Source organism: Carassius gibelio, chromosome A4, assembly GCF_023724105.1.
Source record: "Carassius gibelio isolate Cgi1373 ecotype wild population from Czech Republic chromosome A4, carGib1.2-hapl.c, whole genome shotgun sequence".
NCBI lineage: Eukaryota > Metazoa > Chordata > Actinopteri > Cypriniformes > Cyprinidae > Carassius > Carassius gibelio.
In genome coordinates this window covers 24277181-24399076 of record NC_068374.1, presented here as the reverse complement: position 1 = coordinate 24399076, position 121896 = coordinate 24277181, and the positions used below count along the sequence as shown (strand labels likewise).

Genomic DNA, 121896 nt, shown 5'->3' with positions numbered 1-121896 from the left:
TCACCTCTATTGAGGTATCCAGTAAACAGTTTCCGCCAGAAGCTGGAGACCCTTAAAGCTTTCAAATACTGGTCCCAAATCAGTTTTGACATTAAAGGTTAAGGTTAGCTTGGATCGTCAGGATCGGGATACGTCCTGCTTCAGCAGCTGTCGCCTCAAGAAAAAGGCAGTGCATGTTAAGATGAGGTCACATTAGCGAGATTTCAAGCGAGATTTCACAAAAAAAAATAATTTACCATTAGTTGTGCTGGAAATTAACACGCGTAATGCATAATCTGGAACTGGAGAGGCTTTCAATAATTTGTCATTCTGACACAGCCGATTAACTACCTTTATGGTATTTGTTTATTTTTATCATACACTGATTTAATGCATGCCACTTCTAGAATGCTTGCCTGATTACAGCGATGAATCATGGAAAGATTTCGAGAAGAATGGCTTTTCAACGCAAGCCAAATCCACAAAGTCCAGTCATGTTGTTTTCAGGTGCATTAGCAAAACCGTTTCCTGTGTACAAATGAAATGATGCATGAAGTAGCAGTGATGTTGCTCACTACAATTCACTTTCCATCCCGGGTTTGATGTAGTGGGTCTTCATGTCTTTTAATTTCCTGTTTGTCTACGCTTCTAAAATTAGAAAGAACACAATGATGGTAATCAGTGCTGACGGAGACCCGAATGAGTCTGTACCTGTATACACAAAACCAAAATCAATGCAAATAAGGTTCAGCGGTCATTGATAACTTGCAGAAATCCTTTGTTTGCTTTTAATTAATCATCATAATTCATAATCAATACAATATTGAATATACGGGGCATTGGATGAGCATCAGGCATCCTTCACTTCAAAATAAAAATTACTTAATTTACTGAAAAATAACTGAATGTTGAATAACTGAGTATTATTTAATAGCTAAATAGAAAAAAAGACAGAAGCTTTGCTTTTTCACAGACATAATATTCATGTAATTTATCATAGCCCTCCAAATGAATTTTTATCTAAATTTAGCCTATTTTTTTTTTACTACGATACATATTTTTATATATAACTTAAAGTATCAATAGAAGTAGTAGCAGTAGTAATAATAGTAAAATTAATAAAATTATTAAAATAAAAGGCAAAAGAGATCCAGTCGGGATATTTAAAAGAGACGGAAGGTTCATTTTTATAAGATCAGAATGAGTGATAAGGGTCAGATTGCACACTGTGATATTAATTCACTTATTTTTATATGAATCCGTTCACGTCAAGGCACATTGACAGGAAAGAAAGGCTGACAGAGCTCTGCCTCTGACATTAAAGTGAACAATGACACACCAGAGACTCGTACACCCGAAAGACGGCACGACCGGGGGCAACATTTCTTATAAAGAGTGTCTCAAAATATCTGTAAACATTAGATCATTTCCTTCCCACCTTTCTGAGTTCGCCAGATGATATTAAAGTGTGGGAAATATTAACTGTCATAAATGCCTTTCACCATTTAGCATCTGCATATCCACACACTTACATTAAATACAGCACATAAAACTCGACATTAAACATACAGCAGAAAACTCTTAGCTCATTTAAAATAACTTAATCTAAAATAAACAGCTAATGCACCAAAAAAAAAAAAAAAAGAAGCTTAACACACACATGCAACAGCGGGGTTTTCTCTTCATATTCACAGCCAGGACGCATAACTTTGCGAGCTTTTAGGTCGGTGTGAATGGGCTGCCTTTTAAAAAGCCCTAAATAAGAACCAAAGGGCCACACGACCTGCTTGGCATCAAGTGCAAAGTACAGCAAGACCACACACAAGGGAACATTTGGCAGCAGTGCATGTTTGAAAAGCACTATGGGCGGATAAAAATCACTGTGTGATAGCAAATACGGGGACGATGGAGAGAAGGACTGTTCACTCGAAACAGCGGTCAGAAATGAAACCGAGATTCCCGAGGCACAGAGGTGGAGACCACTGGGAAAAACAAGAGGCTTTTGCATTGGGTCACAAGCTAATTTGTCCTTTTTTTCAGTAATGCGCTGCAGACCACAAACAAGGCTGAATTTTGACTGGACCCGAAGGGGTCCATTAAAGATCTCAGCAGGGCAAACGTGACGAGGCCGTAAAAGTCACATATAAACAGTTTGTAATACTGAGGAATTAGCCGTGTAAATATGTTGAAGGCATCACACCGGTAAAGGGCGGAACTTTGGTTGGCAGTGTTGTGACTGGATCATTTGTTTTTGTTTTTGTTTTAAAAAGGACGTTCTTCATTGTGAAGTGACGATGAGGTGTCAAGGTCTGCCCACCCAGGTAAGACTGCCCCCCCACCCGTTGCTCACGTGGAGAGAGTCTGACCTCATGGGTCAAATGTCAAAGGTCGTTGCTCATTTATCATCTCCGACCTACTTTGACCTTAAAGGCTGTGAGTGATCGCGGCTTGGGTTTTGTACTTGGGTCAGAGCCTCTCCCTCCATGTGCTGGGCGGTAGCGTGGGAGTCCGGATGAACGATCATATGTGCAGCTGGATCTGGTACGTTTTGGCATCGTTAAGGGGGTGTGGCATCTCCATGCTGAGGTCACGAGAGACAGTGTCCTCGTCCAATCAGAAGCCAGAGCAGCGGCAGCTGCAGCATGACCATGGACACGACTGATGGACTCAGACCCGACGCTCCACCGCAATCCTCGTTCTTTTCCTGTTGACAATCCAACAAGAGAAAGCCAATAAGTCTGCTGGGGAACTAACGGCGTGAGCACAGTGTGCGAATTACCATAATAATGTGAAGTAAAACTTTATGTCTTTGCAAACTTGTAATAAAGCGCACAATTAGAATTCCAGATGGGAATAAAATCCCATTGATTTTCTCCATAGACAATATTTAAGAAATGAAAAGTTTATTGCAAAATATTAAATACATAGAAATATGTTTTGGTTATTATTATCAATGACCATTATTATTATTATTTATTTTACCGTTTTCATAATTACCGTATGCATCTTTTTTTTCACAATATTTTAAATAACGAAATTATATAAGTATTATATTTGATTGTGATATTGATCGACTGACTAAAAAATATTTTGAAAAATATTAAAACATACAAATACGGTTTCAATGTTATAATGAGTGATGACAAAGTTTTTATTTAATGCATAGCTTTTTTCTATAATTTCCTTTTGCTTAATTAAACTCATAGTTTTAAATACACACACACACACACACACACATGCACACACACACACACACACATACTTATAAATACTATATTTAGCTTACTATATATGATAAATTACAGTCCTTGTGACATTATGTAAACACACCATAAAACATTTATCCCACTACAATCAATCTAAAAGCTTTATTTGTATTTATTTATTTTAAATTAATGATTAAATATGCTGTTAATTCATTAATTACGGTTGGTGAATTAGTCAAGTATGACATGACATTAGCAGTTTAAGAGGCTGCAATTTAAACGGCCAAGCGGCTGTTATTTTTGGGAAGACTTGAATGACATTAAATACATCAAACAAAAGTGACAAGCATTTAGTGAATTTACTTCTGATTTGGAAGACGAGACAGATAGATCGAAATAAGTAAGTAAATGAATAAATAGGTATATAAATAGAGAAAGAGAGAGAGAGAGAGAGAGAGAGAGAGAGAGAGATGGACTGACCCGAGACAGCACATGAACACTGGCAGCAGTAACATGAGCAGAGAGGAGCGCAGTGGAGAGCCTGCATTTCTCCTACACATGGCCTCATCCTAACACACATTATCCAGCCAAATACACAGCACCAGAGAAAGAGAGAGGAAGAGTCATGCAGAAAAAAGTCCGACAGTCAGAAATTTAAGCAACACATGAACAAGTGCTAGAGCCCAAAAGCGTTAATACTGTAAGTAAAAATCCAGAGCAGGAAAAGTAGGTGTGCGTTTAGATAAAGATACACTAGTTGGTCAAAAGAATGTGGACACATGTACTTGCTGAACATTTCAATTCCAAATCACGGACATAAATAGGAAGTTCAGCCTGTTCAAATTCATTCCAAATCTGCTTAATAGGGTTCATGTCTTGTGCAGGCCAGTCAAGTTCTTCCCTACTAGACTCTTCCCGTCTTCAAAAATGTGACTGGATAACCATAAGCTTGATTTTATGCACCTGTCATATCTGAAACACCCAAAGCCAGTTAATAAAAAAAAAAGGTGTCCACATTCTTTAGGCCATGTAATGCATGTTTTGTGAGATAAGAACATGTCAAACAAAGCCAAGCTCTCCCAAACCAAGATCTATCACACAGAGAGAGATATCAGATTCTTTATGCTGATCATGACTCAATGATGCACATACTGAGTCTCAGTGTGGTAGATCTTAGGCAATGACTGAAATGAGAGCAGAAAAAAAAAAAAAAAAAGTGAGATCTAGGCATGATGCACATTAGGTCATGCTGACGGCTAGTTTGGTCTCAATCTGTTGTACAGGATTTTGAGGTGTTGGGGTGACTTACACTTGCATTGTTGTCAAAGCAATGTGTCGGACCTTTCCGATAGCGTGGGTTCTGGGCTATCTTGCAGGGATCTGGACCTGGAGCTGTGAGAACAAGTTCAGGATTCAAATCAAAACAATCTGATATCATTTGAAAGCGTAAGGGTTTCCCAAGGTAGCAGTGAATTTGTCAAATGTTATTTGTAGTGAAACATACAATAAAAAAAAAAAAATCCTTACATTTAGTGCTGTAAGCAGATTGTACAAAAATGTACGAATGCGATTGTATGAAATAATTTGTACGAATTAATAAGCCACCAATTCACTAAAATGTTGTTACATTTAGAATTTACATTAGAGTGTGTTGGACTTTAAAAACAAAAACCTGCTAGTCCATCCTGGTTTATGCAGGTCTATTGCTGCTATTCTATTTTTTTTTTCTGGAGCTACAAGGAAGTTGTGCTGGTTTATTTAGTACCAAAAATAAAGTTTTAACGTCAAAATAAAACTTTGCAATGTGTTTAACCATCACAAGTCACACATTTCCAAAGAAAATGAGACATTTGATGAGATAAACATGTTGGGTAATGACCTGAGAACTGATCAACCAATCTTCCAGTTCACTGAAATCAGATGTTGAAGAAACTGATTAACTAAAATGAAAGAGAGAGAGAGATAAACATTCTTGTTTTTTTTTTGTGGAATTGTCAGACGCAATGCATTTACTGGAAAAGCTACTTGTTCTAGTTATTTCTGAATTTCCTTTGCAACGCTGACAGTGACCTGATCAGTAATCATCAATGAGTTTCTCAAAACCAAACAGCATGAGAGAAGGATACAAGGCTTTTCTTCCTGGGAGAAACCTTTTTCACCATTATGACAGTGAATTTGCGGGTCTGCAACAATAAGCACCAGATTTGTCTTCGGAAGCTTTTCAGCTATGAACTGCCTGAAAACAAAAACATGAAAATATGTACATATTACTGGCACAATTCATCTGAGATGAAGATCACCTTGATCATTAAGAATTGGGTGATGACTAATTAAAATGTAATATAACTACATAAACGTGTGTAAAGGTCAGAAGCAATCAATATGTTTATATTGAAACTTTATCACATTAAACTGACAACCCCCCCTTTAAAAAAACAAAACAACAACACATTTTGTTACACGATTAAGTTCCACATAAATCTCACCTGGAGCAGTTCTGACAATCGACAGTCCCCTTAAAAGTTGTCTCATTGTTCCCAAAGAAATACTGTGTCTGCTCTTTAATGCAACTCTCTTTAGATGGTATTTCAGACAGGTCCTCATCTAGATCCGCTGTGAACAAGACACAATCGCCGTTAACTACAATAATTTAAATGCTTATTTGAGTTACTGTTGCTTCAGTGACTATATAACACTCACTGAACTGTCAATCAGTCAATAAAAATAAGAATAATACAAAAAATCTACATTTCCTAAAGGACACAGAATACGGTCAAAATGAACACCATGCCCGATCACATTTATAGTCTTTGACATTCTGAAATAGAATATGTGGTCGCACGTGAGTTCAACATTAGTACTCATTAGCACTGTAGCTTTGGCAGTACACCAGACGACAATGAAAACAGGCGTCTTGCCAAACTGCAGTGGCTTAATCATTGTTTCATAGCAATACATAACTAAAGTCGGGACCTTACCTGCCTCAAGGAAATTAGGAAATGTGATGCTGACAAATAACTGCTGCAATATTGACCTGGAGAAATCGGAAGAAATATGGCTTTTAATAAGAAGTTTTTGTCCATAGGATGAACGTCTTTGGGTTCCAAAACAATCCTATTCACTCACCAGGCTGCTGCAGAAGCCCACCAACCAATGTTCAGGATGTCAGCTATGGTGGGCTAAAAGGGACAAACAACATGTTTTGAACATCCACAGTGCACCTAAAATGTCCTTGTGATGTACCGTCCCATTTAAAATCAGCATAAACTCTGAGATGTCGGCACATTAAACTCTTATTCTCTCAGACATTCTTTTCTAGCTTTGCAAGTTGCATATCCGGAGCTGAGAAGCACCAAAACATCCTGATTTTTTTTGGCAGGGAGCCCTATTACGACCCTGCCAGACAGAATGGACCCAGTGCCAAACAATACGGGAGATATTAGTCGAAAGCTCAGCAGATGCATGCATAAATCCACAAACAAGGCTAAACGAATGAGGTCAGGGGACCATTAGCTGCCACACAAACTGCTCTGATTAGCACGAGAGAGAGAGAGGAAGTGGCTCTTTGTGATGATTCATAGTTGACTCTCTGTGTTGTGAGAGATTTAGTCACCATGTAAGACAAGGCCGAAATCGTTCAGGCCACAAAGATCAGAGAGAGTATCGTGAGAATAACTTATCAGTGTGATGGGGAACAATAATATGAAGTTCATTAATCGCATGACTAAACTTTATAGTCTGGTGAAAATGTGCTATGTAAGCAAATCCTTATTTGCAGGTGATAACTTTAAACACTTTTTAGAGAACACGCAAACCACTACTGGATAGACCTTTATTGTGAATGAATTACTGTGAGGGGTTAAATGGACTTTATTTTTTGTCATAAGAAACTGAAATGAATTCTAAAGGGGGTCGCACACCGGACGAGAAGCGCAGCGCCGCGTCGCGTCGCGCCACGTCGCGTCGCGCCACGTCTTTAAAATTCGAACACATTATTCTCTATGGGTGTACACACACCGGCGGCGCCATTCGGCGTCTGTGCGCGGCGCCCAGCTACGACTCAGAACGCTGTTCAAATTTCTGCCGCGCCACAGAGCGCCATCTGCATAGTTTTATATTAAAAAACCCAAATGTTATAAACTGAAACTGAAATTAAAATACAGTACACTTGTTTCATTCAAATAAAACATTACAACGTGTTTGGTTACGTTTTCAGCAGCACAGTTGCCTAGACAACAGATACAACAAAACAATTACAGACTTATTATAATAACACAGATTCTTTTCATTAATTAACGTTCAAAACTCAGCTTTTATCAATTAAAATCATATATTTAAAATAATAATAATAGATGAAGTTAAAACTCTCCCATCTTGCTGCGAAATTGAGCTCACGCAGAATGTGCGCGTCCGGTGTGCGATACTTTGAGTTGTCCTACATGTGGCGCGACGCGATGCGGCGCTTCTCGTCCAGTGTGCGACCGCCTTAAGAAGATGAAACTCACCACGTAGACTGATCTGAGACCAGCGGCAGCTTTAGATTCTGTGGTGGGTTCACAGAGGGCCTGGTAGTCGTAGGTTATGTTGACTGAGAACAGGGATTCGTTGATGAGATTTCTCATTAGAGTGGGGTCAATCATACCGAAAAACTGTCCGATCTGAAAACAGACACAAACACACCATTACTTAGAGATAGGGGGCATCATAGACTTTTGGATATAGAATATAGAACTTATAATGTTAATATATAGGGATAATTACAATTACTACAAAAAAATCACGTTCACAAAATTTTTGCAACATTTAGACAAAAAAATAAATAAAACAGAAATCTATTGTAACAGCTCAAACAGTCACTTTCAAATCAAGCTGCCTTATATTGGTCAACGTGATGAACTCGTGAAATCCCTTTTGTGAAATCTGTTTGGGGAATTTTTTTCTCATTGTGTAAAATTTTCATTATTACCGAAGTAACTGGATTTCACACACAAAACTTTGCCGACATCCCAAGTGAACATCCAAAGGATTTTATCAGATTTAATATACTCCTGGGGATAATTTCGTGCCCCAAAAGAATAACTTTCATGAAGCTGCATTTTAAAAGGCAACAGGCACAAACTGTGAAGATTCACCATTGAAAAATAAAGTATACAAAAGCTATTTTTGTTTTCAATTAACATCATTTAAATCCACAATGAAATGTTTGTTTATTCGCCATTTGGTCTGCAGATGTACCGAGATGAGCTACAAACAGTATAAAGAGTTAAGCCCTGAATACACATCTGCTCCTGAAGAGCGAGTCGTCCACTATGAGCAGTTTGCAGGAAGACAAAGTGCAGCTTCTTTTTTGGTTAAGCAAAGGTGTAAAAAAAAAAAAAAAAAAAAAAAAAAAAAAAACAATACAAAAAACGAAAAAAAATTGGAAAAAAATAAAAAACAAAGTAAAGCAAAACAAAACAAAAAATAAGCAAAACAAAGAACAAAACAAAGTAAAACAAAACTTTGTAAATATTTTCCATACTATTTCCTAAGGAAAATTTGCATAATTCTGTGGAATCAATTTAAAACTGCTTAAATGTGTTAAAAAAGAAATGTACTAAACATGTTTATGTATTAAATGGTGAATAATTATGCACAGCTTTCTGCTGAATTCTCTAACTTACTGTAAATTTAGCAACATTGGCCGAGTTTCATATCAGGTGTGTGTCACTCTGGGTAAGAGGTTGTCTGTCTGTACTAAATCTGTAGATAAGGTTCATGCTGGGAACTAGATGCTGTGTGTTTAAAGCATAGACTGTATAAAAACATGGACGTAGTGTTCGTGTCGTCACCCACTGATTTCCGAAGAGCATTTTTGAAGCCAAAAGAGGGCAGAGGTGGTCGTCTGGTTGCTGAATCCACACCCACCTAGCTCGACGGCGGTGAAAGCAAATGGCAATCCTCCTGTCACTCAAGTGACCACGCCCTTAATTATGCAGAACTCTGAGTTATAAAAAAATTCACCCCTCTCACAGAAGGGCAGAAATAGCTATTAGGGCTGTCAATTTTAGTTCGAAAATCGATTGCACAATCGATCGGACCAACCAAAAAAAGTTTCGAAAATGAAAATAGGGAATCGATTTTAACCAAATATGTACACTATTAATTTTAAAATAATGAAACAATTAGAAAATCTAGATGTAACAACACTCACAAATAAGCAGAGAAAGAAAATAAAGAATTCCGAAAGCGCAGTATGCGTTGCGAAAGTTAGAAAATACCAGCAATTTTACGCGCCTACAAGACCCAGTGACGTCGAAAGCGACCTCTGCTGCGTTCACAACAAACGTGAATAGAGCGTCTAGTGCAAATGATTTCAATGTTAAGTCAATGTAAAAACGTATTTATGTGCGTCTGGAGGTCTCGCGGTGCGGTAGACGCGAATTTGCCTCATTCGCGCATATTCAGAGTTATGAAAAGGACCATTGCAAGCTGAAAGCGACCGGCTTTTGTGGTGGAAATTTGGCAGTAATACCCCCACCTTGCGCAGCTGTACCTGAGTGTCCCAGGGACATCAGTGTGGTTGGAGCATGTCTTCTCAACAGCTGGACATATAGAGAATAAAAAATGCTCTTTTTGGATTGCCTAAATCATAAATGCAGCCGGATTGAAGCCTGCAGTGATGTTTTTCTTTTGTAATGGCAGCCATCCCCTCTGCATATATATTTTTTCGAGGATGTTGCACTCCTGTTGCTGTTTGTTATTCTGCACGAAACTTAATGTCAATAAATAAGAAATATTGCTGACTTGTGCATCGCTCTCTTTAAGTTCGTCCGTTATTTGACGTTGAAAAAGGAAACGTCTTTTTTTAGACATGGAAAATTTTACAATCGATTCAATGAACACTTATGTCACAAAAGTGACAGCCCTAATAGCTATATAGACTAAAATAATTTTTGTACCAGGCTGTAAACATGTTTTTTTATGCTGTAAAGTTGGGCATTTTAACATGGATTAACTCCCTTTTAGAGCCAATTTGATGAATTGCCGTTTTAGTCACTTCCGTGTTGGTTTCAAGAGAGGGAGCGGAAGGTTGCCACTTGGTTTAAAGAGTGTGGAGCCCACCGTGCTCAGGGGAACCAATAGGACCTGCTCTAATCTTATTAGGACTGCCTACTGAATTACCATCATTTAAACCCAAAAAAGAGTTGTCTGTGCGCCCAGAAAATCTGAGGTGTGATACCGAGCACGGGTGTGAGGAATTAAAAAAATTGCCCCTATTCTGGATACTGTTATGAACACACACAGCTTAACTTCCAGCTTTGTATTGCACGTAAGAATGTAAGAGTGTGTGCATACAAGACTTTAAGTCAGTCCAAAGGCGATATAAATCCTAGAGTGTACAGAACGGCTACTGCGCCCCGTGCAATAACATTCGTAATAAATGTGCGGTCTTCTCATCGGTTCTAGCCGACCCCTGGAGAGTCTGCCCACACAGAGTGGAGGAGACGGGATCTAGGGCACAATCGGTTGTCTTGGCTTCAGGCCTGCTGCCAAACACTCTGGCCGTGATTTATCCCACACACACTACGCTCTGATTGGTGTTCCTTGCTGAGCTTAACTTTAAACATTTACTCTACTGCTGTTGCCGGCGGGATGCAGGTGGGGTTAGGTGGGTGCTCTCCAGGGGTCAAAGAAGGGGAATGTGGAATGGAAGCAAAGCGGAGAGCTGCTGATTACGTAGGAAGAGAGACACACCATAGAGAGCTCCTTATTGGTCATGACAAGGAAGCCTCCATCGTCCAGAAGAAAGCAGTCCAGATTCTTGGAGAGAAAAAGAGAAAACCAGTTTTAGTGCAATTTAAAGTTTGCGTTCAGTAAGGTTTTTTTCTTTTTATTTTAAGAAATTAATTCTTTTACTCAGCAGGGATGCGTTAAACTGGTCGAAAGTGACAATAAAAGACATTTATATGCTTACAAAGGATTTCTATTGTCAAATAACTTTACATACATCAAAGAATCCTGAAAAAGGGTTAATTTTTCCACAAAAAAATAAGAAGAAGCGCAACCACTTTCAACAGTGAAAATAAAACATCTTTCTTAAGCAGCAAATCAGCATTTTAGACTCATGTGACACTGAAGACTGGAGCAATGATGCTGAAAATTCAGCTTTTCCATCACAGAGATAAATAACATTTTAAAACATACTAAAAAAGAAAACAGTTATTTTGAATTGTATTCATTTCACTTTATTACTGTTTTACTGTATGTTTGATCAAATGAATACCGCCTTGATGGAATGAAAGAGACTTCTTAAAAAAAAATAATAATAATCTCACTGACTCCAAACTTTTAAAGAGTAGTGTATATAATATAGAAAATAACATCTCTGTAAATCTAACACAAGTAGTCACATAAATATGATCTTACGACATCGCTCCTCCTGCACCCACAGATCTCACCAACACACTGCGCAGTAAAAATACAGACAAATTCATATTGGTTAATCAATATAGTTTCGATATTTGTGTGCAACTCAAATATGAATTTGTCTGTAGGCAATATTAGAGATTTTAAAAATGTATGGGTATCAGTGGACACTGGACATGCTGAGTCATATTGGGTATTTAATTGTGCATGCTCATTTTTTTACATTTAGATCACCTTTGTCATGCATCCTCTAATGCTCACTTGAAATTAATCTTTAAAATTAATCAACAAAAACATAATACAATACCTCAAAATGAATGTTAGTTTTTGAAACTGTGGCTTACAATTTTTGATGCTTGTAGCATTTAGATAAATGCATTTATTTGGGGTGGGGGGGGGGGGGGGGTAAATATCCTCCATTTATTGACATTAACATTAGTTTTCATCACTGCATACCTAATTCATACAAATGGCAAACTGTCACTATTTAGATAAGATTGCACTCACATTAGGCGTAATCGTAGCGTTGATGAAGCTTTCCATCCAAGTCAGTACATCCAGTTTTACTCCAACCACTGAAACATACAACCAAAAGTAGTTTAGTCTTAAATTGTGTATCAATTCATAATCACACAATCGAACGGACATTAATTCTCACAACAACAAAAATTGGCAGCTTTCTGAACTGGCCACTTATGGTAAAGGTTGATCATCTAAAAATACTGTTTGATTACTTGACCAGGCTGTTATATTGGTTTATCGCTAGATGCTTTCTTCTCTCTTTCTATTCCAGAGATTATCTACAGTGCTGTATATTCCCCTGGTAACTAATAAAACTATAACGTCGGACAAGACTCTAACCTGCTGGCTTCAGCATGAATTCATCAACTCTCAGGTCCATCGCTCTGCTCGCTAAAACTGAATCTTGAGTTTCTGATAAAGAGGGGACAGAACATATCCATTAAACGCTGTATGATGCTGTATGATAATCACAAACACATACTTACCATTGTTTGCATTTGGTGCTGATGTAAATACATAAACATCGTTGTCCAGACTTCTCTTGTAGAAACTAGACTTGTAGGTTTCTGCCTGTTCGGTCCATTCTGAACCAGCACTGCAGAACACACACACACACACACACAAGTTTGTTTTTGTGAAAAGTGGGGACATCCCAAAGGCGTAATGGTTTTTATACTGTACAAACTGTATATTCTATCGCCCTTCACCAACCCTACACTTAACCCTCACAGGAAACTTTGTGCATTTTTACCTTCTCAAAAAAACTCATTCTGTATGATTTATAAGCGTTTTGAAAAATGGGGACATGGGTTATGTCCTCATAAGTCACCCTCTCCTTGTAATACCTGTGTCCTACCCATCTCATTATACAGAGTTGTGTCCTGATATGTCACAAAAACATGCCCACACAGAGAGAGTGATCATTTTAGTCTAAATCCCTTATGTCTGCCAGGTATTCCTTTTTTAAAGCTTTAAAACAAACCTTGAAGGATAGACTCTAGTGACACCGCCGTCTGTCGCCACAAACTTAGCCTTGATTCTCTCACTCCTGAAAACCACAAATGTAAATAAATCAAATTAGACCGAAAAAAAAAAAAAAACTGCTCTTAAAATATTTTTTTTTTCATCATTTATCATCTATGCTCTTTATGTGATGTGGAACACAAAAGGAGATGCTTAGCAGAATGTGCATGCTGTTCTTTTCCATACAACAAAAGCATACAGATGCCAAACTCCTATAAGAAAAATATAGCACCTTAAAATGCTTTTTCTTCTTCTTTTTTTTTTTCCATTTTGGAACTTGACAGTATATATGCTTTCAGGGTATGGAAAAAATCAGCATGAACATAGTTCAAAACATCTCCTTTTGTATTCCACGTTCATACAGGTTTGGACCATCACGAGGAGAGTAAATGATGACAGAAAATAAATTCACTTGGCCTTGTGTGCTTTGCATTTATAATTCAGTGCAACTCACAGTTCCTGCTTGCTCCAGTGTTTGGCCAGTTCAGCGGTGATACCGGCGTCCAGCAGCAGTCTGTTTATTAGCTCCATATTACCTGAGGAACCATACATAAAAAATAGACTTCTATTGTCATCTCGCCATCCCTTTACCATCGCAAGTATCAAAATGACTCTCACAGTACAGGAGCAAAATTTAATGGAAGATCAATAGGCACAGAACACAGCTTTACGTCATTATAAGCTTCACCTTTGCCTTGATAAATGCATAAACACCTGTTGGTCATGAGTAAGAACAGGCTTCACATTCTGACCTTTGAGGCAACCGGTGCCAAAATCCTAAAGAAGTAGAACTTCATAAAAAGCGAGCGAGACAGCGACGCAAAAATGAGGCGGTGAGACGTGTCGCTGATTAATTTTCCGAGACATGCAACACGATTGTATTCTTCGGCTGTATGAAACGGCAGTAAGTGTTCAAAGGTTTTTTTTTTTTTTTTTTGGTGCAGGCACGTTCAGAACGTTCGAGTGCTTTATAACATCGCACTGCAGTTCATTACCACAAAGCCTTTTTGACAAAACACACACACTTCAGAAAGAGCAGCTGGCGTACGACTTTATTCCGCCCCCCTCTGCACACTGCATGCTTTCCATTAGGACCTGATTGAGAGCAGCGCAAGAACACAATTCAACTGATCCGCTTGAGTTTGACAGCGAGGAAATAATGGACTTAAAATACCAGTACTCTGTGACAAATAGCCACAAAAATGAATGTGCAATGTTTTGCTGGTTACAAAATTGTATTGTCTATGCTCGTGAAGAAGGTTTATTCTTTGAGCAAAAAAAATAAATAAACATAATTGAATGAGTCAAAATTATTGGATTTCTGTAGGGTATAGAGAAATTGAGATCAACTTTTGGAAATTACATTTAATTTAATATAATTAAATATTTCAATTAAATGTGTTAATTAAATTAAATGTGTTTATTTTATTTTATTTTAGCAATGTTAGGGTTAGGGTTAGGGTTAGGGTTAGGCACATATCCCCTCTCTCTCTCTCTTTTTTTTTTCCTGTGACATGTCCTGCTTTTCTTCTTTCACACGAGGTAATTGGTGCAGAATTGGGGGGCTGGGGTGGGTTCATAGGTATAAAGTATTACAGCCAAACCTACACATTCAACACATGTGCACCAAACCAAGTGATTACCGCAGAACCAGCTGATCCTGATGAGATCAAAGCGGCCCGCGGAGAGGACGGTGAGGGGAAAGGGGGTGTCTTTGTGTGCGGGCAAAGGGAGGAGGTTTACTTAGCATTAACACGGTCAACAAGAGAACAATAAATATAATTAGATTCAAACTGAAATATACATAACAAAACCCCTAGTTTATTCAAGGAAAGGGTGTATAAGGACTGCATTTGATGTTAAAATTAAAAAAAAATTAGTTCTCTTTTTTAGCTAAAAGTATCTACTACTTTCAAGTATTGTTTTAATCAAGATTATGTCCTTATAAACTGCTCACTCCTCCGTTAGCAGCCCAGGAAATGAACTCTGAACCTTTAAACTAGCGGTATGAATCCCTGACCTCAGCTCAGCTCTGGATTTGAACCAGAAAGCTCTAGAAGATACTCACACAGCGGGTTGTTGGGGGTCTTTCTGTCTATGTATTCGTTGAAGTCGATGAGAAATTGCGTGATGTTGTCACTCCGGGCTTTCAGGTCTGTGCAGTAATCTCTAAACCGCGGAAAAGGAACATTTCTCGGAATCATTCAGAATAAATGAAAGCAATAAAAGCGCCAAACAACATGAAGGCGAGGAAATGGTCTTTTGGTATTTTTGGGGTGAACTATCCCTTTAAGAAACCGACCTGGGTGCTATTAAAGTAAATCCATACTCTTCAAATTTGTCCACCTGCAGGCTTTCAGAAACTGAAAGAAAATAGAAAAAAAGAGATGTCAGAAATCAGCGAGATCAAAGATCGTTTCAAATGCGTTCTGCCATTACAGAGCGGAAAATAATACAACACAGATATATACAGAATAAAAACAGACCCCGAAGCTTACAGGTACATTCATAATGACCTGACAATGAAACATAAATTTACAGACAGCGGGGAAAATATATCTCTGAGCTTGCTGTCTAGTAATGCGGTTATCTGCGGTGACACCCTGCTGTTTAGGCACACGACCTCGCATGCGGGCGGCCCAGAGAGAGAAAGTTCACCAAAGTACATGCACAGTGATTTTTGAAAGCAGCAGATTAGAATAAAATAAAATAATAATCTCATAAAATTAAAAAAAGAGAGAATAGCTAAGCGAGGCTGAGATGTAGAGCAAGAAATATTTACGCTAATTATATATTTTAAATCTAATAATAGTTCACAAATAAAGGTGTCTTTCAAATTCATCATGTTCTCCAATATTCATTCTCCTGCTTTTATGCATGTGGGAATGTTTGTGAGTATGTTTGTTCTTTCAGAAACCAGGTGACGGCCTTAAACATGGGAGAGGTCAAAGGTTACATCCAGGTTCGAACGTGAAGGAAAAGACAAAAGGGAGAGAAAAAAAAACAGCACTTGCCAGTTTCTTCTGAAGGGTCAAATCCCGCAAAGAAGGAAAGGAGGGCGCAATTTACCGGGTGAAGGAGGGAAAGAGAGGCAGAGAAAACAGGGTAAAACCACACGGGTCAAAGGTCACCAATATTTTATTCACAGAACAAGCCTTGAATAAAAATATTGCACTCTCATCTAAGGCTTTCTGCTGGTTGTAAATTGAAAGGCAAGCGACGTTAATGAATTATGCATTCACATGGGCCAAGACAGATGACAGATGGAGAAGGGAAAAAAAAAAAAAATTCTGGTAATTAATTATAAGTGACTTTCTTTCAGATGAACATTGTATTAATGCAATAACATTCAGACATTTTTAACTGTACGAATACATTTTGTGGCCACTGTATTTTCTATTGATTTACACGAGACTCAATCTCTGTGATGGTGTCAGGTTGAGAAAAATGGTTTCATGGGTGTAAAATACAGTTTAGCAGATGTGCTGTCACATGAAAAAGCCCAGATCTGGTGGCAGACACGCGATTAGCACAGATTGTTATTGCGGGACAGTAACGCTAGAAGCCTTGAAGTTACACTGTCCTGTTAAAGTTAAAAAGAGACACACACATACCACATCCGCACCTGGACATGAACACGTGGACCCAACACACACACAGAGGACATGCTTTCTAAAGAGCAAGGCCTGTATTTTGTTAAACCGCCCCCTTTACGAGGTTTTGAAAGCATCCAGATGATTCAGAGAGCGAAGGGGCGGAGATAAAAGCACAAAGAGTCACACTCATGCCCTTTGTGGTTTCACCTTCCAAAAGTCCAGGAAAACATCTATTAAACATCTCCTGATGCTCTAACGCGTACACACACACATTCAGAAAGACTCGGTGAGTAAATGCGACATGTCATGACACTCATACAGTTGACAAACACATTAAAGTTGCAAGGAGAGAACACATCTTAACTGCTTTACTCGGCTGGGAAACATTTACACATGCAATGCAGACATAGAAGAGTGAATGCATGCGTTTGTGTGTTATTTTCTGTGGCGGCTGCAGTGTAGCCACTGGAAGTGTAGAGCAGGTGCTAGTAGTAGAGATAGGCCGATAAGGAAAAATGGAGTTTTAAAACACATGTGCCAAGTTCTTAGAAATGTCTCTCTGTATTCATGTCAGTTTCAGTTTTGAAAAACTAGACCATTATAGTGGTATACTGCGCATACACTATACCAACATAGAGCATTTTTTTACAATTTAAAGTTCAAATGTAATGATTCCAAAAATGTCCGGCGGTAAAACCATCAAGTAAAAATATATTTTCCTTACACCCTTAATCGGTGTGTACACTTTATACCAGTATTTTAAATAGAGACTTCTAGATTTAAACAAATATCAAGAATTGATATTCATGATTATCATTCATTACTTGAACTCACCTTTCTATTTAAATAGATAAATATAAATCTGATATTTACAGAGACTTATTTTCTTCAATACACTGCTACGACGGTCTTCATTGGCCATTACATCATTTCCCATTTACGATTTCCAATTATGAGTCTGCACATGAATCATTACATGACTTTAATTTAGACAAAACTATGTTTTTTTTATATTTATATGTAAACAAAATTGCTCCTAATGTTTTATTTCTAAGAAATAATAATAACAGTAAAAAACTATTCCAAACTATTTAATAAGCTTTTCCTTTATATATATATATATATATATATATATATATATATATATATATATATATATATATATATATATATATATATATATATATATATATATATATATATATATATATATATATATATATATATATACAATGGTCCTTAACATTTTATTAACTTGACATTTTTTACTTAATAACCCCATAAATATTTACATGTTTTTTAATTTACTAATGTAATTAAAAAATAAATAAAAATTGTGTTTGTGTGAGTTGCATTTTAAAGAATTGTTGAATCAATTATACTGCCGATAAAATGGTTTACAATATCCCCCCAAAAAACTAAAACATTATCAGCCAATCTCTAAGGAGTACCACTGGACACTACCAGAAGGAAATAAAAAAGGAAAATACTTACCCGAATTTTCTGAGAGTTTCCAAGCTATAGACAGACAGGGAACAGAGGAACGGGGGGAGAGATGGAGAGAAAAACAGAGAGAGAGAGAGAGAGAGAGAGAGAGAGAGAATGAAAGGGGTTTGGGGAGGGCAAGATATCGGAAAGAACATTAGGGATTTCACAATATTTTATTCAACCCCAGAAGCTTTGAATAAGAATATTGTTCAGGAACCGTAAGGGTTTCCCGAGGGGTGGGGCATTTGAGAATCGCTTTCCTCTCTCAAAAGCCACATGAGAGAGAACGAGAGGGTAAACATGGGCACAGAGGTGCATCTGGAAGAGAAACCTGGGTTAATATGCACAAGGTGGAACGCGTTTGTCGTTAAAGAAGTCGTCGCCCCGTCTGGAGCACGCTCATGGAGACAAACCACAACTGAGGAACCATGCTGATACATCTCCGGAGGAGGTGAGGGTGTCGAAAAAGAGATGTGAAATGGACAGAGGGTGTAGGGTTGAGCTGTAGAGGACTCTCTGGATGAAAACCAGAAGCTCATGCTACGACTTCTGGCCTCTGAGGCCAAATTCCGATCTCTTTGGTAAAGGTGCGAGAATGTGAGTTACGGTACTTACATTTGGCCTGAGAGATGGTGTCTAGTATAGTGGCCCTGATGTAGCTGACACTGTAATCAGGTAGAACTAAAGCAAGACTAGAAGGAAGACACAAGAAATAAACGAGCATAAGGAGCAGTAGACTTCAAGACGTTATAAAAATTGAGAAATGAACATCCTGGTTTTTTTTTCGCTTTTTGTCCATGTAGGTTGAAATTTACAGATTCCAAATATAAGATTCAAACATAAGAGATTTCAAACTCAAACTTAAATTACTCTATTTTGATAATCTGTGTCCTTATGGAAGAAGCTAAGTATAATGTCAAATTTCTGTTGCACACTCTTCAACGTAACTTTAAACAGTGCCCCCTAGCGGCAATTTAAAAAAAAAATAAGTTCACTTGTACACTAAAGAAACAGACACATAAAAATAAATAAATAAAATAGAATAAAATAAAAAGGGTTTCTCAGACCTGTAGTTTGTTTCATCGACTGGAGCCCAAGTGTAGGTTCTGATGCCTCGGTCTATGTAGCGCTGCAATAAGAATAAAATGACACTTAGTGGTTTAATGAACTATTGATCTCTGTTTTACTTCTGAATAACTAGCATTGTATAGCCCTTTGGTTCTCAGCTGGTAGGCTGCAAACAAAAAACATTTAAAACTAAAATTTTAGATTTGCTGTTGATATCAGGATGTGTGGCTAATCCAACTCTGCACCATTTAAGTGCAATTTCATCTGTCATTTGTTATAAGAAACATATAATTGATTAATATGACTAAGATAAACATAGTTTCTACCAACCAGAATTATTAGGAAACTAATAATAAGTTACAATGAATACATTTAGGCCTTTTTTTTGTGCCTTTGTACAATTTTTAAAAATGTAAACAATCTATATGTTTAAAAATAAAATAAAACTCTTATAAAACAATACTGGGTTCTGAAGCAAAATCAGCTGAGAAGCACTTCCTGTTTAAAGCAGGCATGATTACCTTATCTTGAGACTTCGTAAGTGTTTGGAATCTCTTTTGATCCATCTGAGCATCTATCATACTTCTTCTGATCTACAGACAGACAGAAGTCAGACAGACAGATGTGTCATGATGTACCATTGCTGTAAATACAGTATGTTACTGGATCTTCAGAACTAAAACAAGAGACTGTTTCCATTTACCATTGTATTCTAATACCCCCTTAGTCACTCTCAAGTGAGAAAAAGTCATTTGGGTTGTGAAGTGAGAAAATTATATTTTTTATAGCCTACATATTATGAAATCACACAGGACTGCGAATCAACTTTGCTGTTTGTTGATGCTTCAATAATTATTTTGTTAGGACTTGAACATCTGTACAACAGAGCACAAGTAAAGTTACAAAATCAAATAACACCAGCCTGTATTCATTTTAATACAAGAGAACTCGCATCTGAACGCTGATTATATATTTTTGGGCTTAATGGGATAGTTCACTACAAAAATGTAAATTCTGGTATCAATTACTCAACCTTGTGTCAATAAGATATTTAGAAAAAGGGTTTTATCCATTAAATGAAAGTCAGTTGTTTTGAACCCCACTTACTTTCATTGTACTGAAAAAAAAAAATAATAATAATAAATAAATACTTAATGTTTTTTTTTAAGGTGTGTGTTCAGCATAAGAAAAGACCATTTAGTATAATATTATATTATAATATTGTATGTTATTGTGTTTTGATGCCTAAACTAGTTTTAGTATTAGTTAGTATATTAGCATTAGTATTAGTCATAATTTATATTAGTATTAGTTAGTATTTTTTATTTTTATTTTATTATCTTATACTTTTATAAAAAATTATAAGTGTATAATTATAAATTGTAAAAAATTATAAAGCACAGATTTAATTCATTTAAAAATGTTATAATTATTGGCTTTAAACTATCAAGCTAAATTCAAATATCAGTGCATGCTTAAAATATACAAAATTTTAGGACTGTAAAAAAGCAAAACAATAAAACTGTATTATATAAAATGTGTATGAAACTCAAAAAAAGTAATCAAATCTGTAAATGTAGGCCTTTGTGTGTGTGTGTGTGTGTGTTCAGCATAAGAAAGAGCATAAGAAACAACAAGTTTGCTCTCACCTCCACTTTCATTTCATCCTCTAGTTCTGCATCCAAGAAGTCCAGTGTCACGGGTTCCTGAGATTTGAGATCCTGCAGGCAAACAACAACAACTTTCAAAGTAATACCATAAATCAATACTGGACACCATATTTGTGAGCGGAAATATTTACCAATGAGTCACTTTTTCCTCGAAGACCTGTTTCTCAGCATATCTACTTGTGTTCCACACAAAGTGTTCACTAATCCCATGGAGCACTGACTAAACATTTACTGATTGTCATGCATATGTTTTGAATAAATGCTCTCTTTGCAGCTTCATCTGGGAACTAAACAGAACGATTGTTTGGACTGCACATATGATATTTATTACAAAGGACAGATGACCTCTGAAGATGTGGGTGGCCTGTGTTTTTTCATCACAACCTGTACTGAAGGTTCTTCAGCCACGCATAACTGATCATACACACGGTTATGTGCAGCTACTTCTAACTTAAGAGAAAGAAACAGAGTGATGCATGAGCGAGAGTCATACCTTTGGTTGAAGGTTGGGATGAAGCAGCACATAGCCGTTGGGGTCGATGGCGAAGTAATATCCGTTTGGTCCGAGCTTTATAGAATAAAATACAAGAGGAAGAATTATTCTGTATCATTTGATAGGGTGTTTTTTCTACTGTACCTTTAAAACTGCTACATGTAAATGACATTTCTTATTTTTCAATGTTCATAAACACTCCCACCAGGCTGGCACAAGCAGTTCTTCATAAGTTTAAGGCTTGGATGATTATTTTTTGCTGCTCAGTATACACAGACAGAAAAAAAAAATCCCATTCTCCACACATATTGATGCCTAGTATAAATAAAACTATTAAAACATATAATACGTGTCAAATATAGTGCTTATAGGGTTTTCCAATCTATGCTTATATCTTGCAGATGGGTTAAACATTGTATGTTTGTAAACTTATTTATTTATGAATAAGTGAGTGAGTGAGGGTCCCAAAGAAAGAAAGAAAGAAAGAAAGTAGAATATTTTGCTTGATTTACTTTTAGAGAATTAAAAAAAAAATGTTATCAGTTATTACCAGTGCTAAATGTATTTTTTAAGCAAATCTCAAAATGAACATAAATATTGTAATACTATAATATTTTATGTTATTAAGTTTTGATGCCTTAATTCACTTGTAGCATTCATAAGAGCTGGTTTTAGCATTATTATTATACTTAGCATTTTAGTATTTTTTATTTTAGTTTAGTTTTATTGAAACAAACATAGCAACTAAAATCAAAACATTTAATTTAAAATTTAATTTAAAAAATGCCATAATAATTGTTGGCTTATAAGTATCAACCAAAATGTAAATATCAGCGCATCCTTAAAATATTCAAAATTTGAGGACTGTGAAAAACATAAAATAATAAAAGTTTATTACATAAAAAGTGTATAAAACTCATTGAAACTAATAAAATCTGTACTTTTAAAACATGTGAACTAAAAGAAAACAATCAGACAAAAAGTTTTCCTTGCTTTCATTGAGTATGTATGTTATAGTCTATTTTTAATATTAAGCTTTTATTTCAAAAGAATCAGGAAAATGTTTTAACATAATATAATGCCTTTGAATGTATTTAGCATTGAAAAAAAAAAAAACTGGAGGAATGCAGTAGCACTGGTAACATGACCCAGCTGTTACAGGTCAATGCAAAACTTATGCAAGTTCTTCGATGTTGCAAACTATCGGTCGTAAATTAAAAAGTGCAGATCGCACCCACATGCTCTCCCGCCTTACAGTGTAATGTGGAGTCAGTCTCTTGATGTCATCCAGAGACACGTCTATGGCCATCACCCCCAAAATCAACTGGCTCTGGTCCTGAAACTGATAACAAGAACTTTAAATTAGATCGGGTTCCACTTCAGTTCATCTGATTCACTGTCCCCAGACTCCACCTTATTCTTGTCTTTACTGCTCCTGGTGCTGGTCTTATTGAACACTGGCAGAGTGCCTGTAATCACAAGGCCCAATTCCTGCAACACAAATACAAACACAACAGCTATTCAATACTTCAGAATCAGCCTGATTTCACAAATCTACTAAATATAGAACATTTGGCATACTAGAGCGTCCACATAAACGTTGGTCCACTGCACAATTTTTGCATTATTGTCTTCCTTCACCATGGGCCTGCCCAACACATCCAGGTACTCCTGCATGTAAAGGATGCTGGTTACTATCATAGATGCTGGACAGAAGTCTCATTTATGTGGACAATTCACTGTCATTTACCTGGGTGTTGATCCTGATGGCTCCAATAGAGGGGATCTCATAATAATAACCTGCAAGGGAAACACTAACAGCTTAATACATGTTCATATATTGCACACATAACAAGTCTCTCAAATTTTTCTAGCATTGAATTTCAGTGTCTTACCTTTGTTATTGCAAGCCATCCACTGAATCGGCGTCTTGTCATAGTTATGCTGGCCGACCGAAAAGGTGAAGATACGAACCTGACAGAAGAGAGAAACAAAGGATGCTGACATGACTGTATTGGAAAATCATGTGTATGTATGTAACTATTAACTATACTTTCTGTACAGAAACATTTCTCATTGCTCACCAAGGCTGCATTTTGAAAACAAAAACAAAGCAAAACAGTAATATTGTGAAATGTTATTAAATTAAGTTATTCCTGTGATGGCAAAGCCCTCCTTAAGAAGTTGTGGCTCACATCCTGGGAAGCGAATGCCAGGAATCGCACGGTTTGGCAGCAACTTTATCAGAATTCTCTTTTTATGAGAACAAGAAAATTGAAAAGGCAGAAGAGAAAGCAGGCCATGCTTGTTCCTTTCCCTCCCCACCAAGACCAGGAGAATCTTTTCACATACCCTTTCTGCAAAAGAGAGTGTGCTTCTCACATCGCTCTATATAGTCATCAAAAAGCCCACAAACTATAGGAGAAGTCATCATCATATCATCAATCAACTTACATCATCGAATGCGATGGACTACCAGAGAGAGAGAGAGTGTGTATGTGCATGCATGTGGCTCCTCACCTTCTTGTCAGAGTTGAACTCATCAAAGATCTCTGAGGCTCTGTCCTCTCCTCCGTCAGTGAATAGCATGATAATCTTGTTACAGTGCGCTCTTGTGACATTAATCTACGAAAGGAAGAAATAGAATAAATAAATGTGACGCCACTAGCTTTAAAATTCACTCAAAATCTTAAACAGTCTGAAGTTTTGCTGAGCAGCCTATGACTAGCACAGTCCACAAGATGGCGCAATAAACTAAAAACTTACCTTTAAACAGATTAGACGGTTTAGAGGTTCTGGATCATCTCAATATTTTTGAGGTGTAAAAAGTCATATTATAGTCCCATAATATGCTACATTATATATACTTACTGAGGAGAGTTGCTTAAAAGCCTCCTTGAAGCCGATTTTATAGTCAGTGGTGCCATTCGCGGTGATCTTCTGTACCGCCTCCTTCAGAATCTTCTTATTGCGGACATTTGCTTGGACCAGGTTTTCAAAGCAGGCGACCGACTTGGCCGAATTGTTGAACTGAAATCATATAAAAGCATTGTAGTTAGTTTGCAAGATATATGTAAAAAGCGATGTAAAACTGTGAGGTGCGCCTTGCATACATGCAAGCACTGTTATGAAATCACTTTGCATCATTTAGATGCAAGGCTCTGTTTGGGTCCTCTATGTTAGTCCCATGGATCAGTGCCAGCAATACACTTAGAGCACTGCTGGCTAATTTCATTAATGCCAAGCTAACGTCACACAGCTGGAGTCAGGCTATAAAATACAAGCATAAAGCTATTAAAAGATATGGAGGAAAAGCATTAATTGAAAATATACAAAACAACTCCCTTAAAAGCAGAATATAGAGTTGGTTATTTTTAATCCTGTCAGGAGTCTCATGAACAAAATGAAATAAATGATGCATTTCATAAAATGAATGGCACGGCTTCTGAAGCAGAGGATGATGGGAAATTTCAATAATTCTTTGGCCTGCCGCCTCAGCGGTGCATAACTGAAAACGCAAAATAATGAACTATGACGTTATGGATGCTTGAAGGCTCCCTGCCTCTTTTTCCCTCCAATTTTTGATTCCTACTCAGCAGGAATCCAGATATTTTGAGGAGCGTCGGAGGAGTTTGTCATGCAAACCCTCTCAGCGACACACGTATCTCCTGAATACTCACAGAGACGATGTTGACGTAATCATCATCGGAGAGAGTCTCCAGCATCTCACTGACGGAGGTGCGAATGAGCTTCAGGGTCAGACCCGACACGCTTCCACTCCTACAGAGAATAGCACAGTTCGAACATGTATGTTTCTATATAATCACTACCATTCACAAGTTTTATTTGTATTTTTTATTAGTTACAAGGCTTATTTGTTGTTTTTTTGGAGGTAAAACTTAACCTTAATAAAAAAAATAATAATAATAGCCTAATTATTAGCCTAATATCAACTTATAATAGCCCAAATAGCTGATACCTCAATAACTATAGGTGGAAAAATGCTGAGTGGAAACAGAACTTAAATCACTCACTAAGTTTGAATGCTGGCAGATAACAAAAATTCACAACACCACATAGAGAAGACTAACCCCCATTTAGGCTTTTAATGGCCCCAGAACTGACATGCTGGATCAGATTTTTATGGGTTAATAATCACTCTGTGATTTCAGCGGGAGGCGTGTGGACTTTAGTGTTTAGTCTAAACTACATTGATTGGCTAAAGCTGATCTACACTAATGGGCTCAATGCCCAGGAAGCACAACACCATCATCATTACGGCTGAGAAATAACAGAAGCAACTCTTGAAGGCCAACTTTTCGAAAACAACAAAGCTGAATTACACTTGTAACCAAGAGACGACAAAATATACCACATTAATGATGTTTTTGGTGGATTTTTTATATTTCTGGGTCATATCTGTAACTGACTTTTCAGTTACATCAAGCATGATTATCATGTGCTTTTTCAAATTTTTAATGACAAATAAGTGGGGTATAACAGTTTAAGGCACAAAAAGTTTTTTATTATTTTTGCTTGCACTATTTATCATTCATAAATTGCTTAATAACACAACTAGCTTTTTTAAACTGCCTGTCAAAGATTTCCAAAAAAAAAAAAAAAAAAAATATATATATATATATATATATATATATATATATATATATATATATATATATATATCTCAATTGGCTCTGCCATGCTGTCTTTAATCAGCGTCTATCTCTCTATAACGTTGATAAATGTCTCAGAACTAATGCAGAACTATCATGAGCTCTTTAAAGGCCGTGTTGCAAGGTTAATTTTTCAACGTATTTGTGCAATTTGCTTGTTGGTAATAAACATTTAAACTGTTATCCATTGTATTTAATTTTGTTGGGTATCACAAAACGGAATATAATACGAAAAAGTAGGTACTATGTTACAGCGGTCTCCTTTCCCCCACAATGCATTGCATTGACCAAAACGCTCTACCATGGGACAGCACCGCCCACACAAGCACCTGCCAAACACAGCGACACACACACTGCTACGTTTGCAACAACATTTTCACCGGAGGGAGAGATAAACGCTTAGAAACATCCATATAGCTAGCATGACGCCTTCTATTTCTAGATGACAAAGACAAAGTTTACCAGTTCTATGACACTATGACAAAAGGTACTTATCTGAACTAATGTCATGATCACTGCCACTAGATATAAAGAAAACGTTGAATTTTCACTCGGTGCTATTCAATGACAGTAAAAAATAGTCTAGCTCCAGTGCTCATTGCTGCGTTGCTAAATGATACCAACTCACCAACTCTCCACTCATTCTCCTCGGACCATGCATTTAATTAGCTTTGACGGACATCAGTTCTTGGTAATTCCTCATTTACCCTCTCACGTCTGGCTGGTTCGACATCATACATGTTAGCTCTTGCCACATCTTCCTCATCCCAGTCAGTCGCTATAACGTTAGTTCTGATGCTGCGTTCCAAGCAGGTTTTTGAGCTCGTAATCACTATTTCATACCACGACTAATGACTTTGTACCATTCGGGGCAAGTTACGCCAAACTTTCTGAGCGCAAGGAATTGTAGCTAGATTATTTATTTTATTGCAACGTTACATTGACCTAAAATCGTTTTTTCAACGTGTACCACTGCATCCGTAGGCAGTATTATTCATAGGGGCTGCCATCGTTGTTTCACGTGCTGTGTGACGTCAGAACTCGGAACTCGGAGTACATCGATCTAGTACGAGTACACGGGTGGGAAGTCACGGGTTTGACTGCTGTTCCAGTGCACTTTCACGGGTTTAAGGTTGGAAAAACATGGGTTACGAGTTGCCTGGAACATGGCATCATACTAGGCTGAGGCTACCTTTCCTCCATTTCTCCCCAACGTGACTTTATCACCGAGTTGCGTAAAAAAAAAAAAAAAAAAAAACGTTAATACCAAAAATTTAAAAAACTGGTCTTTAAGACCAGGATCTGTTGCAAGTAAGACTCCGTGAGTGTATGAACTATAACGGTGAATCATAGAGACTTCACTCACGCGTCCACAAGGATCAACATGTCTTTAGGTGAAGCTGCACCTTGGATATACCTGCAAACACACAGACACACACACGCAAGTAAAAACATCAGGCAAAACAACTGAGAGAAATTGAAGAAAAAATAGTACTTGCTATCTCTCTCACAAGCAGACACATATAAACTCCAGCAGCACAGGTTTGCTCACCAGGGCCTTCGGCGTACATCATACAGGTCGATCTTATTTGGTGTGCTCCTCGTGTCAACCCAAGGGGAAGCTGGAGCACATGGGAAAATGAGATATTAGGTTTATTATGATTATTATCTTCCCAGCCTTCTACAATCACTTCTAATGAAGAAGATAACACAAGTACCAGTCAGTGTGAGTAGAAATAGGTTTTATGCACCTATTTTATAAGAATAAAATAAGAATGAATAAATAATAAATAAAAAAACACACATATATATGAATGTTATGTTACATTTAATTTAAAATCTTGGTTTAGTATTTAATATTAATTATAACAATAATAATTTTAAATTAACTGAATATTATTTTGATACTATTAGAAAAAAAAGAGGTGATTAAAGTTCTACAAACTTCTACTATCACATCTAATAAAGCAGATTAAATATTTTCAAGTATAGAAATCTTTAAGTAGACAGGTTTTATTGGTCTGTTATACAACAACAAAATAAGAACAAACAAAAATAATCACAGTATTTAATACTTAATAATTAATTTTACTTAATATTGAATTTAAAAATTCAGTTTGGTATTTAATTTCAATTTCATATGATGTAATTCAAATAAGTGTAATATTATTTTGATGCTAAAGAAAAAAAAAAGGAAACAACAGCGGTGCATCATCTTAAAATATCAGCTTGCATTACATTTATTATGCCAATAAATAATATTATTCGAAATCTGATGTCATTTAATAGTCATTTAGCACTTATGACTTCCCTTTCACTAACATGATATTGTCAATGTTCTCAGCATTTGTTTTTGCTTTTTCAGTTTTTATATCCTGCCCCATTTATTGTGTTCACCCTTATCTCGTTAGTCCAAATGGCCACCCTCAAGTACCATCAGATGAAACGCATTTGGGACAGGAACAATGTCCTGCAATGGCTGCATATACAGTGTCCATGTGCTTTCCATAGTCTCTGTGTTATTGTAAAAATCGGTAAATAATGAAACTTCTTGATAACATGGAGTTCCTATTCATTCCAGTGCTTTACCTGGGAAGTATCGAGCCAGGCCAGTTGCACTGCCAAACACCTGCCAGAGGAGGGACGGGTCATTCTCCCTGTTCTTCTTGAAGACTTCATCTAGAGCCGCAGTCCAGTTGAGCTCATTCAGGATTATAGTGGCTGTAACAAACACGTAAACATAAAGAATAAATCCCATGCTCAACATAAAGCAGTAAACTCAAGGGATTTAACTCGAGCTGGCATGTTTGTTTAGAACGAAGCTCTCAGAAAACAGCAAACAACAAAGTGAACTATTAGCTAATGCAGTTCTAATGGAATAACAGGAAAATTGGGACAGGTTTTCTTTCTCTTTTTTTTTCAGAGAATGTCATAAATGGACACTATGTCATCAAAATATGACATCAAAATATGACATCACTCGCCATGATGCCACATGATTCCTTCCCAAAAAAGCCCTTGATATCTATTTCCTCTGTAGGTTTAGTTTAAACATTACGATACTAAATTATTATTGGAATCATTACCACTTTGACGGCCTAATTCTGAAAGGAGCCGGTGTGTTTGATCCATTGGGACGTTTTTCACTGCCTTACCAATGCTACCCACTTCCTCTTTCTATCAAGACTCCTCCCAATCTAGGTGTGTAATCAATACAGGCTTTCTCCATCCCTCATAAGCAGACCAGACCCAATCGAGCATCTTTAGAGGGTCCATCAGGACCCCAATGGCACATCCCATCTTCCTTTATTTCAACCACTTCCTTCCAGTCCTTCCTGAAATGCTCATTCTTTGGCTATAGTAAACAATATGTATGGAAAAAAGTTTACAAAAACTTATTGGGAGAAAGTATGCTCAAGAGAGTAAATCATACACAGTTTGTAACCAAACAGCGATCACCCATTTAAATCGGCATGTCCCGTCCATGGCGAAACCTCAGCGCTCCAAAATCCTGTTCCTCAAAATTGCACATAAATTCAACATCTTCTGATTGTGTTAAACTGTGTACAGTTTATGGGTACAGACAAATTACAAATCACCTGTTGCTAGAAATTGTCATGCCCTGTTAGGACACTAATAGAGAGTAAAGGAACAGCACACACACACACACACCACATCATCTCCTTACATACAGACTCTGTAGGTCAGAGGTCAACAGTATAAGTAAAGGCTGTCGCATATAGGAGACCAGTCTATGAAGGCATCACAATTTACTGATCCTAAAGGAAGTGCATTAGTGAACGAGAATGTAGCTGTTCTTCGGTGTGTGTGTGTGTGTGTGTGTGTGTGTGTGTAATTTTCAGTCAGATTAGATGTGGTTTCACACCCCTTCCTGTTGTTCATATATCAGGCTGTCAGTCTCCAGGGTTAGACACCACACACATTCTCATTAGCTAACACCCATTCAACCAGCTCTCTCTCTCTCTCTCTCTCTCTCTCTCTCTCTCTCTCTCTTTCTCATATCTCTATCAGCTTCTGTCTAGAAAATGAGCACAAATAACTTCAAGATCAAAGTCCCATTACAAAAAGAAACTGGAAGTATACAACAGTAGTACTTGGGGGAAAAAGCTGGAAATAATATTTGGGCAGTGATTCTAGAGACGTGACCTTATACATGTTACACATCAAATTACACAAATTATCTAAGTGACATGCACAAATGAAATAAAAAGAAAACATGTAGCACGCATTTTAACAGCAGTAGTGTAGTAGTGACACATTTGTGAAATATTCATCATCATCACGTTATAAGACCAAAATGAATACAAAATCACAACTTGTCTTCATGTCTTTTTACTGATAGACGTATATTTCCCATGTGGTGGTTTTTTTATATATTTCCGAAAAAATATGATTTTTTTTTTTTTTTTTTTTTATTAATAAACATAAAAATGATTAAATATATTATATATATTAAACCGTAACAGGTTTTATAGTAATCATTACACTCACTGACACAAATAAGTATTGGTTAATAATAATACCTTTCGAGAACCATGGTATGTAATATATAAGTATCACCAGATCATACCATCATTGCCATGGCATTTTTTAATGCGAAACTGCAATAACAGAAACTTTCTTAATTAAGGAGCGGCTGCCAACTGTGAGCGAATCCTTTTTTTTTCCTCTTCATTTTTTCTGACTGTCAGATTACGACAAATTGAAACAATTTATAGCTCTATTCAATGAGAGTGAGAGAGAAAGTGAGAGATTGTCTGGAATATGATTTTTGACTTTCATTGGTTTAAATGAATCAGGGCAAACAGTCAACAGAAAAAAAAATGATCTGAACACTACGAGCACAGCTAGAGGGATCCATGTGACAGACACGTCATCGTGCTCACTCCGTCTCACACACACTCTCTGAGCATGTCTATGGCCATCTTGAGATTGTGATGATGGATGACACACTGCGTTGAGCCAAAAAGCACAGATTCATCTCTTAATAAGACGCATACAGACAGCATAGAGCCCCCAATAACACACATGCACAAACACTAGAATAATCTGCTACATTAAAACAAGGACACAGATTTGATGAAAAACTAAATACTGGACGAAAGCTTAACCCAATGGCTGTCGCTGAGTAGCACTAAGCAATGCTGCCGGACAAAGAGAATCAGGCGGAAAACAAAAGGTACTAAGAGTCATTTGATTTGAGTAAAAGTAGATCAAGAGAGACAGCTGGACAGAGCGAGATGAGTCATATGATGAATACGGCTGCTTCAGTCCTCATCTAGAACACAAATATCACATCAAACTCATTTGCCTGTGAAACACTCACACAAAATTCAAGGCCACCGTGAGCCCATCGCTGAGCAGATCAGATTTCTGCCAACACAGAGAGTATGATACACCAGATCTTAAAAAAGCACTAGCTGACAAAACACAGCCAACATATGCATGTGATGTTTCATGTACAGCTATGACGGACCAATCAGATTATTAAGGGCGGGGCTTCTGAGCAAAATGTATCCCAAGAATGAAAATTTGGTCCATCTTCAGGCCATCCAAGATTTTTTTTCAGAACAGATATGGAGAAAATGTCTTTTTACGTCACTTGCACACCAGCGGATCCTCTACAGTGAATGGGTGCCATCAGAATGAGAGTCCAAACAGCTGATAAAACCATCACAACAATCCTCAAGTAAACCGAGACTCGGTGCTTGATCTGTGCATATTTCTCTCCTGAGAAATTATTGGGGGTTGTGGGGTCACTCGGGGGGCAGGCGTGCTGTGTTTGAGCTGGGCAGCTCTCTAAATTTAGTCTGCAGTTTTTCCATAAGCCTCTGGCTGTCTACACCTGACACACAGCAATAAAGCCGAGCTGTCACTGAAAGACTGATTTTATAAATCAGTTGCCACTGAATACCGCAGCTAGGAATAATGGAATAGGACTCCAGTTCTATTTTGTGGGTTTCTGGAACCCGGGGCCATGATTAAGAGGGACGTCCGGGGGCATTCGTATTGCGCCGCTCGAGGTGAAATTCTTAGACCGGCGCAAGACAGACGAAAGCGAAAGCATTTTGAAATGAGTCATAAACAAAAGAACAAATGCTAAGATGTATGCAATGTGTATGTACTCACAGCCCTCATAGATATCCGTAGGAATGTGCACTGCTGTTGTGTTGTACGAAACAGGGCGTTTGAAAACTGGATCCTCTTTGAATTCAACTTTGACACGGTTCTGGTGTGTTTCCGTGTCATTAATGTCAAACTGGGAACATACAAATAAGCATGAATCTCTCAAGCAACAAAAAGCATCCCGTTAATCTAAATATCTTTGTTGTTTAGTTCATATGCAAGCTTGTATTTTTAAAATGAAACCTTACCTTGTCTTTGGCATTGTAGTAGATAGTGTCATTCACCTGATGGACAGAGTGACAGAACAACACTTTAGTGTTTTTATTTATCTTTATCAAAAGTTTGTATATTCATTAGAATATAGTTTGGTTTCAATGTTTTGTATGTATTTATTAATTTAATGGGGTGTTCTATTAATGTTCTTTTTATTATTATTATTTTTTACCAAAAGGTTGCAGGCTAGGTCTGTAAAAACCATCTAATAAAAACATACACAGAAAACCAATGTTTTATAATGATCTTTTTTTTTTTTTGGTTTCATATTTCATGATCACCAATTTTCTAGCAATCTATTTATATATTTATTTTTAGATTTTTAGATTTTAGACAACGTTTTATGTTTAGGATTTATATTTCAAAAACACAAATGAACATTCCCAGAATGTTGCAGATAGGAATTTATAGGCATTATAAATTGTTTTTATGTCAATTTGTGATATTTTTTTTTAGCATGAAAACCTTTAGGATTCAGATTATTTTGGCAATTATTTTCTGCAGGCTCGATTTATATATTATTTAATACGATTATTAGTAGTAGTAGTAGTAGTACTTAGGAAATTATTACTTTTTAAGAAATTCATTAAGAAAGCATATGAGACTTTACTTGAATCAACATACCATTCCATCCTACATTTTATCAGTTATCAATTTGTTGCAATTTATAAATTTTTATTCAATTTTTTATTTTTATTTTTGGTCAAAGTGTCCATCTCTAAGAGTATATTGAATTAGAATGTGACTTTTTAAAATTATATTATTATTTAGCTCTCTTTAGCCCTATTCGGACGTGACTTGTTTTTCAGGGGGTCGTTAGAGAAATCTGCGTTTCACAGACGTACTTGGTGATTTTAATCCCGTCCGAATCTGCCATGTCTGTGTTTTTCTCACACAACCTCTGTGATAATTCCAGAGCAAATTACCTACCGTTTTTCAGCAAACTCAGTGATCCTCTGAGAAAACGAATCCCGTCCGAATGCGAATGTCTGTGATTGCCGGTGATATTTTATTTCACAACGCGTTTCCTTGTGTGTTTTGGCCAACGTGAATTACCGTAGATGCTCTTACCGCGCGGATGTTTGATATATTTGCTTAGCGGCAAATAGATAATAATAAAAAAAATAATACAAATAATAAAATCAAGAGCAAGATCGCGTAAACTGTTAATACCGGCTATTGTAATATCAGCATCAGGTAAGATTACTCACGTTCATTTATGTACTCAGTTACATAATGTTTTAATTACATTTAATTAAAAAAAAAAGGAAAACAAGTTAAACTAAAGGAACCACACATTAACATGGTTTTGCTATACTAGCCATTTAGTATTTATTGTGTAATAATACTAAGGCAATCATTCTGAATGAATGCAATGCACGCATACAGAGCGCGTGATCTCTGTGACGCCCAGATGCACAAATCAGACCCTCCCACCTCTGTAATAAACACGGAGATACTAGTCCCGTCCGAATTGGTACATGAAAATCACAGACGTCAGGTGGTTTAGAAAACTAGTCCCGTCCGAATAGTGCTTTTAAGTGTTTTTACCTAATCTTTGTGCATTCATAAACGAAGTTGCTAAATTCTTGTGCTAACTCTTCCCCAGAAGTGGTGCATGTTGCTTTAGGTGTGTGTGTGTGTGTGTGTGTGTCTTCTCCCAGGGTTGTTCTCCTCACAGTGTGAGGGCGCTGTCAGGACTAGCATTATTGAGGTGTTAACAAGCAAGCTCACTGTCTGACATACAGTTGCCTTGGAGACATAGGAGTGGATCATCACCGGCTGCCGCCACCTGTCCTACTTGCTTACTAATCATGTGGCAGACACTGTTTTTAGGTTATAGTACACTAATCACTGAGATATGTGCATACAGGTCAGTCCTGCATGGGACCAAACTCTTTCATTTGCAGACTGTGTCTTTAACACAATTCTACCTGCATCCCATCAATAATTAAAAAGACCTGTAGCACATAACAAACGCTTGAAGAGAGGCATTCACAATACACACTATGAGCAACTATGAAAAATTAAATCATGGTAATAGCTTTTTTAACCATGTAAATTAGAACTGTCCCATTAGGATTTTCATATTATGGTGGATATTAAAATTCAATGTTATTATGTGGAGTTAAATAAATTGCAACATTAAAAAGTAAAATAATTAGTTTTGAATGCTACATAGTATTATCCATATACTATCATACAGTATTTATTAATATTTCAAATTAGCTTTTTAGATATTTATAATTTCAGCTTTGTCTTGAGCAATTCTGTTATGTGATTTTGTCATTTTGGTTAATATTTTTTTTTTGATATTTCTATGTAGCTTTAATTTATTTTTATTGCAGTTTTAGTTTTAGTATTTTTAGCACTTCAAATGTAATTCAGTTATTTGCCAAACATTCAACATTTACCTTTTTAACTTTAAAAACAACTTAACTTTTTTTTACCATTCAAGTTTTTCATCTCTTACTGAGCATTAATTTAATAACCATAATTATTGCAACATTACAATGTACCGAATACAACATTTCTATTCATTTAGATATTTACTGAAAAATTATATTTAACTTTAAGTGAATATAGATTATGGCAAAGGTGCCCTATGGCAAATCATCTCTGGTTGTGATCATGTTAATCTCTCAATATCACTCTAATAATCAGATTAAATGTGATTGTTAAAAGTATTTTAAATAGTGAATCTTCATCCAGTCTGATTCAGAAATGAAATATTGCTGCAAAACAAATTCTGATGACTCATTTGGACAACACTTGACTGACAGATCTATAACAGACAACCAGACATCACATCCATTTCTCTGCTAATTAGAATTGATATTTCAGTCTGTGGGAACCTAAAATGCATCAATACAACAGACACAAGGTCTGAGACCAGGATGCCAACTTTTTCTAACTCAATTGATTATCTCACCACGGAACTAAGGCAATGCGTGTGTAAATGTGTCTGGCATCTGACTGAAAACATGCCCTGGTAAAAGTCTCATAGCTTCATTTCTTCCTTGCGTTTCTGAGTGTTTACAAAATGAGAATGTGTGAAGCATTACATCAAGATCATCCTTCCACTGGTGCTCCTTCTGCAGGTTCTCAGCAGCCGTCGCCAGCGCCTACAACACAAGCAACCAGATAAAAGTGTTAAAGAATGCATACGTATATGCCCAAACATACACTGCCTTCCAAAAGTTTGGAGAAATAAACCCTATTCATCAACGATGCACTAAATTGATCAACATTGAAACTAATTACATTTATAATGTTATTTTAAATACATTTTGTTCTTTTCAGATTTCTATTCATTAATAATAATAAAAAAAACTTTTTAAATAATAAGAATCACAATATTTTTTCAAAAGTGATAATAATAAGAAATGCTTCGGCATTAAATCACATATTAGATGATCACATGATTTCTGAATGATCATGTGTCACTGAAGACTGGAGTAATGATGCTAAAAATTCAGTTTTGCATTATAGGAAGTTATTTAGAATGTAAAAAAATAAATAATAATAATAATAATAAAATAATAATCTTTACTGGGTTTTTTTCCAGCAAATGAAAACAATTAAAAATCTTTCTGACCCCACTTTCTTATAGAGTATATTGTACTTTATATAAATAACTATCTCAAACCAGAAAAGAACATAAAAATGACAATATATATTAATCTAGGCAAGATAGCTTAGTTTCATTGCTTTTCTAAAAATTTTATAGAAGAGCCTCAGAACCAAACATTAACATCCAGACACTTTACAACACCAAATAAATGCATTAACATGACAGAGGTCCAATATAAATGGCTAATTTATTTGTCATTCAGTCAATAGCTGGTTTTAATGAGGAAAAATTAAGGTCAGCTTTAAACTGAGTGAGTGAGAAAACACATTTTCCTCAGACTGACCTGCATTCAGCCTTTACTCCAGATTCTCTGCCTATGAGAAAACCCCTCATGATGGCAAACTAAATTTAGACAGCAGCTGAGGTCCAGTCCAGGTCTCCTCAGCTGATTAAGTTAATAACAATATTATGGCATGACTGTACTCCTAATTTCCCCTGGGAACTTCTACATCCCATTCCTGTAACTTGTCCCGGAGCCTTTTTCTTTATGTATTTTTATTCTTTAATTTATTTTTTGCTTTTGTTTTTATTGGCCCTAAAATGAGACTGAAGATTAGGAGTGCAAGAAATCAAATGAATCCTGATAACCAGGGGACGAAGAGCAAATTAAGAAATTCTCATTTGATGCTCGCCACCACAGATCACTCTATATGAGGAGGAAAAACTTTGATCGAATAAACGATGGTTGGTTTCTCATTTGGTGGAAGTTTATAATAAAGGCTGAAGCTTAATGATGTTTGAGGGTTTAGTGCAGAAGTCGTGGTGCAACGAACAAACATAAATGTAAAACAGGAAAAATAACATACTGTAAAACAGGAAATGTGACTTTTTTATATAACTTCAGGTTACAAAAATGTCATATGATGCACTTATATTTATTGTATTTATTTATAAACTCACACACATACATACATATACATATATATATATATATATATATGTGTGTGTGTGTGTGTGTGTGTGTATTCTAAACAGACTGTCAACAATTTAATTATTCCCTTAATTATGACCACTATTATATACTATATACTTAAAGTTAAACTCAAAATGTCATGTGACCTTCAGAAGATCTTTCTTACATGACTCGAAGGCAGCAATAAAACTGTTCCAGTGAAGCGAAGAACATCAGTTTGATATCATCGCTGCCAGAATAAATGATATCAAAAGTGCATAAATGCCACTAAAGCAAATTAAAACCAACATAAGCACATCGTGCATAATCGTGAAACGGCTTAGAAGGCTTTTTATGCTGTAGGGACAAAACGTATTGAAATTTCACAGTTTTGTGATGTTAATCCACACAAAAGCTCCATTGGAGTATCCCTATTATAATAAGACAAAAAAAAATTGAGATTTCCTCCAGGGCAAATGAACAAACAAGTGTAACGCATGGCTAGATGATGAAACCTCGCCTCCCACTTCAGACATCCCATAATAACCCACTGACCCCGGGGTCTACTCACTCTGAAGAGCTGTTGCCATAACAACCCCAATGGTGTGGTCTCAGTCACATTAGGACTGGGCTGTGTGTTTGTCTTATTGCCAGCCCCTAATTAATGTTAAATTAGCTTTTTTCTGTTAAATATCTCTGATCCATTTTTATTTCTAACTGATTGATTTATTAATTGATTCATTACATTAGTGTGTAAGGTGTCTAAGGTGTCTTTTATTATTGTTAATAAAACCTAATATGTAAAAAAATGTTGGATTGTTTTGTAATAAACTAAATGTTTGTTTATTTATTTTAAAAAGTATTTATATACATTTAGGGTTGCAGAAAGGTGGAACTTATTATGGAAACTTTCCGGTTTTTTTTTTTTATATTCCAGAGATTTTTTTTTAAAGTTCCTGGAAATGTACCAGATATTTTCCATCCCTTTGCAACTCTATATACATTTAATAAATATTTTAATTTAACTTCAGAGAAAAAAACATTATTAAGTAAAATGAAAAAAGTAAAATGTAAACTGACATCGTATTTCTTATTTAAATTTCTCCCATGAGATACAAAAAATACAATACAAAAAATACAATTATTTGTATTGAATAACATATAGTTGTTAAACCTATGTGATATGTTTCTGTCAGTAAAAAAGCTTGAAACAAGGAATCTTTTTCATCATCACATTAATGCCGAGTTCACACTGCATGATTTTCAAACTCGTTGGATCAATATTGTTTTCACTCTGCGTGACTGTCTGGGGTAGCACTCAGTTGCTGCTGTGTTCGCACTGCACGGTGGATCCGTGACTGGGGGTTTCACATTGCATGACTTCACAATAAAGAACTGCAGACACCACGGTCTGGTCCGCAAACAACATTTCAAAACAAAACACACGCGAGAAGTGATAAGGAAATACCGCGAGAACCCGAGTCAGAATGGAGTTATCGAGCGAGACTGGATTATTAAAAAAGCCATCAAATTGTCTCTGAGCAGATTTCCAGCTACAAGGAGGGGAAAAAAAATTATGTTGTGGCTGGTCAAGCAAATGTCTGTGCTTGTTTCTGTATGAAATAATTGTTCATTTATCTATTCCAATACTAATATTCTGGTCTTTACAGTAACTCCTCCCTGAACTTCCCTCTGCACTGTATCTTGGTCTCTCAATGTCTGTAGTTTTCAGTCAGAAATCATTGCACACAGTGTGATTGTGAATCAGAGACAGCTCCAGATATTTCGCATGCCATATATTTTGCGGGCATCTGCAATTCCCTCAGATCGCGTATTTGGTAATTCACCGTGCATGATTTTTACTCGAATGATTGTTCCGCCATTTGTCTGCGATTTTGCACAACCTGTCGGAGAGTGAAAAATTAGGGTAAAAAAAGCAGTGTGAACTCGGCATAAGACGCCCCCCTGACACAAATGTGCATATAATTTATCTCCCAGTCCCCATTCATCAGTCCAGTATAAAATTACACTGTCTTTTCACTGTTTTTGGAACCAAAAGTTATGTCATCTGCTCATTTATTATTCACAGTAATTATATAAGGCACAGTGTAAGATAAAAGGTCGGACCTGTATTAGCCATAATGAGGCTAATAACACAATAAAGCAAAGTCCAAGATGACTGTCCTGCTAATGCATGCAGAGAAAAATGAGATAAAATGTCTAATTTTACGCAATAAACCATGGTTACATGCATAACCTGAGACGTTCCCTTTCAAATGGGAACCATACCCCTAGAGGGAGCTATGGGAAATGGTATACCCATGTCGCCATGCTGGGGATGTGTGCCTTATTGGCTGAACTAAGTCAAAGACTCCGGGGAGTCCACACCCCTGCATCAGCAACACGGCTATAGACCAGAGCTTCTCAAAAAACTAAATATGTTCTTATTGAGGCCACATTTAAGAAGGCTCACATGCTCGCAGTAGATGGCCAAGATCAAGCAACAGAGGCTTCAGAATGATGACTCTCTAAAATGAGAGGAGAGCTAACTATGCCCCATGCTCAGGACATCTTGCAAAGTAGGCTCACATAGATAAATAGCCTAAAACTCACAGATGCTGCCCTAGCGGAGCTCTGGTTAACAGAGACCTCAATGAATTAGCTCTCTGTAGTGGAGGAGATGCTTGCAGTAGATGGCTAAGCTCTAGGAGTGGAGGCCTCAGCATGACGACTCTCTAAAATGAGAGATGTCCATCATGTTTTCCCAAGGAGCCAAATCTGTGGTAAGGCGTAGCTCCTCCACTACCTCTGGGGGGAGTGCCTTGCCCTGGTGCAGGTCCTTCAGCACGGCCATCGTGTGCAAAGCTGTCCCTGCTCTGCAATGTGATGTAACAGTTAGTTGGAAGTGAAGGCCTCACCAACCGACATACAGCTGGCAAGAGTCTCTTCAGTTGGAGGCATTGACACATAACTATACTCCCGAATCCCCGCCATGATGAATGTGAGCAGAATTCTAAAGGGAACTCACATTATGCATCAGTAGCTACTTAGTCAGTCTTGTACAGCAGCTTTCAGGTACAAACACCTGATGTTCAGATCATCACTGTACATGCTGAGAAAACGAACAACTGCTGTCCATCAACTCTTCAATTCACAGAATACAGAAAACCTGTAGGACTAATGCACACACACACATATACTCACAAATGAACAAAACTGGGGTTAAGTGTGCCCTCTGGCAAGCATAATTACATGACTAATTATAGCGGTAATTAAATAATATATACGTACATTCTCCTTTGATGAGGGCATTTTAACATTAAAGAAGTAAAACTCCATTAAGAACATCCAGTTCATCCATTTTCAATGAATTAAAAGAAAACTATCAAGTTTATGTGTCTCTGACAGCCTGACATTCACCATTAAATAAGCCACATTTTGTTTTTACATTTACAAGTTCTTCAAAAGTCAGCCAATTACCCTTTAATTTCTGCCACAGTGTTGAGGGATGATGGAAAAAATGACGTGAAATGCTGCCGGGTGAATTTGTCATGTCTCCCTGCTGTTGTGAATACGTGCCATTTAGCTCAGTTAGTTTAACAGGATCTGTCTCGGTTTTATTAATTGATTTTTTTGTTTTTTTTTTGTTTCAACAGCTGCTAATTATAATGTAAGTGTTCACTGTAAATTTTGCATTATAATATAAAATAAAAATGTTGTACTAAAAAGTACATTACCATTCAACAGTTTTGGATCAGAACAACAGTGCAATCACTGAAGACTGGAGTAATGACTGCTGAAAAATCTACTTTGCAATCACAGGAATAAATTATATTTTATTCCACTTAATGTACCAGTTCTTGTTGTGCTTTTTTTCCCCTTTTTTACAAGTGAATATTTCACAGGAAAGGCTTCTTTTCTGGTTCTTATCTGGTTAAAGATGGTGTTGAACAGTAAAACATTTGTGTTGTATGTTTGCGCCTCAATGAACAAGTGAAGGTAAACCGGGATTATAAATGGCCAAGAAATTATAATAAACATTGACAACCGAACTTCTTTCAAGATTTACCTGTAGACATCACATGCACATGGAAATACGTTTGTGGTAATTGCAGAATTTTCACACCTCTCAGCACAGTACACACAGATTGTGACTAAAAACCCATGATCCGTATAACGCTCATCATGTTCAGCTTGGCAAAGACTGATGGAAGCTGGAGCCATGTGGGCTTGTGGCAGAGTAAACTGGACTGGCTTGCCAGAGTTCAACAGGAGCCATTTTAGCTCAAGGTGGGTAGAGTGTAATGCTTATTGGGGAGGCACCACCTGTCTCTGTTCCAAGCACAACGTGAGGAAAATGGTGTCCAGCACTACACTTCAACATACTGAAGACCAGCTTGAGGCCAATGGCGCTGACCCACACAGCCACAAAATGCTTTAAAACAGATGGTATATGTGTGTGGATCACGTTTTTTTTGCTTTTACCAGACATCCCCACTGGGAAAGACTATCTACATTTTTAGAACACAGAGAAAAAAAAACAAAACACAAAAAATAAAATTATAAAATGTTTTATTAAATTATATATTAAAATTTCCTAATTATTTAATAAGAGAAAAATAGATCAAATACCCCAACTAAGATAAAACCTGAACAATATATATTATATATATATATATATATATACACACACACACATACATATATTGTTAGAACAATGTTTATTCAGAAAAAAATTTAATAAAATTAAATTAAACCCACCACACACTGAAAGTCCACCACACACTGAAAAAAAAATTATAAGTAATTTGGACGAATTAAAAAAAAAAAAAATCAGTGCACACAAGTACATGTAAAACCTGAAAATATTTTTTTAACATTTAGAACAACAACATTGTTGAAACGAAATGCAATAATAATAATAAAAAAATGAAATAAAATGTGTTAAATAACCAAATATAAAATAACCAAATATATAAATGCAGAGAGATTTGTGAGGGAAGTGTTTCGTCCATCACTCCATCCATCTTTTAAAAGAGCATTTTTACCATTTCCTCATTAACTGAAATGGATTGCACTAATGTCGCTTGGGTTTCTCCTGGGCCGCAATAAGATTAAATGAGGATCAAATAGAGAATTTGCTCTTCTGCTTCTGTAAAAAAGACCCCAGTGATCTCATGTGTATCTACAGATTGAGAACAGATCTCAACGATAAAACACACTTTGGAATTCAACAAGAATTCTAGAATTTCTTTCCTACACCAAATTATTTGGGCTAAAGGCTCCATATTCATTGCCTAACTTTATGCACACTTGGACATCCATCAGCCTCTATCCTCTCAAAACATCAGTGAATCAACTGTAAGATTATCCTTTCTCGTAACATCCCATTAAATTTCTCAGTACAGGGTGTTTAAACAGAAGTGAAAATATCTTCCGGTACAGTCCCACTGTGGGTGGACAGCACTGTAATTATGCAGCTCGGCATTGCTCGAGATGAGAGTTTTAACTACTGCCAGCTCTCACATTAGTGCTTCATTACATCTCATATTAGGTTGATGGGAGTTAGCGTGAGCCTTCTACCATTTGTTTCTTACAACATTTGTTGTTTGCAGACAGGAGGTACAGCTAAGTTAGCAGTGCCTGTGCCTGTAAGTAGCAACCAATCATAATGGCAATGTTTTTCTATCGACCACTATGCTTTATAGCTCAGGATAGTTCCAACATCAAAGCCTGTTGAGAACATCAAGACAAACAAGGTCTCTTTCCTATTCTCTGAGTTCACTTATTTGACCAGGTACCTGTGACAGCTGTTTGTCCTCGGAGAAGCACTGGACGCTGATGGCTATTGTAATCTGACGTCATACCCTTCCTCTGTCCTTCAAGTCCTCACTCTACCCCGCATTACAATGAGTGACTAATTCAGTACATTTCCCAAGGTGCAGTTCTCCTTCCTACAATCTGATCAGTCAGTCTAGACTTTCACAGAAATTGAGTAAGACTGCAAACAGTGTTGGAATGGAAAAACTGATTACATTAGATGCTACATGATTTGCAAATAACAAATGTAAGGCTAAATAAATAGTAACAATAATAATAATAATTCAATTATAATTTTATTAATTTTTTTTCTTTATCTTGTATAGTTTTACATAATACATAATAAAAAAAAAAATACAAGTTTGTTAAAAGTGGCAGAGCATTTCATTAGCAAGCGCAAGCGCAAGGTTAGGGATTTGAATCCCAGGGAACACATGTTAGGAGAAAATTGCTAGTTTGAATGCAATGTAAGTCGCGTGTGTGTGTGTGTGTGTGTGTGTGTGTGTGTATATATATATATATATATATATATATATATATATATATATATATATATATATATATATATATATACACACACACACATTTTATTATTTTACTCTTAAGTTAAATAAAAATAAAACATAAATATAAAATGTACTAAGTTAGCAATTCTACAGTCAGTTATTATTAACGGATCAACTATGACAGCCTACATCGCACATCCTGCGATGTGACTATTATGGATTCGTACATCGCAATATTGATGCTTAAACGACACACCATGCAGCCCTAATTATTATCCTTTGATAATTATCCTTTTATAATCCTTTGAAAAAGTGCGTTCAGGGCTGGAATGTCTTTGTTATTGTGAAATCCACCCACTGCCAGTTGACCCAATTGTATTTCGGCACCCCGTGTTGCCAGTTGGCGGAAAACACAGCGTATTTCATTTCATTCATCGTCAAGTGCGCTCATTCCCATTTGTGTCATCACTCTGGCAAACTGCGTGTGCATCAAGTCTGAGGAGAAGCAGCCGGGTGAAAAAAACCCTAGCTCAACAACTCTGTGTCAATCGTACAGCACCTTTAAACAACTAGAAAGAGTAAGAACCAGGTTAACAACCTAACTCTACTGGAGTGGACCAGTGTTAATTTCGTTGACGAAGACTATGACGAAAAATATGCGTCAACTAACCTTTTTCACGGACGAAAACTAAATAAAAACTAAATAAAAAGTCAGATATGATGACGAAAAACGTGACGAAATATAACTGACACTTTAGTCAACGAATATAAATGAGACGAAAATATATGGGGGGGACGAATGGAGAAGAGGTCCAATCAGAGCGAATCTTTGAGGGTAGGTTGATCTATGCAGAAGCAGCCGAGCCATTATAAAAAGCCGCGGCAAATGCAAGCGCAACAGCTAAACAAACGCAGCAGCAGTTACACAGAAAAGAGAACAAAGATGAGTTTGCAGAAATTCGCACAGTTTCGAGGACGTTTTCATAACAGTTAAGTTGTTTACACAGGGAACTACACTGCGACCTTTTGAAATGCCATTGCGACCCAAATTTTTATGGGGTCGTAAATGTATCACTGATTATTTTTGTACCTACTTATGTGTAATGCTATGTTTTAATATGAGCATTTATTAAAACAGAAATGTGTATTTTAAGAATACGTTTTATAACGTGCTCCGAGCATTCAACACATCAAGTTGGCTTCAGCCCCGCGATGCAGGGACGCTGAACTGAGCAGCTGGTTACTCGCGCAACACTCAACCGAGATCTCTTTCAGGACGTTTGCGTCCTCCTGCACCCTGAACGAACAAATACAAATCGCATTTTAAATAAACATAAGAAAAAGAGCGAAAAGTGAAAGAGCTCAATTCAGCAGCGCAGTGTTCTGGTGTTCAGGGAGCAAGCAGAGACGCGTCTCAAAGTCTTCTTGCTTTTGTACCGACAACAAATACATACTAAATATGTCGAAATACCCGTCTTGGAAAGTGTGTTCGACAAAGTCGGTAGTTATGTCTTCAGTGAAAGTAAAGCGTTGGAAAGAAATCGCATGCGTATCTTTATAATGGATGCATTTGTCTCTTAAAGTGACCGCGCCTAATTTACTAGCTCTGCTGTCAGTGTCTTTAATGTATGAAAATGAAAGTAAATCACTCACTGCTCTTGATTGAATTACTTTGTAGTTTTAACAAGAATTTATCCAAAGTCAATCCGAAAATCAGATAGAATAGATTATATTGTTTTACTAGTGACTAAAAAATACAAAAAAAAAAAATTATTAGGGACCCGAGCATGTTTTGCTTAAGTGTTAATTTCTTTAATTTCTAATGCAACCTTTTCACACCACAGACTGAACCAAATTTAGCATTGCATCAGACATTATCAAGATGAATTTGTTGTTCTGACACAGTTTAACCCTGAGTTATTGTCATATTTTATTACCAATTTCTAAACTACAGCAAATAAACTGTGATATTGTAAGAAACGTTGAAGGTGTCTGCATACATTTTGGTTTGATTGTGTATTTTATTTTACAGTGAAGACTATGCAGTGCTATTTTAAATGAACAAAAACAAACTTAAAAAAATGTAAACTTTGTGTAAATAGCACAAATAAAGAAATAGAATGAACATACAATACAAATATAATATAGGTGGTTGTCTATTTCAATAATACTGTACTTCATCTTGAAAGAATGTCATATGCATTGCATATCATTCAGGACGAATGCATTTCTTTTTCAGAGAGCATGTATATTTTTCATTGAGAGCAGGCCTTATGTTTATTTTATAAATACCATTCCATAACAGACTGATGGAAACATTTAGTCAAGTCAACTAAGTTGACTTTGTTCTACTAAAAAAAAACTAGACTAAGACTAAAAGACTTAAGACTAGACTAAGACTAAAACTCTTATGATATTTAGTCGACTAAAACTAGACTAAGACTAAAACATTTCAGATGACTAAAATGTGACTAAAACTAAATGGTGTGTTATTCAAAAGACTAAGACTAAGACTAAATCCGAATTTGCTGTCAAAATTAACACTGGAGTGGACTGTACATCACTGAAACCACACAAAACAACCAGAGTTCTGTTTACTGATGTTATCTTGAAACTCTCTGGCCCTTCACTGCACATCATCGAGAGAAAGACTGACAGGATAAGAAACGAGTGTGGAGAGAAGAGGGAAAAGGCTCCTGCAGATAAATTTGGTGTGTACACACAGTATTGGCCCATGAGAGTCTGCAATCTAGTTTCCAGAAGCTCTATTTAGCTGTCTAAGAATCAGTGCATAGAACGGTGGCTTGTGCCGTTTTATCTGCCATATCAAAGAGGGAGCAAACAAACACCCTTCCTTTCCATCTGTTCTTTCTCTTTTGATGGATGCAAGCGTCTCTTTCTCTCTCTCGCTCTGTCCAGCTTTTAATTTTTTATCCTTTTGATGCAGCATTTAGCAGTTGGGCTCTCAGATAACTGTCAAAGCACTTCTTTCTTTCTAAAAAGAAAATCAGATCTTTTGAATTATCATACATAAACACACTGGATCTGTTCCGAAAACAAATTGAGCTGCGCATCTAGACTGAACTTTAATGCATAATAGACACTTACCTGTCATACAGGAGGTGTTAAGCAAAAATACAAAATTTTTATGTAACAATTAAGTAATTAAAAGAATCTAAAACAGATAAAACTAAAAATTATTATGCTCAAATCTTGTGATTTTATGATAAGTGAATTTTTGTTGGTTTAATTTAGCAATAGTCAAACTTCATACTCCACTGGAAACCAGTGTAAACTGATTCTCCGGTTTGTTATTTGTGTATAGTTGCTGCCTATATACTGTATGTACACTGTTGAGTTATGTAAGAAATAGATCATGAGGTAACTAACTAGGTTTTAGTTACTGCATTTGATTTCATGTGCATACATGAAACTTGTCATGAATATGGTACGAAATAGCTCTTAAAAATGTTTTTATTCAATATTATTTCATACACAGTAAAAACATTAAAAAAAAGACTTTTCAAAGTTGGAAATAAAACAAAAATGATTGGAGGATGGTTTTGTGTTGCTCACAGTTTCTTTGTAATTATTTATGAAATTTACTGGTAATTCCCAAGTAAAAACCATTATTTTGTAAGGGGCACTGAAAGTAATTAAAAAAAATGTTAACCTCAAACTCAAGAAAATGAAATAAATATTTTATTAGATGTTTATAATCAGTTTATATTAGTTTATATTATGTTTTATAAGGGGTTGGCAATATTTAATCTTGTAACCAAAATCTGAAACATTTATGTAATTTTGCAATAAACATCTAAATAAAATAGATTAGAATTTACAGAAATGAAACTAAATAAACAAATAAAAACAAACAAACAGGGCTGAAAATTTAGTTGTAGATAGTTTAGGTTTGAATTTACTGAAAAACCTATATTTCTTTTAAATAAAAGGCCTTTTTTTGATAATAGCTTTGGTAACAAGATTGACTGCTTGAGATTAACAAATGCAGTCCAAAATGGCTATTTTAAGGTCAAAATGTAAAGACATTTGATGATAGATCCTTTTTATGTTGATTAATATTACTCTTTAAAATTGCTGAAACTAAAGGGAGGTCAGTAGGATCAAAAAAGCAATGCCAAGAAAAACAGCTGGAGAGAGATAGAGAGCAGAAAGAAACAGAGATTGACAAGGAAGGGTTCATGTTGGTGAGCTGAATTGCGGTAATTGGAATAAAGTCAAGAGAGAGAGAGAGAGAGAGAGAGCGGTATGAGTGAGACATATTTGCTGTTTACATGATTTGATTGACGTTCAGGAAAACACTGTCTCCATCAGCAGCCAGGAGTTTCCTGTTAGACAACACAGCATCCCAGTCGTACGTCAAGCAGCCTCCGTTAACTCGCACCGACCGCGCAGACAGCTGCTGATGGATGGCTCCAAATTAATGACACCCACTGATCAACTTAACTGAGCTGCCGATCAATCAATCAATCAATCAGTCTAATCCAACCACACCGGCCCACAGTCACGTTAGGCTGCGAGATCAGTCAGGACCCATCCAACAGATATTGATTAGAACACGACGTGATCTGGTCATCCTGCACCCGAGGGGTCACTCAGGAAAGAACAACAGGAACGTGAACAGCACTACACGATCGGCAAGATATGCTCATCTTCATAGTGACAGCTGACTTCCTGTAGTGGAATAAGGGTTCTCTAGAAAAGTACTTGCTTTGACGAGTTTGGAGACAATGTGATTATCCGCACACGTTAGATGCAGGTTAATCTGATATTGATGGTGCCACAATAACAAAGACTGCCTGTTTACTGTACATAAAGCAAGGTAGAGTCAGCAAACAGCTGTTATGAAAGCGTCATATGTCGTGTCATGAAGAGAAGTGTGAAGGCTCGATTTATCAGACACGTCTAGATCTACTCTTACACTGTCCTTGGCAAATGATTCACACACCCTGTTATGCTATTAACTGGAGAATGAGCTACACCATAAATAATATTCCTGAGCTGTAGGATTTAAAAGGTTAAACGCCTGCTAAAAGAGTGCAAGTGAATTGCTAAGATTACGTTTCTGAACGTCTTATTCTGAACCAACTTTCCTCTTCAGTTCCCATATATAGACCACAAAGGATGACAAAATATTAAAGTAAAGAGTCTGTTTTCCTCATTATAGAAAGTATCCTTTAAAATGTATTTCCACAAAAATAAATTCACTATTTCACAAAAAAACTTTGCGATAACAAGAAAAAAATGACATTTTAAAACAGTTATTGTAATAAAACTATAAAATCAATATACTCTACAAAAAAAAAAAGCATTTTAAACAATTATGCTTAAGTGCTTAACTAAAAATCTAAATTAGTTGAATTTAACTGCATTTTCTTCTTGATTCACCAGAGTTGCCAAATTTGATGTACTTGTGAATCTTCTAATTATAGGCAGGATGCGCAAGAAACTCCAGTGATTCACTGAAATCTTTTTTTTTTTTTTTTTTTTGTTCTAAATGTGATTTTTAAAAAAAGAACACAAGCAAGTATGTGCTTGTTTGGTGGACGGCTGGGGGAAAACACCATATAAAGAATATTTTTAATGGGGTGAGATGAGGACAGTTTCCAGTCTGGGTATTGTGACTGGAGATAGAGACAACCTGCCAAAAATACACACACACACACACACACACACAAGTGGACAGAGAAGCATAGAGCCAAGATGTCCTCACACCACAGCCAGCTATTACAGTTCCAATGACCTAAGAGCAGTTATTTCCATCATATGAGGCACACTGGTGCTTCCATATCCATTAAAACAAGAGCACTTGATTCAGACCAATTAAACATGACAGAGGAGAGCGTGAGAGAGAGGGAGAGGGAGAGAGAAAGAAAGAATGAAAGGTCAATACTTTCATTTAGTCATCAGGATGAGCTGTCAGCGATGCGTTTAATGCTGACCAATAAAAGCAGCTCCTCACAGTCTGCCATACACATAGCCTGCACTTCAGGGGCAAGAGTTTTATAACACTGACTGACCCTGCTTAAAGGGAAAGTTCACCCAAAAGTGAAAATTAAGGCATTAATGACTCACCCTCATGTCGTTCCAAACTCGTAAGTCCTCCGTTTATCTTTGGAACACAGTTTAAGATATTTTAGATTTAGTCTGAGAGCTCTCAGTCCCTCATTGAAACTGTGTGTACTGTCCATGTCCAGAATGGTAATTAAAATATCTTCAAAGTAGTCCATGTGACATCAGAGGGTCAGTGAGAATATTTTGAATATTTCCAAAAATAGCAAAAATTCAGCATTGTCTTCTCTTCCGGGTCTGTTGTGAGCGCGTTCAAGTGTTGGGATATTCAGTTCGCGAACAAATCATTCGATGTAACCGGATCTTTTTGAACCAGTTCACCAAATCGAACTGAATCGCTTGAAACGGTTCGCATCTCCAATACGCATTAATCCACAAATGACTTAAGCTGTTATTTTTTTAATGTGGCTGACACTCCCTCTGAGTTAAAACAAACCAATATCCCGGAGTAATGCATGCACTCAAACAGTACACTGACTGAACTGCTGTGATGAACACCGAGCCGAGCCAGATAACGAACAAAAGACTGACTCGTTCTCGAGTCAAAAACCGGTTGCATCGGTTTTCGGATCATCAGTAGTGATGGGAAGTTTGATTATTTTCCGTGAATCAGTTCTTTCGGACCGTTCGATTCATTAAACCGGTTGGAGAAAACGGTTCACCGGTTCTTTTGTGCTCTACGTAATGCTGTCTTTGGCGATGATTGCCCTTGATTCAAGCCTTCGGTTTACCCGCGCTCATAACACTAGCACAGAATCAGTTCAGAATCAATCACCAAAAAAATCAGTTCAGTTCAGATGCTCTGTGTGTCGATCTGCTTCACGCTGAATCACATATGTGTATCATCAGCTCCTCGGTTCTCGATTTGGATGCGTCCGAACGGAAACAGTTCTTGACTCGAGAATGAGTCAGTCTATCGTTTGTTATCTGGCTCAGTTCATCTTCAGTTCTCTACACAATAATTCATATTCCAGGATATTGGTTTATTTTAACTCAGAGGGAGTGTCAACCACGTTAAAAAGTTCACATTGTAAGTCATTTGTGGATTAATGGAGAGGTGAAACCGTTTGAAACGATTCAGTTCGATTTGGTGAACTGGTTCAAGAAGAACCGGTTCAATCAAATGATTTGTTCGTGAACTGGATATCACTACACTTGAACGCGCTCACAACAGACCCGGAAGAGAAGACAATGCTGAATAAAGTTGTATTCTTTGTTATTTTTGGACCAAAATGTATTTTCGATGCTTCAACAAATTCTAACCGACGCTCTGATGTCACATGGACTACTTTGATGATGTTTTTATTACCTTTCTGGACAATGGACGGTAGACCGTATACACAGTTTCAATGGAGGGACTGAAAGCTCTTGGACTAAATCTAAAATATCTTAAACTGGGTTCCAAAGATGAACATAGGTCTCACGGGATTGGAACGACATGAGGGTCATTAATGATATAATTTTCATTTTTGGGTGAACTATCCCTTTAAGCACACACAACATGTGATATTTCTCCACTATCATGGAAAATGAGCCAGAATAATGATTTCTAATGATACCTATTCATACATTAATGGGAAATGCTCTTGAAATGTATTTTTTAGGGCACACAGAGTAAGGTTTATCAAGAGAGAAAATCAAAAGGACAGAGCGTGTCGACAGACTAATTAACTTTCAGCTTGATAGAGCACTGCCAACAATCTGGAGCCGGTTTTATCAGAACTAGATCGATGCAGGTCGAAGATCTAATTTACTAACAACATACAGTAGGATTGGAAGGGGTTTGAAACGAGCAGAGAAAAACAATGGGTATGTTTGGAAAATGCTTATATACTACTGGTATATACTACACTGTGCCTACACCATGTACTGCCTACTTCACTTAAAAATATATTTTTTTTTTAAAAAGTGTCTTTTTTAGAAAATACATGTATTAACTTAAAACATGCACTCCATTTTGGGATACAGTTGATACATGTGGAGCGTTTTGGTTTTATGCTGCTCATTTTTGCAAATGTAGTAGAACATCTGGGTATTTCATGTATACAGAAAATGCAGATGAAATAGAAAAAGTAGTATTTAAGTGTGCTATTCTGAGCACCTGAAACACATGGAATACACCTCAATGGGAAATATCCATGATTATAATGCAAACTTCATTGTTTTGCATGGTTATAACACAGGTTATCAAATCAAATCAAACATATATATTCAGTTGCAATGTGTAAAAATCTCAAAAAATCCTTTAAGGTGCTATAGCTAGGTTTTGGATTATTATATGATGATATGTGGCATAATGCTCATTACTTACCGTTAGAGCTTTGGAACGGTTAGCAAGAAGGTTCTTGATTTCAAGTGCAGCTTTTGACACCAGCTGTGCAGGGTTGTTTTGCTTCACGTCATAGTATCTTTGAGACTGGAGGAAAATCTGAGAGGGAGAGAGAGAGAGAGAGAGAGAGAGAGAGAGAGAGAGAGAGAAAGAAAGAGAGGTTTAAGGTTTCAGGTTTGCTTTCTGGGATTTGTCTCAAAAGCCATTTCTTATGAGCAGCTCAAAATAATAATAATAATTAAAAGCACTCTTCTAGTGTCACAGCCTTGACAAACAGCATTGCATTCATTAAAAACACCTGCAAATCTATTTAGTCGAATGTAAAAATTGGTCCCTATACTAAAGTTTTACCGATGATTATATCTGATCATTTGTGCTGTTCACTCATACATGACAGAACAATCTTTGGACCAAAAAAAAAATAATAATAAAAAAACACTGGTCCTCATGACCCCCATAAGTTGACTACATGTACCATTAAAGATGGCCATCAAGTATAACAGCTGGAAGCAGGAATTGTGGGCTGATGAAATTCTTTGACTTTCTCACACACTAAATAGTCTTTGCTCAGTGGCCTTGGACACAAACACGTCCAGAATGGTTTTTGTTGAGAATGGCTGATAGAGATGCTGAAGCAGTTTTGCTCCTTTTGAAGTTGTTTTAGTTCACTCAAAATGAAAATTCTGTTATCATTTATTCACCTTCATGTCACAACTCTCTTTCATCCCTGAAAAGAGAACTCTAGAACTTCTGCGCTAGAAAGTCCCATTCCTTTTCTGCAGGGAAGTAAGAACTTCTAAAACTGAGACAGCATCTACTATAAGCTTGGATTTTGATAATCAAAGGTATATGTTTCTGAGGAAGCCATCAGCCTGCATTATTTCAACTTCATTTTTAAATAATCATGATTTACAATGAAATTCCTGGTGAAAAACTACATTACCCATCAAATCAGAAAAGGTCCACAATTCAGAGAACAGCAAAAAAAAAAAAAAAAAAAATTGTGTAAAAGTAAAAATTATTTTGTACCCACCCACTCCCATGAAGCACTTTAAATGAAGTAATCTCCCTATGCTCTGAAACTTAAATTATTGTATATATTTGTGTTTGTTTGTACATATTTGTGTAGTTGTATATTTCTCCATAATTTTTAATTCAATTATGTCATTCACACTGCTTTATGTGAATATTTTTTCATTTATTAAAGCTGTTAAACCACTTGTATCTTTGCATTTTTGTCCAATTTTCAATTTTTTTTAATTAAAATTTATGATTTAAATCGTAGCTGGCTGGTTTGGTTCATGACATATAATGCTTTGAAAGTAATGAGGAAAACTAAAATCCGGAACCAAAGCTGATTAAAATGTGGCTGGCCACTGTAACACTCTGTACAATATATGCTAACTACCAAGCTAATGTGACTCGAATTTGTATTTGTTTTTATAGCAGTATATGAAATATTCATAGCTGCATAACATCTGTTTAGCGTGCTGAAAAACAAATGTGTGGTCTTACTTCTTGGAGCTTTTGTCTACCGGTCTCAGCATCTATCAACTGAACTAGCTCCTCCTGCATCTGCATCGCCCATTTCCGGGTCCTGTAAACACATAGAACCAGATTTAGTTATTAATCACTGATCTTACCCTTCTTAAAGAACACTTTCAGTACTTCTTTGAGACCAGAGCAAAAACTACCAGCCATGTGTTTTAAGATCATTTTGTGTGTTTATCTGTTCAAATCGCAAGGAGATACAGCGGCAGAGCCAAAGAGGGGTTCAGTGTGGCCCTATACCCTCCTGACATGTTATTACAACGTTAACACAATGTCAATCATTGCAATTTCAAGAGTGAATCTCTAAATTAAATGTGGATATCTTTGGAGCGTGTGGCTGCTGGTCCTCTTAGCAATATGAAAAACAAAACTTTTAGTCAAATTTTGGATGGATTGATTATATATATATATATATATATATATATATATATATATATATATATATATATATAGTAATGGGTGCAGAAAAATCTACTCAATTCAAAGAGAAAACAAGTTTTCATTTCCCACACAAATTTCTCAGAAAACGACTTCATATCTTCATTTGGCCTCCCATTAACTTGGAAAACAAAACAAAATAAAAATAACCTAAGGAAAATATTAAAGTTTTGCAATGCATGCAGCATTTAATTCATTTATGGAAGGAAAAATAAAAACTTCTTGAGACATGCTGGAACACTTATTTAAGCCGCACAAGTCATATTGACTGCCTTTAATGGTGCAGTTTTATGTCAGTTTTGGAGCATGTTCAAGTGGATATATATATATATATATATATATATATATATATATATATATATATAGAGGATATATAGTATATGGATCTGGAACATCAAGATGGAGAGTAAATGACAGAAATTGTATTTTAGGCTGACCTTTCATTAAAGGATGTCATGTTTAATTTGTTACGACATGAAGGGGGCTACATATAAGATTAATGATTATAAATGTTTTAGCCCCGCCCACAGTCTCAGATTAGCCCATTGCTGACCAGCACGCTGCTGTTTTAAATACTCAACATCAATCTAAAACTGTTGAGCAGACAACATGCACTGCACCTCCGTCTAAGGCAATATACAGTAATGCTATAGGAGCACGTTAAAGCGAAGCAGAATGAGTGTGGGAGAGAGAGGTATATGGGTGTCGTGTAAGTGAATCCGTACTGAGGTCCTTACCCTGTCACCACCACTATGAATCTTATCAGTGTGACTCAAAGCCACGTATGTGAGCTGACCCTGAGCATAAAACACACACAAGTGCACACTCACAAAACAAGGGCTGCAGAAAATTCACTCTTGCTGGAGGGGGATGAATTTTCTTAAAATAAAAACAATAAAAACCCTCTGTAATCCGAGATGAGGGACCACGTGTGGAAAGGTTTTATATTTAGCTCTGAATGCCAGGATATATATCACTCACACACTCTTCTTTCACACACAGATTGCCCTCACTCTTCCAGTTTGTGCTAGCTTTTTTACAGCAAAGTTCATTGACATCCATTTTTATTTTCCATTCTTGAAGGGAAATTTGTGCATGTATAGCGATTAGATATTGGACTGTCAGGAGAGCAAGAGAACATGATGGCACAGTATTTCTCAACTGATGTGCATCACAAGCTAGCAAAAGTAAGTGGTTTACCATTGGGTTTAGCTTAACAACTACTACGATTGTTGAGTCACTGCACAAGTTAACGTTAAACCACTTAGGGTGCTTCTTCAGTGAGTAAATAAGTAAATAAATTAAATATATAATTATATAAATAATTATATATGTGTTTTAAAGTTTGAATAACAAATAAAAAATGATAAATGAAAACAGAAAAACAGAATATTTATGCACAAGAAAAAACAAACAAAAGATCCCTCTCTCTGATCCCTTCTGGTGAGATGAATCATCGAAACTAATCATTGTTAATGATCAAGAGTGCCAGAATGTAGAATGTCATTCAACAATAGAAAAGGCTGCCAGCCCCTTTTAGTTTAGCTGATGAGATTCAATTGAAACTCTCTTTATGAGATTACAACAGCAGTATGATCATAACCACCACAGTAGCCATAAAAACAGAGCACATACTTGCCAAGTATAGTGCTACAGCTTGGGTGAAAATGGATGTGGTGAAAAAAAGAGGGACGGAAACTTGGAGCAGTGATTGGAATATTGAGATAAGATCATCATTTGACCAGCTGTCCGGAACCATGTGGGTGGTTAAAATCTTCAGGTGGGACAAAAATACAGGAACATGACAAAAGCCAATCACAGCGAAATGCACACTGGGAACAAACTATAAGCAAAGCAAACATCCTATGAGATAAGATGCATGACCAATCAATGGGCTCAAAACATGAAACATATGTATCCATCCAATGAGGGGAAAAAATGAAAGCCCTCAAATAGAGTGTATGAGTCAGGTTTACATCACTGGATCTTGACCTCAGGCTGTAGTTCTCCCATTTCTACAAAAACACATGGACAATTGTCGTCCCCATGCACCTATATTGGAGATTTTTGCGCACCATGCACCTTGATGAACCCACTCTGTGACTTTACATGGTCTGCTGTTCCTAAATGCTTCCACTTTCCAGTAACAATTATTACCGTTGACCGTGGAATATCTAGCAAGAATAACATTTCACAAACTTACTGCAAAAGTTGCAACTTATCACAGTAACACACTGCAAAATGTTCATTTTTACCAAAATAAGAGTAGTTTAATATGTTTAGTACTGACCTGAATTTCACATGAAAGACATTTACATATTCGAGTCCACAAGAGGAAATAACAATTGAATTTATAAAAATGACCCAGTTTAAAAGTTTACATACACTTGATTCTTAATACTGTTTTGACATCTTACTATTTTGTAACATATTATTAATATCCAATAATTAGTACTGCATTTTACTAACATCTTCAACATACTAAATGTATAAGTTTTACTTTGGGGGGGGGGGGGGGGGTTCACTTTGATTTGGTGCTCTTCCTTTGAGAGTATAGCCACACCTGAGCTCATTAAATCAGATGCGTGAATATTCACATATTCAGAGGATCTACAGGTGTCAAAACAGTCCATACCAAACAAACATGTTTCTATACAGTCTTTCACACCTACAAACGGATGCTCCTGGGATCCAGGTGAAAACACCAGAAACAGCTGACAACAAGCAACATGTGTGTACAGTATGTCAGTGACTAAAACTGAACTCAATTCAGACTATAGACGGTTTCATCGGGCGCACGCGCCTGGACCTAAGTTAACTTCCGGTCTGTGTTATATTGGTCTGGCTGCGGTGCCTTCTACAAACACAGTTAAAGCCAAGGTGATGAGTAGACTGAGGTTGGGCTCAGGTGGTTGTGCTGCGGGATGTGTTTCCCATACATTTATTAATTTTTGGAGACTCGCCACAATTTTAAAACTGATCGATTTTCAAAAAGGCTTCGTTAAATAAACACGAGTAACGTAACATTACGTAACGTACTGCACGTTTAATAATAATAATAATTCCTTACATTTATGTTTAAATATCAAAACAAGGCACAGGTGTTTTTATATCACTGTATTTCTGAAGGAAGACTTGCATGTTATATGCCTGATAGCAGCGTATGAGCGTACCAGCTCTGCTTCCTTTACAGCTGTGGGGAAACCTCTATTTCTCGCTATGTCTATGCTTTAAAACATCTCCTGCTGGCAAAGAATGAATTGCATTTTCATTAAGTCCGCCTGATCCACGCAGCAAACATATTTTGTTTGTTATCAAAAAATATCTACTCTAGAGGTACTTGACTGTTGTTATTGATTCTATTTGGAGTCTACCGGAAGTTAAGTTAGGTCCACAAAAGCGCTCACGCGCATTAACGTTTGTTTATGTTGATGCCGTTGAAACCGTCTATAGCACGTCAGATTTAGGCTTTCAGAACTCTCAGACAGCCATGGATGCAAAAATGGGCATGCAATATACGCTGCAACATACTGCATAGTTCATAGAACCAAATAAAATCCATATTTTCATCAGGCCATAAGTATAAGTGACCATTAAGGATTTATTTGACCCTTCGATCAAATGTCATTCAGTTGTATAATTAATACAGGCAGAATGTAAGTACAGCACAGAAGAATGGGGTGGGATTTAATTATATCTCTGGGGGAAAACTAGTATCACATCTGACACAAGAAAGCAGAAATAAACAAGCCACCTTCCTCTGCTGTCTCTCTCACTTCATCTGTTTAGTAATTTCTCAGCTTCATTTCTGCCAGTCTCACTCTCAATCTATCTTGTTCTTTCAGAGGGTGAAATTTGTAAATAAAAAAGTAAAACCAAGGCAGATGACTACAAGTACTCTGTTGTCTCTGGTGAGATCACATAGAGACAATGATCAGTAGACATTATACTTTACTGTCAAATTGAGTTCATTAAAGATTTGTATTATATCTGCATCTTGGATTAAGTGACATTATAAAGACGCATTTATACAGTGAAAAATAAAAATATTACATTCAAAATATTATCTGGAAAATATTAAGCCTATGTAAACCTGAAGAGAAACTTAAAAAATGGCTGACCATATAAATTAAATATTAAATAATTGTTATTAATCTCAAGATTTCTGGATTTAGTTTATTGAAAAAATACTATCAAATTCAATACATTTCAACAAATTAGTTTTATTTTAATTTATATTAATTTATTAGCTTTATATTTAACAAACCATGAATGTCAATATAAATTATAAAAAAAAATGTGATTAATGTTTCTGATTTCGTTGAAAGTAATATCAAATTCAGTAAATTGTAAATTAATTTTAATTGATCTATTATTGATTTACTTTATTATTAACTCAACTGAATAATCTAATGATTTCTGAATTTAGAGAAACTAACAAATGTAATATTTTTTTTATAATTTGTCACACACACACACACACACACATATATATATACATATATATATATATATATATATATATATATATATATATATATATATATATATATATATATATATATATATATATATATACATACATATTCTGTACAAATTCCATACATAATTAATTGTTATTTATTTACATATTTAGGTATTTATTTATTAAACTTTGTGAATCAACAGACATGAATTAGATATAAAATAATTGTAATTGATGAAAATTAATTAATGAAACAGTAATATCAAAATTAGAATATACATACATACATACATACATACACACACACACACACACACACACACACACACACAAACTTTTCAACAGATCCCGTGGGATCCCTTGGCAGTTGCTGTACCCCAGTTTGGAAACACCTGTTCTACTGCAATCTTGCACTCAGTATCATGCAAATTCCGATTTTGAAATATTAACTCATTCTTTACCAGCAACTGATTTGAGATGGACTATTATAGGACTGTGCAAAATGCATGTTCTTAGGAACTCACATTGATCTGAGGTAACCAAGTGTGTTGCATTCGCATGCTCTGTTAACCAGCGATGACACCCAAGATGAAAGAACACTGGAGAATGTTTAGTGGGGCTGTCGCGGTGACCCACCTGCAACCTAAATTCGGTTGGCCTGCTATATTCAGCACAGTACCATCAGCATGACTTACGTGGCTCTCGGTACCGCTGTGCCAAGGTGGGAGGGGCTGGGGCCAGACAAAGTCACAGTGACATTGTGAATGACCAGGGATGTTCTCTTAATACCGACTGTATTATTAGAAACTGTTGAAATGGAGCCAGCCCGCATTGCTGTCCTTTCAGGCACTAATTATGCACACCAAGAGATATAGTGCCAAGAAAAAGTATGTGAACCCAAGTCTTTGCGAACATTGGCTAACACCACACAAACAATTATACTCTTTCATATATTCATTGAACACATCTAACTTCCGTGTGTGTGTGTCTTCTTGGAAACATGTACTGTACATATCTCCTGTACATTCTGAAGGGCAGTACTAAATGAAAAAAAAAGTATGATATTTAAATGAAACAAGAAACACATCATCATCATCGTTATCCTTTTCTAAACATTTACACCCCCAGCTCATAATGCATTTTTGAACTTTTTGAAGCTTAAAAGTTTAAGTGGAATTGATTTTTACTGGGAGGACAGAAATCTCTTTGGTTTCATAAAAAATTCAATGTGTTTTGAAGATTTTTTTTTTTACGAGTAATTAATGACATCAGTTTCATTTTTGGATGAACAATCCCTTCAAGGTCAGACTTTGTGGAAAGGGGAAGGAATAGGGATGTAACAATTAACTGTTTTGTACGCTGCAATTGATTATAAGATAACTAACAAACTGGTAAGATTTTAAAATATTTGTATCTTAAATCTTTTATTGCCTTAATTATTTACAGTATGTGGTGAAATGTTGTGTAACAAGTGGTTTCCCTTTAATGTCCGTCTAGTTTGAACTTGCTGCTTGCTTGCAACTGCTGTGTTCACAGAAGCTTTGCGTTCAAATATTTCAACTCAAATCGATATTTTGTGTCTAATTATTTACTTAAGTGGCAAGTAGCCGTGTAATAACTAGGGTCCTTATCACCCTGTCAGGCTTTATTCTGAGATAACAACTGGCTAGGTGTACATTATCCCTTACTTAAAGCTCATACAGTAAGTGCAGAACTGCTTTGTTTACAGCGGAAACCAAGGAAACGCTTTAAGCGCCACCTGCTGGCAGAGAGTGAATCTGCATCTCGTTGAGCTCAGTTTCATGCAGAGATATTTTTTTTTGTATAGTTTCCCAAAACTGGTCAAACTATTCTGTTTTTACTTAATTTCTAAAATTATGCAATCTAATTTTGTTTAAAAATTAGATGCTCATGTTGCATGTATGCAGCATCTTTGTTTGGATCATGCTTAAAATGCAGTGGTTGCTTCTAATTTTAAATGGAAAGAGCACAGACAAAGCCTTGTTTTGTTTACATGAAGAGATTAATTTTATTTGTGTTATTTATTTTATTTGGGACTTTATTTAAATTTTGTCATGTAGCAGATGCTTTTATCTAAAGCGACTTACAAATGAGGAAAATAGAAGCAATCAAAACCAACAAAAGAGCAAGGATATGCAAGTATTATATTAGTATATTATTATAGTATTATTTCAATTGCACTGAGAAACGTGCAAAATTTTGTCCACGCAATAATAAAAGGACACATTTAATTCATAATTTGTCTTAAATCTCATTTTGTTAAAAAAAAATTAAACTACGAAAATCATGAGTTGAGTGAATCGTTATATTCCTAGGAAGGAATGAATGCAACTACAATAACATATATATTGTGGATGTAATATTTTTTGTTTATGCCTGTGTTTCTTGAGCTTGTAAAATATGAGCTTCCCTTAGGTGCAGATATTGAAATTACGGATTAAAACTGATTTATGTCAGAAGGAATTGCAAAATGCGAGGCCGAATGTAAATATGCCCTTTGTGCATTCTACCACAGCGGGGTGAGATTGTGTATGTGCGTGAGTGAGTGAGTCCATCAAGGAGAGTGTAGGGTTTCTTTACACATTAGTAATCTCCTCTGGCAACCGAGGCTGTCTCCACAAATATATCTCTCCTCCTTTCTGTCCCTCTTTTTCTCCTTCCTTCACTCATGGTAAGGACATCTGTCTGTCTCACTATAGCACATGTCTTAGAAACAGACATCCAGATGCACATGTCTGTTGAGCCAAGAGTATCTCAGGTTCACCAATGCTATGTTAACATATCGTATTCTAACCTTAACTAAACTTAACCACAACCCTAAACAGTCTCCATGGCAACACACATTGACACATACTTTTACTCCTCATTCAATAACACATTAAATCAACCTGAAAGCCCAAAAATGCTTTTCGGGAATTCAACGATTTCAGGTCATCTTTTTCATTTTATTTCCTTTCAACTTTAATTTCTTGAGCTATTTTCATCCTAAATATACTTGTTTTCTCTTCAACCACTGTGTACCTCCAATTGCTTAACTGACACACACATCTCTCCTTCACTCTTCATAATGGACTTTGTTCAGCTTCTCCTGCGTCAGTGTCATAAATAGTGAAATTGGCCTGTGAGAGGAAATGTCAAATTGATATCAACCTGTCCACCTTCCTAACGAAAATTAACCATGGTTTTACTACAAATAAAACCTTTTGCTACACTAGCCGTAGTCTAACCATGGTATTTGTAGTAAAATTGCTTTAACATTATATATAACATTTTAATTTTTGATAAATGCTGTAAGAACAGTTGTAGTAAAATGCTGTAGAACAGTAATATAATGAAATATAATTTGAAATAACTGTTTTATATTTTAATATATTTTTAAATGTGATTTATTCCTGTAATGGCATTACTGTAGTTTTCAGTGTCAAATGATCCTTCACGAATCATTCTAATATGTTGATTTCATGCTCAAGAAACATTTCTAATTATTTTAAGAAACTTTTTTGCAACAACGTAAAAGTATTCACTGTAATATTTGATTTCAAAGGGACAGTTCACCCAAAAATGACAATTACCCCATGATTTACTAACCCTCAAGGCTTTCTAGGTGCATATGACTTTCTTCTTTCAGATGAATCCAGTCGGAGTTATATGTAAAAAGTCCTGGCTCTTCCAAGCTTTATAATGGTAGTGAATGGGTATTAATCATCATTAGTCCAACAGAAGTCCAATAAACTGCATCCATCCATCTTAAAAAGTGCTCCACATGATGCATCTTTGTAAGAAAAATATCCATATTTAAAACTTCATAAACCTTAATCTCTAGTTTCTACTGACTGCCGTATGCACGTTCATGAGAGAGTAGCATTCCAGTAGGACATAGCCATAGCGTAATCTCTGGTGAAAGTTGACGGACACAAGAATATTCTCACCGGAGCTTATGTTACTCCAGTGGTTTACGACCTGTGGGCCCCAAGTGGGTCGCGGTGGTATTGCAGGTGAGCCGCCTATTACTATTAAAATAAATAATAATATGGTTAATATATTTAAAAATGTCTAAGTCATAAAATAATAACATCATTTCATGTACGTACTGCCGAGTTCTGCCTGGATCTGGTTTTTCCAGGATATTTTCTGTTCATTGCCAGTTCATATATATATAGAAATCGTCATAAAGTCACAATTTGAGCATGCGTGATTTCTAAATGGCTTTATATCACGATTTTCGGCAGCCATGACCACCCGCAGTATGCTATCCGGTGATCCAATCAGAATGCAATGCACCTAGTGCGAGAACAGAACAGACTTGGCAAATGTCTACGTAACTCCAGGTTCACACACACTGTCTGTGATGCGCCTTTTTTCCGAGCCCATGTTAACGGATCAGAGCGTTAACACTGCATGCGGTAAAAGGCTAGAAATAAAAACATGCGAAAATAATATCTAGCACATGAGCATAGAGAGAGTTGTGAGTGCACAGGAGGCAGTTTAATGGAGAGGAGACACGTTTTAAGTGCGCACATTCTCTCCGGGCGAGAGCAGCATGTATTTGAGCAAGCACGTCTCGTTTTGGAAATCTGCATTGGAGCGGAGAGACTCGCGCTTGCGCATTATTTTAATGTGCTCATTACAATAACGCACTCTCGCTGCTGCTTCTGAACCGCGTACACATACTGTATAAGCACTGCGATGTATGTGTGAACCTGTATAATGTATAACAAATCTATTTCAATGCCGCTACAATTAATGAGCTCTATGAACAATGCATGGCAAAATAGAAAAAAAAGCTATGTCTAAATATTTTGTTACACGTTTACTGTAGTGATTATTTTATCTTATGTCTATTCTAGAGACCTCACAACTTTTTGATAAACAGAGATGTACAAAGTACTAGATACCCATACTTGAGTAAAAGTACAAGTGCTCTATCAAAAAAGTGACTTGAGTAGAAGCTGAAGTGCTATATCATCCTGAATGCATTTATGACTGTAAAGCATATCCGTGTGTGTCAAAATTGTGATTAAAATCGAAATCTCGAAATTGATCAAAAAAATCGCGATAGGTTTTTTTTTTTTCATATCGCATAACCCTAGTTTATTCAATAGAGACAGTTAACAATCTAGCTTCTGATTGCTAAGTTATTGACCCAACTATAGCGGGGTCAGTAAAAATTTTTGCAGGGGGCCGCACAAACATATGTGTTTGGCTGTGTGGGCCGCGAGTTGAAAAAGTTTGGGAACCACTGAGTTTCACCAATGTTATCTGCTGAAATGCCATCCTCTCGTGAATGTGTATGACATTAAGTGGAAATTACAGATTATGGCTTATAAAGTTTTTAACATAATTTATTTATTTTTTTTACAAAAATGCATAGATTCGCTTCAGAAGGCCTTTATAAACCCTGGAGCTGTGATGAGCACTTTTTATGATGGATGGATGCAGTTTATTGGACTTCCATTGGACTACTGAATATCACCCATTTACTGCCATTATACAGCTTGGAAGAGCCAGGACATTGTTGAATATTACTCCAATTTTATTCATCTGAAAGATGAAAGGCATATACACCTAGAATGGCTTGAAGGTGAGTAAATCATGGGGTAATTGTGAGCAGTAGGAAATCAATACACAATCTTACTGCCTGTTTTAAAAGCCAGACACTGGAAAAGCTGAATAAACCATTGATCAGTTATTTTGAATATAATGGATTCCCTCTTTAGCACACATGACGAAGGATTCTGGGATATGAGCCCACAGACAAGTTTCCATTAACACTCTTAGAAACAGCAGCACACTTACTGTACTGTATTCTTCAACTGTGGAGTTCTGCACTGTACATTCATTATAATACTACGGGTGGAAAGCAGATGTGCTACTTCCACAGAATGTGGCTGACATTTGCCCCAGCTGTAAACAATTCACAAAGTCTCCAGTTAGACTAAAGAAGATTGGAAGATAGGGGGAAAAGTCCTCCAAGTGGCCTGATGTTTCAGAGCTGAAAAAAGAACTTAATGTTTTAAAGAAAGAGTTGTAAACTTTAAGCATTATTTAATAGATTCAACATTTTGTGGTACTACTAAAATCCTATGAAATAATACAATTTATGAGAGTCAAATGACCATGAAAACAAAATTAGACTCAGCATAATATATGTGGGCATGGGAACAGGAAGACTGCCGCTGTGTGGGTTTACTTTAGCTGTACTCTGGGGACAAGTTTGTCTAAACCGGTCTAAATCTTTCTGAAACTCCCTTTAGCATCCTTAAGAAAAAATAAATAAATAGTGTTTCTTTATTTTTTTATCAAATTTGATTTTACACACAATTACAGTTTCATTCAATTTCGAAATCATGATAAGTAAAAATAAAAATAAAAATGAATGAATGAGATTTTATGGCTTCATTACAAGAATTCAGAAATCATGAGATCAATCATAATTTTATATTTAATCCATATCTATTGACAGACAAAATAAATAAATAAATGTTTTTTACAGCTTCATTAAATATAGAAATCATGAGATCCATCATTATATCATATTTAATTAATATCTATTGACATAGTGAATAAATAAATACCATATTGCAAAAAAATTATACATATATAAATATAATTTCAATTCAATTTCAGTTTTATTTGTATAGTGCATTTACAACAGCCCCCAGACTGACCAAAGTGTTTTACAGAACAGCAAGAATATTACACATACACTGAAAATAGACCAGAGAAAAAATTTTAACCACCCATTTAAAAATTTAAGAGGAGAATTTTAATTCTATTCTAAGAATTGGAGTAATGTGTTCATGCTTACGACGCTTTAAAAGAAGTCTGTCAGCATTTTGAACAAGCTGAAGTCAAGCAATTTGAGATTTAGATAGACCGCAATATAAAGAATTGCAGTAATCTAGACGCATTGTAACAAACGCATGAACAGCCATTTCTAGAGTTTTTGGAGTGAGACATTTTTTTATTTTAGACAATAAACTAAACTGGATCCAATAACAGAGGACACATGTCTATCAGATTTTAAATGCTGGTCAATAATAATACCTAGGTTCTGCAGCCATGAGGATCTAAAATTGGATAAACTTTCTAGCTCAGGGCTTATACACTGAGAGTTCTCATTTGGACTGAAAACAATTACCTCGGTCTTGTCCTCGTTTGGGCTAGCCATAATTTAACCTCCTCTAAACATTGGAGAAGAGAAGTGATCACATTGGATATTTGAGGGTCATCTGCGTAAAAAATTAAAAGACACACCATGTTTTCGTAGAATAGAGCCCAGAGGCACCATGTACAGAGAGAATAGAGAGGGAGCCAAAATAGAGCCTTGTGGAAGGCCACAGGTCAGAGGAGCAGGGGAAGAGGAACAATTTCCCAGCTTCCCTAAAAACTTTCCGTCAGATATGACTGAGATCAAGTGTATTTTAATTAAATAAATACAAATATAATTTCCTCCCCAAAAATGGGTTAGTCATTCATAATTAGCTTTATATAAATGAATGAAATGGAAGAGAACAGTGGAATGTTTTCATTGAGATATCTAGGTAAATCTATTTGTGTGGAAAGGAAGAATACACTTCAAAAAGCAGTAAAATGCCGGCCCCTATGCAGTTTGCACAAGAATATTAATTGAGAAGACACAGGGAGAGATTCTGGTCCTCTGCCGTTCACCCTGAATCTGACTGAGCTTTAACTTTGCCTGAGTGTTTGAGTGACAAAAATAGCTCCCATCTGTTTTCAAAGGACTCAGCAAATAGCTACAAAAAGGCTCCCTGCTGAACTAAGGAGTTAAAAAACTGCCACCAAACACATAAGCACAGCACAAACATGTAGTGTATTAGCAAAACCTTTCTTTCTGTAAAGACCTAAAACTCTGGAGCCGTAGTTCAGAGTTAAACCCACGCCACAAATACTGTGTGCGAGCTGATTTCCAAAGGGCAAATAATGCTCATTCTGAATCTTCACTCCGTGAATAAGGCTAGAAACAGGAAAGGCCCACGTATCGAACTGCTTAAGCATGAAATTTGATTATGCTTGTAGTCAAAGTGCAACATGGCGAGAACTCTGACGTAAATGTTGTAGAAGAGCGATTCAAAGATGAAGAGAGGCTAACTGATCCAGTACTATCATCCCAGAGGCACAGAAACCTGAAACATGAGGCTCCAGATCAAAAGCTCCAAAATGGTTTTGTACAGTCCCAAACATCTTCTTCCCAGCATGCACTATTTAAATGTTATTGTGTCCATTTGTATCACTTTTAGACTTAGTCCTCTACTCAAAATTATCAGTTTTAATAATCATTTTGCTGTCCATGTACACCACAGTTTGAACATTTGGTTTCATTATTATTATTTTTCTTTGGCAAGGATGCATTAAATTGATCAAAAGTGTTAGCAAAGACAGTGTTGCAAAAGACTATTAAAAATGATTTTGAAATTTCTACTCATTTAAGAATCTTGAAAAAAATCGAATTTTCCACAAAAACAATAAGATGCACTTTTTTTCCCCTTTTTTACACGGACAATAATAAGAAGCATATCTTTACCAAAACGTCAGCATTAGAATTATTTCTGAAGGATCATGTGACACTGAAGACTGGAGATATGGCTAATGAATATTCAGCTTTGCTATCAGAGGGGGAAAAAACGCATTTGAAAATATATACAAATATAAAACAGTTATTTTAAATTATAATATTTTGCAACAGTGTAGTTTTTTAAATATTTTGATCAAATAAATGCATCCTTAATAAGCATAAAAGACTACTTTCAAAAACTTACCGACCTCAAATGTTGGAACGGTACTGTAAATGATGGTGCTTCAGTTCAAAACATGCAAACTGTTAACTTTATTTTTTAAGTTCTCAGCTAAAAAAGACTGGGATCTGAAGCAGACAGGCTCTGGCTCTAGGAGGTTAGGGTTTGTGCAAACAAAGGCAGACTCGCAGATCAGGAGGAAAAGGGGCTCAGAATGACAAGAAAGAAGGGAAGGGGAACCACAGTACAGAAAAAGATATTACTAATGTGACATTTCTTAGTGAAATATGATAAAATGCACCAGAATTTGTGATGTCAGCTGAAAAGGAAAGTCATTTTAGAAAGAAAACAAGTTACTAAATTTTGACAAAAGACTATGAAGATGACTATTTTGTCAATTTAGAACAGCATAAACCACCAAATCATTCTTAATGAGACCAGGAACATGCATTGGGTAAGTAAATAAACTGGATTTTGATTTTATGTCAACTTTAACTTGTTAGTTACACGTACACATATACATACATGCTCACAACACAGATCAGACACAGGCCTAAGGACATGAGACTGTGATATGCATATTACCGAATTCTGTCTCAACCCCAAACAATCTTTCAAGCAAAAAGTGCAATCTGATTGCATGCATTTGACAGATGAGTGCTTCTACGCCTTGAGCTGTTCTTGTGTCCGATCTGTCATAGAGAGGGATTATATCAGTTTGAAGATGTTGTGAAACACTCTAAATCCCAACAACTGTAATACCAGCAAATGAGGGCACGGGACGGAAAGCATGGCCTTTGAGCAACTCATACACTCGTAAGAGAGCGGACAAGTACAGCATCTAAAGGTAATCTTATGGTCATTATACAGTAAAAAAGGCAAGGTTTCACGTGCTTGCATTTAAAATAAAATAAACAGGTGATTGGCTCTACTCAACTATAAATAACTCGCAGGACACAGGTGGCACATCAGGTTTTAAAACCACTTGGAAACCTCTATGGACACATTGGCAATTGAATCGCCATTGGCTAGTACATTTTTTAGTTTACTCACCAGACTGATAATATATATATATATATATATATTAGTGCTGTCAATCGATTAAAAAAAATTAACTAATTAATCGCACAATTTTTTAAAATTAATCGCGATTAATCGCGATTAATCGCAATTAAAAGACGGAAACTTTTTGGATATGTAAATGTAAAATGTAAATAATTAATGTAAACTCAAGACAAAGAAACTATTTAAATTCAAAATATGATTGTTTATTGGAATTTTTGTTTAACTTGTAACACAGATTTTCTCATGTAAACAACATACCTGCAATAAACCATCAATATCCTCCAAATAAACTGGTGGCTTGAAAGCCATATTTATTACAGAAATAAAAACACAGGCATGTAAGTACCATTTGAATTTCAAAACGATCAATGCCAATAAAAAACAAAAATGATTTCTATGTTGATTTCTAAGTGGACTGCAAAAAAATTCCAAAGTATAGTCATTGCCAGTGCTTTAAGTGGGCCTGTACACACTGGTCCCGCCACTTCCAAATATAGCTCTTGAGCGTACCGCCACCTCTCCGTGCGCCCAGAACGTGCTTGTAGCGTACCGGTACGCTCATTTGGACATCTGTTTTAATAGACGTTTTAATCTTTTACCTGCACTGCCGATTTTCAGAGCGCCCTTCACAATGCAAGCTTCCTAATTCATCCCACCCAGAGCAGAAACTACATTACCCATTCACCCTTAAGTTATACAAGTGAATAGCGCATGTGTCGCTTTTCCCACTGTTAAGTGTCAACAACTCAACGTGGCCGGAGAAGGTGTGTGAAACTTGTTGTGAGTTATACTAAAGCAAAATCTTGAGTATTTATTGTCTGATAAACATTAAAAACTGTCTGCGGAGGTTGAGTCGTCCTGCAGCCCCCGCTGGCTGTTCATTGGCTGCAGCATCTTTTTTCTAAGTTCTAAAAAAATACCGTAGATGGCAAGGCACAAATTTAGATATTCATTTATCTAATTAATCTATAGCCTATGCACAAAGACAATATGATCTTTTTGTCCCCTTTTTGTTTTAAAGCTTGATGAAGAGAGCGCAAGTTGCTGCAGCTGCGAGGAGGACAGTGATGCACGCGTACAGGAGTGATTGACAGTTCGCGGCACTGTGTACAAAAAATACTCCGCTACACAATTATTTCGTTATTTTCGTTTAAGCTTATTAACGTTAGCGTTACAGAAAGGTCTGATTTACGCACTGTTACAGTCATTGTTTTTTTTTTTTTTAAACAATGACATTTGAGTTCATGATTTTAATGTTGCTGTTTCTTGTGGCAGACTGAATGAAGAGTAATGTTTCTTGTGACATACTGAAGAGTAATCCGGCAGAGTTTTATACTGAAACTTTCCGTCTAAAAGTCCTTCCTTGGTCTTATCCATATTTCTTTGCACGTTGAACACACATAGGCCACAACTGGAAATAAAAAAAAACTGCAACCGCGTTAATTGCGTTATTTTTTTTTAACGCGTTAAATATTTCAAATTAATCGAATGCGTTAACGCGCTAATTTTGACAGCACTAATATATATATATATATATATATATATATATATATATATATATATATATATATATACATACATGTTTGTAAAATGACACGTTTTTTATATCTGAAATTACACTCTTAACATCAGTCAGTCAAGCATTATAATATGATAATCAATATTATTTAATGATAGAACTTAGAAATTAGAATTTAAACTTGAAAACCATGTATGAATGCATATTAGTCATTTTAACTGAACTTCGGACTGGAGGTGGTGTTTTTTTGTCATTCAGTGTTTCTGTTAAAAAAAAAAAAAATTGCAAATACCAACAAAAATACTGATAAGATAATAATGATTCGAATTTTACTAATAAGAACAATGTAAAATGCAGGTTATGTGCGTTCCCTCAAACTGATTTGCTGAAATCAAAACGGATGATATTAGGTGAGCACCAGCCAATGATATTGCTGCTTGCGCATTAGTTCCGCCTACTTAAAAAAAAAAAAAACGGCAGTTCTTAGAAGCTGAATAATTCCAAAGGAACACAGGTATTTTGACAGGAAAATACAACAAAGAATATTGTTTATATGTAATGTGTCAATTCTCTCTATCTCTCTCTCTCTCTCTCTCTGCGTGTGTGAAACACAGCGACGGCGAGTTGTGCGCCTTCACACTAGAGTTTACGGTACGTTAAATACTGAGCGGCAACCTTCTGGTCTCTCTTGTGAAACCAACAAAGAAGTGGCTAAAACTGCAATTCATCGAATGGCCACTAGAGGCTGGCTCCAAAAGGGAATCAGTCCCAGGCTCTCCATGTTAAAATATCCAACTTTACAGCAGAAAAAAAGTGGTTTTGGTCTATATAGCTAATTTTGCCCTTCATACAACTGTGAGGGGGATGATTTTTTTTTATATAACTCGTCCATTTAAATTATATTAAAGTTCTGCATAATTAAGGGCGTGGTTACTTGAGTGACAGGTGGATTGCTGTTTGCTGTCACCACGGTCAAGCTAGGTGGGTGTGGTTTCAGCAATCAGCTCCCGCCTCTTTGCCCATTTTCGATTATCCTGGAGTGACACGAGGTGATGCGCTGCCAAGATGGTGACTGCCCATTTCGCCCACTTTGAGCTTCAAAAACACTCTTCCGAAATCTACTGCGTGATGTCACGACACTATGTCCATGTTTTTATACAGTTTATGTTAAATACTAGAGCATTGCACATCCATTCAGATGAACTGTAAAATAGCACAGATCGCTTGATGGAGAGAGAAACTCTGATGCACTCAGTCAGAGTTCGGCGAGTGAAACTATATCTGTGCTAAACTTAGACTTAGCATCCAACTCACACACTGACGAGTAAAATCAGAGAATTAAATAGCCTTTGGCTAATATTAGAAATAATTTAGTCGCCCAGAGTGAAGATTTAGTTGCATGCAAGTGATTTACTCGCAATGTAGAGGGCTGGCTTGTCTGGTACTAGCAGCCTTGCTGGTGTTAGAAGACACACAACATTTTTTTTTAAATTCATTTGTTAAGAGACTACACTTAAGGTTTATAGTTTATACTTTAAATTAAAGATTTAAAGGGACAGCTCATAATTTCTGCCATCACTTTATTACCCTCATGCCTTTTTAAACTATGACTGTCTACCTTATGCAGTTCTTCAAAAAAAAAAAAAAAAAAAAAAACTTTGACTTCCATCTTATGGACACAGAGATATTTATCAAAATATCCCATTTATATGTTTCATGGCATTTTTCTGGTGATCCAGTCCAGGCAGAAAAATAAATAAAAAAAAGAGACTTACAAATGAGTACAATAAAAGCAGTCAAAACTAACAAAAGAGCAGCAATGTATAAGTGCAAATTACAAGTCTCTTATAAATATATATATAATTATAAGTTTTTCAGCACCTGGAGGTTTGGTTTGGTGCTCAGACTGCTCATAGCATTCACATAATAAAATAATGAACAAAATAATAAAGTGTGATAATACTATTATATTTTAAAATAAAAAGTTTTTAATAAAAATGCATTATCAAGAATATTTTATTTTGGTGAGTTGAAGTGAATTCATTCAGTAATAGGATGTCACGGAACATGCCAAAAGAAAGAGTTTCCATAAAAGAAACAAATAAAATGACATATGTTCATCACACATTTTCTCCTTGAAATGTAGTAAACGAATCATATGAACCACTTTCATGCTACTTCTATGGGCATTTTGTGTTCTATTTTGAGGCTTGAAATCTTCAGTCACCATTCAGTGTCACTCTATGGTAAAGATATTCTACAAAATCTATGTTTTTGTCCCATAATGAAAATACCGAACGACATGCATAATGACTACATTTCACAGATTTGTTACTTATTTATTTATTTTATGAACTATCCCTTTAACTGAACACGCCGCCGCGGAAACGCGACGCTCCGGCCAAATATTTCCGTCTGACGCATGTGTATCTACATTATACCAGCAACTGTATCAAAAATAGCGCACACGGAACGCGAAACGCCCCCTGTGTAAACGCGTCCTTAAACTTCTCTATCTTCCGCTCTTGGAATACAAAAACTTTTAAAATTATCGTCAACAATCATTTTTGACAGCAAGAAGTGCAACAACCCAGGAATCATAACAATAATAAGTTTTGTTCTGTCTACTTACAGATGGGAGTCGGGAAACTGTATAGCACTTCCATGGCTGAATAAAGACAGAAGTAGAAGAAGAGCAGCGGACAATCTGAGCGCATCCATTATTCTTCTGACTGACATCCAACAGACGAGTTTCTCCCACTAAAATCCACTGAAGTGACCCTCTTAGAGCAGCCGAGCTTCCGCCATGAGCGCCGCTACTTCCACAAACAAATCACAGATGCTTTTGGTCCCTCCAGCTACTTCTGCCTTTGCCCTGTTGAATTAGTTCAGATGTTTCTCCAGAGATGTGGAGACTGGCAGGGGGAGTCCGGTGTGGGGCGTCTCCGTGTCTCTCCGGTTTTCCAGTACGTTAACGAGTCTGTTTTAGACTGTGCGCGCTGTGGCGGATCAGTTTCCACACGCCCCCCCACCCATCTGCGCGCGATCATCATCACGCGTGTCGCTCCATACAAGGAGCGCGCGCCGCACAGCTGATGCGCCCTGCCAGGCATCAGAACTCATATCTTTGAATGACAAGAAAGTTATAGAGTTTCATCAGATAGATAGATAGATAGATAGATAGATAGATAGATAGATAGATAGATAGATAGATAGATAGATAGATAGATAGATAGATAGATAGATAGATAGATAGATAGATAGATAGATAGATAGACATTTTTGCATACTTTATAATGCAATTTTGGATTTATTGTAGTGAAAAGTGAATATTTCTCAAGGTAGATTATAGAAAAAAAATCAAATTTCTATAGGAATACAACACGCAAGTAAAGTTTTAGTTAAAAATAAAATAAAAACTATTATTACTATATAATTATGCTATTGTAACTCCAAAAAATAAAGATAGTGTTGAAATTAAGTTGACATTTTGTGACAATGATAGTCACAACTGAACCTGCCATTAAGCAGCCTATTGTAGTTTTAAGTAAAAAATGTATAATTAAAACCTTAAATTGAAAATTTTGCAAATGGTTTTATAAATGTATAGCCACAGTCTCACTTATTGCTGACAGATTGGCAGGAACACAGACAGACAGCAAACTGTCAAGGAAACATGACTTATTAAGTTATTTCTAAATTTTCCATAAACAGCTACTAAAAATTGCAATAGAAGATTTACTCATGAAAAGACTTTATTAAATGCATTGTATTCAGTAGCTAGCTAACTTAGCTAACACGTGGATGAGAAATTGCATTTCTTTAGTAAATAACTTGGGGTAGAGTTCAGCACATGCACAAACTTTTTTTATTATTATTAGTATAAGCTTGTTAGAATAAGATAAATTACTTGCATAAGTAAAAATTTCTGAATGGTCATTAAAAAGTTGTGCTGCATTTGTAACAAAGCTGGATCAACTGTCAAAACTGATTAAAAGCAGTCACAGCTAAAGGCCATAGCATTGCATCAGTGCAAACACCAGGGGCACACACCATTCATAAGAGCATCACAGTGAAGCATGGAGGTGGTAACATCATGTTATGGGTGTGTTGCTCTGCAGTAAGGACTGGAGCACTTGTGAGGATAGAAGGAAAAATTAATGGGGCAAAATAACGTCAAATTCTGCTACCCTCTGCCAGAAAGATGTCAATAGGAATAAGGTTAATATTCCAATGACTGTTACTCAATGCACACAGCAAAACTGAGCACACAGAGGTTGAAGGAGAAAAAGATGAATGTCATTGCATGACCTTGTCAGAGGCCAGAATTAAACCCCACTGAAAATCAATCATAAATTGTACTTAACTTGAGCAGTTCTGCAATAAAGACTGAGCAAATACTGCTAGGTGTAGATATGCAAAGTTACTAGAGACAGAGACATATCCCAACAGACTAAAGGCTAGTTCATCAAAAGTTAGTTCAACAAAATACTGACAAAAGAGGATCATCCTTTTTCCAACTCAGTGATTCAGTTATTTATTTATTTTAATTTTTTCTGACATGTTGGTGTTATATCTTTCACTTACCTGAGTAAATCCAGCTGGATAAAACAAAGTCTGTTTCCGTCTTCATTTCAGGCTGCAAAGCGAAAAAATGTCGCTGCATTGAAAGCAACATAAAAAAAAACCGTTAGATGAATGTATGAACTTTTTGCAGGTTATGATTTGTATGTTTTGAAAAGATATGCAGTGTTTGCTGTCTGGATGCAGCTGAGGGGAGGTGAGCTCACCGGAGGACCGCATTTACTGAGCAAACAAGCAGCTAACTCTGATCTCAGCAAACATGAGGAGATTTACTCTAGGGTGTATTCAAAGAACTGTGTGATTGTGTGTATTTGTGTTTGTGTGTGTGTGTGTGTACAGGAAAATGGAGTGACCACTTAATGCATCTGTAGGACAAATTACACATTAACACTAAGAGATACTGCAGGTGATATTTATAAGACCAGATAGCAGAAATGATTTTCAGTTAAATGATATCTAATTGTATCTACTGTATCAAACGCACCATTTATTGATTGATTGATTGTTTGTTTCCGAAGCCGTCTCCTTCTGATGTGTTTTTGCTTCCTCGATGTATAGACGCCCAGGTCGCAGCAGTACATGAAGACAGAAACTCATTCTCATAATAGCATCCTCACAGATCCAGCAGCACACTCATAACCTCATTTTAAGTGGATTACAGGGTTTTAGTTAGATTATGGGGTATTAGTAAGAAGCAACATCCAACACAAACGCAACCAATTCAGAACATAATTTGTTTGCATTTCCAATATGGTATGGCTATGACGCATTCCTTATTGTCAGGGTGTCTATCACTGTGCAGGGAGCAAACAGCGTGATGCATATGCATACATGAGGTCATCAGGAGTTCATGGTTCATACCCTAGCATGTGAGCTACAGAGCGGGCAGGTAGGGCAACCGCTGTACACACTTTCCACAGATTAACTGATCTCAGTCGTCGCCTAGCAACCCAACACTATCTATTCACAGCCATGGGAGTTGCCCGAGTTAGTCCAACTATGAAGCTGAGGATGTGCTCTTTAAAAGGCAGACGATGAATGAGAGTAAGTCTGCAAAAGAGAAAAGGCGCAAGGGAAGCCATTTTTTGGATGCAGGAAAGGAATAAGAAAGGGTAGCATGCCCCGTGAGTGAAGTCTGTTTACTCAACTTCCACTAAATGAGCTCATACAGGCTGACAGGTGATGCCAAAGAGAGCACTGTTGTACATTTACTGACATCAGGGTGTGTGGTTGTGATATAGATCCCTCTGTTGGGATTACACTGAGTGCTGCTGGTGGGTTTTATTGCCACTTGGAAATGGTACAGCTGTTGGGGGAGGTAGAGATCATGGGGGTAAAATATGAGCGAGTGCTATGTTTTTTTTTTTTTTCGTTTTTTTTTCTTAATGCTCCGTCCCTTTAAAGCCCCGTCTAAAGTGGACTATCAAAATAAAGTGTTACCAAAAGTTCCAAACAACAGCATTTAATCCAAATAGAAATCTTTTCTAACAGTGCAAATGTCTTAACTGTCACTTTAAATCAATGCATTCCTGCTAAATAAAAGTATTTCTTAATATATATATATATATATATATATATATATATATATATATATATATATATATTACTGACCCTAAACCTTTGACAAATAAAATACATTTCTTTAGTATCTTTCATCCTATCCTTGTCCCTTTCTGTAAGGCAGATGAACCTATACATTTTGGGGTTTTTTGAACTTTGATCTCGACAATGTTTTGGATTTATTGAAAAAAAATTCTGTATTTGAGAAGCACGCAACCTTGCGATGCTGTTTATTCTCTATATGATGCAAGTCAGTTTTTGCTAATATCTCCAGGGAAAGCAGCTGCAGTACATTTCCAGTTTATTTTTTTATATTGTTGAACTACCGTGAAAGTCATAAATTATAAATGCAGACCTAGAAAAAATAAACAAGACTCTGTGCACAACCTGAGCCTGATTATGACGATAATAATAAGTGCAGTATATAAATTTAGACCTCGCGTGTTGCTTGAATTTTTAACATAGTCATTTGGCAGGCCAAATCAGCCTTATGCTCTGTCTCTGTCCTAGTAACTAATGGTTGTGTGTTAATATTTAATGTTGGTCTAATAATTTTCCTTGCTTAGCTCTTTAGGTGTAGGTAGATTCATTTGGGAACCATTTCCAGAGGAATACTGAGTTTTTTAGATTAAATGAAGCAGCTTTGTTTTAGATTTTTCCCCAAAAATACTATCAACTGTGACCATCTATGTGGGGCACCATGTGTCACTCCTGAATCAAGACCCAGAGCTGATTCTGTAAGCAGTTTTAGCTAACTGGGTTGCTCATCTGCAGAAAAGGCTTTTGTTCTTAAAATGTTAATTAAACAGCAGAAGAAATGAAACCTACAGTATGTCTCTTTACATGACAGAAAACAAACAAACACAATTGGAAAAATGCATGCAAACAAACGTTTTTGTCCAAAGGCAATGTGAATGTTTGGACGTGAACTGACTTTCTCGTCAGAAAAACATGCATTGGGAATGGTGGTGGGGGGGGGGGGCATCTCTGTCCTTATACTTGGCTGCCCTTATTGTGCTTGTAGGCCTCAGGATTGTAGAGAATAATCTGTCAAATACATCCTTATAAAAAATAATTGGGTTGCTTTTTAGAATATTTATTATTACCATCCTATTGTATTTAATGCAGCAACACTTTTTTTTATTAAAAAAAAGTGTTAAAAGTGTAATTAAAAGTGTACTATAATTAAAATTATAATTAAAAGTGTACTAAAAAGAAATGCTGTGTAAAAATCACGCCTTTCCATCACTCATGGTTTGCCAAGTGTAATTTATTAATTAATCTGTCCCATGGAGATTGCTTCCAAGGCAACTGAGGACATCTACATTTTAACAGAGTCCCATAAGTTACATACGAGTTTGGGAATGTTAACTGCCAGGTTTGTTGCCAGACAAGCATGTGAGATGTAAATGCATGCTTACCTCAATGTCTCATGCTCATACAGTCCATAAGATCCTAACGGCCTTAGCGTTTGCAAAGATTTTCACGACTGATCACAAAATATTAATGAATTGTGCCAAAGACAATTTGCAATTTGGCAGCGCAGCCATCCATCAACAGGCTTCCATTGTTAGGATCGTTTTTTTTCTTTTTTCTTCGAAATATTGGAGCTGAGAATACAGATGGATGCAGCTCTAACAGGGCAAGCAGAACGAACTGTTTCATTTACACTTCACCCAAAAAGATGACAAATGCTGTGAAAACAATATTCATACTGAAGTAAATTATCTAAGAAAATACTTAACACTTAACTAATATCTATCTTGTATTTATTTATCTTGCCAATACAATATTATTGTGGTTGTCTCATTAGGAGAGAGAGAAATATGCTAGTGAGCTTTTGCTTGAGTACCGCAAATTCAACAGAAGCGGTCTTCTGAATCATACTGTAAACTGATCTAAAGCACTTTGTGTAACTTCACACCACATGACAGGTGCACGTGCTCAACAGGTGGAATTACTGCCACTTACTCAACATGGAACATTCTCTGGGTTTCAGAAGATGTTGGTGATGAGAATTGCACATTTTCAAGTTTCAGACTGGAGAAGGAGGTTTATAGCAGCTGGAGAAAGTGATCTGTTGGCATTGTCAATCATCTCTGACATGGAAATATGCTAATTGAAATCTTGCACCTATATGCTCATGCACATGCAGTTTCATTAACTAAAACTAAAGATATTTGTTCTTGTCCATTGAAATAACATGTCTCTAAATATTAGATAGCCTACAAAAAAGAAGAAAGAAAAAATAAAAAATAAAAATCAGCATCCAAAATGTATAAAAAATTTAACGAATTAAAGTGAAAATAAAAAAAATCAAGCTAACTCAAAATATACTCTATACTCTATCTATAATATTATCTAAATAGTCTATCACCTGAGCTATAAATACCATGTGATTTATCACTCTAGAGCTGCAGGAATTTATATCATTTAAGGGAAGATACTAACCATAAATTATAATTTGTAAAAACAGACATTATAGATGAAACCCTATTCTGTTTGTATTATCCTTCCATAATTCAGCCTTGACAAAACCATATTTAAACATTGTTCAATTCAGATTGAATAGAATATAAAAAAATTTGATTTGATTTGATTTGCGAGGTCTGACATTCTCAAACCTAGTTTTAAAAAGCATAGATCTCACTGTATCATACAGCTGTTCATGTAAGGCTGACTTTGTAAACATCAGTAAAGGTCTGCTTATTCAATAAGAGCCTAGATGGGCCGGCTGTTTATCCAGATAGCTGAGGTGTAATTGTGTTACTATGTCTAATGGCTCACTTCATACAGAGCGTCACATGCTAAGGAAGAAAGAAAGCATGTGGACAAGGGAGTGGCAAGCTAGATTAAACGCTTGCTGGAGGTTTAAACTCAGAATCAGCAAGATCTTCATACTGGTCTAAGCAGAAACAGCCTCTATCATTATTTGAACATTCCTCAGCTAATCAGTTTCAAGGTTGGTGGCTGTGGAGAAACATATTGGGCATAAAAAATGGAACAACGAGGCTTTAATTGTAAGCAGCGTGAGGTTTGTGCTTGTGTCATCAAAGCCAAAGTGAAGAGCATCAGTGTAGATCTTTGATAATCAAACAGCTCCTTAGAAGTCCACATCTGAACCTTTGAAGAGAGAGACACAATGCTGATAAAAGAGAGAGAGAGAGAGAGAGATAGAGAGAGGGAGAGATGTCCTCTGATCAAAGTGGACACCCACAAAATCTCCCTCGTCCTCTGTTGTCTCTCTCACCGTGTCTGACAAATCTATTACGTTACGCATTGAGTCACAGCATCTGAATCTACCTCATGAGAACACTCTATATAAACACCTGAAAAAATCAATTGAATAGCAGTATAATCCAAAGTCGGGCAACAGGTGAGTCAGTTTTTATATAATCAATCACACAAATTGCTATAAACACAAATTAATTACAAGAATTAAAAATGAACTTATTTGGTCAACTCATCTGATGCTGAGTGAGTGAGGCTGTGATTGTCTATTTTTGTTAAAGAGTTACTCCACCCTAAAATGACATTTTTGTTTCATTAATCACTTACCCCCATTTCGTTCCAAACCCATAAAAGCTTTGTTCATCTTCGGAACACAATTTAAGATATTTTGAATGAAAACCGGGAGGCTTGAGACTGTCCCATGGACTACAAGGTAAATAACAGTGTCAAGGTCCAGAAAAGAAAAGCATCATGAGAACAGTTCATCTGCCATCAGTGGTTCAACCATAATGTTATGAAGCGACGAGAATACTTTTTGTAATCGAAGAAAACAAAAATAATGATTTTATTCAACAATTCGTCTCCTCTGTATCTATCCGCATCACCGTAGCGGAAATGTGCCAGAATGCAATTTATAACAATGAAAATGCATGATGTACTCTCACAATTTCATCAAAAGGGGACTAAAGCTGTAATTAGCATAAAATGTCTTCTTTATAAGGTCAGTTTTTGCTGTCAGGTCAACTGCCTTCATGGCGGAAAAACATTTGAAGAGATTCTTGCTGAGAATGTTAGCTTTAAACATTTAGCAATAGATGTTTTTAACTAGCTACCTGAACAATATCACATTAAATTTAGTAGCAACTATATCGCCCCCTTAAGTACTGGAGTAATGAAAAAGTACAACATGACTGTGCACTTGCAATGCATTTCTACTTCCAAAGAGTATGTTTATGGCCTAATATAAAGCAGAAACATCACACGTTCAGGACACAGTCAGTCACACATGATACGGCTGACTGATTCAGCTCTTGATTGCAAACAGATGTCTACATCTCGCAGCTCTCAACAGCAGATGTGCCTCGTCTGGCAGACACCAGCAAAGGAAGCTCAGGATCACAGATCTTACGCTATAAAGATCTCAGAGTCTCACTGCGAGATAAATGTCCCATACGACAAGGGACTTGTCAGCCAAGCCTTGTTGGGTTGCACAGTGAAACAGTTGTGGCTAGAGCACAAACTCATTTTCTGCATGGCAATGGATGAATATAACATGGAATAAGATGAAAAACTGCTTGAGACTGAATCACTGTCTTGCATAAGCAGTGATCTCCCTCTGGCTCTCTTGAGTATTTGTCATAGACACATTGAGATAACACATACATAAATCTACTCATCTACTGCTCTCTCTATTTTCCCCATAATATTTACAGCACTGTGGGCAATAACATCTAAGCTGAAAAGATTCGCTAACTTTTGAATTTTTTTCTGAGGTTAAGGAACATGTATTAAGACTTACTTTGGATTAAATGCTGTCGAACATCATTCCCAATTATGAAAAACTTTGATAGTGACAGATGGCATCGCACCCCAGCTGCAGAAGCAGCATATAAACAAGAGGAGCTGGCTGGGCCGCAGCAGGTGGAGAGAGGTGTGTGATTCATCATGGCAGTCTGGCAGACCAACTGGTATTCGCCGAGGTACACATCTGTCACAGCGCAGGAACACCGTGCCAGACTCAAAGCACCAACCAACACCTGTCTGTCTGCTGGAGGAAACTTCTGTCACCTGTCCTCAGACCTGTGAAACTTTGGCTTGAAGTGGGAACAGTGGGGCAAATAACCAATTAGTTGTCAGGTTTAGCTAGTTTACATTATTTAGCACAATGACCAGCTTTGGTAGTGAATCAAGATACAGCTTCATGCTCTTATGCACATGACACATATTTATTTACAGCTATGAGATTGAATACAATGACAAACTTTGGTAGTGAATATACAATAAGAAAAATAAAATAAAAATTCCAGAAAGGATTGTGCAATAAATAAAGTTAATTATTTGGTGTTTCTGAAATAAGGAATATAATTTCACTTCATATTCAAATTTAGTTTGAAACCATGTTTTTCTCCATTGCTTTGGATGTTGTATGAGATATTTTGTTTGGTGAATGTGTATAATGTTTTAGTAGTCTGCTATTATTTAACATATATTTTTGTTTAATTTTGTAGTTATTCTATTTGTATAGAGTATACAGCACTTTGGTACATAATTTGTTATTCTTAAATGTAACCCTGGACCACAAAACCAGTCTTAAGTTCCTGGGGTATATTTGTAGCAATAGCCAAAAATACATTGTATGGGTCAAAATGATTGATTTTACTTTTATACCAAAAATCATTAGGATATTAAGTAAAGATCATGTTCCATGGAGATATTTTGTAAATGTCCTAATGTAAATGTATTAAAAATTATTTTTCGATTGATAATATGCATTGCTAAGAACTTCATTTGGACAACTTTAAAGGCAATTTTCTCAGAATTGTAATCATTTCCTAACAAACCATACATTAATGGAAAGCTTATTTATTCAGAAGATGTATAAATCTACATTTCGAAAAATTTACGCTTATGACTGGTTTTGTGGTCCAGGGTCACAAATGGGCTTTATAAATAAACGTATACTATTTACAAAAATTTAATCTTGCTGCCACGTTCTGGATTAATTGTAAAGGTTTGATAGAACTGGCTGGAAGACCTGCCAAGAGAGCATTGCAATAGTCCAGACTGGACAGAACAAGAGCTTGAACAAGGAGTTGTGAAGCATGTTCCGAAAGAAAGGGCTTGATCTTCTTAATGTTGAATAAAGCAAATCTGCAGGACTGGACAATATTAGCAATGTGGTCTGAGAAGTCACCTGATCATCAATCATAACTCCAAGGTTTCTGGCTGTTTTTGAAGGAGTTATGGTTGATGTGCCTAAATTGATGGTGAAATTGTGATGAAACGTTGGGTTTGCTGGAACCACAAGCACTTCTGTCTTGGTAAGGTTGAGTTGAAGATGATGGTCCTTCATCCAGAAAGAAATGACAAGCTGAGATGTGAGTAGCTACTGTCGGATCATCAGGATGGAATGAGAGTTAGAGTTGAGTGTCATCAGCATAGCAGTGATATGAAAAGCTGTTTCTGAATGAAAGAACCTAATGATGCCATGTAGACAGAGAAGAGAAGAGGTCCAAGAACTGAGCCCTGAGGCACCCCAGTAGTTAGATTTTGTGACTTGGACATCTCACCTCTCCAAGATACTTACCTGATATGTAGGAGTCAAACCACTAGTGTGCAGTTCCTGAGATGCCCTTTGTCAGTAGGGTTGACAGGAGGATCTGGTGTGAATTTCCACTTCTGAAGCCAGATTGGTTGCTGTCAAGGAGGTTGTTCTGTGTGAGAAAAGCAGAGACTTGGTTGAACACAGCTCGTTCAAGTGATTTTGCAATGAAATGAATTGAATTGAAACTTCAACATGATCTTCCAACAGGCTCTACTTAACATATTAACAATCACCATTTACTAGTCCTTCAATTTGTAAAAACAAGCAAAAACATGGGTACAATAACATGTTTACAATGTGCCAAAACATCTCTGCTTAAATCAGCCTTACCTGGTTTGCTGATCTCCCAACTTTGGTTAAGCTGGTTTGTTGGATGGTTTTAGAGCCAACTACTTAAACGTTGGCTTGCTCAGGACTGAGAGACCAGCTTCAACCAGCTCAGAACACTAAATAACTTAGACCAGTTTAAGGTTTTTTTTTTTTTTGTAGGAATTGAATTAGAATCAACGTTAAAGTATCACCACTAGACATTGTATGTGTTAACAGTGAACTAGTGTGACAAAATCACTTACAGTACTAGCCTTTCCGTCCAACTCCTGACATGATTAACAGTCAGTACATTAGTTATGTAATCAGTTTTGTTTTGTAAGATGCATTGTTTATGTAGTCATGTGTTTTTAAAGGTTGAGTCATGAAGATGTCTACAACCGAGAGCGATTTGCTTCACTGAAAATGACCAAAAGATCTCAGCTATGAAAATGTTTTATTAATTATTCAGCACAAACATGATACATTCCCACTCACCACTATTAGTTGACTAAGCCATGGCAATCTTGTGTGTATTTGTGTGTGTGTTCAGGATTTGTATGCCTGATTCACAGCCTGTTCCATGTTCTCCCTCACATTAGCATTTCTCTCCAGTCTGTCCAAGTGCATGAGAAGAGACATACAGAATTACTCAAGCAAAAACATATTACAGCTTCTTGCTCTTGTGCACATTATAGCCTACTTATTACATATTCACTTATGATCTCAATACCTCCGATTTCTGATATTATGAAAAAAAAAAAAAAATTAAATGTTCAGTGCCTTAAGTGACAATGGGTATAAATTAAGGACGTTTTTTATCTAAATGTTTTACTATATTTTTCAAGAAAAGTGTTTGAGCAGCGAAGCATGCGTTTTCTTATGATTGTATCAGGTCAAGCAATCATGGTCAGCTGAGCAGAACAAACTAACGATGCAACCTCGAGGAACGACACACACACACACACACACACATGCACGTTCTATAAGGCTAAATTATGTGTTGCACTAATTTGAACGTTGAACTGTGATAAACACTTTTCATAGGCGTATATTAGCTCCGTCTAGTGGTCATTTCAACAAGCATCACATACGCTACACTCCCATATTTTTTCTTTTTTTTTCTGAACACAATATTTTGAAAACATCAACCAAACGTTGACAAAACTTTTAGAATTCCACATATTTAAAATGCATTTTGATGTAGCTATGCATTATGTTCAATTTATATAAGTAGTAAAACGCGTTCATTCTAAGAATTTAGATTTCGACAGTTTGAAGTCATACAGTTGTTCAGTACCAGCACTAACCGGACATCTGTCACGTTGCCAGTGTCCAATGTGTCAATTTTGGATGTCAAACTTTAACTTCACTCCGCAGCAAAGTTTTGGTAACAGATGGAAAATGGTCTAATGGTGCCCTCTTGTGAACACACTTCATAAAACAGCACAAACCCCAGCTATAAAATGCATTATGTTGTTGAGATTTTAAAGGCAGTATATTCACCAAATAGCACATTTCTGTGTGCAGCACATTTCAGATAGCACAGTTCTGTTCAACACAGAGAACAATCATATGGCTTCAGAAGACTTGCAATATAGTGAATGATTAGGTGCTTCTGGCTAACCCACTTTCATTGTGTTGAAAAGAGCAGCATGAACACTGCCCAGAAAAAAAAAAGTCATATGGGTGAGTAAAAGATAACAGCATTTTCGTTTTAGGTCAACTCAACATTTACAGTTCTTGGTTAATGAATGTATTTCTGCTGTGTGTTTATAAAAACAGTTTTATGTTGCGTTGTTGCATTACAGACACTCCTTATGAAAAGTGACAATACATTTCCAGTATATACAGATACAGAGTATTCTGATTTATTAAATGGTTGGATTTACTGTTAGAAGAAAAAAAGAACAATAAATTGATCAAAGATTACAGTTAAGATATTTACAATGTCAGAAAATATTTCTGAAAGTTACAAAAAATATTAAATAATAACAAAATTGATCATAATAATAATAAAAATAATAATAATAAATATTTCTTTAGCACCAAATCAACACATTATATTTTTTCTGAAGGATTATGTGCCACTGGAGTAATGGCTGCTGAAAAGTCAGCTTTGCCATCACAGGAATGAACAAAACTTTAAAAAATACAATACAACAGAAAACTGTGTTTTAATCAAACAAATGCCATCTTTTTGAGAATTACAGACATCTTTCAAAAACATTTCTATTTTTAATCCTACCTACCTAATATTTGTTTAACAGTATAGTGGCTTTTTAAATGAATGTGTTATTTGAACTTAACTCTCTCTGACAAAATATGAGATCCCAAACTTCAAGCATACTTCGACAAATATAGCTGCCATGACAAGGGCTCATGGGATTGTGTTCCACTGTGTCCTTCCACACGAGAAAAAAAAAAAAAAACCATTCAACATTAACACAAAATACCACAAAAACAGCTGTCTTCAAAAATGAGTATGTTCACCTCCATGTGTCTCTCACAATGTTCTTGGTCCTGGCACAGATATCTTGCCTGTGCCTTTAGAAACAGAGTTAAATTTGATTGTGATGCTGCTGCTGACGTCCTACAACACTTGGTGATGAGAGATGGGTGAAGATGCCTCCTGCAGACAAACCGAGAAATGACACATCAGAGCTTTATAGTGCAGTTATTATATTATATAAGTAAAAGATGAACTTTGCTCCCTTGTCAAAATTTTTTTTATGCCTTTAAGCAGTTTTACCTCGAAAAAGACTCCATATAAAATGCTCTGAAATGTAACATTTAAGCTCCAGAATAATGTACAGAGCCATTTCACAGGCTCTCCAGAAGCACCTGAATATCATCTAATCCATCATAAATTCCAAAAACAATTGCAACATGTTTGCGGCAGAATATTCAACAGCTTCAAACAAGGCAATGCATCCGTTTTAGCACAGAATATTGTGTTCGCCATCTGGCATTTATTAATCAAATGCTAAATAGAACATTACAGTCTATTTCAACCTTTTGTGGTTGAGTATTTTGAACACAGCAAGTGACAGCAGACATCAGTAATCAGAAAATACATTTGATTATAATACACGCTTCATTTTCATCTAGCTCCAGGGTTTGACCGCAATGTCAGAATATCTTAAAAAACGCATCAGAGGTGGGTGAAATATTCAAAAACAGGCTATAACATCCTAATTTCTCAAAGACGCAGTCATCAAAACTTCATTTAAACGGAGTCTTAATTAAGGCTGATCATGTGCACAGTATTTCCTTACCAGTCCAACACGAGGAAAGCATGGAATATAAACCAAAAACTGAAAAACTGTAGTGTTTGATTAAACATATGTATGTCCTTTAATGAGCCTGTTTTTTTTTTTTCATTTATTTATTTTATGTTTTATTTATTTTTTGCTATTTTCCCTTTGAAACATTGTCTGGATCTTGAAACTTTTAAGGATTTGGCTTTTCATAAAAGCAGCTCATTCAGAAGGTACACAATCAAATGAGCTCGACTAATCAGGTTTGCATTTCATCCCAATCCTCGATTTGTAATCCGATGGCCTTCATGTGGTCGATTGTAAACTGGTTTTGTCCATGTTTGTAATAGCGCCTTAAATCGTTCGGCTCATCGTCCCCCATGTCTTCATCGCTGCTGTAAATAACAGAGGCCATGTTTTTGTATGCATCTTCCTCATCCTCATTAGCTTGAGTGAAGACGTATTCATTTCTGGGACTTACTGAAGGATTTAGACAACAAACGTCGAGCATTTCTGCAGGAATTTCTGCTGTGGCGATAGTGAAAGTGTTTTGCTGCACAACAGGCGTCAAAGTATCCGCTCTGGTTTCCATCTGATTGCATACAACTTCAATCTGTCCTTCATTTTTGGGCAAAGTCTCATCTGCTGTTCCGGTGTCGTCTTTAAAAGAGACCGATTTTCCACATGCTTTCCCATTGATCAGAGCTGAAGATGAGAGGTTTGTGGGTGTTATATCAGGGAGCACCAGGATGGGCAGCATGTCTTGCAGAGGTGTGGGTCGGTCAGACTCATATACCCTGGTTGGTGGAGGAAGTAGGCCTATGTCTTCTGTTTTGGTGTACAAACCATTGGGGTATTCATGGTCAGTGAATGCCTCGTTGTGGTAAGAGGCATTCTCTATGAATGATATGGGACGTCCTGAATTGACCTGTTGACCATGGACAAAAGGGCATTTAGGGTCGCCTCAAACAACCATGACATAGTAACAGGTCAAATCCTCTGCTGTGGTCCAGTGCTGATTATAGAGGAGCTGTGTGTGTCACTGATTCCTGAGACATGGGACAAAACTGTTTGTGTAGAGGGGAATTATTTGGGGATTAATCTTTTTGGTTCAACGTCCTGTTTATTTTCTCACAGAACGTGTGTATGTGTGGGTGTTTTCCAGCTGTAATAAACATCTGAAAAATATTGTGAACTGTTATGCCAAATATTTATAATAGGTGTTTGCAAACATAGCATTAAGCTGATTACAAATATATTATATATAGAACATTATCAGATTTTCAGTTCCATCTATTGAACTGTTGCCACCATCATGCTGCATTTGTGCATGTCTTTTTCTTTTTTCTTTTTTTCTTTTTTTGTGTTGCTAGTTACAGTACTTTTTTTTTTTATAGAAACATAATTATTAGGAAAAATAAACTAAAAAGAAGTAAATAAATACATAGCCTATCCTGTGTAAAAAAAAAATATATATATATATTTTCTTGTTCCCGTTCTTATATATATATATATATATATATATATATATATATATATATATATATATATATATATATATATATATATATATATATATATATATATATATATATATATATATATATATATAAGATGTCATTTGGATCTAGTAAACAGTAAATGCAAATTAAATGGAACAGAACATTCTTATTGTCTTCAATATCAAGTAATGTCAGGTAAAAGTGTGGCGTATGTTTTGTCTCATCTCTCAAGAATCAATCAATAAACAATTAACAATTACTATATTTTCAACAGTGTTTATTAAACTTGAAAATGTAATACACATACACATACACAAATACAAAACACCTATCTACATAACAAACACAGATCAATCAAACACACAGTGAAATAAATATACCAAATCATCAGACACAGGGGGCTGTGCTTCATATACTGACCAGCTTAAATGTTTCACCGTGTTTATGATAAACTGTAACATGGACGATCCCATTTAAACCGGCCTACCAGTAGTATACGGCTTTCAGATTCTCTGAAAATACATCTCACCTTCACAAGGGACAGTGACACTGCAGAACACGTCTAGCTACTTAATAGTACTTACCTGCTGAAACCATCTTAAGCTCTACATGAGAGGAATTAAAAAGAAAAGTGAGGGGAAAACGACAGGGGCTGTTTCCAAATTTTTTGAGTAAATGATGCTTTAGTCTATTTTTTCTTGATGATACAGTAATCTTTGTCCAGTCAAAACACATGTATTCTTTTAAAGCTGGCTTATAATGTAATAGTTTATTTATTGTGCGGCATTTCCATGTTTAGTGAAAAAAAAAAAACTAGCTTGAACATCTGTAGATCCTACAAACAACAAAGCAGAGGGACAATTCGTAGCACATATATACTACACATACTGTACTTTATGTGTTGTATTTTTCTCCTGGTATTTGTAGCATATGCTCAGAGAAGACATGAGCTCACAGCTAGTCTTGCTTTTAGTTGCTTTGATATTACAACCCGCAGTACAAGCAAAAGAAGACAAGCCACTTGTAGATTAATGAATGAGAGAAATCACAGTACTCAGTTCAGTTCAGTTAAGAGCCAAATGCCTTATTGGTAAATGTAGCATCTCGTCTTAGAAGCTGGGTTTGAATCAACATACTTGTATGCACATTTTAGCTAACTGACTCAATAATTTGATCAAAGATGAAAAACACCTTCATTCAAAAACATAAAGCCATTTGGTCTGCATGCTAAACTACAATAAATTATTACAATTTATTCTGAAAGTCCATTTTAGACTGTAAGTAACTTTGCAACTATAATGACTGCTGGTTGTGAAGTTATTTATATGAAGTTGAATGTAACTTTGATGGAAACCTTCTTACTGTTCTAAGATCTACATGTGCTTGAACAGGACCAACCTAAAGAACATTTTGCAGGATTTTGAAGGTGATTTGAATAGAGCTCAATTAATTTTGGAGGTTTATGTCTTTCCACATTCGAGCAGACAGGAGCTGTTTTTGCTGTTCTTCACATTGCTTAGATACTGTACAAAATTGCTACCTATAAGGGTGTAGCCAAGATGGCAGCCAGGTAAACTGACTTGACTCAAAGGGACTAAAGTTTACTACTCTGTATATTCAAAAGCTCTTACCACATTTGGGTTTTTCCCAAGAGCTACGGCGCCCCTGTCCGCTGGATCCCGTCTCTCTCTCCGTCTCTTGGCCAGCCAGAGGAAGAAAAATAGTAATGTCACAGCCACTATCAGAACAAGAGCAGCGATGCCACCAGCCATCCCTGTGTTCATCTCTCCAAACAGACGTTCCTCGCCAAACGGACTTCTGGGTACTGTTTGAGAGTTTAGAGATTGAAAGACAAAATTACAAAGCTCTCACAAAGACTTTTTTTTTTTTTTTTTTGGTCCGTTTATCATATAGTTTGGTTTTGAATGACTGCCAAAAGCAGGGCAGTGAGGAGCTGGAGAAGGATAGAGGTTAATGGGAACACGATGAGGCTAAATCTAATTTGACACGTTATTCATGCCTCTTAAATCAACCATAAATAATCAGATTAACCATATTAATTTACAGAAATGGCACAGATCTGTAATTGATTCTAACAATGCGGATAAACTTAAGAGCCATATTAAAAGGACAAATTATAACCATTCATACTTTAAGTTCAGTTTATAGGAGTTTTATCAATATTGTATGAATATTCAAGAAATATGAATTTAATTAAAAGACGACATTTTGTAGTACAGAGTTTTCATATTGCAATGTTTTATATTATATTACTTTCAAAGGAAAGATAAATGATAGCAATTCATGCAATTCCAGTTTACTGAAGTTGGATCAATAATGTATCATGCATAAAAGAAACATAAATTGAATTGGAGAAGACCATGTTTTTTATTATTACTATTAATTTGTTTGATTATTTTACAGAGATTCCAAATTGCAATATTTAACTGACCTTATATTTTATTTGATATTATTCTATTTTATTCAGAAGGCAACTCTACTTTTTTTTTATCAATTTAATAGAAGAAAAAAAAATCATATTTTTACATATTTAACTGTAACCTTGATTTTAAAGAAATCTCGAAATTAACATAATTAATGCACTCAAATGCATTTACCTGGTTGTCCCCTCTGCAGCACTTCAATATCCACTGAAGCATGGGCCGTCTCACCTGACTCCTCATCTGTTGCAATCACCTTTGATAAAAAAAGCATCACATCACCAGAGATGTCATGACAAATATGGCATTAATGAGGCATGCATATAGATCAGTGGTTGGGAACCCCACCAGGTCTCTCACCCTTTACCAAGAAATAATCAACTAAAAAATAGATTTCAGCTTTGTGCAGCCAATTACAACTTCTTTGCTATACAGCCTACTGAAGTTAATGAAAAGTTTAGAATAATAAAATATGTACAGTTGTGCCGGGCAAGTGTGTATTCAGGGCTGTTTTATGATCCTACAAACAGACATTCACCAAAACAATAACAACCCAAATCATAACTAAAATATTATAATTACTATAAGACCAGATCACCCAATACAAGATAATTAACTACACAAAACCCCAATTGCTTTATGTCTACACACTTAGTAAACCAGGCCTGTTTCTACAGGGGTATGAGAGGGTGCTCAGATGAAAGCAAGAGCACCATTAAGTAAAAGCTGTAATAACAGGTCTCTATCACACATAGGTTCGTGCTTTTAAAGAGCATCAAAGGTTTCTATTCGCAACGTGTTTTTGTAGCACTGAGCAGTGTAGCCAATAACAGACATCTCGATTGAATTGTTAAAGGCAATGGCCAATCAGAAGTGTTTATGTTGGCTCTTTGATCAAAAAAGATTCCCGACCCCTGATGTAGATCAATGAGTCTTAGTCATAATTGTCACCTCCAGAATGTGTCGATCAAACGCTCTGAGCCGGTCGGTCTTTGCAATCACAATGCCATCCTGAGTAATGTGGTACAGTTTGGTGTTACCTATCAAGGGCTGCATTGTGTAATGGATTTTTGGGTTTATTCCCTGCACAAGAGCAAAAAAAAGAGAGCGAGAGAGAAAATGGTTTAAAGAAAGTTTTCAGGCATTTTGAAATTAAGTGTCTCCTATAAAGGAAATGTTTTCACTGTACATCGCTGAAGTCCCTGTCGATGGCCTGGACGACCAGGACTTGGTTCCCGTAGGTAGTGACCAGAGTAGCAGGACTGGAGCTCTCGGTGAGGAACCCTTTGTAGACGGTTTTGTTGAAGATTGGAGGAAACCGGTTCTCCGACACCACATGCACCAGTACCGTCGCCACCGAATATTTCTTTGGGTCGTTCGCCTGCGCAGCCTGTCAGAGTTTACAAAGGGCAGTTATGATGAGAACTTTGATGCCATCACTGTGTCACATAACCCACACATTTATGTTCAATTCAATTTCTTTTTATTGTCTTTTTATTGTCTGTCATTATGGTTTGCAATATGGCAGTTGAATAGGGCAGTACTTCCACACTGTGTCCTTGTTAACACGATACAGAAGATCAGCATGTTAAATCAGCCATTATCTTGTTCATAAACATAGACATCATCTCTTCATACCATTATGCGGAGTCTGAATGAAGGTGTGAGGAATCTGTTTTCCACACGTTGCCTGAGAGAGATTTCTCCTGTTTTAGAGTCGATTGTAAATCTGCCATTATCTTCACCTATAAAGTCATTATGAAGATCATTAAAAAAAACTATAATGTACATTTGAAGGGTTAAACAGTTTATAGATCAATGCAACGTACAATAAACTCACCTGACAAAATACTGTAGACTAGAGGAGTCAGTATGTCTTTATCTCCGTCTTCGGCATGAATGGGACCCGGAGAAAAATAAAGCACAGCATCCTAGATCATAAAGAGCATTCATATTTAACCATGCGGGTGAAGACAAAAGCTTCACAGCTCCACTTGTTTTTTTATTATGTTTTTAATGCAAAAAAAAAATGTTACATTATACTTATTGTTATTGCTTAACAATATTGTTGCTTATTGGTCCTGTGAAATAAAATTCTAATTACTTCATTTAATTTTGGCACACACTTTGCATACAGCTAATGTGGATACTGTAGATTTCCTATTTATAATTGTATTAATTAATCTAAAATTGGTAGAAACTGGTTTCTGGTTTCTACCTGTGGCTCAAGTGGTAGAGGTTGTGGGTTTGATTCCCAGGGAACACACGTTAGGGAAATTTTTTTTTAGCCTGAATGCACTGTAAGTCGCGTTGGATAAAAGGGTTTGCTAAATGCATACATACATGCATACTGTACATACAACCATCAAAAGTCACATGATCCTTTTAGAAATTATTCTAATATACTGATTTGCTGTTTAGGTAACATTCATTCTTTATTGAATGGAAGGTTCAAAATAAGAGTGTTTACTTGAAACAGATTTCTTTTTAAGATTATAAATTCCTTTAATGTCCATTTTTGATCAGTTTAATCCCTCCTTGCTGAATAAATGCAAAACACATTTTGTTGTTGTTGTTGTTGTTGTTTTTACTTTTGAACAGTAGTGTGTACAAAAGGTAATTTTCAGCTAAATCAATCAGCTGTACTTTAAAATGTTACCACATACCTCATCTGCCTCTGTGATGTTAACACTGTACACAGGGTTGGTGCAGATATTATGATCTCCATCTTCATCAACTGGTACGCATGGCTGAAACTGAGGATACTGGTCATCACCGTCTAGAACATTCACGGTGACTGTCGCTGTTGTGCTGTACTTCTCTTTTGTGTTCGTCTCCTGTTGATTTAAACAGCAAGAATGGCCGTTCTTAATTCTGATTCCCTTCCAGCACATAAATGTCCTGTGATTGCCAGTCGGCACATATGTGAATAACATGTGCTACATACCACAGCAAATATGACCACCTGCAGCTGGTTTTTAGTCTCAAAGTCCAACGGTTTATCCAGGATCACCATCCCGCTGTTGGGCAGATCAATCCTAAAATAGCTGGCATCGGCCTGAATGAGAGACACACAGTGCTGGTAATGCTCTCTTGGATTCTGGAAAGGAAAAGGGGTTCTCTAATAGCATCCATGTATTTTTATGTTGTACAAATACATGTCTGTGGCCTCTGTATTGTGCTGGTTTGAGGATTAGTCAGTCAGCTGCAGACAGAATACTGCAAAACCTTTCTTTCAGTCTTTCATCTGTAATTTTGTCCTTTATTGAATGCGTCACTCACTGTAGATTTGTCGGTCATATAAGTGATCGTGTCTCCATCGCCATCTCTAGCTTTTACTGTGAACACCATCGAGTTTACACTCAGCAACTGTGAACAGAGTCAGGATTCGCGTCAGGACTCTAGGTTATAATGATTCATTCGAATAATCCCACATGTAAAATGTAAAAGGTTCATTTCACACAGGAGATTAGAGTCAAAAATCTAGCGTAAAAATGTTTACCTCACTTATATATCGTGGTTGAATTGTGTCTTCAAGGAAATATGGCATATTGTCATTTTCATTCAATATTTCCACCATGATTCGATATCGACTCTGAAATACGAGAACGGGGGTTAATTGCACTCCAGGATCAAGCATCATTATTTTGGCAATGCGTTTTCATACCATACCCTAATTATATTATCTTCATAACACGTCAAAGCAGCTATCAGAACGGATCCCAGCACCTGTAAATTACCACAGGAAAAAAAATCTGTTAATTGGGTCATCTCACAATTATCACACACAAACACATACATACAAAACCCATTTTAGGATTAAAGCATTATGTTGTAATGTTTTATGTTGTTTTGGCCTGGTCTCAACAGACGAATCTGGTGAAATAAAGCTTAATAATAACAACAAATTACAACAGTAATTAATAGACATTCTATTTTAAATCACTAAACTATGGCTTAAAACTCCTCCAGTGTTTCTGGCGGTCCTAATGCTTCAGTGTTATTCTAGCTCGCCTCCACACGCTAACAGCCACTACTCGTGTTAATCACCTCTCGATCTAAGATCCTTGAAAACGACGAGTTGAGGCGGATCGTTCTGCCTTCAAGGTAAAACCAGTCAGCGTTTTCTCCAGTGAGACACAAGCGGATGCTACTGGCTCCAGGGTCTCCGTTGATGCTGAGGTTGGCTATGAACTCTCCAGTGAGACTGTTCTCTCTGACCGTGGCAAATATGTCTTGACCACCAAGGCACAAACTGGCTGCCGTACAGATGAGAGACTGATTAGATTATGAGGACAACACACAAATCATCCATACAATCACAGACTGCAAAGCTAATTTATAAAGCAACACCTTTGTAATAGCAGGGAGAGCAGGAATAATTGTAACATGCACAATTCTATCTTTATTCTGAGTTTATATCTTGCAGTTGTGAGTTAACATCTTGGAAGTTATATTTGTGGATTTAGAAGAGTTCACACTGCATTTCTCTTTAGTTCTACAATTCCAAGCGGATTTCTTGCAATGCTCACGTTTTAATTCAGACTTAACACTTCACAATGCTGACTCGTTTTCTCAGAATTCGGAAATGAACACCTTGCAAATCTTATTCTTACCTCACAATTCTGACTCCTGAATTTTCACTTTAGACTTTAATTCTAATTTATTAATTAGTTTTTTTTTTTCTTCAGAATTTGGAGTTAACATCTTCGAAATCTTACTCTTTTTTTGTTTTATTTTTATTCTGAAGTAATCAGAACTCGGAAATTCCCCCTAATATGTCATTTAATATTCATATTAAAGTACCTAATTAAATTCACTAAATTAATATTTTGTTTACAAAATCAATAGTACCAAAAGACACAATTGCTAATACAACAGAACAGACTGTCCATATAGATTGGTCTTATAAATTGGATGAGAAATGTTTTATAGCTCTGACTTTTGATTGCTGACTTTGGTATCTAGACAAATCTGTACACATTTTATGACAAGAATAAAGGTTTATTTTCATAATATTTGATTAAAAAAAATGTAAGCAACTTGTACCGCATCTGAAACATCTTTCTTTTTCCAGGTATTTTTACCAAGCTCTCTTATATTATAACTTTTCCCCTTCCCAAATATAAAATAACAATTGGCTCCGCGATCTTATAAACTTCACAGATGCACAAGTAAAAGGCCACAAGTCCACAAGCACACATCATGAGGGCCTTGACTGGGGCCCTTGCACAACACTGGGGCCACAATCATTTCTAATGGATCAAATCAAGTCCCTGCATATTGTTTGGCTTATGTTGTTGTCAAAAATCCTGAAATTTGCCAAGTTATGAACGTAAAATCAGTTGTGAATACAGTTCAATGTCTGCTTTAATCAAGAGTCTCTGTTTGCGGTCCCTTTCCCAATCTCAGTTCTGTCAAGAAAACACATTTGAGATTTTGCATGACTTTCCGACAGGCTCATCAATAGAAGAGAGCCATTCAGAGACTCATCATCATTTCCACAACCTCATAACCATTTCAGGCGCACGTGTTAACATCTACTACATGGCAGAGCAGTGATTCGTGAAAATCAGCCTTTGTGGATCCTGATTTCAGAGAGGTGTTTACCTTTTGCGATGTGATAGAATATGTTCAGTGCCATCTGGCAGAAGAACAATCTCCATGGCATCAACATGGTGGATATTCCCCTGGGCTCACGTCTCCTTGCTGTAAAAGAAATGCCAAACCCTGACAGTCAGTCGCTCTGAAGGATTTAGAGCGCTCATCTTACCTGTCACAAAGAGCAGACTTTCTTATTCACACCAAAGGTCAATTCAATCAGATTAACAAAGCATATTTATACTGTGGCGCCACCATCTGAAATTCATCAGCCAAGTCAAACCGATAAACGAATTACTAAAACCTGAGAGACACAGTCTCACCTCTCACCAATAAAGTGTTTGTTTACTTCTGTTTAGTCATGTTATTCTTCACCCAAGGTCTTTCCTAGTTCTTCAAACCTATTATGAAGTCTTTAGCCAGTGTCAAGCCAGCAGCCTGGCAGTGATGTCGGTTACATGACCTCCAGGCCACACTTTTGATCCTTCACATAAGAGCTTGTCTCAAATCCTCACATAATGCCTGCAAAGCTGCCTAAGAACTGTTGTTTCCCCTCTTAAGTTTTGCTGGCTGTCCAGGTGTGACTAAAAGAGATCGCTGCATTTTTGTGCCCTACTACACATTTTAACCCATCTTATATTTAATTATTGATCATTTTGTTGGATGTAACGGGATAGTTCATGCAAAATGAAATATTTGTCATTATTTGAATTCCCTTATTTCAAACCTGCATGCTGTCAAAGCAAAATTTGTATGTAGCTGTTTTCTGTACAAGAAAAGAAATAACTGCATGAGGATTAGTAAATAATAACAGGATTGTCATTGGGGGGGGGGGGGATTATTCCTTTACTGGGGATTCATCCCATGACCACTAGAGGACACCATCACTCCTGTCCTCCCTGGGAAAGGTTATAAGGACAGTCCTTCAGACTGGCTGGGGTGGGTGTAAACTTTTGAAATTATATATATATATATATATATATATATATATATATATATATATATATATATATATATATATATATATGCATATATATATATATATATATATATATATACAGAATTGTAATAATTTCCCATTGTAATATATTTAAAAATATCATTTACTCCTGTGATGGCAAAGCTGAATTACTCCAGTCTTCACTGTCACGCAAGCCTTCAGAAATGATTCTAATATGCTGATTTAATATCAGTTGTGTTTGTGCTGCTTAATATTGTGGTGGATCCATTTTCAGGATTCTTTGTTAAATATAAAAACTCAAAACAACAGCTTTTATTTGAAACCAAAATCTTTTATAATGCCGTTATTGTCGCTTTTCTGATGAAATGAATGCATCCTTGGTAAAACTACTCATTAATTAAAAGAAAAACTAAATCTTACTGACCCCAATCTTAACATTAGAGGTTTTTATTCCACTATCTGGTAGAAATGATAATGATAGAGAAGAGACGGACCAGGGACCCACTGTTATGTATTGTATGAAATTGAGCGTTGGATTTTAGCCTATAATCACATTTATTTTACATTACATTATGATGCTTAAATTGCAAAGCCATTAAAATCAATATTAATGTATAGAGTTTAATTAACAGTTTAATTTTACTTAATGCATTATAATGTGGGACGTTTTTATTTACTGCTTGTCAGTTTTTAGCCAAGACCTAAATAGCAATATATTTAAATGATAAGTTATATAATTTAGTAGTTTAAATGCAATTTGTGTAAAGAGTCTAATAATTAATAATTCATGTTTCAGGACAATGGCTTGATTACATTTTTTACCTGTGCAATCCTGTGTCAGAAAAAAAGTAATCCAGTGTCAGTAGAGCTTGCTAACCATGTTAACCATGTCAGAAGCTCCTCCATATTGTGCATTCATGCCAGATGTAATCAATGATTGTTTGGATACATAATGACTGTATGTGGATTGCATGTGATTAGGGATTAAATCGAGCAATTAATACGAAACAGGAAGTAGGTCTCAAGATTATGGGATTACAGCACAATATGGTTTAATATTCTTGCTGCACATGGCAGCTTGCTGTTTATGTCTGAGTTTGTCTGCCAGTGTTGATTAAGACCACTTCACCAAATTAAAGATCTTCAGAGTTTTAGCAGCAGTATATGTAGAATTAGCAATGCCACTGTATTGTGTTGTTTTGATTTGATTAGTTTAATCTCATATTTGAGAGCACTCATCTGCAGAGATCATATAGTGCATTCCTCCACGGTGATTGCCAGTGCAGTTTAAGAGATTATGAAAAGTGTCAGTCATTTAAAAGAATCATTCATTTAAAAAAGATGCACACAATGCTGCAACTGATTTTATTGTAAATGAATGTAAAAGTTTTTAGAAGTATAATTTAAAAATTAATTCATAAATATTACTGTACAACACTACTACTGTCCAAGTTTGTTTTCAGTACGATAAAAAAAGAAAATAAATGAATACTTGTATTCAGCAAACTGAATAAAAGACTTTTACATTGTAACAAACAATTCAATTTGACATAAATGTTGTTCTTTTGAACTTTCAGTTCATTAAAGAATGCTGGAAAAATAAAGCTTAAAAATATTTATGTCAGGTATTGGTAAGGGAGGAACTCAGGTGCAGACAGGGATTCTCAACAAAGGGTTTATTAAATACAAAAAGGGAAAACAAAAACCCACGAGGGGGAAAAACAAGGGCTAGGGTAAGGACTTAATAACCAAACAAGACAGGGCTGACCAGATAAAGACACTAAACACTAACTATAAACAAACACTCACGGTATACAGGATACAATCACAGTCACAAGTGTGGAACACATCTGAGAAACACGTAAGTAACACAATGAACCGACGCAAGACAGAGCACACTAGGAGATCTAAATAGGGGGAACAATTAAGACACGACAGGTGACACAGATAGGGCAATCACGACACGACTAGGATAACAAGGGGGGCGGGGCAAGGGAACGAGACAACACAAGCACATGGCCCAAAGACAAGGCCATGCGCTTGTACACAAAACAAGGGTCTGTCATGATCCTGCCTCAAGACTAGGAAAAATCAAGGACACGAGGGCAGGATCATGACAGAACCCCTCCCTTAAGGAGCGGCTTCCAGACGCTCCTCAAGGGAACATCAAACACGGGACATGACTGACATGACAGACTGGGACACAGACACAAACCAAAAGAACATGACAAATAACAACAAAGGCAAACACAACGGCAGGGTTGGGGTGACAAATAAAAAAAAACAAACAGGGAAGGGGAGGGGGCGGGACCACAAAGTTCATGGGGGACAGACCAGGGCGGGTGGGAGGGGTAGGAATCCTAGGAGGACAGGACGAAGGCTGACGACGGGGGGTACGGGCAGGTCTGGGTGGTGAGGGACGGGGAGGGGTCTCGGGACAACTGACAGGGGACATGACAGGACCAGACAAGGGACGCGGGACAACACTTACGGGACGCGGGGAGACGACATCTACTGGACACGGGGGGACCACAGGACACGGGGCCACATCAACAGGACACGGGGCCACATCAACAGGACACGGGGAGACAACGGCTGGACACGGGGAGACAACGGCTGGACACGGGGAGACAACGGCTGGACACGGGGAGACAACGGCTGGACACGGGGAGACAACGGCTGGACACGGGGAGACAACATCTACGGAACACGGGGGGACAACATCTACTGGACACGGGGGGACCACAGGACACGGGGGGACATTAACGGGACACGGGGCCACATCAACAGGACACGGGGCCACATCAACAGGACACGGGGAGACAACGGCTGGACATTTGGGACTTCTGGGGACAGGGTCAGGGGAAAAGACAGGACTGACGGGGATTTCTAAAATTTGGACAAGACGGGACAAATAATCAGAAAATGCTTTAGCAGCTAGGACAATTGGCATCTCCTTATGAGATGAAACCGACTGTACAAGAGTCTTTGCTGCAGAGTCGGCCGCGGCTCTCTCCTCCGCTCTCACGACTGCCGACTTGCATACAGCTTTCTTTCCCGGCTCGGGCACGCTAGCGCTCACTGCTGCTGGCTCGGGCACACTCACTGCTGCTGGCTCGGGCACGCCAGCGCTCTCCGCTGCTGGCACGGGCACGCCAGCGCTCTCCGCTGCTGGCACGGGAGGAAACGGGGTCACAGGACCGGCAGGCCCCCTCTTCCTCCTCTTCCTCCTTGGGCGCGGTGCAGAGACCACAGCTGGGTCAGAGGCGGGTTGGGGGAGTTCGGTCTCTGGCAGGGCTGACTCCGACGATTCCGAGGCAGACTCCCACGATAACCGTCTCCCTCGCTTCCCGGGGAGACCGACGGGTGTGGGAGGCACCTCAGGACTCGGTGAGGGATGTGCCTGATCCCCCAGAGTGGCCACGGCCAGGATACGACCCTCTGGAACCGTTGGCAGCTGGGTAGGTGGGGACCTCTGGGGCTCCTCCTCTCGCCCGCTCGCTCCGGAACGACCTCCCCTGGTCCCCCGGAACACCACAAGGCGAGAGCCCTCAAAACAATCTCGCTTGCTGGCTGACAACATCCAGTATTGCCTCCTGTCTGCTGAGTTCCCTTTTGGTCGGTTCATTCTGTCAGGTATTGGTAAGGGAGGAACTCAGGTGCAGACAGGGATTCTCAACAAAGGGTTTATTAAATACAAAAAGGGAAAACAAAAACCCACGAGGGGGAAAAACAAGGGCTAGGGTAAGGACTTAATAACCAAACAAGACAGGGCTGACCAGATAAAGACACTAAACACTAACTATAAACAAACACTCACGGTATACAGGATACAATCACAGTCACAAGTGTGGAACACATCTGAGAAACACGTAAGTAACACAATGAACCGACGCAAGACAGAGCACACTAGGAGATCTAAATAGGGGGAACAATTAAGACACGACAGGTGACACAGATAGGGCAATCACGACACGACTAGGATAACAAGGGGGGCGGGGCAAGGGAACGAGACAACACAAGCACATGGCCCAAAGACAAGGCCATGCGCTTGTACACAAAACAAGGGTCTGTCATGATCCTGCCTCAAGACTAGGAAAAATCAAGGACACGAGGGCAGGATCATGACAATTTAACAACAACTGCCTAAAGTATTAAGCAGCACAAGAGTTTTAAATTTTTATTATAATTGATAACTAAGCAACAAATCACCATATTAGAATGATTTTAAAACTGGAGTAATAACTGCAGAAAATTCAGCTTTGTCATTACAGGAATAAATTATATTTAATTTTATTTTCTATATTCAAATATTAAATATTCAATTGAAATTATAAATACTGTTTTTTTACATTATTAATATTATTACTGCAATAATATATATATATATATATAACAAGGCTGGGTAGATTTAGTCTTTTACAGTAAGTCCCCAAAAATGTATGGTAAAAATAAGTTAATTAGCTAATAATTAATAGATAATTAATAAAACATTTAGAATAGTGTCACAAATCACATTATACCATTTAATTTCACTAGTTATTAAAGTGTATTCCCAAAGTATCTAAAAACTGCTTAAAATAGATTTATTTTTAGTTTTAGTTTAGGGTGAGTAAATAATGACAGCATCTTTAATTTTGGCTGCGCTGTCCCTTTAAGGTAATAATATGCACCCAGTTAGGGACAAATAGGGTACCCTTTAAAAGCTTTTTTACCTGAGAGTGTAAGATACAGGAACAGAATTGTAGTAATTCAGGCTAGTTTGAGTATAACATTACATCAGTTCATGATAACAAGTTATTTTTCTGTAATTCTAAAAAAAAAAAATCTGCAGAAACGCATTAAGAAACACTACAGAGAAAGGTCGGCAACTCGAGCGAGGTCCAGCATAAATTGAAGTGCGATGACTCATGCCGTCTCCTCAGATGAGAACATCAGACTCATTAGAGCAGCTTTGGACATGAACTCAAGCATAATAAGACTATTAGTATGAAGCAGGGCTAGTCGGCAAACTGAAAAATAACAGACTTTCTGATACAGATCACTTAATATGTAAGAGTGAAGACAAATGAAATATTCTTGTCAAAGTCACAAAGCCATTTATCTGTATTCCTGTCATCTTTATAAGATCAGGCCTGCCAAGCTATGCTGAATGGATGCTTCAGTAATCCGATTGTTTTGAGACTGATCTACAGAGGTCACTGAACATCTATCAACCTGTCTATTAATACAGACACAAAATATATACTTTTGTCTGCATCAAGCATCTACTTAATCACGAAAACTGGTCAAAACAGCACGGTTTACAAAACTCAAGCCTGCTGGGAAGAGTGAGCTTTTGCTACAGTCGTAACAAGAAAGCACCTGTTGTCAATGTCCTGTGAAGTGTAGACAACACAATCACACACTAGACCGAACGCCCTCAGTATTTCCTCACCGTTGATCGGCTGGTGGCTATCCTTTGTTTTTGAGCTCAGGGGATCCTGCTGTCACTTCCTGCGGTAGACGCTCCTGTCCCTCGCCACATGTCTGTCCTCTGAGGGGGACTGGAACCTGCACCACAGGGAACAGCGGGCAGCCACAGTGCCAAACACAACAGATTTCTCTGGCTAGTTAAGTCAGGGCTGCCGAGAGGGAGAGAGAGAGAGACACAATGAGGGAATTAAGAGCTCTCACACAGCAGAGCGAGGGCTTAGACAGCATTTTCAGGACAGGATAACTCTGGCTGATGAGAGGGAGGTTAAACTGAGAACATTAGCTCAGGCGCTGACGCTAATACAGTCCAAGGTGTGCAAATGCTAATAGTTTGTCATTACACATGATCTGCTGCCTCATGATGTAAAATTCAGACTGAGGGCGGGTTGGCCTGTTTGCTGTCAGTCTGTCTAAAGGATCTCAAGATCCTTACCGAGATTTGGTATAATTTATTTACAATTTATTATTATATATAATAATTTATTCCAGGTCACATTACACACAAAAGCATTTTTTCTTTTTGCATTTTGACACAATTTAGTGACAATTACGTGCGTTTTATCAATAAATTCTTAATAAAAAAAAAAAAATACTTTTTCATTTTTAGAATATTTTTTTCCAAAAATGTCCATGACTGTAACACATGCAAAATATGTTTTAAAAAATTATATGTAAATTACAAATGGTATAACTAATACTAGAGAATGATGTAAAAATCAAATAGTAATTAATATGTTTGTAATTAATAATTAATAAAAGTATTTAGTGTTATTTTAGTATTATACATAAGTACTAGTTTTTATCAATATTTAAAGTTTTATTAATTTAAGTTTTCATATCAATTTGAGAATACATTTTTTTTATTTGTTTATTTCCTTCATGTTTTATGTTTTTTGCGTTTTGTATTATGTTTTTTTTTTATTGCTTTTGTAATTTTTTTGTTTTTTAATATTCCTTTCATTTACTTATTTATTTTTTTAGTTGATGATAATAACACACAATAATGTTTTTTTGTTGTTGTTTGCTTGTTTTTTTGTTTGTGTCTTTGCTGTTTGTTTTTTTAACTTGAAAGCACCTGGTCTCCATTCGCTTTCGTTAATGTTTGAAATGGGACCTGTGCATGATTTGACAGATTTCCTTCCCTTGTATCGATGTTTACTGCTTAAGGAGTCTGTGTGGCTCTTGCACCATAACTGCTGGAACTGATAACTGAAAATCTATTGAAGTGCCAGGGTTTTATCTATGAACTTGAGTGAGAGAACGTCCAATTGACCTACAATCTTCTGCTATTCCTCTCTCTGTATGAGATAACAGGCTGCTAGGCTGATCTGCTTTCGGTGGGACCACTCCTTAACACCACATATAAGGGGAGATAATTGGCTTACACTTCTTGCACTGTGGATTATACACTTGGACATTCACTTCTCATAGCTGGGCCCAGCTACCACACCTGTAGGTTCTCAAGGCATGTGCAAATTCTAAGAAAAAACCCTTCAGTTTCTGCTCTCGTAGCTACGCAGTCAATCAGAGGGTTGTTTGCATTGATCGGCGGGGCTCACAGAGGAGTTCATTATCCTCCATCACTGCTTTCTGATCCATGTCCTTCCCTGTCAGCTTCAGCACCTCTTAGGCACATTATCTGGAGATGATTTGCAGGGCAGCAGGGGCCGTTGGAGATTTCCTTGTTTGTTTGGGAACTTGATGGCTCTTAGACTGAGTTCACCTCTAGAGCTCCCGCTGGGGTTGACAGATGTACATGTCCTCATGAGGAGAGAGCTCAGTGTGCACATGGACACATGCACGCATTCAAGAATATACTCTTACAAAATTGTGTTTTTAATTCATTTTCAGTCACATATGCATTGAAATATTGAATACTATGCACACCATTGCAATCTGTATGTTAATAGGCCTACTGCATGGAATATAATTATTTTTGATGTGCACAAACTCACAGACAAATCTAAAATGTATACGAGTTAGATTTCCTTAAAGTGATTTGCAAATTGTTCAGATTGTGGGATTGTGTTCAGCTGGTTTAGCTGTCTACTATCATTTATACACTATTACAGTATTAAGATTTAGAGTTTGCTTTTATTTTTTATATTTTTAATTTAGGTTTTAGTCATTAATGTGCTTTTGTCATTTTTTTAAATTAGTTTTCAGATTTCTATATAGGTTTATAATAACTTATTTTAGTTAGTTGCCAAAGTAACAACTTTTTATTTTTCATGTAATATTTTATTCCATTATTATTCTATTTTTCTGGTTCTATTTGTTATCATTAGTGTAACATATGTGGTAACATTAATAAGGCCTACAGTAACAAAGGCATTGTTCATTGTTAGTAAATTATTTATGTAAACTAATAGGACCTTATTATAAAGTGCTATTGTATTTTATTTCAGCTTTAATTATGAAAAAACATATTTAATACTTTTATGTTAACAATGATTATGCTCTAAATAAAAATATATATTATAATGATTGGTAAAAGTAACTTTAGAATTTTTTTATTATTATTTATTTAAGTTTACATATGTATACTTTTGTTTTAAAAGTAAATTCTGGGCAACTACAGTGCCATTAATTGAAAATATTTTTTAAAGTGTTTCCCCAAACACTCCCCTATCTCTCATTGGTTGGACAAACAAGTAACCCCGCCCCAAACAGACCACACACAGTCTCTGTATATTGGACAAACATTTTAAAAAAATGGTACACTTAACATTTAAATCTTTATTTTACCCAGTTAGAAAAACTCTTACATAATGAAAATGAGTTTTAATTAATTCTTGCGTCATGAATTTGATCAAATCTCTGAATGAAAGAGCTGTGTGTATCTCCAGGCCGCTCTGTGATTCAGCGTTGGATTAGCTGTACCATGCTGATCCTGTTTATACCACTGATCTATATTATGTTCCCTGTTATACTGTAGATCGGTGGTTTATTCATTTCATTGTGAGAGACTGCCGTATTGAAATCATATACAGTATAATATATTTTTTGTCCAATCTCCATTTATTCCATTGATTCTCTGAGTGTCTCTCGCTCTTCTCTCTTTGTTTTTCCTGTCTTTGCATTTCCTTTTCTTTTTAGTTTATTTGTAATTTCTTCTTACCCTCTTCTGTCCGCCGATATCTCCTGTCTTTTGTCTCCGTAAAGGCCAATTTCCTCACTTGGTTTGATTGGGTTTAGTGGCCACTCAGCCATTGTTCTGATCCACTGACCTTTCCTTCAGCGCTGGATGCACAATTAAATAAGACTGTGGGCACACATGTCAGAAATATCTCTCATTGAGCTGCAGTTATTTTGATGAAATATGCCCTTCATCAGAATTTAAGGACATTTTTGTGCTTTCCCCGGTGTGACAGGAGCACTTCAAATATTTCAGTCACTTTCCTGAGCGGAACCAATGAAGCAGGAAATATTATTCTGGATTTGGCCACTGGAAAATTGCCCTTTCCTTCTTCTACTGATGAAGGAAATAAGCCTTTTAATGAGTCTTCAACCAGGCTCAACTTCACTTATTTATACTGGCTTTTGATTGTGTGACTGACGTGATTTGTGCTTAATCTATGAGTGCTATACAGAGTCAAATAATTTCTCCCTCAGTCTCCACTTTACTCTTCATGTCATCTCTTTTCTCTTTTGTCATCTCCAGGCTTTTTGTAATTGCTACCATGATTAACATGTATGCTAACACTTCTGTAAATGATAGCATTGGTTAGCTTTCTATACTCACCATTTTTACAGAATATACTGTATCGTGTACGTGATATGAAACAGTATGTATACTATATATAAATATTCTATATAAATGTTCTATATATATATAGAATATTTGAATGACCTACTCTTACCCTCTTACCATAATTGCATTCCAACTTGCAAAAAATCATTCACAGCCTCACAGAACTTGTAATTAAAGCTCAGAATTTTCTGACAGCTCCAAGTTGTACCGCGCGACCATTAAAGAATCTTGCAGAGATTCAATTTGTCTGGATATGTAGAGAACTTTTTCATGATACACATCATTGCAAAGCAGCTCAAAACTAATTTTGAGGAGAGAAAAAAAGAGGGAAACAAGAGGAGTAAGATGAATAGGTTTTGCATCTTACATTAAATGGAACCAAATCACAAAAGCTCTGAGAGGAGTGAGTTGATACTGTGAGTCATTCTGACACTGTGGTGTGAGTAAGCCTGCAGATGGTTTTTACATGATTTTGCTCTATCAATAGGTCTGTGTCAGGATTAAAATATGTCAAGGTTATCCTTTGTACACTAATATATTATACACCTAATTTTTAATCAGCATATGTAAGTGCACTCACATGGATTGAGAACAAGACTGTGAAGACTTGGAAGGATGTTGAATTAATCTTTGTGATTATATAAATCTTATATAAAATTGCTGCTTGGCTATATTAGAGGTTATTTCAGTGGTGTAGACCGGATACATGCTTGCATTATATCTTGTGCACTGTTTACTGTTCTAGCCTTATAAAGTCAGTACAGGCATCTGGCACTACTGTTTTATGCTCTTTGTACTCAATTTATATTTTGTGCAAATGTATGAATCTTCCGACCTTGTCCCGTGTCTGTTGTTGTCGTTTCCATCTTCATCTTTGTTGTTTTAATTGCCATTTTTCATCTTCTTTGAGTAGTTTTTGCAAGCAACACCTTATCTATCTATCCATCCATCAATCCATCAATTCATCCATCCATCTACAGTATATGACACTGAGTTTGAGTTAGTGTCTGGTCAATCGACTACCAGGACACATTCAGATCTGCCTCCATCCAATCAACAACCACTACCCTTTTTTTTTATAATTCATTCATTTATGCGTCACAATAAAGAAGAAAATATCTGTTGCTACTTCCAGTTCATTGCAGCTTCAAACCCATGCAGCCAGTAGGTTTTAATTTATGCCATAACTGTCAGCCAAAATTGCCATTGCTAGTTGGTGGCAGGTGGTAAAAGGTATTCTTACAGAAAGCATTTGGTTGGACAACATACTGTGTAGTGCTGGATGAGTCATCAATATTTCAAATTAGCAGCTAATTACCCTCATGTGGAGTTTGAAACTCTAGCATTCTCACAGTTCAATTCAGTTCTCTGTAATGCAGCAGTGCACACTTTACATTAAACATCTGATGTCTATAATCTAGCACAGAAGGTACGGCAAATTAATATCACTTGTAAACCTCAACTCATTAACCAATTCTCATTATCAACATGCAGCAAACTGCATGATTGCTGGTATATCTACTTGTAAATGCTATATTCATTCCCACTGGGAAATGAGACTACTTTAAAGGAAATGTTCACCCATAATTAAAGTTCTGCCAATTTTCACTCACTCTCAAATTTATTTTGTGGTTTTTCAAGCTCCTGGTCACTATGAACAGCCATTGCATATAGGTTTGAAATGATATGAAGGTGAGTAAATAATGACAGATTTTTTAATTTGGGAACTATTTATCTGATGAGTACAGATATAGTGCTCTCTGGGGCATTTTGATTCTGATTTATACATGTGCAGGATACATGGTGTCTCTTATGACTCATAGATATTAATCAGTGTTCAGCTCAAACTGACATAAACATTCTGAACATTTCAGCCGGGTTTCCATTGACTGCATTATGGCAATCCTACTAAAATTGTTTAATATTCAGTAGTTTTTCTGCAATATAAGACAAACAAATCGTAATTTTTTTTCCCTCACTTGGTCTGTGGTTGCATATTAAAATCCTTTCTTGTGAAATGTACATTTATTATGAATAACTTTGAATGATTGTATATATACAGTACCAGTTTTTTTTTTTTTTTTTATGTTTTAAGTCTCTTGTTCTCAGAAGGGCTACATTTATTAGATCAAAATGGAGTAAAAACAATAATAGTAATTTAAAAGAACAATTGTCTATTGAAATATATAAAAAGTCATTAATTCCTGTGATGGCAAAGCTGAATTTTCAGTGCCATGTGATTCAGAAATAATTTTAACCCTCTTGGCGACACGGTCGAGTTTACTCGACAAGATGCGGCACTGAATAAAACGGCCGATTTTGTCAAATAGGATGTCAAATTTCATAAGGATAGCAGAGATTCACCAGATAGCAGACATGTAATACTTCATCTCTGACTCAAAAAACGTCATGCTTCTATACAAAATCTTCAAGCTAGAGCACATTGAATCAGTGCGAACAAAAGTGGAGCTAGTGTGAGAGTGAGCAATTTTATCAGAGCAATATTGTCAGCGAATATTGGCATTATTATTATTATTATTATTATTATTATCTAATGTCAGTGGTGTAAACAGTGTTTCCCTGTTCATCGCGAAATTAGCAGGCGTGTTAGTGTTGCGTGGAACGAGGCGGGAGATTTTTTACCATGCTAGACATTAAACTTTATCCTACATAAACATTGGGTCATCCTTAATATCTTTATAATTGACAGCAAGTCTCTATCTTTTATCACTTTTAAAATATAGCCTTTTGAAATGAAGATGTCAAAATTAAATGTTTTAGGATAAAACATCTGGCGCCTAAATGGTTAATATGCTATTAGAATTGTCATGTAATCTGGTCTAAGCATATGCACAAAGATGAAAGATCCACTCAAAAAGTCTTTAATAAATCCACAGAAAGGTGAATAAGAGGACATAGGAAGGAGACACACAGGGGTAACATTCACTATACCGGATAATGAGTAGACAGAAACTAAAGGCTTATAAAGACAGACAAACAGATGAGCAAACAAGATGATTAGCAAGGACAGGAGACAATAATGCACTAATCAGGGCAACTGAGAAAAGCTAGGTCACGGAGCACATGGGGAATGAAAACACAAAAGTCCAAGAATGTGACTATTTGCTTCCCTCCCAGAAGGTGCTCCCTCGCACCACAGGAACAGAGGGCAGGACGGAGGGGGACGTGGGAGGAGGACAAAGGAGTAGAGATGGAATGGTGACAGGGGATGGCAAGGGTCTGGCAAGAAGTTAGGCAGACAATACTGGTGGAGGTTCAGGCGGAAGATGGACACCCTGGAGGAGGACAACAAACAGTCCAAGGTGGAGATGGAAAGAGAAGCCAGAATGGAGACAGGAGAAGCCAAGGCGGCTCAGATGGAGGGAGGAACCAGGTGGAGACCCAGAGACCAGCCAGGATGTGGCCCCAGAGCAGAGTTGAGAGAGGGTGGCGCTATGGTGGAGCAATGGCAGAAGACACCATGGGGACGAGTGATGGAGAAACTTGAGATGTAGACCCAGGTGGAGCAGAGCAGACTGAGAGACAGGGTGACACAGAGGATCTGGAAGGCCAAGGTGGAGCTGATGGATCAGGTGACAAAGTCTGAGACGGGGATCCGGAAGACTGCGGTGGAGCCAGAGCGACAGAGGCCGAAGGGAAGGAGGAGCCTGACAGAGCCAGAAGAACAGAGTGATGAGACAAAGCCAGAGGAGTGGAGTCCCAAGGCAGCAGATGGTTGATGACTGACCAAGGTGGAGCTGGATGACTGAGGAGGAGTTCAGGACCTGAAGTCTGGAGGTGAAAACAGGGATTCTCAGGCCTAGACGGAGCTAAAGACTGGAAGTCCCAAAGCGGATCAGAGCACCCAAATGGCGCTGACTGAGGGTGAGCTGAGGGACTGGAAGGAACCAGTGGAGATGAGGCTGTGAAACTTGCTGGTAGAGGAGGCGGTAGAAGGAGGCTGGGTGGAAACTCGAGATTAACACGGAGCTCAGGAGCCGAACTGGGCAGAACCAATGGTGATCCAGGAGACGTAGGAGAGTTGGACAGAACCAGCTGAGATCCAGGAGACTTAGAAGAGCTGGACAGAACCAGCAGAGATTCAGGAGATTCAGAAACAGAGAGAATTACCTCCCCAACCTAGTCAATCAGATCCTCTTTAGTAAAACCATTATTTCCTCATAATTTTGTCCAGTGACCAGTTGTAGAGTCGAGTGTGTGATGGGGGCTTCCCTCCGAGACCGCAATCTCCATATGAACTCCCTCCAGAATGGACAGTAAAGTCGGCTCGCACACCTGGTCAGTTGCGTCATTGAGCTCAGGCTCCGGGACGATGTTCCGCTCAGTTGCTCCTGCTGTCCTGGGTTCTTTGATTGCAGGCAGGCTCAGGCTCAGTGGTTGCAGTGGGCTCTGGGTTGTGCTCTGTGCAAGCTGTGGTGAAGGCTGACTGGTCTCTGGTTCAGGAGTGGGGCTGGAGATATCTTCCTCAGCAGGGCAGATGGAAAAATACTGTCCATTCCTCTCCAGCAAACACTCCAATAAAAGCGGCGAAACTCCCTCGAGGAACATCAACGGGTAGGCTAGCACTGAACCGCTAGCTGAGGCTGATTAGATATTAAACACACAGCGAGCAGTCCGAGAAGGTGGTGAGATTAACCAGATGTATGAAGTCCCTCGTGTGGTCTTCGAGGGATTAATCCCCTTGCTCCAGGCAGAAGAGTGTAACAGCAGGGATAGCCATGGGAAGGGAATGATGAAAAAAAAAAAGAAGATTGCTGCAAAAAAAAAAAAAAGTATCCGTATCCGTCTGGTATTCTGTCAGGTTACATGGTCTAGACACATGCACAAAGATGAAGATCCACTCAAAAAGTCTTTAATAAATCCACAGAAAGGTTAATAACAGGAGACAGGCAGGAGACACAGGTAAGGGCAACATTCACAATACCGGACGATGAGTAGACAGAAACTGAAGGCTTATAAATACAGGCAAACAAATTAGCAAAAAGAAGATTAACAAGGACAGGAGAACAGATGCACTAATCGGGGCAACTGAGGAAAACTAGGTCACGGAGCACATAGGCAATGACAACATAACACAAAAGTCCAAGGATGTGACAACATTAAAAAAAATGTTTAAAACAGTTATGCTGCTTATTATTTTCTTTGAAAACGACTGTACAATTTTTACAGGATTCTTAAATTCAGATTATAATTTAACTTTACAAAAGATCACTTTTGATCAATGTAATGTGTCCTTGCTGAATAAAACTATTAATATAAATGATTACTAAGCCCAAACTTTAAAACTGTAGTGTATATATATATATATATACACCAAAAGAGGTCCAAAAGAATGAGACCATTTGAAAAGTCTTACATTTTGCAATTTTCTATTTTTGTTATTATTGTTTTTTCCCCAAATTATACTGTATTACCATTACGATGAATTTCATAAATCATAGGTTAAATCCCATATTGTTAGTGTGGCATCAAAATTATGAAGTCTACTGCATAAAGTATTTATACAGTTTAAGCAATAAAGCATCTCAATAAATTGACAGATGCACTGATGATCCTGTACAAGAACAGCAATACTCATTCCACAAGTCTCTTTACAACATTGATTCTTAGAAGCACAATTGCTATAATCCACCCCAGATGATACCCACGATCCCCCATGCTATTTTGCAGTTTTATTATCAGACACTGCTGAGCACATCTACAGTACACATTTTGTGAATCACATTTGCAATAAAACTAAATTGGCAGACTGTGAGCACTAGGGCAGAGAAAGGCATCCAATGATTTTGGCAACTGTATATAAAGTAGAACCTCTTGCACATTAGCTGGAACATTTTCCTCTTTGTATGAAGCCACAGAATTAACTTCTTAACATCATTTGTTCTAACTAAAGGTGACGTAAGAAAATGAAACGTGCATGCCTATGTTAATAGGTTTTACAGTGAAAAAAAAAAAAAAAAAAAGTAACAATCTCACTACAAGCACCTTTCAGAATCAATTGCTGTATTCAGAATAGCATAAGCATAGTACTATACTTGTAGTAGACAGCAAATTTCTAGTATATACTATAGCCATATTATAGTATATAATATGCATACTGGGTGAAGTATGCAAATTTCTCATTTTAGAATACATTAACACGAATATTTAAAATAAAAGTGCACATTAACCATATACAAGATGATAACTGAATTGTACTTGAAGTAAGCATACAATGTGTCAAGTTCTGAAACTGTTTAAATGTGTTTATCATTCCATATATTGCATAATTTTTTTTAGGCATCATACTAAATATACTGCTTAGTATGCAGTATGCTAGTATGTCATTCCAAACATAGCTTGTGATCTAAATGTGTCGACTTGCTCTTCAACCATAAAAAAGACCTGCCTGTTAATTCTGCATTAACTATATTCAAAGGAACCAACACACAAAAAAATAAAAATAAAAAAATAAAATAAAAAAGGAAGAGGAAAAAAAAGAAATCTAGAAATATTTAATTAACACTGATACCAATCACATATCAAGCACAGATGACTGTTTTCACATATTTTATGCCTCTGGGCTATGAAATTAACAGTATTTTGTTATATACTGTAGCATTCAAGCAGTAATTTTACAAGAAAATGTTCACTTAACAAAGGCATCAGAAGTTTTCCTCAATGGTACACTCCACTGTGCTGTTTGTGTCCATCATTGCTTTCAGTAATCTGTTGTTTTTTATTGTTTAATTTCTTTAGACAATTCCAAGACCATTGTGTGCTCAGATCTTGAAGGTGTTTTTTTATGATTATTTTTTGAATTATTCAGTGATTCATTATCAATTAAGATTTTTGCTAAATAGAGCATTTGGCCTCATGAGCGACAGCAAAGCAGTTTGTGAAAGACTTTTCTGAACTCCACATTGAAGGCAGTGTAGATGATAGGGTTGACGGCGCTGTTCACATATCCAAGCCACGTGACCACACTGATCAGCATCGGCCCGATGTCACATGACTCACACAGTGCCTTAGTCACATGGACCACGAAGAAAGGAGTCCAGCAGGCCAGAAAAACACCTGGAGAGAAGAAATTCATGTTAGAAGTTTATGTTTATCCTTACATTGGTAATTCTTACAACCCTTTCATGTGCATGATTGAACAGACACAGGCAGCAAAAAGAGCAAACTGTATCTAAATCTATGTGCCCGATTTGTTTCCTCTGGGAACTTCCATAATAGTGTCCGTTACGTTTTTATTTAACTTTTGTATTTTCTTTTTATTTTTTTACTTTTTTTTATAGTTTTGTATTGCAGCATGCTGATTTCTCAACAAGATTTGAGTCTTTATGAGGTACGGGAAACAATGGTGACCACACGTTTAGAATCACAGTGCTTTCATTGCCCTGGATAAAGCTTTATATATTTTATACTTGAAAAGGACTTTTGTTAGAAAGCAATTCTTATGTTAATAATCCAAAAGCAGCAGGTGTCACATCAAACCATGGAAACTTTTTATAATTTGCAGAACGTGACATTTTAGCAGTGCTTTCATCATACTTGACAACCTGATGACTGTGATTTAGTTCTAATTTCTGCTCATGCATTTATTAATAACTTGATTCATTATCTTAACAAATGAACATACAAACACACATTGTATTTACTGATGTATACCTGCACAGTCTTGATTTTAAAAACCTCAGATCATGGCAAGACACTTGACTGAAAAGACCAGCATTGCTGCTCACCAGTATTTGTTCATCTTAAAGAGACAGTTCCATAAAAATAAAAAATAAAAGAACTTGTGAAACACAAACGCATCAATTTAGGAGAATGTTCATGATGCCCCCAAGATATTTTCAATCATCTATGCCAATTCCAAATTCCAATTTTGCATAAAAAAAGAGCATAAAAGTGAGTAAAAGATGACAGAATTGCATTAACCCCTTAAGCAAAAATTCCTTGCTCAACCAAAAGGAAATTGCTAATAAAAATTTATTAAAAATGAATTTCAAAGAAACACAAAAAACTATTACAATATTAAATACAATTTTAAAAAACAGTTTTAATATGCAGCTTAAAATGCACATAATGCTGCTTTAGAAATGTATGTTGTTACATACGGTAATCCTCGTTCCCTGAAGGAGGGAATGGAGATGCCATGTCGGTGACCAACGCAAAATAGCATATCGCTTCGATAAACCAATCTACTTCGAGTGTAAACTACTACGAGGAAATGCACATTGGCATGCAATTAATACATCCAGCTGCTGCTGATCACTGCATGAGCATAAGAAGGCAGCAAGTGAAAAGCATACCAGGTTTCCGCGGAGGAGCCGAGCCGGAGACCTGGCAGCTCAGTAGCAGTACAGCAATCATGGCAACGGGACGTGGCATCTCTGTTCTCTCCTTCAGGGAACCAGGGTTAGCATACGTAAGCGGGATGTTCCCTTTCAGTCGGTCACTCTCGACACCACGTCGGTGACCAATTCAAAATGGGATCCCTACCAAAGCGCTATGGGTGCTTCCTCTTCCAGTGCCCTGTGCGAGCTGTCTGCACCCCTATTAGGTGTAGGCTGGGGCTCGGAACAAGTATTTCCACTCACCATTGTCAAAGCACTATCTCACTGGGAGAGATTGGATAACACTGGGAAAACATACCCATTCTGCTTGGAACAGGAATGCTGCGGAAGCCCCATCCTTCCTTAAGGAGGTCTCGGGAGCAAAAACACATATAGCATCCGTTTAGGTGTATATGGAGAAATTTGAGGTGATTAAAACCCTCTTGGGAAGGCAGAAGTCTGGCGGGAAAACACAGGTTCTAAGGCTATAACGTGGACTATACACATACAAGTACAGCTTAGGTCTCAATGTGGAACCCAGCCTTCCATGGTTCTCACGGATTCATCATGAAGGCCTGGCGCCGGACGTTCCGCGGCTTCCAGCTGCCTAGGGTGATGGAGGATCTCAACAGGGTCTACAGTATGGACACTCTGGAGCAGTTTAAGCAAGCCGACACTAACCGAGGCCTCTCAGTGTCACTACCCGTTTGAGGTGAGAACACAGGAGGATACCGGCTCTACACGAAGGCTATAGAACCTAGTGAAAGTTATAGGGGTTGCCCAGCCCACAGCTCTACAAATATCTGTCAGCGAGGCACCACGAGCCAGCACCCAGGAGTATGCAACACTTCTAGTTGAGTGAGCTTGCAACCTGAATGGGCAGGGCACACCCTGAGCCTGATAAGCCAGGGTTATGGCTTCCACAATCCAGTGGGCCATCCTCTGCTTAGAGATGGCATTCCCCTTCTGCCGGCCTCCATAACAGACAAAGAGCTCACCAGGGGTCCTGAAGCTTTGTGTCCGGTCTACGTAGCATCTCAATGCTCGGACAGGACAAAGCAAAGCCAGGGCTGGGTCTGCCTCCTCCAGGGGCAGTGGTTGCAGGTTCACCACTTGGTCTTTGAAGGGTGTAGTGGGAACCTTGGGCATGTAGCCAGACTAGGGCCTCAGAATTACTTGGGAGACAGCCGGCCCAAACTCTAGGCACAAATCATCAACCGAAAATGCATGCAGGTCACCTACCCTCTTGATGGAGGCCAGTGCAAGCAGGAGCTTCACTGAATGCAAAGGCTCGAATGGGCCCTGCTGTATTGATTTAAGCACTAGAGTCAGGTCTCGAGAGGGTATAGAGGGGGGCTGGGAAGGATTTAACCTCCTGGCCCCTCCAAGGAACCTGAACCCTCATACTTACCCAAAGACTTCCCATTCATGGGGTCATGGTATGCAGCAAAAACAGCAACCTGGACTTTGAGAGTGGAGGAAGACAGTTTTTGCTCCAGCCCTTGTTGCAGAAAGGAAAGCACGACCACAATCGTGCATTTTGGGGTTCTTCTTGGAGAGAAGGGGGGCCAAGAACCTCCGCGTCCTGTCCAGGGACCAGACATGAAGTTTCCAAAGGTCTGGACATGGGTGCCAAATGGTGCCCCGTCTCTGAGTCAGTAGATCCTTCCTCAGAGGAATCTGCCAAGGAGGGGCTGTGGGGAGGAGCACTAGTTCGGAGAACCAGGTCCAAGTGGGCCTTGCTCCTGGTCCTCCCGGACTTTGCACAGTGTCTGTGCGAAAAGGCTCACTGGGGACAATGCATACTTGCATAGGCTCCGTGGCCAGCTGTGTGCCAGTGCTTCCGTGCTGAGAGCTCCTTTGGTCAGGGAATAAAACAACTGGCAATGAGAGGTCTCTCGATAAGCAAACAGGTCTACCTGAGCGGCTCCGAACCATCTCCAAATCAGCTGGACCGTCAGGGGATGGAGTCACCATTTTCCCGGTAGCATTGCTCGAGACAGCTCGTCGGCAGTATGGATGAGCATGCCTGGAATGTGAATGGCACAAATGGACCTCAGAACCTTCCGACTCCAAAGGAGGAGGTGGCGGGCGAGTTGTGACATGCAACGGGAGCGCAGACCACCTTGTTGGTTGATGTACACAACTGCTAACAACTGCTTGATGTACAACTAGCACTGCTAACAACTCTAGGCAATTGATGTGGCACTGCAGCTGCAGGACCGTCCAAACCCCTGAGACTGCATGCCCATTGTACGTGGCCCCCCAGCCGGTGGTGGAGGCATCCGTGTAAACCATAGCATGCCTGGAGATCTGCTTTAGGGGCAGCCCCGCCTGAAAAAATGCAAGATCTAACCACAGGGCGAGGGTCTGGCAACAGGCTGGTGTAACTTGGACCGGGTGAGTGCCGCGCTTCCACGCCCACCTTGGGACTCGCCCATAAAGTCAGTGCTGGAGCGGTCTCATATGTAACAGGCCGAGCGGTGTAAGTGCCGACACAGCCACCATATGCCTCAGGAATGTATTCAAGCAGGCTAGCACCGATAGCGCACTTTCCTCTGTGAGGCGTGCTGCCTGTTCGACCGAATCCAACACCATACCGAGAAAAGAGATCCTGTGCCTCGGAAAGAGTTTGCTATTTTCCCAGTTCACCCAAAGGCCCAACAGGCTCAGGTGCCGGAGCACCAAATCCCTGTGCTCACACAACTGATTCCGAGATTGTGCTAGTATCAGCCAATCATCTAGATAGTTGAGAATGCGAACACCCCGCTCTCTGAGGGAACAAGAGCTGCCTCTGTGACACGGGTAGACAGGAACAGCCCAAAGGGCAGGACCTTTGTACTTATATGCCCGTCCTTCATATGCAAACTACAGAAAAGGTCTGTGGCACAGAAGGATGGATACATGAAAGAACACGTCCTTCAGGTCAGTCGCTGCAAACCAATCTTGGGGACCCAGCTACATCGCTCTGGGTCACCCGTCCCGGGGCCTCTTGCTCTTCCGCTCTTCCGGGCCAGGACGGGAGGGGCGGCGCGGAAGTGGGGGCGGATTCAGAGGGCTGCCCTCACCAACAGCAGGCTGGGGCACTGCGGCTGGCAGACAGGTGGAGGCAGCAGCTGCCCGCCGGGGCAGGATGTGTTGGATTGCCTCAGTCTGCTTCTGGGCAGCTGAGAACCTTCATTGCTTGAAGCTCAAGGTCAAATCAGGTCAAAGCGTGGCCGAATCTTCACCAGACAGCTCTCCATCCGATGCTAAGATCGACATCTGGTTGGGGGGAGGCCCACTGGATTCCGCTGGTACGCACTTTAAAGAGGGCCCAGCATGTTCCGTGGGTTGCTCCACTGGATTGGAGGTGCAAGAGGAGTGATGGCCCCCAGAGGGTTGGTTCCCTGCAAGGTTTGTTACCACTGTTATCCTTAAACCACCCACACTACTGGCGGAAGTGGTTCTCGTCTGTCGGCCGCGTGAATGAGCCCCAAATCGCGGCAGGGGCAAAGGGACTCCACCCCCCTGAAGGTAACAGAGGATGGTTCGCAGCTCCGAGTTGATCATGTTCCGGCAGTGAGAACATGACTCATTCACAAAAGCCACCTCAGTGTGCTTGATGCCCAGACACGTGAGGCAGCGATCCTGACCATCACCCGTTGCCGGGTAAAGACCGCACCCAGAAACGGGACGATCCGTCGTGTTGACAAAGACGCACCCGTGAAGCTCTTTTAGAGAAATTTGCTCTTTAGGAAATGCTATTTTAGTGCTGTGGCGCACAGGGGAATTGGCCTCTTGCAACACGACATTGCATCTCATTGCACCAGTCGTTTAGTTTACACTCGAAGTAGATTGGTCTATCGAAGCGATATCCCATTTTGTGTTGGTCACCGACGTGGCGTCGAGTGTGACCGACTGAAAGGGAAAGCACAATACCAACCATTTGAAATGAACAGATACATACCCACAACCACTGGCAGCACCTTCATCGCCTTCCGCTCCCGTCCGCTCACCCTGTTGCTCTTGCTGTGGCATCGTCCCGTATGTGGCCGATGGTTCTTCCCCACACCATTCTCCCGGCCGCTCTCATCCTCAGTGGCCCGCTCAGGGTTCTCTGCGTCCGATACACTGTCCATCTGGTTGGTCATGGGGTCACTCTCTGCTGCCGGCATCTGACCTTCTGCCAGCTCATCTGTGGTAAGGGTTACCGGGCTGGCTGGGGAGATTGGAGTAGTTGGGGTAGCGGTGAGAGATGTCGGACTAAGACCTGCAGGCATGAGGTACACTACTTTCTCCCTTGCCTGTCCCTTCTCTTTCTGTAGAGCTGCTCCTAGTCGCAAAGACAGGCTCCTACGCCCTCTGGGTGGCCGGTGGAGGTGTGATCTGCTACGGCCAGAGCTCCATCTCTTTAGACCCCTGAACATCCAGTAGTACAGGAAAAGCATGACAGGGCAGGGGACAAAGAAGGAGCAGATGGAGGAGTAGATCACAAACTGGTTGTCCTCCAGCTTACACACATGAGGGTTCCTGTTTGGCACCTGGTTCAAACCGAATATGACAGGACTGGCTACACCCAGGGATAGCACCCAGGTTGCTGTGATCAAGACTAGCTGACGAACACTAAACTGGTTCCTGTTGTACTTCAGAGGGACCACTACTGCAATGTACCTGTAACAGAGATGTAGAGAAAGTTTTCTTAAAATATATGAAAAGTCCACTGACACTCATACAGATAACTATATTCATAAGCATATTGGCGTGTACACCAATTGATGATAACATCCTGTTAAAAGTGTGCATTGCAATTTCAGGCTCTTTAAAGCAGAATGGCTATCAGCGGTTTCACTGTTCATTAGTTAAAAAAAAAGCTTCTGAAAGTAATTCCAGTTACAGTATATTGTTCCGTTGTGTTGTTATGTTTACAGTTGTGCCATGTAATTCCCTATTCTCATAAAAGTATTGTGACTACTGCAACTTTATATTTAGCATTATCATTAACATTTTTGCTCTTTGTGTGACTTAGACTTCAATTACAGTTCGAATTAAAATTTCACATTTTTCAGAGTACAGACGAAGTCATGTGTAAAAGAAAACATAAAAATAAGTTACAAAAAAATAAAACTAAGGCAAAAATATATTAATAACTTTCTCCTCCTCAAACTAGGACAACAAATAGGACTCAGTAGAGGGTTCAAACAGTGTTGTTTTGGTCCCCATTGACTTTCTTTATACAAAGAAAAATGGTTGAATTTTTTTTTTTTTTTCAAAATGTATTCTTTTGTGTTCCAGCAAAGAAAGAAAGTAATACAGGTTTGTAGCAACATAAGGGCATATGCATATGCATATGATAACAGTATTTCAATTTTTGGGTGAACTATCTCTTTGAACTACCTTTATTTGTCTGCTTTTATTGCAGTTACTTTAGGTTGATTCTAAATGTGTTTATGCATAAAATCATGATTGAACACTCTTTAAACCATGTTTTGTGTTTGTGTTTGTAAATCACAGTGACCTGCTGAGACAGTGGAAGATTCTACCACAATCATTTTAAATTGCATGAGACCTCATAAGTCTGATTCATCTTTTCAATCATCTACACCATTTTCGACCCCAAACCTTTGTTTTCATCTTCAGAAACCAGCTTGCTTATGTTTTAGCATGTGTCAAAGATGGACTGACCCTGCTTTGGCTTGGTATGGGACCTCTTGATGTTGTTTCATATTGTTTATGTCAATTGGTGATGCTTTGTGCACTGTGTAAATAATGAAATTCAGCTCCATGTTGTGGTTTCATTAGCATCCCACTGGATGCCAATCACACATAACCACCGATTTAAAATTCACTGTGTGAACGCTCAGAGAGACACAAAACAGACCTGCTGAATGTTAAAAACAAAAAAATCATTAAAAATTAATCTGAAAGTTTAGGACTTCCACAATAAACAGATAATTTGTTTTCCTTCTTTTTGCTGTATTGAAGCTTAATGGAAGGGCAAAAAATACATGCGTTAGTAAATGAGATACAGATGAATAATTATGAGATTAAAGGTTAAAGTTGTGAGATATGAAGTCATAATTATGAAGTTGTAAAGGCAATTTCTACTAAAAAATAAATAAATAAAATACATCATGGTATATGAAAAGTCATAATTATTATCATTTATCACAATTTATTTAATTGTTTTTGTTACAGTTTTGACTTTTTAGTTCATAATTTGTATTTACTCTTTTTCATAAATGTTTGTCACAACTTAAATGTTTTATCTTTAAGTTCTTATATAATAATGGTCTTCATGCCATAATTTTACCTATTTATATAATAATTTTTATTTTTAAAAGTAAACCATAATGTGTTGTATTTATTTACATGCAATTCCAACATAACACACTGTAAGTGATTTCTTACCCTGTTCATTTTTTATGAGATAAAGTCTGAGCTTTTTTTTAATTGAGAGTGGTAGGTGAGCAAGGGTGTGTGTGTGTGTCTTACCTGTCCACACTAATTGCACATAGATTCAAAATGGAAGCAGTGCAGAGCATTACATCCATAGTCATTAGGGCATCACAGATGTACATACTCAGAGTCCACATGCCTCCCAGGAACTAGCAGAGAGAGAGATAGAGAGAGAGAGAGAGAGAGAGAGAGAGAGAGAGAGAGAGAGAGAGAGATTGTGTAAGACTACAGGACACACAATTATCTATTCCTGAAACGGGCATTAATACAAACATAAATACCAATATACTGTACTTATCCAAAATCATTCAAAATATCAACATATTACAATAATACAATATATATACAACAAGTCCTTTGTTAATTCAAAATAACCATACAACGAAGAAACGAAGTCTCTGAGGGCAATCATGCACCTGCATCAAGAGTCACTTCACAAACACAAAGGCAACCATTCACACCATGAAATGTTAGAAATATTGTCCCAAAAATGAACCACAAAATGGCATAAAGTCATCATGAAGTCAAAAAATTGTCCTATATTTCTTAATGCATGCACCTTGGGTTTGTCTTGACATCACCAAGCCATCTTATTTTTCAACCCCACCACAGCAAACCTGTCATACGGACCTTGTTTCACATTCCAGTCAGTTCAGTCCAAAAGTGGCTGCCTACATTCATTTCTTGTTGAATTACATAAGTTAAAAAGACTTCATTCAGTTTCCCATACTGATTTTAAAGATCTAGGTTGATAATCGAAAAGTTGATCTGTAAAAATAATCACCAGTGCCATAGGATTCATTAGAACAATGACCATCAATCAACAATCACCATGTTAAACAGAACTAGTGACTCATTTTTAATTTCATTTATGTTAGACTAGTAGTCTAGCTGTTTGATACAATGTAGTGATTTGAGTGACTTAGGTATTGATTTCAGTCATATTCTGCTTATTGATTTCAAACATATTGCACTTGTCCACTATTAACATTTCAATGAGCAATAATTAAAAGTTCAATATCACATGACATCGGATGACTCATACATTTTCAGAAACCCTGTAGCTCTCAATGCTTAATGTACCCGCATCTCCTACTGAAATATTTTCACATTTTCTAAAAAAAGACAACCAGTTCATTCCATCTCGTCAATCTGGCCTTGAATGGGACACTTAACCCCAATTGCTCCAGTCAGACTGTTCCGGTAATAAGTGTAGCATAGTTTGGAGAGGTAAAAGCATCATCTAAATGACAGACAGAATTCTGAAACATAGAGAAGTTTAGACCGTCTCTCATTGGCCATTGGCGCTCACCTCAGAGTAGACGTAGAGCGGGAGGACCAGCACGGCCAGCAGGAGGTCAGCCACAGCCAAACTGACGATGAAGTAGTTAGTTGCGGTTTTGAGGGAGCGTTCAGTAAACACACTGAGGCACACAAGCACATTCCCCAAGATGATGATGAGGATGAGAGGCACGCCACA

At 37.3% G+C, this 121896-nt stretch overlaps 3 protein-coding genes across 8 annotated transcripts in view; all 3 read right to left on the bottom strand.

The window, feature by feature from the left end:
• Nucleotides 1-322: 322 nt before the first annotated feature.
• On the bottom strand, nt 323-72661 carry cacna2d1a (calcium channel, voltage-dependent, alpha 2/delta subunit 1a). Of its 4 annotated transcripts, XM_052577476.1 has the most exons (39): nt 72269-72661; nt 53337-53418; nt 51804-51920; nt 35613-35672; nt 32523-32558; nt 32278-32407; nt 28717-28848; nt 27680-27749; nt 27494-27544; nt 25135-25234; nt 24326-24484; nt 23975-24079; nt 23350-23428; nt 23205-23254; nt 23036-23125; nt 22868-22945; nt 22710-22796; nt 21455-21529; nt 20941-21012; nt 19813-19884; nt 19291-19352; nt 18839-18915; nt 18230-18253; nt 15442-15502; nt 15208-15308; nt 13594-13675; nt 13099-13164; nt 12602-12711; nt 12456-12527; nt 12102-12169; nt 11595-11633; nt 10923-10988; nt 7691-7843; nt 6312-6364; nt 6164-6219; nt 5672-5798; nt 5312-5421; nt 4495-4577; nt 323-2683 (listed from the first exon to the last, which is right to left on the bottom strand). In XM_052577476.1, the coding sequence occupies exons 1-39, from the start codon at nt 72373-72375 to the stop codon at nt 2567-2569; spliced, it is 3279 nt and encodes a 1092-aa protein (XP_052433436.1). In that variant the 5' UTR covers nt 72376-72661; the 3' UTR covers nt 323-2566. The 4 variants fall into 4 exon arrangements, with proteins under 4 accessions (XP_052433436.1, XP_052433440.1, XP_052433438.1 ...); XM_052577480.1 differs by lacking the exon at nt 11595-11633; XM_052577478.1 differs by lacking the exon at nt 18230-18253.
• Nucleotides 72662-84795: 12134 nt separating this feature from the next.
• On the bottom strand, nt 84796-102029 carry LOC127974331 (cadherin-related family member 5-like). Of its 3 annotated transcripts, none has more exons than XM_052577517.1 (16): nt 101845-102029; nt 95456-95554; nt 93896-94104; nt 93518-93574; nt 93348-93440; nt 93128-93214; nt 92793-92945; nt 92512-92682; nt 91686-91776; nt 91484-91590; nt 91035-91235; nt 90797-90928; nt 90023-90101; nt 89036-89229; nt 87989-88009; nt 84796-86830 (listed from the first exon to the last, which is right to left on the bottom strand). In XM_052577517.1, the coding sequence occupies exons 2-16, from the start codon at nt 95520-95522 to the stop codon at nt 86162-86164; spliced, it is 2331 nt and encodes a 776-aa protein (XP_052433477.1). In that variant the 5' UTR covers nt 95523-95554; nt 101845-102029; the 3' UTR covers nt 84796-86161. The 3 variants fall into 3 exon arrangements, with proteins under 3 accessions (XP_052433477.1, XP_052433486.1, XP_052433495.1); XM_052577526.1 differs by having other exon boundaries at nt 92793-92903; XM_052577535.1 differs by lacking the exon at nt 87989-88009 and having other exon boundaries at nt 84796-85274.
• Nucleotides 102030-111057: 9028 nt separating this feature from the next.
• Nucleotides 111058-121896, bottom strand: part of drd4-rs (dopamine receptor D4 related sequence) — a 19417-nt gene continuing 8578 nt past the window's right edge. Inside the window, exons 3-6 of the mRNA XM_052577558.1 lie at nt 121729-121896; nt 120453-120565; nt 117928-118631; nt 111058-112713 (exon numbers count right to left, since the gene is read on the bottom strand). The exon at nt 121729-121896 is cut by the window's right edge and continues 107 nt beyond it. Coding sequence (XP_052433518.1) covers nt 112511-112713; nt 117928-118631; nt 120453-120565; nt 121729-121896 — 1188 coding nt within the window. The 3' untranslated portion in view covers nt 111058-112510. The remainder of the gene's footprint in view (nt 112714-117927; nt 118632-120452; nt 120566-121728) is intronic.

Bases quoted from the DNA above. Each gene is read 5' to 3' on its own strand.
- cacna2d1a (XM_052577476.1), bottom strand. From the start codon at position 72,375: ATGTCAGTCAGAAGAATAATGGATGCGCTCAGATTGTCCGCTGCTCTT. The intron at 22,946-23,035 runs GTATGCCAAATG...TTTGTGTTGCAG, and splicing joins ACGTTTATGTGGACGCTCTA to GAATTGGGCCTTGTGATTAC. The intron at 19,353-19,812 runs GTAATCATGCCT...TTCTTATTGCAG, and splicing joins TTACGAAGTCTCAAGATAAG to CGCTACATAGACCGAGGCAT.
- LOC127974331 (XM_052577517.1), bottom strand. From the start codon at position 95,522: ATGTTGATGCCATGGAGATTGTTCTTCTGCCAGATGGCACTGAACATA. The intron at 94,105-95,455 runs GTAAACACCTCT...TCTGTACGGCAG, and splicing joins ATTCTATCACATCGCAAAAG to CCAGTTTGTGCCTTGGTGGT. The intron at 89,230-90,022 runs GTAAATGCATTT...ACTCTCAAACAG, and splicing joins GCTGCAGAGGGGACAACCAG to TACCCAGAAGTCCGTTTGGC.